The sequence below is a fragment of the Colias philodice genome, chromosome 11 (assembly GCF_061535455.1).
Source record: "Colias philodice isolate Cphi_HAF_F1 chromosome 11, ilColPhil1 Martin Lab GWU primary, whole genome shotgun sequence".
Classification (NCBI taxonomy): Eukaryota; Metazoa; Arthropoda; class Insecta; order Lepidoptera; family Pieridae; genus Colias; species Colias philodice.
Window position 1 is genome coordinate 1,174,126 of NC_143096.1, and position 144,179 is coordinate 1,318,304.

General features: G+C 33.0%; 1 protein-coding gene across 2 annotated transcripts; it reads left to right on the plus strand.

Annotated features, from left to right (window-relative positions):
* Window positions 1-9,400: 9,400 nt before the first annotated feature.
* LOC149484338 (netrin receptor UNC5B-like) lies at window positions 9,401-82,372 on the plus strand. Of its 2 annotated transcripts, none has more exons than XM_089700459.1 (12): window positions 9,401-9,596; window positions 16,829-16,914; window positions 25,354-25,920; window positions 36,666-36,865; window positions 40,265-40,343; window positions 54,182-54,352; window positions 65,784-65,942; window positions 76,229-76,366; window positions 77,015-77,156; window positions 77,625-77,746; window positions 79,369-79,599; window positions 80,119-82,372. In XM_089700459.1, the coding sequence occupies exons 2-12, from the start codon at window positions 16,854-16,856 to the stop codon at window positions 81,261-81,263; spliced, it is 3,015 nt and encodes a 1,004-aa protein (XP_089556585.1). In that variant the 5' UTR covers window positions 9,401-9,596; window positions 16,829-16,853; the 3' UTR covers window positions 81,264-82,372. The 2 variants fall into 2 exon arrangements, with proteins under 2 accessions (XP_089556585.1, XP_089556586.1); XM_089700460.1 differs by having other exon boundaries at window positions 76,232-76,366.
* The last annotated feature ends 61,807 nt before the right edge of the window (window positions 82,373-144,179 follow it).

Consider the following 144,179-nt stretch of genomic DNA (forward strand, 5'->3'; position numbering starts at 1 on the left):
ATAAAGTGTATCAAAATTGGTTCATCCACTTATTATACCTACATAGGGGTAAAAGTGGGAATGAAAAAAATGAAAGTTATAATTTATTTTTAAAGATCGTCGGGAAGTTTATGAAAGTATTTATTCCTTTTTCTATACACTTTTCTTCGTCTAAACGGTTTAGTTACGTGCTCTCTCTCTCTTCAGCCTTTAGTTACGTGCGTGAGACAGGAAAGATCTAATTTGGATTTGTTTCTGGATTTGATAAAAACTGAGTATCGATTAAGCTGATCAGTGGCTACTGGCTACACCATAGATTATTAAAAACATCCGTTTAAGAAAGGAAGGAAATAGAATTTGCTCCTCTCCCCCCCCCTGGTTCCTAAAAAATAATATGACATAATTTAAAAGAAATTTTACGTAGAATTAGTTAGGCATTTCTTTTTTGATTTTCGATATTATATACTAATCATAATTTTTAATTACAATATGTAGTAACTATTTGGTATAGGTTAGGCATTTCATTTCTTGATTTTCTTTAATAATTTGGTACGTAAGTTTTTTAGCTCAGTTTAGTAAGAAATTTTAATAACAATTCTTTTAATTATTTATGGTAGTACAACAGTACAGTATGGTTGTACGTATTTACTCAATAATTGTATGTTAAGTAGTAATTCAGCATGGGCGTAGCCACGGTGGGGCTGGGTGGGGCGCTTACCCTGGCTTTGATCTGGTAGGTACTAATTGTGAAGGGGAGTGGGCGTGGGCGTGGGATTGGGACTGAACGTGGCATATGGCGTGGGAGTGCGAGTGGGCGCGGGAGTGGGAGCATGAAAATAAAAATGATTTTTTATTGTTGCCCCACCCTGAGCCCATGGTCATAGGTCCCATAGTCACTATTCCACGCGAACGAAGTCGCGGGGACAGCTAGTAGACAAATATAATCAGAAAGCTTTGAACTCCTAAGCTCAACCATAAAAGATAGACATTTATGATGTCGGGAGATATTTTTTATATAATATGGAGAACATTTCTTTCATACTTGATTTCTGTGTAGCTTTAACCATTAAGATACACGCATTAAGAACGCACACGCGACGAAAGCTTAAAAATGGAGTTGCTGCTCTGCTCACGAATATGAAAAATAATTGTACCAAGTTTCGTTTAAATCCGTCGAGTAGTTTTTGTTTCTATAACGGTTATACAGACAGACAGACGGACAAACATTTTTGACGTCGATGTCGATCTCTAATCACCTCGTGATAGTTATTTAGGAAATATATTTCATGTGCAGAATTGACCTCTACAGATTTAATATAAGTAGGTATACATATATTTAGATTCCAATTTCCATGTAACGTTAAATTCGACTATATAATAACTAACAGACAACGCAGGTTACTCTCGTTTCCGTAAGTTGAGGCGGCTACATATTCGGTCCTAATAACATGACTTTTTGTGAACGAAACGACAGCGCGGTTTAATTCGATGGCAACACCATCAGAAAAAAGGAAATATTTTTAACTTTGAAAAAATATTATGATTTACACTATTAATACTATTTTAACATTAACACAAAATATAAGACTGTGAGTGTGTAAAAATAAATCCAGCTAGTTTCACATCACACTTATGTTTATAATTAGGTATACGACATGAAAATATATTAATTACCAAGCAATAATCATACAGATAAATACTGAACAAAAGTATTAACAGTCAAAGTATATTTTTACTAACAACATGTAAATGATGAAGGAATAATAATTATCAACGAACTAACCTTTTTGTATTAGAGTCCCGCCTCGTGATCGAATTATTAAAACACGAAGATTTTTAAAAATGTAACCAATTAACACAATCAATATTAGATTAACTGTAATGGTGTCTAGTTTGACTTAAAATAATATACATCTACCCTCACTTTTAAAAATGTAGTATATTCACACGAATTATATAAGCGCACCTTATAGGGAAGGGAAGATTTATTATGGGTTAAAGAGTTAAATAAATAAATAACATAATTATATTTAAATTATTAATTTTTAACATTGTGTTCAGTAGTGTTAACATGTAAATTGATTTGATTTTTACGAAATCTCATAGATGGCGCTGAATCAAATTTGTCTTTATAGTACTAAGATTCATTAAACAGTTTCTCTGCCCAAATAACGTAAATGACGTAGTTTTTATAGTGTAAAGCTAGATAATAGCATGGCTTACTCAAAAACAACATTTAAACATGAGTCTTTAGATTGTACGCTGTCGTAGTTCACGGAATACGTAAGAAAAGTAAAGGTTCACAGCTCCTCCCCCGGAGGTGATAGCATGATAATATGTTTAAAAAAACCTCACACGACCTGTTAGTAATATTCATGCAAAATTTGAAGTCAATCTATGCAGTACTTTTCGAGATTAGCTCGGACAAACATACAGACAAACAGACAAACAGACAAACAGACAAACAGACAAAAATTCTAAAAACTATATTTTTGGCTTCTATATCGATTATAGATCATGGATTATGTATTCTTTTAAAAAAATATTCAATGTACAGTTTTGACTTTCCTACGATTTTATTATATGTATAGATTTCTCAAACGAAAAATAAACATTTTTGGAACTTCAAAAAAATTATATTATAAGAAAATTTATGAGCTTACTTTAGTTTTAAAGAAATATACATCCCTTTACTGACACCCCGTAAAATAAAGAAATTGTTGCCATCTACTTGGTTTCATTAACTTTACCTTTGCAATCTATTTGGTTTCATTAACTTTATGTTCTAAGATAATTTTTTTTCTAGTAGTTACACGCGTATTTTTTTCGTTTATTTTCCATATCGAAATCAAATGTTTAAAAATACGAATATTTGCACAAAACCAAGATAAAAATAATCAATTAACAAAAATATTAAATTTAATGAAGTAGAGCAACTTTCACTTCGGTATGAAGGAAAATCGAGCGTAGAGCACACGTCAGAACGCTCCGGCCCAAGGAGCGCGACTAAAGAAATTCGCTAGGATTTTTCCTTATTATTTTAAATATTTTTTTAATATTTAAAGAATTATCAAAATTCAAAAAAAAAATTTTTTAAAGGATTAATACTCATTGGTCTTCAACCAACTGGAATAAATTAATGGAAAAAATAACTTTTAGCAGTATTTATCAATCGATTTTGTGAGGCAAAAAATGGGAAATTTAATGAATTTATAACGTTCTAATTAAGAAAATCATAAGTTTTTCGGCAATTGTATTCAGCAGTTTTTAATAACGACTATATAAGGATAATAATGCGCTGATCAGATTGTGTAAATTGTAATCGGTTGCAACGTAGTGAGTGCACAAACTTAGCTCGAAATGTCTTTGGGGGAAAGAGACTTATCTTGAAGGCCTGATTAAGGTAACATAAAGTAACTTTATAAATGTGAAAAAATTCACGCGCATTGCGTATATAACACTAATTGATAAACAAGAAAAAAAAATTCAGTTTATCATTTAATTAGCCGGGAAAAAATTGTCAAATAACTTGTTGAAAACGCAATTTTGCTAGACTGCAGCCTTAATTAAAAACAGAGCCATTATATTGTCAGTCACTAATAATTGGTATACAGCTACATGAAGTTGAAATAAAATTTCAATATAGAATGTAAATGTTTAAAAATATTATTCAATGAATGAATGTAAGGGATACGTTGTACATACATTATTATTAGTCCTAAAAATTATTATTTTATAAATACCATTTTTTTATTCATCCACGTCCTTACGTGGCTGTAGTTCGAATTAGCAAAAAATAAAAACTCCTTAGCATGCCTAATTATAATAATTAATAATTCTTCTATAGACTCATAGATAAATGCTCCTAATAATTACCACGATTATTTAGTACAAAGCGAAACGTGTAAGAACTAAGAAACTAGGCAACCTTAATTCAAACATGAATCAACGTTTATTTGCTATTTTTATACCCTACATAAACATTCAAAAATTATTGCTCCCCTTCTCAATTATTTCTAGGAAATAGTCTATTACTAGCGTTAGCTACTTTTAAGTATTCTGTGCTATTAGGTACTGTAAAAGTGAAGTCCCATGTCCCCTTGTGGGGGCAGATGCATTTGACATCTGTTTCACTGATCAATCTTTACGGACATGTAGGTCAGCCTTCTGTGTACTACCAGAACAAGAAATTTATTTTTCCCACCGGGAGCCGAACCCCCGTTCTTACACCACACTAACAAAGAGGCAGTCACTTATTAGTATCTTCAAACAGCATCAGCAGTCAATAAAGAAATAAAATTATCTAATTAATTTCCAACATAATTTAATCCCACTAAAAACTTCAATCGAGAGCCCATATAGATCACACCAAATAAACCAATATAACTTAAAGAATATTTCTTCACGCAATAAATCGATAAGATACCATCAATGAATTAAATACCTTCCGATGATATCATGTTCAATTACAAGCGAAAAGAATTTTAATTGATTTAAAATTATGACAAGTCGATTATGCCTCTCGTACGTCGATGGAGGCATATTGCGCGATTTCTCGGCATGATAATATTTGTTTTAATCGAAAATTATGTCACGTACTTATTGTTATATTTCGATGGTTGTAGTTTCTAAGAGTAGCGAATTGCAATGTGGATATTTTATTAATGTAGAACTATTACAGAAGATAGACTTATAAATTGTGTAGATAGCAGTGATAAAAAACGTAATTCAAGCTCAAACAATTTGGTAATGCTGTGAAAAAATATAGGTACCTACTAAAATTCATACTCAAATCATGTAGAGCAGATGAATAAAAATACTAGGTATAGTAAGAACTAAAGTCATTTTTTTTTGCATTATCAGAAACAAAAAAAGATTTACAGACATAATATTATTATTGTACAGTTGTGATTAAAAAACAAAACAATTTCGGTTTTACTGTAGGATACATAAGCTGAGTCTAAAGTTTACACAAAGATAACAGTCATATCAAGCACATTAATCGATTCTTCCTCAAATTTTCATCTAAAGCTCCTCAACTGTTCTTACGTCATATAAAGTTCTACCTACTTCACTTTAACACCAGTCTGTAACATATAAATAGTAGTCAATTTATGTTATAAGTACACTTATTTTTAATAATAGAAATATTATGTGATTAATGAGTATTTAAAATAGTCAAAACCAGTACTTACTTCTATTATTTTGTATTGAAATTGCAATTACTGAAACTTAACAGTGTGAAAATGATAATAAAAAAGCGAGGTGATAAACTTTGAGATAATATCAAGCAAGCTGCATGCATATGTTAGACATGGCTTGTAAAAACATTCAAGAGGGTTATAAAAATACGCCAAAGGGTAAACGACTGAAATTTAAATTGCAGACGGATAAGGGAAGTTCTTATTGTTTTTGGAAAATACTTTTTAAGTATGAAGAAAAAATAAGATAGAGAAAATAATAAGAAGTAACGAATATTATACATTTTATAATAATAGATAGCTCTTTTCGATAGTTTTGCATAATTATTGCGTCACTCTACAAACTGATTTTAAATTAATAATAATTTACAACTGTAATTATTATACCTTAAGAATTAAAGTGATAGCCTGTGGTTTCATAACTGTGCAGGATTTGAAGTGACATACATAATGAAGCCGTACCATTTAAATTTTAATACTTAATTTTCAACAATTCGGTCAGGTAAGTTGTTCACACGAAATATACAGAAATCAGAGCCACATTTTTTCTGCATCATAATATAAGAAACAACACAAGCTTCACGTTTTCTTTATTAAAATAGTTAACATTCCGCCACCAACCTAATTAAAAACCCGAAAACTCACAAGCAGGTGTTCCAAAGATGCTTTTTGCCCCACTCCAACACACGCCATCTTTACACGTAATCTTTTAAGATACTCCCCTAGTGATGACAGATTAAGGTAAGGTGCAGGGCGGGTAATGATCTACCATTTCTCATAGTATATCTACCATTTGTATGCTCTTGGAGGGTTAGTATGATTTCTTATAGAAACACTAGCATATCGCACGCAGCTTCGTCCGCATAGTCAAAGGAGAACCCGCATATCGCATACTATGCTCTGTGTTAATCAAGTAGGTAGATAGTGTGCCAAATTTCATGAAAATCAGTTGAGGAGAAAACCTCCTCTTCCACGCGAAAGCATGAAGGAGCAACAAACAAAACGAGCTCGCGTTTAAAATAATGTGTAATACCTATTACATTACCTATTAGAAATAATTCTAATGTGGGAAAGTGATGGAGCTTGACGATCTGTATATCGCTGTCATTTTTCCAAAATAGGAATAATTTTGCTTAAAGGCATCGTGGTACGTAAGCACCTTAAAATAGGAAATAAATAAGCAAATAATTAGGTATGTAAGGAACACAACAAATTGCCCACAGAAGAACATAAAATGTCCTCTTCTTTTTGATAATCGGTTAAAAAGTGAGAACTAATTGTTCTCGATAGTCAAGACTTGCTTCTATGAATTAACAAATCAATAAATCAAACTTTTATAATAATACGCAAAAAACAGCATAGTAAGATTACATACTAAAGATAATTAAAATCAATATTCCAGTCATTTTCTTCAACACGGAATAGAGTAAAACTCAGAAATGTATAACAAATATATATTTCAGCTTCCAGACATGTAAAAACTGTCATTGACAGATGACACTAAGCTCCAGACTCCAGAGGAATGCTAGTTGGACCACAACGATCACTCATTACAGCTTCCACTATTTATCTTTACATTTTCAGTTCTATTTACTACAGAATGTTCTAGATGAACATTGAAAAATAGACTAAAATATGTATTGTAAAATGTAGATGATCTTGATTTTATAAAAAGCTTTTATTTTGCAGTCTACTCTCGCTCGTAGTAAAGTTGTTTTAAAATCGAGTACTTAGTTTTTTTTTTAATAATAAGCAACAAAAAACGAAAAAATATTTCTATTATTATTAGTTCATACATTAGAATATAATATATGGTATTTAATAGCAAATTGCTCCATAAATATAATCATTTGTAAGTGTAGATTTTCGTAAGAGATTATGGATATGTAGGTACCTATAGAATTTATAGTAACACATACGTAGCAAAATCTGATAAATATTTACTAAGAATCGCACTCGACCCTAAATAGGAACGCTGCACTTCACAAACGAACCCAGTGGTCACGGCTCAAATAATCGTAAAGATGCAACAAGAAACAGAATCCGGGATTATAAGATTTAAATCCACATCGCACACCTTTGGGAAAATACATCATACAATGTAGCTAGGTACTTATTACTAGTAACGGTACGCCTCCTAAACAATTCTACTATCATATTGATAATCGACGAGAATGAAGTACAGGAGCCTTTAACAATAGGACAATGCAGTTGTAAATTTTTTGGGATATCAATCCATGGGTTGTAACTCGAAGCTGGGGTCTTTTGTACCTGCTATGGCCCTTTGTACCCCTGACATATGCGGGGACAAAAAAGCCTTGCGCAATATCTGAGATGGAACGTCTTTTGAGAATATTAAAATGCGTAGCGTTTTGAAACGCGACTCTAGTGTTAGATTTTAAGATGTACGGCCTATGCATTGTATTTATCAGATTCTATGCGAGTGTAAGGATAGTAATCACTTTTAGGAGAGCAAAGGACGAATTTAGTACATAGTTAGTAAAAGGTTTTAAAATAGGTAACAATCTATTGGTATTTCCCTTAAATTTTTAAAGGTAGTGACTGGTTAATTAGTGGTGTAAATTTCAATCTTATAAATTTTATGAAATACAGAATTTCTATTTACAGCCATAAATTAGGTAAGTATGTACGTAAATAAATAAATTATAAAGAGTAATAAGTAATAACTGACCCGAAATTATTAATAGCATTATTCCAAGAGATACGTAATAAATAAACATTTATCGTAAGTTATTGTTAAACAGAGTCGTTATTAAAACATAAACCTACATTTATTAACATGTTATTATCGTTATGTTATAAACTACAATTAATTTGCTGTAGACTGTAGTCATGGACGTATAAAAAAAGACGGACGCCATATTACGAACAAACAACGTGAAGCCACCATAGTAAGCTAGCGATCGTGTAAAGACAATAAACACGCACACACTCTCACCATAGTAAGCTAGTCGGCCGCCATTACGTCGTGAACTACCGACTGATTAACTGCGTCACTGTTTCACAAAAAATATTTAAAATGCCGTCTTGCGTGGTTAAATGGTGTCGCAACAGTACAATTTTAAATAACAAAACACAAGGGATTACATTCCACAGGGAAGCAAGTTATTTCTTTTATGTTTTAATGACAAAATTATTACGGCAAAATTTATAGAAAAAAATACAGCCGCCATTGTCATCAGGACAGCTGTTGCCATGGCAACATGGCACACACACATGGATGTTTCGCCGCCATTACTAGGCTTCACTCAATGTTTAGGCGATATACCGTCCGTCTTTTTTTATACGTCCATGACTGTAGTTTTGTTACGCGCGCGACATGAACGCTCTTGTTTGGACTTGATCACTAGTCATAGGTATAAGGTAAGTAAGTACCTACTACCTAGGTAATTAAAAACAAAAAGGTAAGTTTGACTAAATTCAGTTATAATTAGGTATTCAAAACTGTAACTATTAGGTAAGTAGGTACTATAATCTCTACAGTACCTATAAACCCACAGACATCTTAATATATGTCTGTGACCTAACCTAACCTTTTTTTTTTTTTTTTAAGTGGGGAAATCTTGCATAGATACCCACGGCCTCCGGGGAAGGGGCCGTGGGTTATGTCGGATTCCTACCGACCAAAACCCCACTGTGTTCCGTCAAGCCGCATCAACGACGGGGCCACGGGTATGATAGAATTCTTCCGTGACCCCGTCAGCGGCTGCCCGTCGCCGGGCCAAAACAAATTGTGAGCCAACCAACTCTAACCTCATGGGGACCTAACCTAACCTACGTACCTACTAATTAAAACTACATATTTTCAAATTGTAACGGCACGTAACGGTTCATTAGTTCATTGGAACTTAAAATAGATTTTAAGGACTGACTTTTTATTACGGCTCTAGGGAACTCGAAAATCTCCGCGTTGACATCACTCGTGTCCTCAAACCTTCCCAATCAATCGCACTTTTTGTTTCCAACCTCATATTGGGCTATTTATAAAAATGTCACCCGCAACCTCCGTATCGCTTTTTCTAACACGTCGTTTCCACTAAGCCCTTGACATGCATTAACACTTAGTGCACTTTTTCTATCCAATCTCCAGATGTGAGTGTGTCATTAAAATCTTCTATAGCACCAAAAAGATCAAAAGTTATCTTCTCTGTTGGAGTTCCCTCTCCTCACCCCGCCCCTTCGTTCCTGTTCGGCGTCCCTGTGTTTAGTTAAGTACGCGACTCCGCGGAATGTAGACGCGTCGATGCCCGACCTGAGTTTGTGCCGCGTAAAGTAAAACTATTTTCTGTTTTCATTCTGTGCGATTTGCATATCGAAGTGAAACTCGATTCGATACTGAAGTGATGTGAACACAATTAAACGTGATTAGTGATTTCTGGATTTCAGTTTCAAAGTGTAAGTTTGTTTTGGCCGTTATCTTTGCGATGTTTTGTAATTGCCGTGATTGAAATGTTACCGCGACGGCTGTTAACATCTCGTTAAGTTTTTATAAGCTCTTTTATTGACTTTTTGTTTTGTGTAATGCATGGAATAAATTAAGATTACTCAACATTCGGACATTGGTTGAAACGAAATTGTTAATCACTGACGAAGCACAAAATAATGAATAGTAGCTAACGCTAGATGAAGTAAATATGAAATACATCTAGTGTCTTTGTAATGTGTCTTTTAAAAAACCTTATGTACTAGTAAATATCTAGATAATAATTAATACTACATATTATTTAAGTAAGTAGGTATGTAAAAACATAGGTATTAGGATTATTCCAATAAGTTTTACCGACGGCTCTTAGGTTTCGCCACAGGGTTTCGCTAACTCATCCAAGTTCAGGAGCTATTTCATTACTCTTATCGTTGCCTTTTTACGAGAGTATTCTGTATTTTTATCTCGAACAGTTTGACATTTAAAGTCTATAAATTGAGGAAAGAAGAAAGATAAGTTTTATGCATTCGAGAGTTTTAATTACACCTACTTATTTAACTATCTACGAGTATTTAATTAACTATTCAAAGTTTGCATTGTTTGTGCGCTACAAATCAGATTTTTTTTTATTTAAAATATTTTCGAATTCTAGTACCGAAAGAAAAAGTACTTAAATGTAATAGTCAAATGAAAATTGATTCATTTGAATGACAGTACATTTCATATACATAAAGCTATAATAGTTGTAGCATGTTTAACAACCGAACAACGAACAGCATAACCTCCAACTACATAATTATATTAGGCTTTAGGCGTTAGAATCTGTAGCGGGTGTTTATCTATAGATTTCCCTTGAGGTTATCAAGCGTAATCAATTACAATTAGAAGCGATAATTACATCGCAAATAACTTTAATAAATTGTATTTCTTGCACTCCGGGGGGTTTTGTGAATGATAGATGGGTTTATTGTACATAGATTATATTTATAACTATCTTGGTTTCTTAGATACTAGGTAGAGTACCTATTATTATAATTGTACGGGCCACCTAGTTTTTGTGTTGAAAAAATGAAGAGGTAAAGAAAGCTAGGTTTACCATGTTTTTTGGATGTAATTTAAATATATTCATTGTTAAACGTTCAACGGTTAAATTATTAATACCTTTGTGAACGAATTGGTCTACGTTTTACTTGAATGTTTATCTTTGTACCTACCTAGATTAAATAAAGCTATGTTCTTTTTAAATCGTCGGTTGTTATTAGTTTTTAAACGACTGTTTTGACTTTTGATACATCTTAATAGCTATCTTGTATTTGTATTAATTATATTTCATCCAATTCGCTCATTTTAAGGAAGTTTAATAAAATCTTGTTTGAGACTAGATAGGTACATCATTCAAAGAAGCTTCGCGGTAAATCGTTTCTAAACATTGTGATACAGATTAAAAATGACATAAAAACTCAAAGGCGCGAGCCGTAGTTTTTGTCCGGAGGCAATTTACAAAAACTTGCATATCCACTATTGCTTTTCATTTCAATCTCAAAGCTCAATAGAATTAACGGAAAACTAAAAATAAACGACACTTAGGCCGAGTTTACGAGCAAACGGTACACCATTGTTGTGGGCTCTTCTGATAAAATATAATAAAAAACATTTTAAGATATTGCTGATGGAACTGCCTTTTACTGCCGTTATGTGTTTTTATATTGCCTGTGGATGTTTATTATGTCTTATGTCACGGTGTAGAGGTTTTTAAAGATATTGAACAAAACTGAATGTACCTAGGTAAGAAAGAGCACATTTGACAGATATAATATATACCTACGTACATAGTAATAGGTACGAGGGCCGCAGTTTCAGCTTTAAAATAGGCAACCTCAAACATCCATTAGGTATAAGTTAGAACTTAAATAATTAATGCGAAATGTTAACTAAAAATATTTTGCAATTTTAAAATGTCTATCAATATTTTTGGTCACTCATCAATACGATTATACGACTAGTTAAATTATTTTAAAAATTTGTTTTAAACGTTTATACACAGAAAAATAGCTTTATATCTAGGAATGTATGTGTCTTTCGGTAAACTCAAAAATTCTTAAATTTTATAAAAAGCCTACGGATAGACCACGTGAAGTTTTCATTCAGCATAGGTAGGTACTAGGTAGGTATTAACTATTAACCATATTTTACCCATTTTAGGTAAATTTCACAAATTAATACAAAAACAAAAGCTGATATTGCCTTCTGAACGTTAACTAGCATAATATTATAACTCACTAAATTGGTTGTCATACGAAATACGAATATAAAACACCAAAAACTTTCTTCTAACTTTCAAAATAGTCAAGTTTACGAGTATTGTATGGGAGCTTCATCAGATAAATTGTGGTATTAAATAAATGGGTTAATGTCATATAGCAGTCGTCACGCGGAGATGGGCGTCGATAGCTAGCTAGTACGTGCCTTGTTATGGAAAGCGGTTTCCGCAATCAAAATGTGATATGGGATGACCACATAGAGCTAACTTGTAGGTAAATGTTTTTTTTTTTTCAATTTACGAATTCTTGCTAGTAGAGGTACGAACCGAGTAAAATATGAACTACCTATTGATTACTATTTACCTAAGAATTAATTAATTCCAAATAAGCCCTTGTAGAGATTTTTGTTGTTGCGCGTAACGGCGTAACCATTATTTACAAAAAATTGTTGCGCGCAACAATAATTTTTTAGCTCAAAAAAGTAGTTTGAAACACCTACAACATTAGTTATCCGAACAGTGAAAGTTACGAAATATAACTAGCCATTTCCTAAACCCGGAACAAACAATTATTGATATGTACACAGAGCAAAGAATTTAACCGAATGTTCGTTCGCGTGCTGTGTGGACGTACCATTACATGCAGCTACCGTGGCCCATCGCACATGGTCTATCTTAGAATCAAAATAAACGGTGAAATAGTCGCTTTATTTTGTTTGTGACTCATATCTACCATTTTACGTACTTTTTGGAGTTTTTATTGACAGTATAAAGCAAGTTTGTAATTGTATTTGTATTGTATTCTTATCGATAGAAAGTAAAAACCGATGTCTAATCTATTTAGGTACCATAGGTATTATATATACAGGTTGAAACATGTCTTAGAGACATTTAAAATAGAACATATTGTATGCTCTATAACTTTGTACGTAGGTAAAATAAATGTTGTTCAATTCAATAACATTAGGTACCTACACCTAATGTTATTGAATTGAACAACATTTATTTGCTAGTTAATATGGACCTTTAAATGTAGGTAGGTATGTACAGTACGTTTAGGTACGTTACGTACGTAGATTGATTTGCTGTGTGAAAACTGTCTCATGGAAAATGAAATACCTTTTTCATGGTTCTCTAAGAAGATCCTAACACGTAATACATATTATTATTTTTTTATAAAAGTAAAAATCCGCATTTAAATTGTATTTATAAAATGTATTGAAACAATTCGATACAGCAAAACAAAAAGTGAGAATTATTTGAATGAATGGATTTCACGGAACTATAACTCACAAAATACAGCTATGAAAAATATTCTCAATTGAAGCGTATTAATTTATCGAATTATCGGATTTTATGCTGAAAATCCAGTAGAATCTGGTGAAATTGATAACCAAAACCATATCTGATTGTTTAAATTAATATTTCAAGTAAATAACCAACCTAAATAAATTGAGACTCACGTTTGACGATATAATAAAATCAAATTGCCTATTTTGAAAAACTATCGAGAAAACCTATGAGATCGTTCATTGTTATGGTTATCACCCCTGAAACAAGGCTCGTCTTACTATTTATTTCAATGTAAAATTAAACAACTTTGTAGAAGCCAGTCAATATCTAAAATGTAATCTCAGTTTTAAAATAATATTAAATAGAGTTACACTTCAAAACGCTGAAATCCTAACTCCCATCAAAATCAAGTTATTAATTACGCTAAGTTACATCCAAGTTGTTCGTAAGAGGCCTTTCATAAACCCCTTTGACAATAACGGTATAACAAGTTGTAAGTTACACCTGTAAACAGTATTCTATGAGTTTCAAGTTAGGCCTTTGTGCATAACATAAGTTTGACAAGTATAATTGCTGGAAAATATTTCGTTCATTGACCTTCAATGTTCGCGAGCTTTTTGGGTCTCTTTACAATAACAAACATTTAACTACGAGAATGCTTAACTAACGGGAATTGATGTAGATTAGGTCATTTAATAATAACTAAAACCATATAGGAAGCATCTATGGAAGAATCAAATCAAAATTTGGAATAATTTTGATTTAATAACGAAACTATGAAAACTTAACTGATACCTATTACTAATATTTACTCACATATTTTATTTACGAAAGTGTAATAAATAGGTGCTTTTCGCGTTACCTATAACTATATTATCACAGTCAATAATCCTATAATAATATAAAAAATAAGCAAACTATAAACTAAAATAATTTGGAAAATCCAAAAGTGCACGCCTCATAATTTTTTTTTAATAAATATTTATTAATTATTATTTTTGTTTATTTAATAACAATTAAACCACATCGAATCAGACCCTGAAAAATGAAAGGGTTCTATTCCTGAGCATACTCAAGCGTAAGAGAAAAAAAAAGACTCGATTAGTAAAGTATTTCGGTCGCTATCGTGTTAACAAGAAAAAGGATCCGCACATACAGACACACGGACGTCCAAGACAGAACTTTTTTAAACTGTTTTTTAACTAGTTTAAATAACAAAAATGACATCAAAAATATCATGAACGTTAAAAATAGTGTTTTTTCTTAATATGTGTGTGTATGTATTATCTTACAAGTGCAATGTATGATACATAAAGACATTTTAAGTTTGAAAAATCAGATGTTTTGCGCGAAGTGACAGTAGTACCCACCTCAACGCTTCGCTTATGAGGCGTGCAATAAATACTAAAAACTTTATCATCTTATTTCAACAGCAAAAAACACATCCACGCACAAAAACACGATCCTTAATTTCCAAACACGATTAGGCCTAGTATTCACGAATCACGATCACTACATCAGAGCCAAGAGGTCGATAAATATGCAAAGCTTAGGAGCGATAAGGCAGCGGAAGTAGGCCTTATCTCAAATAAAACAATGTGCTTCAGGCGTTCAACTACTGGAAAGTTATTACTTTTTATGCACCTCTCTGATAACCTGCTTTGAGCTTTCTTTGCTATAAAATCTTTAGAATTGTTAAGAGAATTATATTGCATACAATATAGAAATATAGCCATAAATAGTCATAAAATTGCATAGAAAGTGGCGTAATAGTATGGGCGACAATAATTACTGCATGCACATAAATTAATCAAATTTCGACTGTAGGTATTTGAAATTTAAAATGGATTTTGTAGATTTAAGATAATATAACGTTATCTACATTAACTATCTATATGCAGGTAGAACTTAGAAGTGCAAAGGTTATAAGATTTTAATTAATAAAACATACGTTTTCAAAATAAGAAATAATAAGCTTAAAAATAATTACGACGCGACAAAACATAAATATAAAACGACAAAATATATTTACCCAACTAAACCGCGAACGAAAGGTAAACTCAACGTTATTAACTGTAAAATCCACAATTTAGCTAACTTTCAAACCATTAGTTAGCTGTGTACATAGATCGGAATTACTGAGCAAATCTTGTATCGGTTCGCCTTTTAAGGTCTCGGAAATTTGATCAGATAATTCCAACAATAGTTAGACGACAGTTTAAATAAGGAATAAATTTAATAATTTCACCTTCACCTTGCGTTTATATGGTAGGTTTCTCATAATATTATACAGGTTGGACGTTAGGATAATGGCTTCAATAATTTTGATTTCGACCTATCAAGGAATTAAATTTTCACAAAATAAAAGTTATCACATCATCTAAAATAAATACCTAATGTAATTGAAAAACCTTTCTCTATATTGAATATTCATAATCAATAATGTTTTAGAAATTAAAAAAAGCTTTTACACCAAATATCCAAACGCTATCTCATCCATAAATCATCCAAATATTTGTATCAAGATTATCCGGCGAGGCAAAAATGTCGTCACGTTCAAAAGACCACTAAATCATTTCTAATACATTAATCTCGGCCGGCTTATCTTGCCTTGATAACGCTATTATGAGCACTTAACAGGTGCTACTGTATCATCGATGTTATCAGATGCCTTGAGAGACCCCACACGAGTATTACATCACCGTATAATATGTAATTAATTAACAATATTCTAGGAACGTGGTAATAAATTTTAATTAAAAGATCGACTAAGAGATAATTTATAAATGTGGACTTTGTCACCGATTAAACATTATTTTTTATTTTGAAGGGAAAATTCGAATAAAAAGTCGAAAAAAACCTGATTTAAAAGTTAGATTGTTTCCACATCCAATGTCACTAGACATTTAAAAAAAAAGCGAAATGTGAAATGTCACTAACAAGTATTGTAAAGCGAAAAGCTGACGAAATAGTGTTACAACTCGTCAACGTTCCATTCGGGTTAAAGTAAAATCGAATATCTAAAATTTCATGCCCGCTGAATCCATTAGCTCTCTATTATTTTAAATTCCTATCCCGAACGCATTTTTTGTTCGAACGCTGTTTGTTTTTTCCAAAAACCCAAAGGGACCAATCTGTTACGGTGTGTTGCCTACGAAACCGCATTGTTACCGATGTCTTAACTAATGAACCAGTTCGACTTCGTGACTATATTTCAAAATCTAAAACGTAGGCTTTAAGACATTTCAATAGATAATTTTATTCACGCCGAAAATTATTTTTTACATAATGACACCTAAGAATTATGAATGGTCAGTTTTGTTGATTTATTCTTGATTTTTTGAAGTGAAACTTCTTTATGCGTGTTGAGAGTAAAATTTCAAGGTACGTCAAGGCAATACCGTCACGACATGGAGTAAGGCGACGATTTTGGTATTTTTCAATCTTGCCAAAGTAGTTTCACTTTTGACACGTGTGCTCGGCACACACGTTCTTTTTTAACTAATTTCCAAAAGCTAGGTAACTCAGAAAAGACATTCCATTGTTACGCGACGAGTTCATTCTAAAATTATAATGAAAAAACAAACACTCAAGCGACATGTCTTCAAATATTGGTCAGCTTTTAAGTATTCAAACAATGTATTGTTTTAGGTGATGAGAGCGCGCGTGTGAAGCCATGGCGAAGAGAGCGCTGCTCTTGATATGGGTGGTCGCCGTCGTCACTGCAGAACAACATGGTGAGTTACTATATGTTTTGATTAGTCGAACATGCTGTCTTGCCCTTAAATAAGTATACTGTATAGTGTATACTGGCAACTTAACATTTTGATTAATCCTACCATTTAAGACTGCTGATAAGTTAAAGAAAAAAAAAATAGAATGTAGGTACGTGAGTGTCTAATAAGAGATTAATAATTACAATAGGAAATAATACTTATTGCCGTAATACCTCTTAAGGTAGCTAAATAGCAGTAGATATATAATAATTAATTTTGGCCAACATACCTTGGAAAAGTGGTGCTATTACCGACATACAGTTAATGGATCTCGTAGTTCTTGACAAAACATCACTGCTAAACCTACATTAGCTCCAAATTGAGCTGACAAAAGACCGATATCCGAAGAGTACTCTCAGACCCACTTAAAACTCCTTAAAAGTGTGAGGGTTGATAAAAAATTTAGAGATATCGCCGAAAATTCACTAAGAGTCTTGGCACCTAATCTACAATGAGATAAGAAAAGGTACAAAAAAGTTAACAGTCCGCTTGGATGAGACGAATCTTGTGGATTAAAATAAACTTTTAAACTTGGGGTTTCGCATTCAAAGTCGTCGCATTAGGGGAATGAAAAATTCAGTTATATGTATAATAGATTTTTCTACATTTAACGGATGAGTTAATCAAATTACAGATATTTTTTATGGACCAGATATTACCGGTGAGAAACCGAATTACGTTATGTTAATAATTTTAATTAACATTGACCACGTCTATTCCATTCCACGTGTATTTCATTTCTTTTAAATAACATCTAAGTTGCGTATACATTATAGAAACAAAAAGTTCATCATATTCTAAGCATCATTTGTAAAAATTAACAAACATACTTAAAAAACAACAATATAAACAACGAATAACATTTCACTTCTTGCGTACAATAACGGAACCCTAAACCCATCCAAAGATGAAAAAAGTAATAGATTAGAAAGGTACTGGAGTGAAGATCGCAAAAAATGCTTAATCGTGACGGAGCGAGTGCTACTTCCGAACATGACTATCCCATTTAACTTGTCGATAGTAATTTTTATTTTTCCTTCGTGAATTGCAGTCGTGGTTTTAAAAGAAGTCCTTGATTCTAGACATTTTAAAACGTATATGGAAAAGCTTTAAGAAAGTAACCCAGATTGAGGAAATCGATAATTGTTTCTTAATCTCTCTCCAATGGAAATGAAATGCAATTTCGTCCATCGTACAGAGCAATAAACGCACAAAGGACTCATTGAATCGAACTATTCCAAGAACAAATTCTCACTTAAAAGCTATTTGTAGAATAAAGACACAAAACAGTTATAACATCTTAGTTGCAACAGGATAGCGCACTAGAAATTAAAGCAACATTAACTTTGAAACACGAAACCCAAAACATCACAGCTGCTGTGAAAATAGAAAATAATAGAAGTCTGAGGCCATTATAACTCGACTAACAAAGGTATTATCTTGTTTGGGAACCTCTTGACTGGCACTCGACGTCTCTTTAAATATATCGTGTTACAATTCCTAAGGCTATTCACAAAGTTTTTGTAGGTGTGGTCGGTCTTTGTGTTTTTTCTGCAACAGGGGTGAGAATTCGGTTCCGAGCTCAAAGGATACTCGAAGGTAATTTTAGATTTGGGTTTGCACCTTGCTGGTACATTGTTAATGGAAGACGGTCGCTTTGTCGGCCGTTATTTTTTATGATCCTGTGTTGTTATGAGTATGGCGACTTCCGTTAGCATAGTACATGCTTGAACAGTATATCGCTTTTTAATTCAATAACGCATTTTGTTTTTAACTTGGTGCTTGGTTTATGTTAATACTTTTAACAAAATGTTTACGGTGTTAGCTTTGTTCCTAATTCACATTTTAAACAAGAAATATCTAAGAATATGTCGTATGATAAAAGTCATAAATTTCCGAAAGTCGACTTTACTTTAGCCTTAACTGTATTAAAACACGGAAACAAATCGCAGTTTCGCAAAAATAACCAGTCGGCAACAATTCCAAACGCATTACCCAATCCATGAGTCAGACAATACAAACTTTTGATTTACTTTAAAACTCCCATAATGTAACTAGCAGTGCATTTTATGTTCCCACTTGAGTGCATTTACGAGTAAACTGCAGTTCGGATGAACGGATGCGAATTCTCCCCTTGAATGTTTTATGATGCTCTTTGAACAGATGTATCAGAATTCAGATTTATTTCGTCCTTATCTGTATTATTGGTGCGATTGAAATGGAGTGCCTTAGCGTGCATCGCTTTGAGATTCCGCTCGGAAGTCTGGACGTAATAACACTGGAATGGTCACTATTGCGAGATTTTATCGCAGTATTGCATACAAGGGATTTGTTGTTTAATATTTTGAATGAATATGAACCGAAGAATGAAAATAAGGAAGTTCATGTTATCATATTTTATTTAGAGGCTTTGGAAGATATTTGTATTAACATAGGTTCTGTGAGAAATTTGTAAGGTATAGCTACGAATTTTTAAAAAATGCTGATACTCATAGAGAGATTATCATCATATCCTTCAGGCACCCTACAATTAATTAAATACAAATTATAATTTTCAATACGATATGCCATCCCAATCAAAATACCAAACTACATTTAAAAATACATCAAAAATAGAGCACGCTAAGCACCCAACAGTTTTATCAAAGCTCAGAATGATCAATTTATATAACGGTATAAAGTTACCATCTCCATTCGGGAGTAACGTCCGATATCTTATAGCGTTCGTCTATATTTGGTTCAACATATTACTGACATCTGTAATGCTGAGCGATAAAAAGTGGGTGTTATTTTTAATGACTATTACTCAATCTTAAAGTACTTTCCATTACGCTGATAAGGGAGTGTTTTTAATGTTTAGTCGGCAATATGGATGATTTAATAGCTGGTGCTTAATAGTTTTTGTAATCAATACATTTGCTGCGTTTAGATTTATACTTTATAGTTATGGTGTGTGTTGTCCCAAGGGAGTCAGATTAGAGGCGTAAACAAATATTGTTTTAAGTGCTACTGTGTTTATACAATGAATTAAAGTGACACGGTCTGGAGCCTGGAGGCCATTATTCGTCTTTTACTTCTAAGTGTCCCTTTATGTGTGAGACTCCCTTTACGAAAGGTTTGTATTTGATATTTGTATGGAAAGACATTTCAAGATTTGTCACACGTAGAATTTTGTAAATTAACTATAATAGTATTATTTACTCGCTGTTGTTTAAAATCATTAGTCCTTCTTTTATAATTCTTACAAGCAACTAATGCACTATGACCGGAGCAAAGTCCGTAGTAATGCACTTGAATTTACGAGTACAAAAACTACATTTCTCAGTCAATCAAGTACCTACATAGATTTAAAAGCCATTAAGTTTGTTCTGTCACAGTCTAGATAGGGCATTACTCGAGGATCTTTTGTGAGGCCGGCGGCGACGAGTGCATTCGACTTAAGACGGTGATTAAGTACTCTTCATCAATAAGCTCTCAGCTCGTGGACGGAGAAGATCTCATTTTTATTGACTTCTAAAGGAGATGTATTGATTTTCGGCTAGTAGATACGAATACCCTTTCTGATAACAATATTCACACTAATGATAGAGTTTAGCTCACATTTAAACGAGTGTAGGATAATAATGCAATGCTAAATGATGATGATGGTGATTTAACTCGAATTTACGGATGCATTATGAATGCACCTGACCATGACATAAGCCTGACCTCCCAAATTACCACTACAACGGGAATTGGCCTACTAAATAATGTAAATGTGAAAACATGTGAACGTGGTCGAAATTGACATTTATAAGGCAATCACGTTTAAACGGGTGAAAGGAATTTAATGGTATTTGGTGCTTATATCGACTATGAGGAAAATAATAGGAGAATTAATATCCATTATGGCAATCAATATCCAGGATAAATTCTAGAAGCTTATCTAAAGGACTGAAATTATTCTAACAAAATGGTAACCTTCCTCCAAGTATGAATTAAAAATAAACAACACATTATTCAGCTCCCTTAATTAAATGATTACCGTGACAAGCGGTCTCTTTCATCCCAACGACGATATACAGTATTTTTAGATCTCATTAGTTCTGTAGGAATGCGTCCATTCATCAGTGTGCGCATACTTTAATTCGTGGCGATAAGGCATTTCTCCATTTGTATGAGATTCCTTTTGTACAGAATTTTAAGCGAAAGAAAACACGCTGTCAACAGGTTTGGTGACAGCTGGTTTTGGAAGACCAAATGAGTGAATTGTCCCCTAAGTGTATAAATAATTTTAAGTTTCTGCATTTCGAGCTAGGAATGCGTTAATATGTTCTGTTGTTTTCGGACTTCGACTTATGCTATTTGTAATGTGGACGTCAAGTTATGAATATGTATGTATGATGCCACAAATCTTTCTTTCTCGTATGAAAACTATCATGTTACATAAACGTTAAACTAAACCCCTATCCAATTACATATCATCAAAGACCATAAACCATAGGATACACAGAAAATAGAAATAACATGACTAATGAATCCATTCCAAGTATAACGACGTAATGAGGTCGCTCTGCTACTTACAGATAATCCTTGACATAGTTTTGCGAAGCTTACCTTAATCCTGAGCCAGAATTTTCCATCCATGTTGCACAAAAACTGACATCGCTACACAATATCTTGTTACTTTCTAAGTCTCTTTATACATCTACTATATTAGAATTCACTTATTCCTTGAGCTATATAGAATGGTCTATACAGCAAAAATGTGCAATAACAATACAAAATATAATTTATGGTTAACAAATAAACCTCTGATTTTTCAATCCTCCTCCTCCTCTTTAAAATTCGCCCCTGAGTCGACAATCTAATTGTTTTTTTTTTTAAACGAAGTTCAACGTCATCAATACTTGACTTAAAACTTCATTATTCAACAACTACATCAGTTAACTTATTAAATTCCCACAACGAGAAAAGAACCATAAATTGGCTAATCGTTTTACTCATAAAATTGCATAGTTGAAGCAAACATTAAAAGCTATGATGTACAATAATATGTAATAATCGTTACTAAATTCACGCTAACACCACATTATGAGCCATAACTCAAAGTATTATTAAAACCTCTTTGTAGCACTTTAAATAGTCTTTCGTAACGAGATAACTACATAGTTATAAGAATCGTGAACAGCCGATAAAGGGCGAGCAAATGACGAAACAACTGATTTGAACTTTGAAATTAATAGCATACATTCGAGTAATAATAGGGAAGTAAATAAAAATACATTGATACAAGTACCTACCTATGATTGAAAACGTTTAATAATAATATATGGATTTGTGAGAAGGTACCTATATTGAACACTGTTAACCTAATTTTGGGAATACAAAATTACATTGTCCAGTATTTTAAGAAAGTTAGAGATTATTTAGGTGAAACGAAAATATCCGTCACAATGAAATTCTGATTTAGTTATTAACTACAATGTTCAGTTTGTAGCTTAATTAAGATCAAAATTAAACAACTAAAGAAACAATTCGAAAACAATGCAAATTTTCTCCAATATTAACATAGCCAATAGCTTTCATGGTCACAAGAAACATGTGAAACTTGAAAGATTTTTTTTACTACATATTACGTACATCGAACCGAGAATATTACTGTTTTACTGCATATAACGTTCCTCGAACTAAGAAAATAATGCAAATCAATCAATAATTATTCTCCCCTTATTAATAGACGCTTTAAATACAACAGCTAGAGAAACCAGTCATTAATCAAAGTAAAAACCAATTAAACATGGGAGTTGCACAATGATGGCGGTTAAAGTTAATCAAATGGTTCTCGTTTGATAGAATATTCAATAGGTGTTCGACGGGTTGAATATTATTGTTAACAGGTGTAACAAACAAAATATTTAATTGGATTAACTATTAAATATTAATGTTATTGAAATTGTTTATTATTATTACTTGTGGTTTGTCTTTCAACAACCCAATAGGTTTTATATTGTAATAGGTATGTAACTGTAGACTGTAGACATGGTAGCTCAAAAGAAGTTTTGTGATAAATACTTATTTTACGTTATTTAAGTAATCTGTTTTTCCACGCATCTATACCATCTTCTGTCTCAATACCAGACACTACAAAAAAGCAATTAGTGTAATCGTTGAGCATTTCCAAAGTTCTGTAACTTGGTATGTAGGTATATAATATGTATCTATAGTTTTCTCCTGAGAACTTATCTAATCAACAAACGAGTCAAATGCAGTGATAAACTGTTGATAGATATTATTAGAATATTATAATCAGCTATCCCATATTAGGAGATGAACTTATTACAAAACAATATACAATTGATTTAGATGACAAGAGTCATGGAGCTGTGTGGGACTGTTGTAAATTTATTTAAATTAACCTGTCTATATGACGATTCAATTAAATTTGAATGAGAATTAATGTGACGATTTAGAAAATCGATTTATGAATGAGAAACTTATACTAATCAACATAAAAGTGTTGAATGGGTATATCTATAAGCTAAATCATATAGTTAGTTATTGTGTTTACCAAAATATTTAAAAACAAACCCAAATGCTTTGTTCTACAGACTAAAATGTTTAAGCAAAAACTAATGCAATTTGATGATTTTAGCCTTTTGTACATGTTTGAAAATGTGCAAATAATTAATATATTGCTTTGGATAGGTTCTTTGGGAAAATATGCATTTAATTCCCAATTATGTAACTTCCTCTACGCCTAACTTTCACTCGTAAAATGCATGCTGGAGTTTGGACAAAGTTGAAACGGTCTTAGATATAAAATATGAAAGGAAGTTGAACTACTTTTAAATTTAAAGATATTTCTTATCACCGATACATTGGCTGTTGTAGGTAGGTACTCCTTTTATTTTATTAAACTTTAATAGCATTATTTATAAGTAAAAAACTAGGTGGTGTAACGTGATTGTGAATAGAATATATTAAACATTTAATAGCAACAAACTAAAACATGATTCTCAAGTAGTCGAAGTTTTTGCTCATTAATTCACAGTCCACTTCAGTCTATTGTTCCAGCATTATCTTCTTTCAATCAATACAACATTTATCACGTTAGAGTTGTCAACAAAAACCGATCCGACTCAAGCGTTAAGTTTCCCCTTTTTGTTTTGTGCCAGAATTATTGATTCAAGCTCATGATTATACAATATCGGTTCGAGAAGTTACCTCCATAAATATTGATGTTACAGTTCTTGGAAATTCTAAGTTGGCATTTCAACGGTTACGCATGTCAAATTGACAATCTTTTATTGAGTTTTGCGATGAAGTTCCCAAGTTTGCTGAAATTGCGTCATTGATGGTGTATTGGGACTTTCAAGTTTTCTTTTACAAATCTATAAATGTTGACACACGAGCATTGCATAGCATAATTAATAATTATGTACTTGGTATCTCATATATCGATGGGTAGAAGTAATCTACCTATCATTATAATCTCATTAACATCTGAGAGAAACATTTAAAAATAACCCGCTTAATAATATCTATAGCTTAATTCAAATATAATCTGCGAAAATACTTGCCACTTTGTTTCACATTAGAAATTAGAAATTATAATTGCATGATAATAAAGTCGATACAGTAAACGCAGAGAAGAGGAAATCACACTCCGTCCCCACAGGATCGGAATTAGAAATACACATCGGAAGTGAAACTAATTAAGTTATCTGCGCTTCACGTGACTTGCGGTTTATTTTCGTACTCCACGAATCTATTTCAAATAGTAACACAATACTAGAGGTATTACTGTCAACACTGTTGGAAGAGAAACATACACTACTACTGATAACGATTTCAAGCGAAATTTTGTCGAGGGTGCTTAAAGTTTAGGCGATAGAAAAAGCAACTTTCGCGCCAAGCCGCTAGGTGCAATTTCGGGTGTCGATTGTGAAATTGGTAAAGTGGGGTATACAATATCCAAATATCTATGTTTTGCGTGTAAACAGGCGCGAGTGAGGCGTCAAGCCAGGTGCGGACTTTTGAGAGAAATCGATGGCGGCACTCGAGGGAGGACTTATTATGACAGTTGCCGTTTATTTCCAATGACACCCGAGTTTATTAACAGTCTACAATTAGAATGTATTAAGAGATCACGGTGCTTATTTGTATTTGTGCTTAACATTACGACTTAATCCATGGGAGAGAATTGTGATTTAATAGCTCCATTAAGAATGACTCAACGTTTCAGACTTAAAGGGTTGTTATGCTATAAAATGACTCCATATTTACGACTTATGTAAAACATTTCATAATTTATACATCTTATTCAATAGATGTACATATTTTAAGCAATTCGTCCCACGAATGGTTTTTTTTTCATATCGGTTGATAAAAACTAAAACTGGATTAATTTTGTTTCAGATGACACAAGTTCCACAGAGCCTGAGCACACCACAGCCGCGCCAACACCACCGATACCTTTACGACCAGAATATGCTCATCCAGCTGGCGTAGAAGCATTAGACCCTTACAACTCTGAAAAGAATCCTCCACCACACAGAGACTACTTAGAAGAAGATTACGACCATGAAGGTCACAAAGAAGACGATCATGACAACAGAGACGACGCTGATGAATTGCCGTCTCTGTCCGGAGATCATCTGTTGCAAAGTTCTACAGATGACTTACCAATGTTTTTATTAGAACCGCAACATGCGTATGTAGTGCGAAATAAACCGGCTATGTTGAGATGTCGTGCTGCTAATGCGTTGCAAGTATACTTCATGTGCAATGATGTTCGGTCGGTTGGTAGTACACAATTTGAGTTTGTGGACCCTCAAAGTGGTGTTCGTATTGTGGAAGCAGAGTGCAATGTGACGAGGGACCATTTAGAAGAGTATTTTGGTGAAGATAGATTCGAGTGTAGATGCCACGCTTGGAGCAGTAGAGGAGATATTAGGAGTCAACCAGCAGTTGTTGAATTGGCCTGTGAGTATAAGCTTTATTTTATATATATTTTTGATTTTGCCAAATGAGCGCAAATAAACAAAACGTTTTAAGATAAATGTAATCGTAGATATTTATAGGTATTTTATAGGGTTTTACTGAAAGATGATTTCCTGTATTTTACTATCCTCTTTAAGTACACATGGCAAGAACTTCAAAAGAGTTTATTTTTCCGTGGTTTTGAAATAAAATATGCTAATGCCAATTAATAGGAAAAGTTTTTGAATCAGCATTAATCAATGTCAAATATCCACCATTCAATATATTAAGCCATGAATATGTTGAATAAGATATACACTCTTTATACTGCGTTCACATATTCGTACTTTTACGACTTAAAGATTTTACAACACTTAACATTCGAGCCCGTTTTAACAAATGCTTTACACCTGTTCCAAAAGCTATGAATATTAAAGCAAAGAATCGGATAAACTATAGCAATAAAGACGTCAATATAAATTTGATACAACCATAAAATCACGTCCGGACTAAATGCGGCGTGATGCAACATTTCGTCAAAACTCATAATTTGAGTATTTCCGCTGGTTATTTTGATATAACCTAGTTTTTAGACGTCGCTTGAACCGAAACGATCCTGTGGCTATAATTAAAAGTTTCTACGAATTTGTCGCCCTATCTTGAAAACTAATAAAACTTGATATTTTCACGAATGTTTCAAGGTTTGGAAGTAGACAGTATTGGAAAAATAATCTTGTTATTTATTTTACCTCGTGTTTTCTTTATTTATCTTTCGTGTTTTCGCCATATTCAGGTTCATGAACATCTAAGAAAGCTGTGAACGTGACGTGACTAACCGCTATAGAACTAAGCTTATATTCGTAGGTACCTAATACCTTTTCATATTCCTCTTTTAATTCAAATAAAGTATGTACAACCTATTTTTTCCGACATTATCACATTTTTCGATAAATAACGTAACATTACATAAATTAAAAATTCCATTAATTTATATCGAGCCTTTGATCCACCGCAATAATTTCCCACCAAATAAATTCTCAAAACACGAATTGTAGATTCAATATTTATGAAATACACTATCCAATTAACGTCTGCGTAAATTTGTTTTGACATGACAAATGGCTACCATCAAATATCGTAAGATGTATGAGTACTTATAAAATCCATTATGGCCGTCGATTTAATTCAATGTACGCAAGTAAATCTTGCTCGGATATTTAAGTAAACGTTTGAGTAGTGTATGATTTATTGTCTATTTTATGGAAACATGCCTGGACGAGTAGTGAATAGAGTAATGAGTTCGCTTTGATGTATTTCCATTTTGGGTTGTTATGTTGCGTATGTGTTCTGAAGAATCTTCTAGAACCTTTTATGGGAGACGAAGAATAGTCGCTTGGTAACTAATACATGAGAAAATTCTACAATAATGTACCTATACCTAGCATAAGAAGAAGTAGCATAATTTTGTAATTATTTAACTAAACCTTTCACAAATAACAGAAATCTTTATTATCCTATTAGATCTATTTATAGTTCGTTTCTTAGGAACCGTTTAGATATTTCGGTGTTTAGTAAACAACACATTACGCAATAATCTTCTTTATCTACAAAGATAAAAAGACCTAATAATTACTAAGTTTAATACAATAATATAAATACACTGATATAAACAATGAATGAATATAAAAATATAAAAGTATAAAGACTGTAGGAAGATAAAATAGTTTGATTATACTGAACTAGCTGTGCCCCGCGGTTTTACCCGCGTTGCTCCATAGCCTTCCTCGATAAGCTCGGCTTTCTAACACCGAAAGAATTTTTCAAATCGGACCAGTAGTTCCTGAGATTAGCGCGTTCAAACAAACAAACTCTTCAGCTTTATAATATTATAGTATTATAATATTATAGTATAGATATATACGAATTAAGTTATTATAAACATAAAGCTTACCAATACAAGCAATAAAATTAATGTCAAGATAATCGTAGCTTCCATTGGAAAAATGATAATAAGATGACATACTTTTCCCAATCATACCATTAAAACTAGCGAAGAAAAATGGCTACACGGAGATTAAAACTAGCCGTAAATTATTTCGTATAGGTTTTATATTTAATTGAATATTAATGATGCAACTGTATTTTTATTTACATATCAGTCTCGTCACTTTACATAATCGCTAGCCGACTCCATTTAAGCCTTACATTGAATATTTAATAAAGAATAAATAATGTGAAACACCTGCTATTTCTCAGGCACCGTTTGAATAATCTCATTAATGAAGATATGCATTAATAAACGCATTTTACTTCGAAATCGTTGGATATTCGTACTGGCTATGAAATCCTCTTACGAATTGGGAGTGTTACGAGGGCGATTCAATAAATACTTAGCCTACAAAAAGTATACGAAAATTTTGGAAAAGTGGCAATTTATTTTTCAACATAGTCTCCTTTTAGTTCGATACACTTAGCCCAGCGATGCTCCAACTTTTTTAACCCGTCCGAAAAATAGGTTTTCTCAAACTCTGCAAAATAGGCCTCCGTGGCAGCGATAACCTCCTCATTTGATACATATCTATTCCCGGCGAGGGATTTTTTCAGATTAGGAAACAGAAAGAAGTCACCAGGGGCCAAATCTGGAGAATACGGTGGATTAGGCAGCAATTCGTAGCGTAATTCGACCAATGCCATGGTAACGGCAGACGTGTGAACCGGTGCGTTGTCGTGGTGAAACAGCACCTTTTTCTCAGCCCGATGGGGTCGGTTTATCTTTAATTCGGCGTCGAATCGGCTCAATAAATCGGCATAGTAAAGCCCTGTAATTTGTTTACCTTTCTCGAGGTAATCGATGTAGAGAACTCCTTGAGAATCCCATAAAACGGTGGCCATAACTTTTCCGGCCGATTTTACAGTTTTCGCCTTCTTTGGAGCACTTTCCCCGGTCTGGATCCATTGTTTTGATTGCTCCTTGGTCTCTGATGTGTACCAGTGAATCCAGGTTTCATCGACGGTCACAAAACGACTAAAAACTCCCCTGGATTCCGCTTAAACAGCGCCAAACACGTCTCCGATGTGGACTCACGGTTGCGCTTGTTTTCCGGTGTGAGTAAATGCGGCACCCATCGCGCTGACAGCTTTCTCATGCCGAGTTCCTCGTGAAGAATATGATGCACTGTTTCTTCTGAAATGCCTACAGTCTCAGCTAGCTCCCGAACCTTCAATTGGCGATCTGTCAATACGAGATTATGGATTTTTTTAATGTTTTCCTCCGTAGCAGCTGTTTTTGGTGCACCTGGACGTGGTTCATCAAAAACCGACGTATGGCCACGTGCAAACTCGTTGAACCAATTCTTGACGGTGGCTATCGATGGAGAAGAGTCACCGTACACAGCATCCAAGCGGTCTTTGATTTCGATGCGCTCTTTCCCGTCCAAAAATAGGAATCGAATCACCGAACGATATTGCTTTTTTTCCATTTTTGTAAAACCGATCCACACGTTCGCTTCCATAGGTTGTCAAATTAAAACAAATGAAGGGATTTGAATGAAAATTAAATTAAATAATTAAAAAAGAATGAGCTACACTTTGGTAAACCTATTTTGAAACAATAGCGCCCTCTGGTGATGAGGCTAGGTACTTATTGAATGCACCAGGTACATGCATAGGAGATACAATATAATGCGAAAAGTATCATGATAGAATTTGTATGAATTTTAGTGTGTCCTGAAAGAACAATTACTTACATGATATTTATCCTCAAAATGGTAGTCACTACTTATTCGCAGCAAAATATTTAAAATATTAGTTTCATACTAATCTATATTTCATAACTAAAAACCATTTGACAATCTTATCATATTCACCAAGTAACCCATACTTATCACCAGGAATACCCACTTATCATTAATGGCTATCTCACCATTTTCCACCCGTTTAAAGTTTTAATGGAATATTCGAAACGGTTTTCACATAATTATTTTAAAACGTTTTAAACGTGATTGTTTTTGCGCTGCGGAAAACAGGCTGTGGTGGAGATATAGATTTTTTATTTATAGATATTACTTATACAGCTAAGAATTAAAATAATAATTTATATTTAATTAAAATTAACAACTCAATCATTAAAAGTATTACATGCTAGCATCCCAGCCTACGAATTATTATGGGGCTTTACTTATATATATATATGTATATGTATACATATATAGGTATCTACTAGGTAGATATATATGTTTCAGTCCAGTGCAAACTAACATATACAACGTATTCGTATCGCTCGCATCTATAAGTAACAACAGCTTAGGTAATGATCGATACAGCTGCAATCAATTTTATACCGACACTGCACTTACCGTAACATGTGTTACGTTTAATGCGTGGCATAAAGATTGTAGGCGCCTGTAAATCTTTAGCTGTAAGACTTAGCTGTGACACTTTTACGCGCACTTTCGATTCTGTAGAGTATAGTCCCGGAGGCTGCGTGAGATATTGTGGGTTGATGTGATTAGGGGTATAATGCGTTTGCAGTGGATGAGGATGTATTTTGCCGGAAATTGGAATATTGTCATTTACTATGAAGATAATATTGTTGCGAAAGCGTTTATGCTTTAGTCGAAGTATAATAAAACACTTTTAAAATACATCCGTTATGTTTTGATTATAATACGAAAAATACGAAAGATACCGCTTTGAAACAGGCTGAAACATTAATATCGGTATTTATCCAACTGATTATTGTTGATATTACTCCAACGGTTTTTTCTCTTATAAATCCTGGTAGTTTGCGCTACAAACTCAAACTCAAACTCAAACATTCATTTATTCAATTAGACTACTATTTAGTAGCACTTTCGAATCGTCATTACATAGTATTTTTAACATTTACCACCGATTCGGAAAGCAGTATCTATGGAGAAGAATCGGCGAGAAACTCCATAGTTGCTCTTTTAAAATAATGTCAATAAATTTACATAATATGTAACTTATATCTAACTACATAATATGCCAAAGAACTGTCCTGTGGTTTTTACGCGACAACCCTCCATGGGTCTTTATCGTCCATATATTCCTGAATACTGTAGTACGCTCTCTGTACTAGTACATTTTTTATGTAAGTTTTAAATTTAGAACTACTAAACTCTTTAATATTGTGAGGAATTCTATTGTATAAGCGTATACCTTGACCCATAAATGAATTTTTAACTTTAGCTAATCGGAAAAATGGCATTTCAATTCTATTCCTGTTCCTTGTGCCATAATCGTGTCTATCTCCTACTCTTGTGTGTAAGTCAGAGCTTTTGTGTACATGCAAAATATTATTAAATATATACTGTGATGGTACCGTAAGGATACCAGTATTCTTAAAATGATCTCTTAGTGAGTCCCGAGCCCGTAAATTATATATAGAGCGAATGGCTCTTTTCTGTAAGATAAATATAGTTTCTATATCTGCAGCCCTGCCCCACAGTAGAATTCCATAGGACATAATGCTATGAAAGTAGCTGAAATAAACCAATCTAGCCGTATCTTCATCGGTGAGATGCCTTATTTTTCGGACTGCATATGCAGCAGAACTGAGCTTACCTGCAGCGGTGTTGACATGGGCTCCCCACTGTAGTTTCTCGTCCAATGTTAACCCTAGAAATACAGTAGACTCAGTAGGATGCAATACCTCCCCGTTCAAGGTAATACCTCTGTTCAACTTTTTTACATTAGGAAGTAAAAATTCAACACAAGTGGTTTTTTTGGCATTTAATAATAAATTATTGGCAGTAAACCATTCAGATATGTGTAAAAGAGCACTGTTCACTTCGTCAACATTTGGGTCATGCCTATCAACATTAAAAATTAATGAGGTATCATCTGCAAACAGAACTATTTCACACCTATCCTGCAAATAATAGGGAAGATCATTGATATATACCAAGAACAGGAAGGGACCTAAAATTGACCCCTGTGGAACACCAATGTTACCAATACCAATGCTACATAGCCTTAACCAGATATTCAGTTTATAACTACGATAAAAAGTCTGAAATATTACCATACAGAACCGACCAGCTCCCGGGCTACGTATTATCATTAATAGCTATGTAGAAGCCACTTCTGCGCGTATTTAAAGCTCGGCGAACAATTAAAACTGTCGGGATGGGAATTTAAAGCGTATTACACACGGTTCTTCGCAATTAGAGGCGTCTTAGATTGTATATTTAGATGTTATGAGTTTCATGTGTACTGGGGTTAATGCGCTATACACATGTTTATTCCAGATATCAATATAATGTTATAAGGAAAATCGTAGTTCAAATTAAGAATAGAAGTAGGACTAACAGACGTATGTACTTCGGTTGTACAGATTTTAGTAGTGTCGAAATAAAATTAGGTCCTGAAATCCAGAAAAAAATCCGTTCACTCCGTGCAAATTATTTGCAGATAAAAATGAGACAACAATATAAACAGCTTTTCAATTCTATAATGAAAACCAAAATCAATTTTGCTATGTAAATAATTAGGTACATAATACATTATATAATTTTTGTCAAAGAGATTTGAATATAATATACATTACTTTCAAAGCTCGACTTTAATAATAAAGATGCATATTACCAATGACTACCAATATACAAATGTCAATTATCCCAATTCAGAGTCACGTGCTCCAATTTTTGTATTATTCATAACATCATCCAACCCGCATCATATTAGGACCCGAGCATTAGATGGAACAAAACACCGATATGCTATCAAATGTCAATTTTAATATTATCCAAATAGGGCTGTTAGCGAATCAATCGAGATGGTTTTGTTGCGTAAGTGACTGGTCCAAGAGTGGAGAGACAGGCTTTTGATGGGGTCACTATGGAGTTATGAAGATGTTTAGTTGGATTGTAAGCCAGTTCATAGTATGAAGGGAACGCATGATTTACCTCTAGGACAGAATGTTAGTAAATTTACAAATATTATATAGAGACAGTCGTATCCCTAATATTCTTGTATAGTTATTATACTTCGAAAAATCTGCTATAAACTATGCAATTCAGCATTGCAAATCTCGAAAATCAGTTTCGATTATTCGACTAGTCGTCACTTTATCACAGGTACTTATAATTAACACGTAAAACAATCACACCACGTTAAAAGTTCCCATAACGGTACAGTAATTACATATGGGTGAGAAACAGCAGTTCGCTTGCAAATGCATTACCAATTTAAATTGATAACTGGGCAAAGGCGCCGCCGCGTTTTGTATGCGAAAGAAGTGTGTGTTCACTCGCAGCTTCCGGAACGCCATGTTGAAAATTAATCAAGATCACACTATTTGATGTTCTACCTCTTGTCTTGTGCGCTTTGGGAATACATTAGTATTGTGAACTAGCGCATGCACGTAGTCGAATGTGAATGGCATTGTTGTATTTTTTGCTTATTTCCTGAAATGTTAAATAGTGTGATTTCTTTGAGGTTTTCCGAAAGTTGAGTTCAAATTAATGCAGCACCTGCCACCTATACCTATCAGTATGTTATAGAATTATAGCATTCTTATTGGAAAATAGTCAAGGTGGAACCATACAAATATTCAGCCAATACTGACAATAATATAGCAATTAAGGCACAAGAATGTGGTAATATAATATATAACCTATAGAAAATTAATAAGAATCAACACGAAAAATATGTTTATTAACGTTTATTTTAATTGAGTAAATCGATGCTGTATTGCTAAAAACGCATGTATAAATATAATAAAGAGCGAGCTCTTGTGAAACCTTGAAGGCGAAAGATATTTGTAAATGTAAAATATAAGCTAGAAAGGTCATTGTAAATTATACATATAACAAGCTTTTTAATTAAGATAAGAGTCTTATTCACTATATTTCCCTCGCGTAGTTTAATTTATGTTTATTTTAATTTGATTTTAAATATGTATTAAAATCGCCAAGAAAATTACGAAATTTTCACAATCTCATGTCACATATTTGCACATAAAGCAATTATTTTAGCTACGCAACAAAAAACGTACAATCCCACAACGTAAACGAAAAAACTCAAACTGCCAGCTTCACTTACATTTAATAATCGAAAAATAATTAACCCGCTTCCGCCCTCAAATTGCATAACGATGTCGCTTTCTCACGTCAATCCTAATAAAAAACGTTAGAAGTCCCATTATACAATACTCGTCCCACGACGATAATTGCCCTTCATTAAACAATTAAGTGACGATTTGGCGCGCTCCAGGAGTATTGGATTAGGTAATTGGATGCAACTGGAATTAGTTTGTCTCTTGTCGTAATTGTATTGGACCAGTTTTTCTTAATGATCTTAAGGTAGAGGTTTAGCTTTGACCTGATTCCTTGGTTCCCTGCGAATTGGGTCAAATAACAATGTTGAACAAGGAGTAAATAGCTATAATTCTGAACAATTGAATAACCATTAATTGATAACAAAATATATTTCCTTTTCGTAATTATAGGTAGATAATAAAACGTTTATAAATAATATAGGACATTTTTTGCGGGTTTTCTGACCCTCCTTTTCCATTTGATCAGATATAATGAGAGTTGGATCGACCCGGTCCCTTTACTTAATCACGCATAAGACTTTTTAAACCTTCCTTGTATCAACATAAGTCGGATTAAAAAAAACCCAGACGAGACAACAACAAGTAGCAATATAGCGATGATGATCTAAATCAAACACATTGTAACGATGGATCATATTTACAAAGGTATAATTATTAATTAGCACTTTACGAAAATTAACAACAAATCAGATACAAATGAAACTGTGAACGATCCTCAATTCTATTCCAATCTATCTATTGAGATTGGAGCGAAACTAATAGCCAAGTCGATGTATTCAGCAAAATGAACAGTCCAACTCTTGAGTGCTGCAGTGAGCCATAAATCTGACGCACGCTCCATTACTCCGGATGGACCGTGATGTGTTTGTTCGGCTGACAACCTTTGTGGCTGAGAGGGCCAAGTAAGTGTTTAATAGTTCTTTGGAAATGATAATACACTTTCCGTTCTGTTTTGCTTCATTATCTTGCCAAGATGATCATTTTCTGTGGACAATTCGATGATTGACCGTAATAGGTTAACAACTACATAGTTAAATTAGATTATAAGAGCTCACTGAGAAGAAATGCGTCATCTATTGCTTTTATTTAAATGTCAAAATAGTTAGCCTGTGTCATAAAATTCGGTCGTTCAATTTGACTTGATGAGCAAATTAATGCTTATTATTCCTAGCAACTAGTTCGCAAATCAACATCTCCTTCGGGAATTCCGCCACAGAGCTCTATTTAACCAACGTTTTAAGCTACTGTATTTCCAGTAGTTAGTTTCTTAGTATTATCTTTATATGTAGTTAAGTTTTAGTCTTTAAATATGAAATTCTGGAAAGCTGTAGCGAGCTATAAATCTGGCGCACGCCCCATTACTCCGGTCCGTCCGTGATGTGTTTGTTCGGATGACAACCTTTGTGGTTAAGAGCCAGGATTATTTAATGCGCCCTTCTTTATCGCAATTCGCAAACAATTACATTGGTGCTATTTGTTGCTTATTTTGAATTTCATCCGTAAATGGACAATATCCTTTGTTGGAGTAAAGTTTTGGTATAGGCACAAATTGTGAAATAAATTGACCATCTTCGATGTTATGTTGATAGTTAACTCTGTTATATTTGTTGTGTTCGATAATAGTGATTCTTTTTTGTACCTATAAAAATATAATAGTTTTAACAATTATCAGTGATTCCGTAGCTTCGTAATATAGCTATAGGCAATAGATAGAGATTTATATCAACCTAAATAAACATGGATAATATCTTGGCTGACAACGAATGCTATAATATAAATTCCATTTCGTGTCTGTCATAGTACAAATGACTACGAAATATTAATAGATGCACGTTTAGTTCTGAGCACGCCTCTAAATCTCGAAATAATGAAATGTCCCATATTATTTATACGTGTAATTAAACCACTTAAGAGCTCCTTGTTAATTATGTTAGTACTATAACATAAATTCCATAAGATATAAAAGACACGGAGCAAGACAGATGGTGTAAATTGTAAGAGGAATATATTAAAAGCTTTGTTCCAAGTCAAAACAGATAAATCCAGGACGTTATAAATTATTGCGACACCGTTTTCGACGTGCAAACATCTGCTCGAAAATAATTTAATTCTTATCCCGGTAACAATATAAACAGAATGATATAACACGAATGATAGAAAAACGAGACGAACAAGCAAAGCAATTTCATTAGAGATGAAAATCAAATCATTTTATTTGCAAATATATTACGACGATAATGAAATAAAGTCAGTCGTATCTTACCAATATTGACAAGAATTAATGAATTTCTGTTTTTCTTGTATACAATAAGTTTCAAGATGATAAAATCACAATTGAATACAAGGAGTTACGGTATTGCTTTTTATTAATTTAAATATTATTCTTTTTCTGTTATCGGTGTGTCCGCGTCATTGAATCCGTCTGTAATATCAGAAACACGGAAAGTTTATTTTACTTTTTATTTTGAGATATTTGTGTTCAATATATCATAGTGTTCATAATATCATAATATTATGCATTAGCAAAGGTCTAAGAACAAGGTAATTTATAATTGTGAAAATATATTACAATAAACCAAACCCTTTTATCACATTTTATGCTCACATCATAATATACAATAAAGTGTTATTGAAACGCAAATAACTATTTCATTTTGTCCACCAGATCTAAAGAAGCAGTTCGCCATGTCACCCGCGTCTACATCAGTAGAAGCAGGGTCTGCAGCGTCTCTCCGCTGTTCTCCACCGCCAGCCGCGCCTCCTCCACGAGTATCCTGGCTGAAGCATGGAGTACCCTTACAACAGGACCATAATGTTCTAATTTCTGCTGAAGGAAATCTGCTTATTTCAAGAGCTACTCTTCAGGTAATAAGTTTATCCCTTTTTAATTCACCTAATAGCTGGCCAACGTTTGTGACCCTTCCTTTAATTGAATTTAGATACTAGATAAGTCTATAGGTAGAACGCGCTATCATCGTTTTATAATAGAGTGCAAAATTTCCAACCATTACACCTCAAAAGCCCCCATTAACTTTCATCATTCCTCATAAACTTTTTTCTTAGTCATCCTTTTATTAATTTTCTGTGAAATTCCCCCAACTTTAAATGTTTCGTAACTTTTCTATTAAAAACTGAAATACAATTTTCATATTCTAAGTGATTAATTATACTTCAGCAAGTTCTCAACTTCGTTCTTCAGCACTATTGTTTTATTCATGTCGGTCAAAACTATGAGATAATATTAAATTCGTTTTCGTTCATCATTCATCCGATGAACGTCTAATTTATTCTGAGGCGGATCAAGTCTAAAGAATTCTATTGTAAGCGGTTACATCTCCATAAGGTGTTTCATTTGCATTTTGTAATTTCGTTACATATGCAGATATTTTTATACAAATATATTCATAACATTACGTTTCATGTGCTCTTTTTTTGTTTCATATGGCCTTATTTTGAAAGCTGAAGAATAATTTCACTCAAGTTACATATTGTATTGAATACAATATGGTATATTAATTATTAAATTTATTTTTATTTACCATACCTACTTACATTTTATTATTACAAATCAATACCAGCAGCTGTGATCTCCATAAAATATTTAATTGAAACAAGAACACCATAAGTTTTAAATTAATATAATTTAACAAGCGTTTTATCTTCATAACTTGAATATTTATTGCTTAAACGGAACATCAATCTCGTTTTTGTGTACTTTATGAAGCTATAACATGTGAGGATTCATAATAAATGGAACCGCAAATTAAAACAATGACTTTTATGTTCCGAACGCAAACATGTGCTTCAATTAGGTCGTATTCCGCGTTCATTTCATCTAAATCAGTTTTATTATCAAGTGAATTTATAACTAATTACTCATGTGAAAGAGCTGAAAATCCTGAATAAGCTTCATTAAGCATTTTACTCATCATGAGTCACTGGTCTGGTTTGACACACGTGGTCATTGAAACGTGTATGTAACTTTTGATGGGTTATTATTCCCTCGACTGTGTTATGCGTCGCTTTTGACTTTTACTCGTTTTCTCTCACTGTTTCTGACAGCCTACAAAATTGTGGAACATATATCATCTGCTTTAGTCATCAAATGTGCCAATTACGGAGATGTGGCTTCAGAACTTATAATTAAACATGCGGTGTCAGAAACGTAATATTTCAAGTGAATGAATTTATTATATTCTCCGTCATAAATCTAATAATACCAGAATAAAATTCTGTGTTCCAGATACAGATTTTTTAGTTTTATAATATAATTCTTGGCTTGTAGAAAGAATCTTGCCCTGCTACATCGAGAGCATTGGGTGGTCTATTTTATTATGTAACTAGCGGTCCGCCCCGGCTTCGCCCGTGGTACATATTTACGTTTTCTCTACATAAGAACCATCCTCGTACTTCAAGGAATATAATAAAAAAAGAATTATCGAAATCGGTTCAGCCGTTCTCGAGTTATGCGCTTACCAACACATTTTGCGATTCATTTTTATATATAAGACTAGCGGTCCGCCCCGGCTTCGCCCGTGGTACATATTTACGTTTTCTCTACATAAAAACCATCCTCGTACTTCAAGGAATATAATAAAAAAAGAATTATCGAAATCGGTTCAGCCGTTCTCGAGTTATGCGCTTACCAACACATTTTGCGATTCATTTTTATATATAAGATATTCATGACTTTCAATCTCAGTTCCACAATGTTTAAGTTTGTGGTTTTAACCACATGTTTTTATACATTTCCCAAGGGAAAGTTTACAATTATGAGATCTAAAGTAGATCTTTATTTTAATAATTTATGTAACGCAATTTCTTTTATCTCATTAAGGAAATCGACTTATATAAACTCTATTAAATAAAAATGTATACCTAATTTCATTAAGCTAATGCCAACAAATAATATTGTGCAATCGAATCTTGGCTCATTTACGGTACCTTCACGATCCAGGCGATAGCATCTCGGAGTATTCAATAGACGTACAACATAACTTCATTCGTCTCGCTGACTGGTAACCATTATCTTAAATGCTTGCTATTAAACGACACAGCTTTCACTCGAGATGGGGAACTGATAAAACCGACAAACGCATTCTCTGCGACAATCGCGGCATCTTGTCGCAAGTTTATTTATTCCCGCCTTGCGACTAATTAGTCGAGTGGACGTTTATTAATTGTGACACAAGTCCTTGTCAAATGCGACTCGCCTTTTTGCGATCGTGTACTCTCTCAGAGCGCTTGATAAAAGTCGAAAGGCTTGGGTTAATTTAATTCTATATTTCTCGGTTGAACGTTCGTCAGTAATTCATTTAATTTCAAGCAGTGGAATTGAGTTCGGGTTTTTTGCTACGAGCGGTACATGCTGTGCCAGTTTGAAGCTTTTTTACTTTAAATATTTTATAAAAAAAATTGAGTGTTATACTTAAGTAAAAATAATCTTTGTTAATAGGTATCTATGTTATTACTTATTACTCGATTTTGTTTGTAATTTATCTTAGGTTTTTAGAAGTTGAGACTTGTTTTGTTATAATATCCATCCTTGCTCAGTAATTTTGTATACATACCGATATATATCCGATAAAAAAAACGCTCATCACATCTTATGCCATACCAAAAGCTACAACTCTTGTCCATACAACGAATGTAATTAAACGTCAATTCCTATTACCATGTAATCATCACGGTCCAGTGTCCGACATAATCCACTCCGGTTTCGCGGTAGAATTGCTAATGTTTCACACCATCTCTCGTTTCCTACAAAGCACTCCGCTAATTACCGTTTGCGGCGAGACATGTATTAATTGCAACCAGTGTCGCTCGTAACAGTATCTCGTGTGTACCATTTTCTTAATTAAATGTAATGGCGGTGCGTCGGTTCGCGCGTTTTTGTTGTGATTTCGAGTTGTAAACTGCTTCTTTGTGTCTTGTTATGTTAACAATGAGAGTGTTCATTTCCATTGTATATGAATTATGTTTCTTGATATACCTTTATATGCAATATTTTATCAACTTTGTGCTCTAGTAAAACCTTGCATGGTCTGTGGGAATTCCTTTGTAAAATACTTTTTCAGAATTTAAACAATTATGTGTTAGAAATCTAAAACCTAATGTTTACTTAATTTTTCTTGTAGCCATAATTAAAAGAAAATTCTCGTGCAGAAATAATAAAAAGCATATTACCAGCACGAAACAGGAAACAGCAAGTGCTGAAATTAATTCAAAGTACAAAAAACAATTTTTCAAGAATATTTTTTGCAGGACATGGCGAACTACAGTTGCGTGGCAGAAAACATAGCTGGCAAAAGAATTTCCGAGTCCGCCACCCTTACTGTTTATGGTAAGCATTATTTTCTTATGAAGCAATAAATTACACATTTTAATTTCGCATACGAGCATGCGAGGAATGCCTTTACGCTTTTTTACGGTAAATGAATGTACATGTAGCAGCGCAAGTTCTGAAATTCGCAATTGAAATTTTTGCTTTAGTAAGTACTACTAGAACAATCCTGGTTAAAGACTCTATTGCCTGGACAGTCGAGTCGTCTAGTAATATAATAAAATATGTTTTAGACATTTTCTCATCTGGTTGTCATAAAAGGTACCTATAAAATATTTAATACGCGCATATTCAGGTAAATATGATACAAGATCGAATAATTCTACCAACACAGACTGAACAATGAATCTTATAAACTTTAAACTAAACTTTCTTGTTCCCAATTCACTTACAAAAACGCAATCGATTATTAATTGTCTAATTCCTAACCAATAGCCAATGTTTCAACCGTTACAATTAGCATACACGCAATACTTCCAAGGTTTCTAATAAAGGTAATTGGTCCAACAGAAATAACTACCAATTAGAGCTAGCTTTGTCCGGAATTCGAACTCCCGCGGATTCGGGAGCTAACCGCGTCATTGTTTTGTCAATTAGAATGCGTTTGTGGATACGGCGGAGCTACGGGACTTTATTAACGGAATTCAGGATATGCTATGACAAATATCTTGCATATGGATTGTGTGTTTATCAAAAACTAAGCTATAACGAGAAAGAGAGAATTGCAAGGATCGTTGAATGGCACAACTTTTTACGTGATAGCATTCGTTTTAGTTATCATCACTATTTTAGGATAGACTTTGGACCTTTTTTATAATTTTTTTTATCATAACATAACATCACATTATAGAATTTAAATGGATTTTTCAATTCTTCATTTACCATTAAATAAGTAGATACGTCAGTATTTTTTTAATAATTAATTCCAACTAAGTTTATTATAGTTTATTAGTATTCATTATATTGTCGATTTCAAATTGTGTGTTTGTATCTAACGCTACATCTCCAACTTCGTTTCTGTCATTCGAATAACCTTCCAGTTTCTCAGTTAATTAGAAGTCAAACTGTGGTTCGTTATTTGGTGCTCGAAGGTGTCTATTGTTAAAGTTGTAGTTCGTCATACAAATCGTGGTTCAACTGGCATTGGAAAGGTGAATTCGAGTACTCGTCGTTCGAGTTCTCGTAGTTTAGACATGTAATTACTATCCAAATGTACCGAAGTTCATTAATTTGGATGATGTTTTCTTTTTAAAAGATTTGTTTATATTCTCTTTAACGTCTTCTTCTTCTCTTTAATCTCATACAGTTAAACCAGCACTATGGTTTCTTTGATTCGTAATTATTTCCCATCTTTTATTAATTGCTTAACTAACGTCAAAACAACTCTTTAAAATCTCTCTCACATCTCCATAACAGTTTTAATATCTACAAAATAAATCTGTTTTAATAAGCATAAAGTTGCATCTTGAAATTCGGACGTGCCAAGTCATAGGTGTTGATCGCTATCGTAGGCGCCCGCGTGGGCGCAGCTAATGACTCTCCCATGCGCCTGCGCCTATAATTGTGAGCCCTTTGATCTTAGCACGGTTATTATATAAGGGTAGTGCGCTAAATGGCATTGAATTGTAGGCTTTAATAATAGTGCTTTGACGCCTTGTTAGGGACTAAATTGTAAATGCATAAAGGGTACTGCGAAATTGTTAATAAATTTGTTTTATGTTCGTTACTTTTGATTTAAAACTATTTTGATTTAAAACTAAGCGTAGGTTAGAATACAACCTTTTTAGAAGAACAATAAAACCAATGTATAATCTTGGGACAAAATTTTCGCTTAAAACGAAAACTTGTTATAATCGATTAACTAACAGAAGATAATTATTTTCATTTATATTTTAACCTATATTCTAATAAAACAAAGACTATAAATAAGCCCTAAAAACCTTAACAATCTTCATGGCTTTCATGATTAAAATAAAAACTTTTATACCTGCCCTTTCCACGAGTATGTAAAAATTAAAACACAGCTTGTTTGCTATTGTGTCACGCAACCCTTTTGATGGATCGTTTGTTTAAAATTTCATGAACATTATTAATTGGCTTGTAACTGGAAATTAAAAATATATGCGACGGCATATTGAGCGAGTGAGGCGTCCAGACATTTTTGAATGTGCAATCTGTTAAAATTGTTATTTTCGATGAAGCAAGTATTGCGAATTGTATTTATGTTATTTGCTGATTTTTCTTCTCCCGTCTTAGCTTCCATTGTATATTTTTGTGATAAACTTTTTCACATGTGCGGGCTCAACTTAAGTAGTCATCGAAAAAATGTAGGTACTAAAATAAATTATTTTTCCAATCCAATGTTGTTGACCAAAGCTTATAACAGAGTAAATTCAAAACCATATCAGGGTTCAGTTGAAATATTTCATAAATGCAAACAATTCCTAAGTTTCGGTTATAAATCACCATAATTGGAAAATAATTTGGAAAATCCAAAAGTGCACGCCTCATAATTTTTTTTTTATAAATATTTATTAATTATTATTTTTGTTTATTTAATAACAATTAAACCACATCGAATCAGACCCTGAAAAATGAAAGGGTTCTATTCCTGAGCATACTCAAGCGTAAGAGAAAAAAAAAGACTCGATTAGTAAAGTATTTCGGTCGCTATCGTGTTAACAAGAAAAAGGATCCGCACATACAGACACACGGACGTCCAAGACAGAACTTTTTTAAACTGTTTTTTAACTAGTTTAAATAACAAAAATGACATCAAAAATATCATGAACGTTAAAAATAGTGTTTTTTCTTAATATGTGTGTGTATGTATTATCTTACAAGTGCAATGTATGATACATAAAGACATTTTAAGTTTGAAAAATCAGATCCCACCAAAAACATTTTCATGTAAAATGTTGCCAAGACGAGCCCATATGACTCGCACTGTCAAAAAGTTATCAGATCTCATGTAGAGCCAAGCTTCTAACACTACACGCCCTAACTCTACAAGGCCTAACTTCACAAACTCTACACCTTAGTCAAAATATGTGGCTTGGCCATTTCGCTACATTCACATCGGCGTAAGGTGAAAATTTTTGAACAATAGTTCTTGTAGTAACGAACGGCCAAGCCACATATTTTGACTAAGGTGTAGAGTTTGTGAAGTTAGGCCTTGTAGAGTTAGGGCGTGTAGTGTTAGAAGCTTGGCTCTACATGAGATCTGATAACTTTTTGACAGTGCGAGTCATATGGGCTCGTCTTGGCAACATTTTACATGAAAATGTTTTTGGTGGGATTTCATTTCTTTTTGTAAGTTGTTTGTAAGTAACAATTTTTTTTTTATTTTTAGCTACTGTGTGGACGTAAGAGGCAGGAGACGTTCGCAACACTTCTATTCATTCATATTTATATGATCTGATCTGAAGTATATGTCTCAATATAATTATGTCGATTAAATTTTTATTTTTTTTAACAAGGAGTACCTATACGTATATATATCTAGGGGAACCAAGTTTTAGATTATTAGATTAGACCTCTAGCGTCATCAAAATTTAATTTAAAATTACAGGTCTCATACAAACTCCCATCCCCTAGTTTAAGGGGTTGGGGGATGAAAGTTACAAGTTTTATAATTTTTTTGTTGTTTGTGTGCTAATATTAGCTTACATACAAAATTTCAGCTTTCTAGGACATTAGGAAATACCTTAAGAATTTTGATGATCATCAGTGAGTCAGTGACGAAATTAGCGTTTTTTAGATATAAATAAAATCTGAAGTATAAAAGCTAATGTAATTAAAACTTAATATGTTCAATAAGTCCGCTATTGACAATATATCCCGAAAATTTTGTTGATCTAGCATAATCCAAACCCAAGTTATGAGGGTTCAAAAAAACGTCGAAGCGCTTCGAGAAAAGGTAGGTAGTTTTTTTTTTTTTTTTTTTTTTTGTGTGGTGTCTCTCAATGTTAGCCAGAAGGGCTTCTACATTTTAACGCGGACGCGGGGGTGAACTGAAGGTTCACCCTGGTAGCGACATGCACAAGGGCGTCCCCCCTTGACGGGGACCACGAACCTCGGCTTGAGCTGTCGCTTGAGTGGAGGAGGCCAGAAGGGCCCTAATCGGACGGGAAGGTAGGTAGTGCCCGTGCGCGTAGTCGCTTGTTTCGTCTTGGCGGGGGCACTACCGTGCCCCCAGATGTTTTGCGCGAAGTGACAGTAGTAGGTACCCACCTCAACGCTTCGCTTATGAGGCGTGCAATACCTCTATTAAATAAAATGATTACGTATTACAGCGAACATTTACGGCTTAAACCTTTCAATAAGCTCTTAAATTAAGCGATATTAAAATTCTTTAAAATTTCACTTCAATTTGAAACCCATTACCGCATTAAAGTTTATACGCGTATAAATTACGTTATTTTAACGACGTTAAATATAAAATGAAATCATTTTACGAGGATTCTCCAAGATTACTAGCCGCCTGGTGCATTAAGTAAATACCACGGTTAATTGGTTTTAACAATCCATTACTATAATGCGTTGATGTGAGCATGAGGGTTTTATTGGAAATGCATAAAATTTTGGTTCCCTCCAACCGGTATTGTAGTCACTCACTATAGCATTATCTATGGGTAAAGTCGTATCAAAGTTAAATAAAATGATCTGGGGGCACGGCAGTGCCCCCGCCAAGTCGAGCAAAAAAAAAGCGGCACGGCCGTACCATCCTTTTCTCGAAGCAATTCGGGCCTTTTTCGACCCCCTATAATTCGGTTGTGGATAAAGCAAGAAACCTGAATCTTCAGTAACTAATCCGGCATTGTATAAACACGGAATATTTAAAATTTCAGTCAATTTGAACCAGTAGTTTAAGAATGACAACTTGTTAAAGTTTCTAAATTTTGTCACTCACTGACTCACCGATCATCAAAAGTCCAAGGCACTTCTAGCAGACTTAGAAGCTTCATATTTGGAATACATATAGAGTTTAGTGTCTTAATCATGGGAAAACTTAAATATTTTGTAATTTCGGTCCAGTTTTCCAAATACACCAACTGCATCAATAACTTTGTAATCCCATATAAATATATGGGATTACAAAGTTATTTATGCAGTTTGTTAAACTAATCAAGTCGTTAGAAGTAGATGGTATCAAAAAGAAAGGCTCTACAAAAAGAAGTGAGATCCCATCAAAAACATCCTGTAAAAAACCCAAGTCTCGCAGCTCAGTCTTTCTACCGTCAAAAGTTGTGAGATCCATGTAATACCAAGTCGGTTAATCTATTTAGTGTCTACTTGAAGGACCTTCTGTCTTAAGTTATTACATAAGTTATTATCATGCCAATATTAAAAATATTTAACGTTTTAAACAAATAGATCGACTTGGACATCGCTTGATTTGATTATTAGTATGTATCACACTACACAGCACGACGGGCCAGCGACCAACAGGAACGAGAGTTTCAATCGCGTGAGGCGCGAGAGACTAAAGAATCTAATATAATATTGTAATATTCATTTTGTTTTCATGCGATGTCCAAGTCGATCTATTTGTTTAAAACGTTAAATATTTTTAATATTGGCATGATAATAACTTATGTAATAACTTAAGACAGAAGGTCCTTCAAGTAGACACTAAATAGATTAACCGACTTGGTATTACATGGATCTCACAACTTTTGACGGTAGAAAGACTGAGCTGCGAGACTTGGGTTTTTTACAGGATGTTTTTGATGGGATTACGTATTACAGCGAACATTTACGGCTTAAACCTTTCAATAAGCTCTTAAATTAAGCGATATTAAAATTCTTTAAAATTTCACTTCAATTTGAAACCCATTACCGCATTAAAGTTTATACGCGTATAAATTACGTTATTTTAACGACGTTAAATATAAAATGAAATCATTTTACGAGGATTCTCCAAGATTACTAGCCGCCTGGTGCATTAAGTAAATACCACGGTTAATTGGTTTTAACAATCCATTACTATAATGCGTTGATGTGAGCATGAGGGTTTTATTGGAAATGCATAAAATTTTGGTTCCCTCCAACCGGTATTGTAGTCACTCACTATAGCATTATCTATGGGTAAAGTCGTATCAAAGTAGTAAGATTACACCTTTGTTATTATGAATACGTAAGTAGCTTCAAAATACCGTTTATTAAACATATTGTATAAACTTATTTCACCAACATATTTATAAAATAGGAAGATTATAGTTACAGTGCTAAAATAGAGAAAAAAAGTACCTATGACAGTAAAGTGACATACACAGCTTCGAATCTCGCTTAAAAATTATTTCGTTACAATAATTATTAATATCTATCATTGTTTCTATAAAAAAAAAAACAGATCCAAATTAACCCCTATTATAAACCAGATACATTAAAACTACACGTGTCCACGATATAAACATATTTATAATCATTACATAGTAACCGTATAAAGCTGTAATAGACCAATGAAATTTTACGCGCTATGGGCGGCAATATCAATGGTTACTCGAAATTGCCTTAGTTTTTATTCACATTACCCATGTAAATGGATATTGGCTATTACTGTTGAATATGGTAATTCTTAATGATTTTATTTCGGTTTTAATCTGGATTTGTGATATGTTATTTAGTTTAATTTTGGTTTTGTATTGTTATTGAAATTTCGATACTCGATCAGTTCAAATGAATTCAATAATGATTAATATTTGTCACAATGCAATAAAAATAGTTAATATATGAATGAGAAAAAAGAAAGCAGTATTATATACAGTCGACTCTCGTTAATTCGAAACTCGAGGGACTCTCAAAATATTACAAATTATCAAGAGGTTGAAATGTCAAATGGTTCGAAATTTGTGAGAGAAAATAAATGAAACTTTGAATTATTAATTGTTAATCAATTATTATTTATTAAATGCTATTCTACAGTAACCGAATGATAACTAAACATACCAATTCGTGAGAAGTGTAAAGTCAAACTAATCATAACAAAAATATTAAACAACGGCTCATTGAACAAGTTTGAACTTGTCGCAAAATGTACCTACCTGACTACCTGCTTACAATCTTTCCGCCTCTTTCTCTATGTAACTTTGAATTGTCGAGTGTTGGGCGCCGATGAGTTAGAATTAAATAGCAATGATATTTTCATTCGAATTACCAAGTGTACAAAAATGTATGGATTTAGTTAAATACTAGCTGTGCCCGCGACTTCGTCCGCGTGGAATAGTGACTGCATAGTAGTTACTACTTACTTCACACACAATTATTGAGTAAACACGTCTTGAAACACGTACTATCATATACAACTAAATCATAAGTACTTACACATTATTATAAAGTTAAGAAATAAAATAAATAATAACACAAAAGAACTGTTAGTAAAATTTATTACTAAACTGAGCTAGGTATAAAACTTAGGTACAGAAGAGTTCAAAATTTCCAGGATGTGGCTCCCGCTCCCATATTCCTTCTACTTTCACAGACGTTCAACTTTTCCCTTTCACCCCTAGTAAATGGCAGAACCGATTTTGATCTAAACCATGTCTAATCATACCTATATATTATGTACATGTCATATCCTTTCGTTTGGTACCTACTCCATTTGGATTATTTATCCCCACTATCACCCCTAAGGTGCCCTATATGTAATAAACAGATTAACCAATTTTGATAAAACATGACTAATTGTAATTCACACGTCATTTGATATGCCGCTTGATTATATTATTTGACCACATTCGATTATTCATTCCCACTTTTACCGCTATAAATCAATAAATGGATGAACCGATTTTGATTAAATATGCCTCATCATACTTCTCACGTCAGGTCATGCCCTTTCATTTGATATGCCACTTGGGTATATTATTTGACAACTTTTATTCCCACTTTTATACCTATATCCAATAAATGGATGAACCAATTTTGATAAAATATGTCTTATTGTACTTTACACGTCATGTCTTTCATTAGATACGTCACTTGAGTATATTTGATAAAATTCATTTATTTATTCCCACTTTTACCCCTATATCAAATAAATGGATGAACCGATTTTGATAAAATTTGACTAATTGTTTCTGACATGTCGTCTATTTTCATTTGATATATCACTTGGGTATAACCTACATTAACAACCTACATTAACAACTAACATTCGTTTTTTTCATTCCCACTTACCCCTATATAATATAATAAACAACTAATGTAACAAAAAAACGCATCTAATTGGTATTACCCGTTAGCGAGCTACGGTGGCACAGACAGACACGCAATACACACATAGCGGACATAACACCCCTCTTTTTGCGTCGGGGGTTAAAAATAATACCTACGACATAATTTCAAAGACCTTTTATATAGAAAATTTACCTAGAAGTAACCATAATACTACATATTTGTGCAGGTTTTAGACTTATGAGCAAAAATCTAAATAAAGGTCCTTTGACCCCCCCTACTACCCCCTCAGCATAACCACCCCCCCCACGCTTGGGGACTTTCGATATGATCATCTGGACATGTCAAGGAATAACTTTAGCGTATAATTTACGTAATAAAGTAATTCATGTATAGAATGCCTTAGCAAATGTTCGCTGTGATTACTTAAATGGTCATAACTTTTTTATTTATGAACCGATTGACATGAAATAAAAACTAAATGTTAAATGAAGCTTACCACAATATATTAGTGAAAACCGCATCTAAATCGGATAAGCCGTTTCTGAGATTAGCGTGTTCAAACATACAGACAAACAGACAAACAGACAAACAGACAAACAGACAAACAGACAAAAATTTTTTTAACAACAGTTTTGGGTTTGGGATCGATTTAGTAATAGCCCCTGCTAATTTTTTTTTACATATTTTCATTGTACAGACACCACTTTTCTAGAATTTTATTATATGTATTGATAAAGAGACTTTGTAGGGACCTCGTGATAACTATTACTTATAGAGAAGTTCGAATTATCGCAAGTTTGAATTAACGAGAGTCGACTGTAATTAATGTTTTTGATATCACAAAATATAGGTAACAGTTTGTTTTAATTTAGTTAAAAAGTTAAGTATCATCTTGTGGGGAAAAATATATGTTTTTTACATCTGTGACACAATTCACTTAAACCAAAATCTACTTAAAAAAAAGTGTGTGCGTGTAACCTTTACGCGCGATTGAAGTAAAACTTCTTTGGCGTTGACGACATATATCACTGAAATGATTAAATATTAACTTAAATAAATGAATATTATATTATAATTTAATTATATTTATTATTCATGTGCTTTACAAAGATTATTTAAATGTTATATTAATATTATTCATTCGAAACAGGTAATTGAATGTCATCATAATTTCTTACGTACGAAATTATAGGTTTGTGGTAACTATAATGTGAAACATAAATTTTACTCTCTAAATTTGCTACTTTTCTTGAAAATACAGCATCTATCGTTGTACCGAAACCCGTTGTTGAATGAAGTCGAGAAGTATTCATAGATAAATCAAATTTTTCTTCTAAAAAATCAATTAACGGCTGAGATTCCTGAGAGCGAAAATTAACATTAAAATCTCCAGTTAGAATCATCGGTAATTCATGATAATTACTATTTAAAAGTCGAGAACCTTCAATTGTGAAGTGAAGTAATTGCTGATGAATAAATTTTATGATATTTGTCAGGCTAGTATTTGTAGAAATATAAATAACAACGATAATCACAGGTTGGTCATTCGTATTAACACATCGAACCAAGGCGATGTCACCAATTTGTGAAACCTCATCGGAAATTTGTGATAATATAGTTGGTGAAATATTTTGAATTGGTGTTACATTGTTCAGTGTATCTGTAGATGAATGATATACAGCTACTCCACCAGCAGTTGAGTTGGGTCGTTTGTATTGGGTAACGCAATAAAAATTTTCAATAAGAATTTGTTCGTCATTTTTCATCCAAGTTTCGGAAAATAACAGCAATGTGGACCTTTTTAATACTTTATCATTCAGATCAGAAACATGAGCACGTAAACTTTGGCAGTTGAAGGAAAATAGTGTAATGTTACTCTCATTTACAAGGTTATATAATTCTTCCTGTTGTGTTATTAGGCGAGAATTTGAAAGTCTTTCAAATTCACACTGTAAATCAACTATTCCCCCTGGACGCTTTCTTCCATGATAAAATTTGTTGTCATCGGTGTTTGAGACAATGAACAATCCATTTATATCAGTTACTCGTGATAATGCTACATATAACAGCTGCTGACTGTGACTTTTATTGTATTCATAAACGATTTGATCAAAAGTACCACCTTGAGACTTATGTATTGTAAGCGCACAAGCAGATACTAATGGAAAGTGATTTCTCTTTGCAAATATTGTCTTATTTCTATTCATTGGTACAGATGACGATCTTCATAAAATTGGGACTGCTGTTCTACTAATGTTTAGAGTTTGAATATGATGGGCAGCTTTTTTCCTAATTTTCTCTCCTATCTTACCAGGAAACTCAAGCCATAAGCGTATGATGTTATCACTGTCATCACGTTCAATATACACTAACTTTCCAACACAACCGTTGGCTAAGCCATCAGATACATAAATATTGGTTGTAATAATGTAAAATTTGTTAAGAACTAATATGATTTCATAAGGCGATCCTCCTGTATCAATAACTGACATTTTATGAAATTGTTGGCGTACATATGCTTCTTGTTCAACTGAATGACAACCTATATACATATCTGTTGCTATGGATACTACTTTGTCTGCAGCAATATTTAAAATAGATTGATTATAATCCGCAACATGTTTATTTTTATTTTTAATTTACTTATTTTAAAAGTAATAAATAAACAAGTATATTTAGAGATTTTCAAAAAATTTTGCAATTTAAAATAATGTTTTTAAAACTGTTGAATTTTTCATTCACTTTGCTATTCACAATTGATCCGTTTGAAAATTTGAAAATAAATAATCCTAATTGATTATGATATTTGCCACTAGCTGGCGTGTAAGTCAAGAAGCGTGTAGTATATGACATATACATACAACCAATCAGAATTATTATTTTTAAATGGCGGAAACTACACAGACTATAGTAAGCGTTACTTCCGTCAGAAAAAAAATCTGAGTTACTCCCTAGTCGCGCCTAAAGAAGTTTTACTTCAAAAATTAAAATCACAAAGTTTATCACTTAACCAAAAGTTAATAATTAAACTACTTACTTACACGTTATATTTTACTACAGGTCCGTCCATATAAGCATAAGTTTTTACGATAACAGCTAGGGTTACCACTTAAAAGTTTAGCGTGGAGTAACTTGCTGCCTCTCCAGAGATATTACGAGCTGGGTTTAGTATGTCGCCTGTCATTATCTCGCATATTGCTAGTGTAAACCATTATACTGGCGTTAAACCTCTTGGGAATTTTATTCAGTTTAGCTCTTCGTACAGATTGCATGATGACAGTTGAATTGCTAAAGTTTTGAACCATTTTTGAACATATAATATTATGTCGCTTTGGTACTAATCTTTATTATAAACCTAGTATTAATAAAATTAATAAAATTGAATTCAATAATTTTATTTAAATAGTATACGTTTGTTGGTAAATAGCTATCTTATCAAGACACTTCAGAAACAGACAGATGTATACAGATTTTTTTAGTTACTAATTACTTACTTATTATTATTATCTTAAATTATTAAAATTTAGTCTTACTAACTTAACCAAATTCACTTGTAAAAATATGTATGTACTTACATTTATCTTACAACTAGTTGCGCTCCGCGGTTTCACCCGCGTGGCTCCGCTCCTGTTGGTCTTAACGTAATGATATATGTATAAACCTATAGCCTTCCTCGATGAATGGGCTATCCAACACCAAAATAATTTTTCAAATCGGACCAGTAGTTCCTGAGGTTAGCGCGTCCAAACAAACAAACTCTTCAGCTTTATAATATTAGTATAGATTCACAAAAATACAGTCATCAATTCTAATAGTCCTTGCATGTGGCGTGTGAAATTGGCTCCATATAACAATTTATACAACGGTCTAACGATCATTATGATGTAATTTGCGTATCGATGTAACGCTTTTGAAAAACGTTCCAAATTGTTACGAAAAACGTTCCAAATGCTTATGAAAAACGTTCCAAATGGTTATGAAAATGAATGCAATGGTTATGGTAATGGGTTGTTGGGAATCGCTTTCTTGCTTGCCATATGTTTTGGTGTTTGATAATTTGCTTTGTTTGTTTGGAAGCTTAATTCGAATGGTAGAATCGTTTGCGGTTATGTTTTGGTTAAATTTTCTTTATGATGTGTACTGCAATCTGGTCTGCTGTTATTCGTTGTTTTTTTTTATGTTTTGCGAAACAGATAGAAACCAAGAACTAATTGGATGACTAATTTCTAATAGTTTATGTTAAATGTATTTTTAAACGCTAATAGAACGAGAGAAGACTTTTTATGTAACCATCATGCATAACAACAAAAACATAAAACCTTTTGTTTCATTTAAAACATAATGCGTTTTATGCCGTGCCTAGGCAAAAAGGACATTTTCCTGACCTAGCGGTAACAAGTGTACTTAAATAGGTCTAACCAGGTCATTTAGGTGGCACGCGAGTTAGCATGACTAAATTGTGTACGATTTCGAAAAAAGATATAGAAACGCGTGCTGGCGTGGCGACTTTTAATTAAAAAGTTTTACAGCTTCATTTACGTACTGTTTTTGTATTGTTCGTTCGTTTCCCTGACGGACTAATGAATTTTGACGTCCATGATATGACATATATAAGAAAGGAAGTTTTGTTCCGTTTTTATGTTTGAACTAGCTTTCCGCCGGTGGCTTCGCCCGCTCTGTCTAAAACATAATAAATTATATACTAAAACCTTCTTCTTGAATCACTCTATCTATTTAAAAAAAAACCGCATCAAAATCCGTTGCGTAGTTTTAAAGATTTAAGCATACATAGCGACATAGGGACAGAGAAAGCGACTTTGTTTTATAGTAGTGATCTGGCAGATTTGGATGGATTTTTGTGTAGAGATTAGTGAACCTATGGTATCCCTTCCATTGGGTTGGGTTATTATTTATCACGAAAACATAATTTTATGCCATGATGATAAAACTTTCTATGAGAAAATAAATAGTACTTTAACATAACGTGACATCTAGTCACATACGAGACAAAGATCAAAACAAAACATGCGTAAACAAACTTACGAGAAGCAAAAAGTAATTTTGAACTGATTTTAATGTCCCCAAATATGGTAACATAGCGGGTGGTATGATCCCGAAAAGTCGCCATAAAGTTGGAACTTTATTGGTTCAATTACGGTGACAGGCGAGATGTTTTTCTCTGTGTAAATACGCCGGTGTCTTTTTGTATCGTAAAATATAATTAAGTCAGTTAATAACAGAGATGTGTGGGCTTTTTAGGGCTTGTTGACTATATTTAAAGTATAGCAGCATATCATTTTATTTACTGTTGGACATGTTTGGTTTTAGCGTTGTTTGAAAATAGATGTCATAAATATTTGTTATGAAGAAATATTTTTATAACATTGAGGACGAAAATAAATCAATGTCATGTTTTTATTTTTGGGGTAGATTTTTATGCATAGGTATTAATAGTGATGTGGTGAACATATTTTCTATTAGATAGTAGTTGATAATCATTGTGTAGGACGAATCGAAAAATTCACACGTCGCGTCGTTCACACTAGATTCTAAATAGACGTTCATTTATGTTTATGTTCTTAATTTTTAAATGAATGTTTGTATGTTCTGTGTCAAATCTACTGTTGTTCTTATTAAATCTATTTTCTTTCTCACAGTAAACGGTGGCTGGAGCGCCTGGGGCGCCTGGACGCAATGCAGGTGCAACGGACGGGTCTCTGGGCAGCGCCGCACCAGGACATGCACGGAGCCCCACCCGCTGAACGGCGGAGCCCCCTGCCAGGGACAGAGCGTACAGAAGACCTCTGAATGCGTGCTTTGTCAGAGTGGTCAGTATTTGTAGGAATTTCCTTACTTTAGATTATTAATCGAGTTCGTGTACACTTTAGAATTGCGTTGGTATATTATTAAGCCAAGAGTGAATGAAAGTAGTATTGGCATTATATTATACGATTACAAAATATGTTTGCTATCTATTGCTAGGAATTGAGCAATTCTGATTAAGATCTCCACAAGAACAGAAAGAATTATAGCAAGTTGTAAGAACGTGCTTAAGTATAATTTATTTGTAAAATAATATGGATTATTACTTTTATGTAGACACAATTAACACACATGGAAGATTATCTGCATGTTATTTTTTATCTAAAGAACGAAAGAATATATTGAGCTTATATACTATGCACATACTTAATTCAAACATATTATCCTTAACAAAGTCCGTAACATCAATGCACTTCAATACATAATCTACAAGTCGTTATACAAAGTCATACAGCCCATAGATTGCTTTGCGATAAGTCACTTTCAAATCAAAGGGAAATGCAATTCCCTGTCCGACTTGTATACAAGCTCTCCATAAATATATAGTCATTAGTTTTCTTTGATGACGGAGATATATTCATAACTAGCTGTGCCCGCGACTTCGTCCGCGTGGAATAGTGACTGCATAGTAGTTACTACTTAACACACAATTATTGAGTAAACACGTCTTGAAACACGTACTATCATATACAACTAAATTATAAGTACTTACACATTATTATAAAGTTAAGAAATAAAATAAATAATAACACAAAAGAACTGTTAGTAAAATTTATTACTAAACTGAGCTATAAAACTTAGGTACAGAAGAGTTCAAAATTTCCAGGATGTGGTTATTCGCCCGCTCCCATATTCCTTCTACTTTCACAGACTTTCAACTTTTCCCTTTCACCCCTAGTAAATGGCAGAACCGATTTTGTCTAATCATACCTATATATTATGTACATGTTTGGTACTCCATTTGGATTATACAGTATCCCCACTATCACCCCAAGGTGCCCTATATGTAATAAACAGATTAACCAATTTTGATAAAACATGACTAATTGTAATTCACACGTCATTTGATATGCCGCTTGATTATATTATTTGACCACATTCGATTATTCATTCCCACTTTTACCGCTATAAATCAATAAATGGATGAACCGATTTTGATTGAATTTGCCTCATCATACTTCTCACGTCAGGTCATGCCCTTTCATTTGATATGCCACTTGGGTATATTATTTGACAACTTTTATTCCCACTTTTATACCTATATCCAATAAATGGATGAACCAATTTTGATAAAATATGTCTTATTGTACTTTACACGTCATGTCTTTCATTAGATAAGTCACTTGAGTATATTTGATAAAATTTATTTATTTATTCCCACTTTTACCCCTATATCAAATAAATGGATGAACCGATTTTGATAACATTGGACTACTTAATTGTTTCTGACAGGTCGTCTTTTTTCATTTGATATATCACTTGGGTATAACAGACAGCATTCGTTTTTCTCATTCCCACTTTTGCCCTACATATAATTATTGGATGAACCGATTTTGATTAAATATGCCTCATTATACTTCTCACGTCAGGTCATGCCCTTTCATTTGATATGCCACTTGGGTATATTCGACAACTTTTATTCCCACTTTTATACCTACATATTATATCCAATAAATGGATGAACCAATTTTGATAAAATATTATGTCTTATTGTACTTTACACGTCATGTCTTTCATTAGATACGTCACTTGAGTATATTTGATAAAATTTATTTATTTATTCCCACTTTAACCCCTATATCAAATAAATTGATGAACCGATTTTGATATAATTTGACTTGTTGTTACTGACAGGTCGTCTTTTTTCATTTGATATATCACTTGGGTATAACAGACAACATTCGTTTTTTTCATTCCCACTTTTACCCCTCTACTATACAGGGTGTAATCGTTAAGTGTGCACAGGCGATTTTTCCGTAAGTATTACAGATAACAAAAAACTTTAAACTGATATCGAAAGTACTTAACCTAATGAGTAAAATGGCCGTAATAAATTTTTAAAAATGAATCGAAAAATATCTATCCCTTTCATTTGATATGCCACTTAGGTATATTTGACAACTTTTATTGCCACTTTTATCCAATAAATGGATGAACCAATTTTGATAAAATATGTCTTATTGTACTTTACACGTCATGTCTTTTATTAGATACGTCACTTGAGTATATTTGATAAAATTCATTTACTTATTCCCACTTTTACCCCTATATCAAATAAATGGATGAACCGATTTTGATAAAATTTAACTAATTGTTTCTGACATGTCGTCTATTTTCATTTGATATATCACTTGGGTATAACCTACAACCTACATTATGAAATGAAATGAAATGAAATGAAATGAATGAAATGAAATGAAATGAAATATGTTTATTGTGGACATAGAAGATACAAATAAAATAAAACAAGAAACTTAAATCTAACTTAAATCTATGTTTGCCACAAAAGGCCTGCCACTCAGTGCGATACACTGATTTTCAGTGGTTGCCTTAGAATGCCCTGCTGACAGCGGATGTATGTTTTGCTCAAAACTGCGTCATGTTATTAAAAAATAAAAAATCTATTTTAATATTATGATAATATACATATACTTTAAAATACTATAATTATTAATTTTAATATTATAAATTATAATATATACTTATACTTAGGAAATAAATAATATTTAAACATTAGTAACGAGATTATTGGATAAATACTTAAATAATAAATAAACACATAGGAACATTATTGGGAATGCTAAATTTTTTCTTGTTGACGTTTTTGAAAATCGAGAAGATATGACTTTAATTTTTTTTTAAAAGAAGATAAGCTTTGTTGTGAACGAATAGGCGGCGGTAAGTCGTTCCAACATTTTGAGGCTCGATACCTAAAACTGCCTCTAAATGTAGAAGTTCTATGTAAGGGAATTTCCAACAAAGAACATGCGTGTCTAGTCTGGTAGGTTGTATTATTTTCCGCCAACCATTTCAATTTATTGTACAAATATACAGGTACTCTATATTTTATAACATTAAATAGAAGCGTAGCCAGGTGTAAGTGGGTACGATATTCCATTTTAAGTGAGTTGTGTTTGATCAAGTACGGTGTGACATGATCACGATAGGGAATATTGTAACAATAGCGGGCACACGCATTTTGCACCCGTTGCACTATTTTTTTCGTTGATGCCAGCAACCTAGGACCTACAACCACATCCGCGTAATTAAACTTCGACAAGATAAGCGACTCACAAAGTAATTTCCTGACATTAACACTCAAGGACTGTCTAATCCGATAAAGCAGTTTCAGTCGGTAAAAACAGTTTTTTGAAATATTTAAGATGTGCTTGTGAAATCGCAAGCCTTCGTCAAACACTACACCAAGATTACGCACTTCAGTCACTCTTTCTATTGGATCTCCGTTTAAAAATATGGTAGGTTGTTGGGCCAATATTGAATTGATTTGATGAGTTGAGCCTATGATCATATATTTGGTTTTGCTAGAATTGAGAGAAAGACAATTAGATTCTGACCAAACCGATATACGACTCAAATCATCATGTAGCCTTTCCAGAGCGATGTCCATCTCACTCGCCTTGAACGAGAGGTATAATTGAATGTCGTCCGCATACATATGGTATTTGCAATGCCTTATGCATTGCGTAACATCGGCTGTATACAAAATAAACAAAAGAGGACCAAGAATAGAACCTTGCGGTACTCCTCTGGAAACTTCCGCCCATGCAGACGAACATGCATGTTGACTACTTTCCGCTTTTAACTCTACCATTTGTGAGCGGTAGGAAAGATAACTTTTAAACCACTGTAAAGAGTCATCATCAAAACCGTAGTATGAAAGCTTGCAGAGAAGCAGGTCTATATTGATACAATCGAAAGCTCTGGAGTAGTCTAAGAGGATTAACAGACTCCCCTCCCCTCGATCCTGTGCCTCCAGCATATTATCAACCACATCCAACAGAGCTGTTATGGTACTGTTTTGTTTCCTAAAACCCGATTGCCTAGTTGGTAACATATCATTTAAATCTAAATACCGCCTGACTTGCTCACATACAACTTTCTCAAGAATCTTTGATAGACATGGCAAAATACTAATTGGTCTAAGATCTTTAAGACAATTTGGATTGTTAGTTTTGGGCAATGGTTTAATGAGCGCTTTACGCCAGGTGGAAGGGAAGGTGCAAGTCTTAAGTGAAGTGTTTATGATATTCGTAATTGTTTCCAGAGTAAAGGGCAACGATAATTTTAACATATCTAGAGAGATTCCGTCGTAACCAATAGCATTAGAATGCAATGATCTAAAATGCTTAAACACCTCGTCTTTAGAGACAGCCGCAAAAGAAAACAGTGAAGTCCCTTTTTTATTGTTTAAAAAGAAATCTATGTCCTCTTTAGACGCGCACGATCTACCAGGAATATCTAAAAAATGACGATTTATATCATCCGGCTTTCTAAGATGCTCCGGCAACGCATTGTCAGTACTTCTACTGATATTAACATTTTTTTTTATATTATTCCAGAGTATACGCGGGTTATTAAAATTCGTGTTTACAAACGTTTCAAAATAACATATTTTTTCACGCTCAATCGCATTCGCAACCTCTTTCTTTAACTCCAAATAATATAATTTATGACTATCCTTTTTAGAATATTTTGCTCTAGTATATGCATCATTCCTACGTCTCATCAGTAACCTGATATTGTACGTGATCCAAGGGTAGTTCTGAGTTTTTACCAGAAAGTGCTTAATGGGAGCTAGACAGTCATAAATTGATAAAATGATTGAATTAAAATTCGAAACAAAATTATTAATATCCTGGTGGTCTATTACAGCATCCCAGTTAATGCTTGACATAGCGGTTTCGAATAGTTCCATGTTAATATCTTTAATTGGTCTGTATTGTATTTTTAGAGGGATACACTTATCTTTAGCTATGTAAAGTTCGCACGAAACAAACGCATGGTGACTTAAATCATTTATATGGTTCACTGATATCCGTTGCACATTTATGTCCGTACATATAAGGTCAATAATAGTTTCACTATGATCTGTGAAATGTGTGGGTTGATTTATAATTTGCGTTAAGCTCGTCATTGTTAAGAATTCTAGCAATTTGCGATAACCGATGGTACTCTTGTCTGCAAAATTAATATTAAAATCTCCCATGACTATAGTATTATCAGCCCATGAAAAACTAGCGACCGACTCATGAATTGCGTCATTAACAACTAACATTCGTTTTTTTCATTCCCACTTACCCCTAACCTAAATAATATAATAAACAACTAATGTAACAAAAAAACGCATCTAATTCGTATTACCCGTTAGCGAGCTACGGTGGCACAGACAGACACGCAATACACACATAGCGGACATAACACCCCTCTTTTTGCGACGGGGGTTAAAAATATAATACCTACGACATAATTTCAAAGACCTTTTATATAGAAAATTTACCTAGAAGTAACCATAATGCTATTCGTGCAGGTTTTAGACTTATGAGCAAAAATCTAAATAAAGTTCCTTTGACCCCCCCTACTACCCCCTCAGCATAACCACCCCCCCCACGCTTGGGAACTTTCGATATGATCATCTGGACATGTCAAGGAATAACTTTAGCGTATAATTTACGTAATAAAGTAATTCATGTATAGAATGCCTTAGCAAATGTTCGCTGTGATTACTTAAATGGTCATAACTTTTTTATTTATGAACCGATTGACATGAAATAAACACTAAATGTTAAATGAAGCTTACCACAATATATTAGTGAAAACCGCATTTAAATCGGATAAGCCGTTTCTGAGATTAGCGTGTTCAAACATACAGACAAACAGACAAACCGACAAACAGACAAACAGACAAACAGACAAAAATTTTTTTAACGACAGTTTTGGGTTTGGGATCGATTTAGTAATAACCCCTGCTAATTTTTTTTTACATATTTTCATTGTACAGACACCACTTTTCTAGAATTTTATTATATGTATTGATTAGTTTGTGTCTGTGTGTGTGATTTATGATGTGGGCTTGAATCAAAGACCTTTTCATTGTAAGACGCAGGTTATCTAATATTCTAATATCTAATATCTAATATATATTATAAAGGCGAAAGTTTGTAAGGATGTATGGATGTATGGATGTATGGATGTTTGTTACTCTTTCACGTAAAAACTACTGAACCGATTACAATGAAATTTAGCACACATATAGAGGGTAACTTGGATTAACACATAGGATAGGTTTTATCCCGGAAATCCCACGGGAACGGGAACTATGCGGGTTTTCCTTTGAAACGCGGGCGAAGCCGCGGGCGGAAATCTAGTGAGTTATATTAAGTTCCATATTCCTACTATAGGTACATTATTTACTCGTAGGTAATATTATCTTCATTTAATTTAAGGAAAATTTAAATACCTAGGTACTCCTTATAAAGATAATATCATATACGAAGTTAAAAAATAAATTTCATAAAAATACAGAGAAAAGTAAATACCAAAAACATTTTACCGATAAATAATAAGAAAGATAGTATCTCTCTCTCTTTTCAAAGGTTATCTAATGTTATCTAGAATAAATATTCAATTAATCTTAAGTAATATGAAATGTTATTCTATTTTTCTAAGAAATAATTTTTGTACATTAGAAATATGCCTTTTATAACGAAGATTGGTATTATCACTATTATGATACCTACTTATATTAATGTTTCAACTAATACATCTTTAGTATTAATATTTATAATAATGTTATGGCATTTTTTGTGCTTACCCAAGATGGATACAACATGGATCTTCAAATATATGACAATACGCAACAGTTACTGATTGGTAAGTCTGTTTGTGAATTTCATACCTTGATAATATATTAATATTCCCTCAGAGAACAAGCATTTTTCAAAAAACCAAAATCTGCAACAGCACTTTTCAAAAATTAGAGTTGGATAGCTTTGTTATAGCTAACCTAACCTAACAGTTCTTATAAGAAGAAGTTGACAAAACAAAACAACCGATTTCACTAATAATTAAAATAAACACAAATACACCCAACGCTATAAACATCACATCTAGTAAAAAAACATTAACGTAATCATCATTTAACCCGTAACCAACTATAAGAATAAAACAAAAGCATTCCCACTTACATTTGTAATGAGCACGTGCTGTACAATTTAACGTTTAACCATATCTTGGATCTGATCATAAAAAACCCCTTTAATTCAGTATAGCGAACGGTGTCCAGAGAGGGACTCACACGTGTGGCCCCATGCCGGGCCCCAAATGTAGCAGATGTTTTTAGAATTTGTACGATTGTTTGAGTGAGGATTAGTTTGCAATTAAGATTATTAGATAGGTATATGTTAAAATTGACACATTTATACTTACATTTAATTAATAAAATATGTATGTTAAAATTATGTTACACTTAATTAGATCTCGAATCATAGTGGACGATACGTACTATTCCAACAGTTATGAGAAAGTAAAATAAACCCTAAAATCTGAAATAATATTAAATATCTAATAATATAATGTAATCAAAAATATTTGCGTAGCTGTAGAATAATACATATTCTTTAGGGCTCCATTACTAAGGCCCCACTGACATAGCCGCTCAACTATTAACATCAAAGGGAGAAATATTTCATAGCGATTGTAAAAGTCTGCCGGATGCTGTGAAGTGTTCAACACCGGAGCAAAGATTCTATTGCGTAATCATATTAAGTTTTATACAAATGGCCCGTCAGTTTGTTCGTATAACAGAATCTTTATTTTAGGCGAATTTATACTCTCGGTTATAAAATAGGTAGGTCTTATGTTATTCATCTATATTGTTTAGTATTTCTAGTTAATAACAAACTAAAAAATAATATTTTAATTTTTCGTTCTCGTTTCAGCGAGAAAAATATATTTAGAGCTAAAGAAATGTATGTGAATAATATAATGTTTCAAACGATTTTTTCTACTCTTATCCTTTATTAAACCACAGAACAAAATATTCCCATTTTATATTATCCTGTTCCATTTAAACATAATTCAAATACAATGTATTCAAGAATCGTGCAATTAAGGTTATAACAAAAGCTCGCTGACCGCTAAATCTGTGTGTATTCAGAGCGTAAACTAGACCAAGCGCGTAGACAATAAAACCTAATCAAGAAGTTTCAGCTCGACGCAGTGCGAACATTGTTCCCACTAATTGCGTACACGTGTGACACACGGCTGTAAAAAACGTCCAATAAATTTTCACGTACCATTTTGTAAACCAAATTTTGGGAACAGACAAAATATTTAAATTTTTGTGTCAGGCAGTGTGAATAAATGTTGTATGAATTAAAGAACGAACTATTTCGTGTTTATAAATAAAGAGAAATTAATTTTACAGGTTTCAGATAACAAATGAGGATAAATAACTTACTACTGATTTAAATTGTAAGCATTGATCAGTGAACATTTATGATCTTTCCCTTTGCCACACTAGGTACTAAAGATTTTTTTAATAAGTATTTTAGCTTAGGTATACGGAGTACGGACATACCTAATCTTAAATCGTAATCAATAGATTTCCAGTAATTCCCTCTATTATTCTGCTATAACGGTAGACACTTAATTACACACACTACACACAACTATAATATCTTCTCCAATAAAGTACAAAGAAATTCCTTTTATCATTCGTACAAAAATAACAAATGTAACCTCTCTGTCAAGACTTCCGCTACAAGTTCCCTAAAAATTCGTTCCGTCCCATTATGCGCGTACAAAATTACAATTTATTTACTTCAAGCTATAAAAACTTAAATATTCCTTCATTCTAACGAACCTCGACTGATTTATGTGTTTTTTAATTAATAAGATGTGCATGAGTGTATGCATTAGTGCATACACCTACGTGAGGGTGTGGCGTAAAGATAAAATCTTATGTTGCAAATAAGCAGTTATAGTAGATTTTATATTGGTTTATTTTCATAATTTTGATGCACTGTCTATATGTGACGTATGACTTTTTATCCACGCCAAATTTTCTGTATAAAAGGAAAACATATAGAAAAATATCGATCTCATTTGAACGGCTTTAGACGGCATTTATAACAACTTTTACAACCAAAATTTATCGTAGTTAATCGGCTTTGGTTTTTTTTCTTGTTTACGTAATTAAAATAGTGTTAAATATCCTTTCAGAAATAACCAATAAACAATCAGAATATAAGCATAAATAAAAACTACAAATTTTATTTCTAAAAACATATTATTATGAGAACGCGATTCATTTAGATTTTCGCAGTACCTACTAATTAATCGTAGCGAACAATAATTCGCAGAGTGCAATTAAAAATAGACCAGTAAACAAAAGCAATTAAAGCTGAACATCGCTTGCAGCGTATGACCTGACCACTATTTTTACAAACAAGTGATTTATCCATCTCTCGTCTTATTTTAATTTTCAATTACGGAGCACTATACCGTGTTTTCTTGTTTGTATTGTAGCAATTATTTGTATGAAATGGTTATTCTTTACTACGAATGATTTTATTGTAACCAGTGCGATATTGTTAGGATATAATGAGATACCTTTGGTTTAATATTTTTTCTCCGCCTGGTCGAGGTATATTTTGTAATACTTTGTACCTACTATGTAAGTATACTTATTGTTTTCTTGTTAGCCATAACTCGATTATGTGCAGAATAATATGGACTTGTTAGGAAGATGTACACCCATAGCTTTATTGATTACGGTTCTAGGGCTGTCACATTTCACAATTATATACAATACCTACATTACTAACCCTATTTATGGTAGAGCAATTAAGATCTTATAACATCAAATTTGTTCGATCACTACGTCTATATTTTTTTCACTACGCCCTTTTTCACATGAACAATGTTAATTTATATAGTATAATAACTAAAATAATTTAATTCCCAAATTAAAATATATCTAAATCACTACCTCTGACAAATAAAGTAATTTTTAAACAAGATTACATCTTCGTGGAAACTAATTACTAACATCGTTAATCATAATAAACACAATAATCCCCAAAATCGTGTTCAAAACTACATAATCCATACTTAACTAATCATAACTTTATTGAAATAAATAGCCGTCGATACATCGGTTATATCGCTGATATCAAATTCGCAAATGGGCCGATAGCGTGAGCCGGTTTAATGAAATTGCAATTGACTCGATCAATTTCGTTTTATTGTTATATTTTTATAAGCGGAATTGGTTTTATCAAATTAAGGTGTACGCTTACGGATTATTGCGAGCTTTATATCTCATTCTGTTATTGTGAGGTAATTCTTTGCAAGTTTTATCTTGGTTGTATGTTAATAATCGACGAAAGTTTTATACTTATTAGTACCTAAATGTTTTAAATTTATATTTATAAAATTCCAGATACAAATACATGTCATATAACCGTCGTTTAAACATGTGTCTCATACAATAAAGAGATTGCGTCATTAAAACGTTTAATAGGTTACTCTTATCCCAAAGTTATTCCTTTGACGATAAAACAACATACTTTATTCACGAGACATTGTTGTACGAATATAACCAAAAACGACGGCAAATTGAATTATATACAGGCTTTTATCTCGCAAAAATAACGTAGTAAACGAAGGCCCTACATATTTAATAAGGATCTTGGTCTAACGTTATGTATAAATGTTAGAACACTGATTATAACAAGCCTGTTATGAATATTAAATGCTGCGTAATATTTTCTTCATCCCTTGTACATATTTGCGGATATTAGCTTTGATATCCTATATAAACCTCTGTCTGCTATCTTTCTAAAGAATATTTAAGCAAGAAAGATTTCATTTGGGTTGAACAATACCTGTATGAGAATAATGTAACTTTCTACTGGTGAAGCTGTTCAAAACCCCGGGGTTTCGGAACAAACAAAATTATCTTTCCTCTTTATCTCAGTAAGTATACATTATTATAGATCAATCGCTAATTGGTATTTCCTGGACACTATGGGAGAAAGCGCTGAGTCATGCAGGTTGTCGTAGTTTGGGAGACTTCACTAGAAATAAAGAAACATGTACTAACACACACGCACACATAAATTATAAATAAAACTGGCTAAGTGCGAGTCGAACTCGCGCACGCATCCTCAAAAATTATTGATTTTTTTTTGTATTTACCCCCTGAAATACTTATTTTATTCTGCTTTTTTAGTTTTTATTTAAGCGGCAACAAAAATACATCATAACAGATAAGAAGTAGGTAATGATTACGTAGTAACTTTTTAGTAATATGTGGCATTCATGATAAGGTTCCCGTTTTTAGCCTTTGGTACCTACCCTACGGAAAACACTTTAACATATAACAAGTTAATTTTATGATTTCCCTCACAGCATCACCAGGCTCTGGCAGATGGGGAAGCTGGACGGAGTGGTCGGAGTGCGGCTCGGACTGCCGGCAGTCGCGGCGGCGCGCGTGCGCGGGCGACGCGTGCTCCGGCGCTCAGGTGCAGCACGCGGACTGCATCGGGGACTTCTGTGGCGTGCACGGAGGTAGGTCCTATTTTGAAGAAGAGTAAGGGTGAAAAAAAAGTTGAAGAAATATATATGGTTCCACACCTACAGACCGCATAGCCATAAAGTTTGCCTGCTGTCTATAATTCTATAATACGGATTACGGACACATTCAAAGCATTATAGAGATAATGTACCTAATGTACACCACTGCATGCATCCATAGCATTAGTCCGTTTCCACCTAAGCTATGTTTATCAACGAATATGATTGGTTGATATCAAACGCATCCACAGCAAGCAGCATAGCCAATCTCTGGTGGAAAAGCACCCTTAAACAATAGACATGTATTCTATAATATGAAAATAACTCCATAATTAACAGCTAATATACTTTACCAAATACTACAGCAAATAAAAAGCGGCATTTCGGGTCAATGAAAATAATTAATTGAAACGTGTAAACCCAAAACAACTCACGAATTTTTCATGCATTTGTGAAAGGCTCAAATAAAAACTGGGTCATGTATAATAAATGCAGGAAATTCATTCGCTGTAGTACTCATGATATTCTGTGTTCTTGACTCATTAAATTTTGATGTAGGTTGTACTGGAATAAAATAAAACTAAGTGTGAGCTTTTTTTTTGTATGTGAAAGTACAGTAGAGGTTATTCAATGCTGCGTCTGTACTAGAATTTATCAAATCGGTAGATTCACTTAAAACAAACAATTTGATAAAATTATAAACGAATCCTAGTGAAAATAACAAATACGATACGCAACAAAAAAACTATTAGTGCTCAGCCGACTGTATGTAGGTACGTACGAAAAAATTCAGTTGAAGAAATACCATACGCCAATTATGAATTCGGTGCCAGTATAAGTTTAATATAACCATAATTATTTTATTGCAGACATTAAATCCAACCGAACAAATACAGTCATATCCGGTACTTTGCCGCACTCCAACGACTTGAAAAGTGCTCTTTGAAGTCAGTTACAGCTTTACCTAACCTGCTTGTAAACTCTTTAAACGAGGTCAGATATAAACCAACTAAAATCAAGATACTAACAAAAGTTTCCAAATAGAAGTGGAAGTTTAAATTATAGTTGGCCGGGTTATAAATATCTCACAATTCACGTAATTGTTGTGGGTGCTGACTATTACTACTTCAACTGTTATTATAGTTTTAACTTTTAATTCAATTATTCTGAATATACGAAATTGACAATAGCCATATATTAAAGGAAACTACAAACCTCGGTCTTCCTTAATTAGCATATACTAGCTGCACAAGAAAGGGGATAAACTCCAGTCTCCATCGCACTAATTGCATCCACCAAAATATATTTAACATGACATCTCGCCTGCAAACAGAACTTAGGACATGAGAAATTTGAACTTCTGCTTATAATTCGCTGTCACAAGATCGGGCAAGTTATGAAACTTCCAGGGACAGTTAATTAAGCCGATTCTATGAAAGGCACACGGTTCCAGCCAGATGCCGAGTTAAAAATAAACTTCCTTTTCCGCGCTCATAACTATGAAATGTTACACGGTCTTCATAACAGGCTATCGGTAACCCCGAGCCACCAGCGTATTTAGATCCATCGTACCTTCCGTCAGCAGTCTAAATTTTATGGACCGAATTACACGATAAGGCTCACAAAGGGTCCGTCTTTGGGCGGCCGCGTTAAAAAGATTCAAAAGATACTCAATTCGGGCACTGTGACCATCTGGGTCGGATCATTCCGTCTAAATATAGACAGGCCTAAAATTTTATGGTGCACTTACGTAACATTGACTTAGACATTCATATCTTAATGCTTTTGCAGCTAAATTGGACAGTATCCCATTTTATTTTGAAGTAAACAAGTTTTATTAAGATCGTTAGTATTAGTTAGTTCTTTAAAGAAACGAATCTTCAATGGCGGCGCTTATCATTCCCTCTCGCTCACACACGGCCGTACGGTATGCAAAAAAAAAATGGAAAAATAAAATCACTAAAATGTATTTGATTTTCCCTATAATAGTTTTTATCATAAATTTACAATGACAATTATGCATTTGCGAAAGTAAATAATGTTTTATTGGAATTTGACAAAATATGTTCTTTGGGAAAAGTTGTTCAGTTTTATGGGCTTATTACAAGTATTATGGGGATTTTATTACATTCTGTATACGTAAATATGATAATTCATATAAATACACAAATACAATAACAAAAAAGTTTGTCAACAAACAATTTGAAATAATTAATAAAATAATTATCAATTTACGTTATTTTTATTTTCTTTTTTGATGATCCTACCATCTGTCAAAGTCAGCTTTGGCCGCCATTGAAGATTCGTTTCTTTATTGAACTGACTAATTAGGCTTAGAAGATAGGCCGTATAAAGATTTCGATCTAGTTTTACGAAAGATCGTACTTTCGCATACGATGATAACTAACCTTAATGCATGTGGGAGCTTCTGTGTGTACTTTATTTATTTATTTACAAGTTCTTTGAAATTAAATCCTTTTGGATAAAGCAATACGACATTTTTCGTGTATACATTCCACACTGGTTATATTTCACGTTAATATTACAAAAACCATTTAATATTCTATCATGTGATATGGGGAAGTCGTGATTGTTTACCGCGTCCATTTACAAAATATCAATCACCATTTAATATTTAATGACAAACTCCCCTGGCGGCCGACCAATACACCAAATGGAATGATCAATCCATATTTTGTTCACAATGTCAATATATCATCCTTGGCCCCTGCTGATTTCGTTTCAATTTCCTATCCTGTTTATCGATTCGATATATTCCCTAAAGCTGCATTCGGTTAACCTCCAAACCGCACCACTTTCTTTTCACGCTATATAAATCTGAATCTGACATATTTGCGTATAAATTGCTTTTGTTTATCTTTTCCTCGAGATTGATCGTTATTTATAGCTCATCATATTTCAGGGGTTTATTTTTCGCGTATTATTTATCGGCGAAATTTCTGTAGCATTCATCTATCAAAATTCGCGAAACACGATCGCTTTTATCACTTGTAATGTGATGGAATTTGTAAAATCTTATCGTTCCTTACAAATCTGGTGAAATAAATTCGCAGCGAATGGAGCGAATTATATATTTATTCCGTGATAAAATATTTCTAGAAATTTCTGTGGAATTATAAAAGTTATATCGAATGAATATGAGGTTTACATACATGTGGGATTCACAGCTAATTCAACACGAGCATCAGTGAATTGGCCACATGAAAGGTGAGCGTTGAATGAAGAACTGGAAGAGGACTATTCATCTGCACTGGAACTCTGCCCTCTTCATTAGCCTAATTGCTCACATACAAAGGGGAAATGGTGAAATTTTATAGTCGCTTCATCTTTTATTATCCAAACACTGGGTAGTGAAATGCTTTCTAACCTTTTTTAATCAATGATGGATAATTAATAGATGTTATTTCCGTATCAGTTGATAGGGAAATAAAATTACACATTTGTATAACTTGGTGACAATTATTTCTTAAATCTATCAAATGTATACTTTTACAAGTTACGATATGAAGTTGAACAGCTTACTAGTCGTTATTGTTGCTTTTATGTAAAAGTATCGAAAGTGAATCAATGTTTATAAAACTAGAGGATATTAATCATCTTCGACTAATGAGAGTGTAAGAAACTTACTTTAATCTAGTATGACATACGCGACTGATTTGTTAGTATGCTTACGATGCCCATTATTTGCATTAGAATATTTACGTCTACCATTACATAAATTCTTAACGTTAGCATTCGAACATTCATTATTGTCTCGCGAATAAATATCGCGCTAATGATTTTGTATATCTTCAAGTACAAGTGTTTGCAGTTTGCTTAAATAACGACGTGATAAAGTATGGCAATGATATAAATATGCGTATGGCATGTCTCGGGCGGAAACTAAAATGGCTGGGGAACACTAATAACTATAAATAGTAATGTTTGTCGTGATATTATGTGGCATAGGTGTACGAACTTTTCCCATTGACTTGGATGGTTTAAGAGAATATGCATTTTCTTTGTGACAATTGAAATGGTATATTCTGAACATATACATACCTTTAGTTGATAACTACGAATGCGTTTTAAATTTTTAACGAACTATGCAGAAGGCAGGGGCAGATGTATACTTGTACATCTGCTGTAAGTTATTTACGATCAAATAGTAATTATTATTGTATAACAAATTGTGGAATTTACACAATTAAATGCAACACCGTTATTGCGATGATTTGATATACTAAAAAAACAATAAAATAATACATAATTGTTTAATCTTTTCTTTATCCATCTATCAGATCTATCAATGCAATTGCATTCACTCTAAATGCTATTTACTTTTATAAAATACATACACTTATACACACATACTTACATGTCAAACACACAGCACTTGCAAACACGGATGCGTACTGCAATTCTCATTACTGGAGGTGGACTCCGTAAATGATTTGTTGTGATTTCGCCGAGCCAACTCAGCGGGCGATCGCTGCATCCAAACTCTGCGAACCTCTACCCGACTATATCCTCTATGATTAATAGCCTTAGTGCCACATTCGCATGCACGCAGAAGAATTTAATTCCACCAGGCCTCCTACCACGTTATGGCCAACAAGGGTTTGTCGATTGGATTCTGTATCTCCAATCTCTGCATTGGACTCATACGACTGGCACTGACAAATGTTTACACTGTACAAATTTCAATATTAACCCCCGAATGTCGACGGGGTGCATCAGACCCGCGTTTTATTTTTGCTATTAACTTTTTACTGCGCCCAAGGAAATTGAATTCTCATATCAATTTGTCTGAACAACGACTTGGTGAAAGCATGACGTAAATTATGGATTTGATTTATACATTGTTTGCGGTATGATTTGTGTTGTTTATTTCTTGGCGGGTAATAGCGACTTACTGCTGGGTAATAATTTGCGTCCTATAACAAACAGTAATGCTTTATCTCAGGCTGTTATAAAATGACGCCTCCAATATGCTTTCATAATAAATTGGCCTTTAGTGTATATTTATTTTAATATTTATTAACAATAAACAATTTTATTCATACAAATATCTTACTGGATACTCATGACTCAACAACCAAGACAAATAGAGTTGACATTTAATGAAAATAAATAAACAGTTTTCAGCCATTCGCAAATGGTCCACTTAACCATCATCAAAATCAAGGATCAAATCGAAACCCCGGGTCCCTAACACCCCTTTACTATGTCACAGCTTAAGCCAGCAGTCACAGGTTAATCGGATAAGCTAACGCAAATTAATTCCAACAGCGTTTTATGACGTTTAGTTAACGGCCAAGTGCACCCGAGAGACGGATGTATTATATATCTTATGCGGATATAACTTATGTTTATATTGGAGATTTATGAACATCATGACCACGTTGCGTCACGCGTGCGTACTTAATGGTGCTACGGACGGACAATTTGTGGTTTTTATATGTAAATATTTAATTTATGGCGCATAAAGTCGTGTTCTTCAATATCTGAGTGGCACTTAGTGAGTTTCGTATCTGTTAATAATAGTTTTGGATTGTTAGTGAGCCCTTTTGATACATAATTTGGTAATGTTAGATTTATAGCCCGGAACGTGGAATAGTATAAACCTTTCTAATAAATCTTGTGTGCACTATTGAATAGATTTAATACAAATTACAAAATTTTAATAGCTTACAGTAGGTAGTAGCTAATTATATGCAATGTTTTACTTTCTTAGCCTTTGTAGCTTCTACATTTTCTAATCATAAAATAACTAATTTCTAATTGAATAAAACCTGAATTACTTGATTAACTCAAATCCTCCGTAAAAGTTAAAAAGCGCAGTTTAAACCCTAAAAAATTTAAAGTTTAAACTCAAAAAGAATTCATTCATCACGGCTTAAAATCTATGCACAACCGCAGTAAGTCACCTCATTTCTATTTAGCAGAAAATTGCCCCAAAAACCATACGACCTGCCGTGTATTGAATCGCAGTATGTGGGTCAAACGTGGTTCGGCTGACAATGTGCGAATGTGTATAAAACGTAACTTACATACATAATTGCATATTTTGTATGTGTTTTTGTGGTTTGTTAAATGCATTATAACGGTGCATTTACATCAAAAGAGAAAGAACATTTGATTGTAATAGACCGGACTCTCAGTGGAGTTTCGTTTGCAAAAATAGCGGACCTAAATCTGACTTCTGATATATATTGTATAGATCCCAGACATCCTATAGACAGATGTTGCCAACCAGTTTTGTGGTCCCCCTCTCCCCACCCCGGTAATTAAATATGGCATACAAAGAAAAAAATAAAAATTTCCAAAACATGCCGTGTGGGGTATCAAATGAAAGAGCTTATCGAGTAGATCACGAATATATAGTATACTATAACATTTCTTACACTTTCTCTAAGATTTTTTAGAAAATTTACGAAAATGCTCCATTTTTGAGTTAACTTTAAACCACTATAGATTGAAAACTCATGAATATATTTTTTAAATTATTATTTTAAATAATTAACAATAGTCCATTGTTTACGATTCAATAGTTCGTACAGTGAAATAGTTGCATGGGGGAGTGGGGGGAGCATTCAAAGATGGCGAGTATATTTTCAAGTTTATGCCAGAAATAAAGGCCTAATACAAAAATATCGGTGTTAGAGCTTAGAATAATTATCTCTGCACTGTCGTTGTGTATGGCAGAACATTCTTGAATCAGCCTCTATTTCAAATCGGTAACTTCAGTGAAAGTTGCGCCTTGCAATTTAAAACATTTTGTGTTTGTGTTTTTCTCACTTATATTATATTACGAACTATTGAATCGTAAACAATGGACTATTGTTAATTATTTAAAATAATAATTTAAAAAATATATTCCTGAGTTTTCAATCTATAGTGGTTTAAAGTTAACTCAAAAATGGAGCATTTTCGTAAATTTTCTAAAAAATCTTAGAGAAAGTGTAAGAATTGTTATAGTATGCTATATATTCGTGATCTACTCAATAAGCTCTTTCATTTTATACCCCACACGGCATGTTTTGGAAATTTTTATTTTTTTCTTTGTATGCCATATTTAATTACCGGGGTGGGGAGAGGGGGACCACAAAACTGGTTGGCAACATCTGTCTATAGGATGTCTGGGATCTATACAATATATATCAGAAGTCAGATTTAGGTCCGCTATTTTTGCAAACGAACAACTCCTTGGAGCCTGCTCTATAATACATGCAATCAGTTTCGTTGCTCTAACTATACCGACGAACAAATTACGTAACAATGGTGAAAATTAAAGAACTTTCATCTACTTCATGATTTTTTCTACTGCACAAAAACAAACACAACTCATGTACCTACAATATTACAAACTACTAATTCGAATCTAAAAGCTAAATTAAGACCAACCTGTAAGTTTCCGATAAAAATCTAGCCGCAGGCTGTACAAGATTCCCATCTTTTTATACAGGTAAAAAGCGGAAATATAATTTAGGTCACTAACGATCCTATCGATGTCTCGATAATCGTTTTTAGATTACGATCTCGGTAAATTATACCTTCGCTTGTTTAATTGCATCGATATAGACTGGAATGATGACTTTATTTAGAACTGGTTTATAGTTTTAAATGATATTGGGTAGCTAGAAGTTATTTACGTCTCCTTAATGGGTATATTTTGAGAAACATTATCGACTCTTAAAAGTAAAATACAAAACAGTTTTCATCCAGTAACTAGCGCGTAAAAATGACTTGCTGAAATTATGCACTTTGCTTCTGAGTTTTGTTTGTGTCTAAAAAAATTGTTATTCGCATGAACTGGCTTTATATTAGAAGTACATTAGAATTTATTGATAAAACTGCTGCTTAATAGTGTTTCGAAACGAGTCTTTAAATTCTTCATTACGCTTTCTACATTGTATACGTAAAGCTTCTTTAATATTTTTCTTCTGATAACCTGTCAGTTTTGTTTAACTGTGATTGCTTTTATTGATTTCTGCATTAGCTTTGAAAATCGATGTGTTTACGAATCAAGAAAGATTGTTTAGACTTGGTCTATTTTTGAATAATGTGTGGAATCGAAGCAAAGGATTTCTTAGTATCTTGGTATATATAGGTTACAAGGACAAATTTGTCAGAGGGGTATATTTTAAAACAGTTAATGCTCATTGTCCCCTCGATGTTTTGGTTATAAAGACCTAACAGAAGAATTGTTTCTTTCAGTTGAATGACTCGAAATATGATGCTAGAGCGTGTGACATTCTTGTTGATAACCGTAGTAAATCTTAAAAAAAACTATTAAAAGAAAAAATATTCTACTTACATATATTTTGTCCCAAATGTTTATCCTAATTAAATCATATAAATTAATCGAACAACACGATCCCATATCCATCTTCCCATACAAACTTACACTCGTTAATCCCCTAATTTGAAGTCCTACAAAAAATATCTCGTTAAAATTCATCCAGGGACGAATCGTAAAGTCGAGGACGACATAAATAATATTAAAAGCTATAGCAAGAAATGCGATGCCCGTTTCACTGCGGTAATAAAACGCAGAGTTAAGTTTTCATCTTAGATCGTCTATAGATAGGTTAAATTAAGGCTGGTCATATACGACTCTACAAAAAAATTAATTGTATTATGAAAATTTGAATTAAGAAGTCAATGTGTTTTATATAGGGCAAACTGAAACGGAATAATAATAGTAAAATAAATAGGTATGAATAACTATCATAAGGAGCATGGAGTCCATTGTTTTAAAATAAAGCCTATTCCTTAGATAAAGGCTCGGCCTGGTTTCAGTTTTAATAATTTTAAATAATGTTTGTATTTATAAGAATACTCTAGGAAATACAATATAGAGAATATAGAATAAGATAATGAATCCACGTATTTTTTAAAAAAATTAGCTAAATGTAGCTTAATTATTAAAATTAAGCTCCCACATTTTTAATTATAAATTCAACATTAGCAAGCATATAAATATGTTAGTTTAATTTGTTCTTAATTTTGTTCTTGTTTGATCTTGAACATCAATTAACACATCAAGAATTAAAACACAGATGCGTAAAAAAATAAATCATGATCATAAAATTGTATCCTCTTCGCTTGCCTTCTAAGATTTTACTCAAGGTTAGTGTTGCAAGGTATACAAACCCCCTAAAAGGCAGCGGCTGTGGTGAGCATTTCAATGTGAACATATTTCAAATTTTATTGCCAACTCGTAAAATTTTAAAAGCTTATCATACAGGTGTAGTTGATTATCTGCCACAGTGTATTTTGACAGTCCTTTTATGACTAGTTTCGTGATGTACTTATCGCAAATAGCGGAATTGTGTCCGAGAAATGAGGTATCAATGGATTTTTCTTTTGCGACTAGTTTTGACCATTTTATGAAGTTAGGATTAGATATTTTTTACTGTATTATTAATGAAAAATACTTTAGAATCTTATATCACATTTATTTAATGTTTAAACAGCACTTACCTATCAATATCATTAATACCATACCAAATATTATCTTCTCTATTCCATAGAAATGCAGTAATTTCTTTACTTACAACAACATTGTAATCATATTAAACTTTAACATAGCACAAATATTTAGTGTTCAGTTTTTAGCACAGCTGTTCATTAATATAATACTCTAGTGTTTAAGTTTACATAGAAGCCATTCGGAAAGTTTACCAACAGTGACGTAGCAATATTTTCTCGTAAAGTGAGTTAAAAGTTTGTAATTTATTCCGCTTCCCTTAACTTTGTACGGCATCTTGTGAAGAATCGCGTGTCGGAACTGAAAATAAGATTAACATTTTAAGTTATATGCATTTTAATAATTTTAACAATTTTATATAGTGATTGATAGATTAGTTTGTACATGATCGTCTCCTAAATATACCTAGATTAACGTATGACGATTAAACGATCTGTGTTTGATTACCTTGATGAAACATGGAGTCCATTTTTTTGGTCTCGTTGCCAACACCATTCATGTTGTTGAAACTAAGTTTCATCTTATAATGTCTAATGTGTATTGAGAAACAGTTACAAAATAAATATTTTGTTCTTTACCTCACACTGAACATAAAAAAGTTAAATTTCTTAAGAAGTTCGAAATCAGGAAATTGTTAAAATCTCCTTTGATAATATGTTTTATTGTAGGTAATAGTCCTTATATATCTATATTTGTGTATGTAAAACTAAAACACAATAAACTTCTCCTATTAATCTACATAGTTTCCTAACTACCATAGCTCTAACCCCAAATCTTGTTACAGTAGCTGCGCACAGCGACATACCACTATACATTGGTATCGCGGTCGCCGTGGTGGTGTTCCTGGCTGGTGCAGCCGTTCTGTATAAACTGCTACAGCGGAAGACTAGGGATCATTCGCTGTATACTATGACGAGGACAGGTGAGCTTTTATATCATTGTAAATTAAGGAGAGAAGACTGTAAATTTTTAATTGTATTTGTAATAATTATTGTATTTGTATTTAGCATTGTGAAAAAGCAAATCGAGAAGGTAATATGAATGCCTATAACGCAGCAGATTTTTTTAAAACAAAATAGTGCATTCAGTGGTAAAAAATAAATGATTACATATTTTAATGGTTCGTAAGAACCAGAACACGCTGCAGCTGCACAAAAAAATTGTTATTTAAACATCTATTAGTTTGTTCAAAGCTTTTCTGTATAATGTTACAGTAGAACTTTGCTTTATCGTAGTTCAAAAATATTTATTCTGTAACAAATACGTTTACAATTTTACAGTCATTGAGACATCCTTGTAAGCATTTAAATGCTTGTGTTAGAACATCTCGCTCTTCCGACAGTACATAATGCTTTATTGTTACACGAATAACATTTTCTTAGATAAAGAGAAATATGTAAAAACTATTCAGATATATTATAAGGAACAGAACAAGTGTGTATTTTAGTGTGTGAATACATATTGTGTTTATTAAACTTCATCAAGATCGTTCAAGATCATCATATCTTCAGTCAAATACTGAAATTTACTTTCAATACATCGTTATCTACAAAAGAATAATTTGTTTTAGACTTCCAACCAGAAATCTACCCCACGGTTGAGAAGCAGTCCCTCTCGCTGGCTCCAGACCTGATGCAGCACCGACCCCCGCGCTACGACCCCCCTGACCCTCGGACCGAACACCATTATGATGTACCGCATCTTACTAATAGGTAAGTTTGAATTGTATTAATTACTAGCAACCAGTGTGATGATAATTAATAAAATAGAAATGCAATTTGGCAAAATAATAATCAGTATAAATTGGTATTCCTTTTTATTGGCGTATTGTTTTGTTAAAGTTAATTATAAATATTGTAATACAAATAGCTGCAAGGAATCTATGTATGTTAAAGAAATAAAATAAAGACGTATTATATTTGTTATTATGTACTTAAAAATGATAACATAAGTGCTTCGTATTTTAAACTGTTTAACTTGTTATTATATTTACCTGAAATTTAATGCATAACGTTTCATTTTCTCGCCAAATAGCAGTAATTTATCTTATACCTCAAAGTTGTGTGCTTTATCTATCAACTGTTAATGGTTAAACAAATCGTATAATTTCGAAGTATTCTATTTCTTTATACGGACTAGAAGGATTCATCCAAGTATTAATATTTCTAATTTTTGTCTAGCTACGCATCACCCGTGGACCAACAAATTACCCCAAGTGCGTCAAGCAAGGGACACAGTGACGAATACGACACGAAGCCGTATAGCGAGTCTGAACATTCTGCCTCCAGCTGCTTTACGAGTTGTGAGTATATACTATATATGCTTATTACTATTACGACTACTTATTATTATTACGACTTTTAATACTACTGCTATTACTACTTCTACATCTATTTTTTCAGTCAAATACAATTAGGTATTGCACGCCTCATAAGCGAAGCGTTGAGGTGGGTACTACTGTCACTTCGCGCAAAACATCTGATTTTTCAAACTTAAAATGTCTTTATGTATCATACATTGCACTTGTAAGATAATACATACACACACATATTAAGAAAAAACACTATTTTTAACGTTCATGATATTTTTGATGTCATTTTTGTTATTTAAACTAGTTAAAAAACAGTTTAAAAAAGTTCTGTCTTGGACGTCCGTGTGTCTGTATGTGCGGAGGATTTTCTTGTTAACACGATAGCGACCGAAATACTTTACTAATCGAGTCTTTTTTTTTCTCTTACGCTTGAGTATGCTCAGGAATAGAACCCTTTCATTTTTCAGGGTCTGATTCGATGTGGTTTAATTGTTATTAAATAAACAAAAATAATAATTAATAAGTAATTATTAAAAAAAAATTATGAGGCGTGCACTTTTGGATTTTCCAAATTATTTAATATTTATATAAGTGTAGAATCAAATACCAATAATTGAACACAGTTGCCAACAACCGTCTCCATTTGACCTATTAATAAAAAAATCTATAATTACTGGAAACTATGACACCCATTACTTTCATAAAGGTACGATCAAATTATTTACACGTTGTTTTATTGATTGTTAAACAATTTAATTAATAACAGCTAACTATATGTCCTATCTTTAGTACAAATCGTATAAAATGACCCCTTTCTAATGAGTCACCGCTGAGTCAACTGTGAGCCAAACTCATCGAGTATTCGATTCTTATCAACAATTTGTAGAACAAATTGGATTAAAATGAATATAGTTCATGTTAAATAGGGTGGTCAGACAGTCTTTTAAAAATAAAAGTTTGAGAAATAAATATGTTTTGCGAAGTATAAAGTCTTTATTTTTCCGTTCAAAACAAGAAGACGTAAATCGTAAATCTATTACCAGCTATCGATCTAACGTTTAAAAGAGATTAATTAATGCGTTTGTAACTATGGTCGGTCATAGAAGCTCCAAAATATTCTTATTTATGTAGTTAACAAATTAGATTGTATAATACATAAAACTACCCAATTATTTTTACTTAAATATGAATATACCTTTATACGAGTATTGTCCACGCATTTCTCATAAGCGGATTATATTGTTTTATTAAGCCTCCTTGTTCACCCACGTGCCTGACAATCGAGAGGTATTTATGTCTTCGAAGAAATAAAACAATAGTCCTCCTTAGTCCTCTATTTACCTTTGACGATTTCTATAACAAAAATAGAAAACCAATCATTAATGGACATGACATTCAGATCTAATACTAATAACTAAGGTATTCAGGAGTCAAGAAGTACATATTTTACAAAACACATAAAATAATGTTACCATTCAAGTTAAACTGTAGATGATGACTTGCTAGGTTTGAATACCTTAACAAAAAAAAGGTTATTTTTTATATTTTCGATCGCCTTCCCACTTTTTCCATGTCTTTCCTTAAATCATCTCTAAAAAGCCATTTCTTTCCAGCCGGGTCCATGTATGACGCAGCCAACGAATCAGTAACCCTGCAACTTGCTGAACTAGTATCAAATTCGCCTACATCTCAATCGTTATCAGTATCAAGTATTGGGGCTCGACTGAGTCTCCCCGCGGGGGTCGCGCTGACCATCCCGGAGGGCGCACTGACCAGGGGAAGACGGGAACAGTTGTACGTCGCGGTTGTTAAGGATGATAGATATCGCGCTAGGTTGGGGAAAGGTGAGTTTTTTTAATGTTTTTTCAGGTTTTGGAAAAATTATATTTCGAGCTTCTAAGCTGTCTGTATAGTATAATTTAAGATTTAAACGTATGCAATTACGTATCAATTTAATACATAAACGATTAAATTATATAATTTTTATCTGATCCCATAAATCTGTTAGAAAATTATTATCCTGTTAAAATAATTGTACCCAATCAAATTTATTAACTTCTGAAGTATAAATATTAATTCGATACGGTTATTAAGTCAACTTCAAAGGGTTCAGTTTTTTGCGATAACCAATTAAACCTATCGATAAAACTTGTACTCAATTACTATATTCGAGGCTCAATTTAAAATTAATAGTAATAAAAAGACAAAAAAGCTAACTACATCCAATATTTGTTTAATCCGCAACGATTATCCATATCAAAAACATCGGCAAACAATTTCAACATATAATTACTAACGAAGTAGCAATTTATTTAAAACATCCGCCCGCAGCGTCTCACTTGAAAATAATTTTTTGCCCGCAGGTATCACGCAACTCAGTCCGGTAGTAAAATGTGGCCCGCCTAGACTCCAACTTAGCAAGTCGGTTATATTGCAAATACCGCACTGCGCGAGCTTAAAGCATGGCTTCTGGAATCTCGCCCTATACGCCATAGATAACAACAAAGACAACTCGCCGCATTGGAAAAAAGTCGTCAACCTCGGCCAAGAGACCATAAACACGCCGGTTTTTACGCAGCTAGACACCGATAAAATATTCTTAGTCACAGACATGCTGACGACTTTTGTTCTAGTCGGCGAAAGTTTCAACGGGAAAGCCGTAAAAGCGCTCCAATTAGCACTCTACGCTACTCCCATTAACGAAACAGCCACCGAATATACGATCCGCGTTTATATTTTCGAAGACACGCCTTGCGCTACGTACTATTGCCAGGAGCAAGAGAAAAAACTCGGCGGTGTTCTTCTAGACCGACCTAAGTCTTTGCTATTCCAAGATGGCGGCTCCAATTTGTGTTTGAATTTGGAACACGTCAGTCCCGGTTGGAAAGCGAAACCCGGCGTAGCGTACCAGGAGATTCCGTTTAACCACATATGGACGTCGAATTACAACGCGGTGCACTGCAATTTTACGTTAGACCGGACGTACGATAGCGACAACATCGACTTCTCGATATCCGCGTGTCAAAGGACGAATCCTTCGTACAAGCAAACATTCCGAATATCCGTGGACATGACTCATCGCGGCAAATCCCCGCGTGGGGAATCCAGAAATTTCAATATCACAGAGAATTTGCTTGAAGCAAGACTGGGAAGGAGTGACGCGAGTGATGACGGGAGTGTGAAACGGAACGTAACAGTCAACGAGACGGGCGTCAATGAGGCAGAAGGGCCGTTTAAACTGAGCGTTCGGATCAAACGTCAGTTGTGTGCGATTCTCGATCCGCCGAACGCACGTGGGAATGATTGGCGTGCTTTAGCATCTAGATTAGGTGTCGATCGGTATACTACCTGGTTTGCGACTAAGAGCTCTCCCACGGAGGCTATTCTTGAACTTTGGGAATGTAGAGAGAGAAGCCCGGGGGCTATATCTTCACTAGCGACAGCCTTGCGACAAATGGACAGACACGACGCCGCTGACTTGCTTCAAGGCAGACCGTCTTGGTTATGAATTGGGACTTAATGTTCGTTCGACGCAACGGCGAATGCTTCGATGATTAGTTTTAGTTGAAGTTTCATTTCGATTTCGACTTAAGAAGGCGATGGCTTACTTACACTGCACAATTTTTGTATTTTTTTAAGTAGAATTTGTATTGATTTTTACGTCGTAGCATTCGTCGTTGAATTCGTTGCTAATTATCTTGTAGATTAAATGTTTAGAACATAGTACGGGCCGTTGGCCGTGTAAAATCGTGGTAGTTTTGTATAGAAGCTCTATCTATGCTGTAGATAAGCGGAATAAATTATATTATAGTAGCAATAATAGTGCCTAATCTTTAAAAGAACTCGGTCGTGCGCGGCCATCTTGTTAATTTTATAAGCGTTTGAGTGTTCATTGTATTGGAATATACATTTTGTTCTTGCTTTTTCAGTTTTTAGGGATACGTGCCAAATTATCGATATTATTTGGCTATCTATACGCACTATGCAGAGCTTATTGTAAAAATAACCGTTTATCGTAAGACTAAAATGCATTTATACTTTACTTATATACCTACTCTCCCTCACTGCCTATTTCTATAATAGATTTTCTATCATCACTATAATATATGATTTAAAATATTAAGTTTAAAATTCTAAAGTATGGTAATGTTAGTGAAGTGGGAAAATTTATACGGATATTGTTTTTGGATATTTTTACTTTTGGAATGTATGAATGACCAGTTAATTTTGTTCCTGTTACGAAATATATCGATTTGTATATACCGTGATTATGATTGTACTTAAAGTGGCAACTATTATTAATAATAATGTTTCTTTTAATATATCAAAAATAATATGTAAGTATTACGATTTTAAATTTTTCTTTTTTTTTCAAAAATAAATTCAAACAAAAATAAAAGATTTTTTTTTCTTAGATATTAGTGTTGCCACTTTAAGTACAAGATTTAATTGTAAATAATTTTAAAACACGTAGAAAAATGTATAACCTGAAAATGAGTTGTATAATACGGAATCCTCACCGCTGTAGACTATATATTTTTGTTAACGTGATGACTATTAAATAAATGGATCTGTGATAATTAAAATAATATTAAATAAATTATGTTTAACTGTGTATTTTGTTGTTTTATTGTGTCTACCTAACATATTCAATTATTTACAAAATTATCAAAATCAAAAATACAAGCAGGCTAACTTAGAAAGATTGAAAATTACTTAACACGAAAAGCTACTTTGATTTATGTAGTTTCTTTACACATTACAAATAAATGAAAATTCTAACGTAAGCCTGAAATATCTATTGATTTATTTAATAGCTTATAATGAAATATTAAAAATAATTACGTCTAAGTAATACTTTCTACGTTTTGCAACAAAACGGCTGAACTGATTTTGTTATTTTTTAGATAAGCAACTATAGTTCAACATTATCGCTAAGGCAGCGTCGTGGTAATACAGTTTTGTTGATTCACTTCTTCATGGAAATCAGTTCTCAAACCCATAACAGCCTTTTAAACAACCTCTCGTAACTGTTACGTAAAAGAAGGCCACACATAGCAATATAACTAAACCACCAACACAGCAACACTATCTCACACAATACCCAAAACGTGGCCAAATAATAATTACTCAACGCGTCGAAAAACACTTAAAAGTTATGATTTCGACAAGCGTGAAACAACGTATCGTTAACAATGTGTAGCGTGTCAATAGAGGCAGGTGTTGGCTTGTATCAGTGAAACTATGACTAATTGCGGGTTGAGTGGTGGAGGTGACAGCGGGTAAAGCTTTTTTCTACACTATATTATTTTATGAATGGAAACGCACATCTAGATACAGAAAAAAAAAGTTCCTTCAAACTTACGTCCACAGAAAAATCGTTAGGAGTAGCGGTCACAAACCATTTTTGTATCAAATTCCCAATAATACCTATTGTTCCTACTATAATATCTACTATACTAGCTTTCCACAGCTTTGCCTGCTTAGTCAAAATTCCTATGCGAATGAGATAATATTATATCAACCCCGTAGCCTATGTCACTCTCTAGTCTCCTATCTCTACACACAAAATCATATTATAGGATCGCTCTGATGCGATTTGAATGAAAGACAAATAAACACACTTTTGCATTATTAATATTAGTAAGGATTAAATGCGAAAGTTACTCTGTCGGTCCGTTTCTTCTACGTTAATTCATTAGAATATCATCATAATCAGTCCATCGTTCATCAATGAGAGTGTTAAAGTTATAATTCTATTACTTCCTGTCCTTCTTTATTTCCAAATGATAATTCCACGCTTCAAATTTTATATTTTATTTCCATAAAGCTTAATCAAAAAGTTTATGGCGTCGAAAGCTTCATGTGTTCATAATATAACATGACAAAAAAAAGTTTTACAACGTTCCAAAAACCTCTGACAATAAAACCATACATTAGGAACTTTTTTGGGGAATAAATTAGAATACATTTAAGAACCATTTGGTATTATAGCCAGGTGCAGTCACAAAAACTATTGTTTTGTAAAAAATAATAAATTATTGTTTAGAACAACTGTCCTACCTGTAAATTAAAATTAATGGCGACATGAATAAGTACTATAAATGCGTATTTTTTAAAGTTGCGTATGTTGAGTATTCTTTGTTTCATTATTTACAGACGTGAATTATTTAAATTTCTTCTATATCCTCACATTAAATTGCTCTTATGGCAAATATCTTCAAAATATGATAATATGAAAATATATGGCACAACTTGTAAACTAAGGCTTCTGAAAAGGCATTTACACCGAACAACAGAATATCTATTAATATCGAAAGATTGTAAATCTTTCGATATTAATATCTATTAATATCGAAAGATTGTAAATCTTTCGATATTAATAGATATCATATTTTGAAGATATTTGCCATAAGAGTAATTTAATGTGAGGATATAGAAGAAATTTAAATAATTCACGTCTGTAAATAATGAAACAAAGAATACTCAACATACGCAACTTTAAAAAATACGCATTTATAGTACTTATTCATGTCGCCATTAATTTTAATAACAAAAAATACACAGTAAATTTTCCCAAGTGAATTGCTAAATGTTTATAAAGTTCTAGATTAGCAACCTACACCAATCAATTGCCCTTACACCTACTCCAATAACACCAGGAAGTCGAAATGTCACGCGATGTCATAGGTACATAGCAGCGGAACTGACACCGAAAATTAATTTGCCGGCAAAAAGACCCCACTTCCTAACCTTATCCTTGATGAATAACCCTTGGCCCTCGATAAGGGCATTCGATTGATTAGCCGGCATTTCAGACCCTTTCAGTTGTGGGGCGTCTTGGGAGAAGCCGTATTATGCAGGTAAGGGCTGCGGTCTGTGAATATTGAAGGTTAATTAATGTTCCCCCTTTAAAAGCATTATGTTGTGTGAAACGCGGGATTAGTCATTTTTCAAATGTGTTCATCAAAACTATTATATCGTTTTGCAAGTGCTTATGCTATAGGTATTATGCTTATCCTAAACACTACCACTACCCACGCAGTAACTATAAGTTAATGCTATACTATGCTATGCTATACTATACATATATTATAATAGTATTGTTTCAAATAGGGTACCTAATATTCATATTTTATATGTAGTTTTTGGTAGGTATAGTATATTGTTTTAAATAAAAGAGAGCAGGATGTTTATTTATACATGATACAGTAACTAAAGTTTACTTAACAATCCTTTCACTGATTACTAAAAGTTATAGCATAAGTGGTTTCGCGTTTCAAATGGATGTAGTATGAGTAATAGGGCCGATAACCTATGCCATCCTTGAAGTTTAATCCCATCTCGACGCGCAATTTCTTTATAGTACCGCAGAACATCACTCCTATTTAGCAAATTATGTTTAGACTTGAGATAGAGTAAGTTAACATGCATTTTGTTTTTTATTTACGTCAAATTGCAACTTAGATTAATATTAATTTAGGTTCATAAATGAATATTAATCTAAGTAGTGCAATGTGCATGTGGAATTAAAAGAAAAATTTTGATCATAATTAGGTTTACAGTACAGTTTCAAAGATATCTTTAATATGTTTTGTAATTATGTGTTTATATTTGAAACATCAAATATCAATGTTACAGATTCTGCCTATTTTACATTTTTCGGACCGTGCAGTTTAGAACTAATTTTCGAAATATACTTCCTTGATTTCAGATTGTATACCCTAAACTATGTAGGTACTAGTAAAGTAATATATTGATTAAAATGATTACTTAATCGAATTCTATGTGTATTATTACCACATCCACTCCTATCCCTTTACCATAGACCCACATGAGTCAGAAACATTTCAATAAGTCCAGTAGCAATAGAAAGGTCAGAATGGTGAAATTACGCAGATACAAAGACAAACTCGGCCCAGCGTTCAAAGGTCCACTTGGGGTCAAATGAAACGGGAACGATATTATCAAATGTTGCTTTTGGCTCGGTGGCCGTCGTGACTTACCTTACGTGTTGGTTTTGGATCTAGGGAGGAGATGAAGCGAGTTTTAGTGTTTGTTGGTATGGATGTCTTATTGTTATATATAGCGTAAGATTGGAGAATCAAGCTGTGCAATATCAGTGTAAATTGTAGATTACTGTTGGTACATTTTGCTCTATCTAGAGCTCTATTGATATTAAAGGATGATCACAACAACAGTTAATAAAAAGACATAGATAGATACAATTTTCGATTATATTTAGACTTAGTAGAGTCGATTTTTAAATAGTTGTAAAAATTGCAAATGTATCATCCTATTATACTATTTAAATAAAAAATAAAAAGGTCATATCGGGCTCTTTTTAAAATGTGTCTCTATAATTAGGTTATCTACGCTTAGGAACTCGGTTAAAAATAATTTTTGGATATTAGCTTCTCACATGCATACATATGCATAGGGACAGTCTCTCCAAGAGTAGATGAATGCATAAATATTATAATTTGTAAATTGCATCTATATTAATTAAAATATATAAATAACAGTCGCTTATAACTTAAACCTCGGTCGAATTAGCTCGGACAAAGAAGTGGGCGAAGCAGGACTGATGAACGACTCACAGACGGTTAATTTAAGAATGGGAACTGTTTGTTTTCAGTTTAATGAGACCTTAGATATGGATCTTGATTGAATATTCAGTAGATTTGAGAGTGTATGCAATTATGTTGCATTTCCTATTACTATTACTCAGATAAATATTATTATGGAGCGATCTCTAACTTATTTTGAGGGTTTCTTCAACATTAAGTGGTGATATATGGCTAATGATAATATGGGTAACATGATATAACGATGTACTTTGTGGTGTGTACATATGTAATATCTTGATTTGTACAGTGAAGTAAGTGAGAGTCATTTGAGTGAGGTTTCATCTATTGTAACATAAACATTGATCAAAAAAATAATAGATAGAGTGGTTTAAGAAGTAATATTATAATATTTTAGTATATTATATTGAAGGACTGGGAGGAAAGCTTGTTATAAAGCTTGTTATAAGTGGTATATGGATGTTCTATTAATAAATTGCATTTATTTTAACAACGAGTTTTAACTCGTTATTTGTAGGATTTTGTATTTTAGGAAAATGCAAAAAAGTTTGCAATGATAAATAATACCTACCTACCTAATAATAAAGTGGATTTTTAGTTCAACATAATATAACTAAAGAATTTTTAATGAGCTTCAAAGCTTTGAAAGTGTTACAATATCACCAGTAACTTGAGGCTATTCACATAAATTACGTCAGTATATATCTTTCTCGCATTGTGCAATGATATACAACCGAAGCCTTCACAATAGTCTGTTCTAATTCCATCTATAAAGCCTGAGAATCAATTCAATTTATATATTTTATAGTTAAATAATACCCTCATTCAATTGTTAATGCGTTTTAGCAGTCAAAGCGTCAGGTTATAAATTCAAACAGTGAAATATGCGGTAATAAATGGATATTGGCCACCGCTCTCGATAACTTTGACAGTTCTATTATTTTAGGCGATATCTGATTGGTCGATCTTTGTTATAACCTGTGTAACGAGTGTTCGTGATCACTCTGTAATTTGTGCAGTACAAATAGGAAGTTTTTTTATGTAAGATTTTAAGTCATTTTATTTTATACAAGCATATTCTAATTCTACATTTAATATTTTTAACATAGCTTACTAAAAATAACAATACTTTTACATTTCTTGAAAATAAAGCAATTGGCTTCATTGTTATTAGTTACGAAATTACTGTTTGTATCAACATGTTTTCTAAACACATTCAAGACAGTTTTAATACACATAACACATACGACATAAGACAATCCCCATGGAACCCAAAAAGACAACATCCAGACGTTACACACGCCAAACACTACCACATCCATGTATTTACCATAAACAATACCCCAAACATTGGCCAAACCCTTATCAGACATTTCTATACACTGTTGGTGGCCTTTATCACTCAGATCAATGTTCTTCATTCATTAAACCGTGTCCGATTAGGCAGTGCTATCTTATCTCGACATCGCTTGACAAAAACAGGGATACATGCGACAAGCTAAATTACTTAGAGATAGATTAAAGTTTTATTAGAACAAGTAAAGGAAACAATGGAAGAGGCACGTCATCTAATTGGATAAGCGTTAATATGTGAATATTAAAGTATAACAACCTTTAATATGGTCACCAGAAGCCTTTAAGCTACTGTTTATGAGATGGTGCAATCATTTGGAACCATCTCACAATTATGATATATACGTTTTAAAGTATTTATATAGAGAAGGTCGTAAACGGTTATTCATTTTCATTTAAACCAGAAAGATATTTTCATAAGTCATAACCTTATTAGGCATAAATATTATGAAGTAACTGAGACTCATAGCCGTGACGCTTACGAGACATAAGCTTATACACATCTCTTTGCCTAAACGGTAATAAAAATTCTAATAAAATGTATAATTTCATTCAATTCATTCGTATACATTCACATAACCTTAAAACCTATTTAAAATGCTAGATAGTATATTTCCCCGCGGCGTAGCACTTAACGCGAAACAATAATAGAAAACATAATTCAAACCGAATCAATGATCTATGTTATAGCCACAATAAACATTTATTTTTAATTAAAACAAAAAATTCGAATAATCGTAAACATGCCAACATCATAATTATATTAAATCATCTTCTGGCCCCGCTGTGCTCATGTATGGGACCGCCCAAGAAAGTTATTCATAGATTGATTCTGTTATTTATTAATTTTAATTTTAGCGCTCTGTGCATAACTTGTAACCATTATAAGAAGAGCCGTGGTATGTTTGTTAGTTTTGAACTTTTATATGACAAGGAGAGGTCAAGTTAGTCAGGTGAAAGTTAAATATAATCTGGTTTAAAATTCTTTTAGTTTTTGTTTTGACGGTGAGCGCATTCAAAATCTTAAACTGAATCAGAAGAATTCAATGAATGATATTTAACTTATCTACTTTAGAGCATTGTATCATTTTTAATAATAGAGGGTAAAATAATTTTCTTATCATTGCACCGTATGTTTAAACCAACTAGGTATTTTAGTATTCAGATCTCCATTCAACTTGGTTACTACATACCTTATCAAACTCAGCCCTGTAAAACTATTATCTTAAGGAACTTGTAATAAATAAATTAGATTATAAACACGTTATATCTAGATATTAGGTGTGTATATAAAATGTAAAAAGCTTCAAAGTAGAGTTACAAACATTCTTTAAATTTAAACCAAAATATTAATATCGTTCAGTTTACTTTTCATTGTCACGTCAATACATAGCTGATGAGCAGAAACCAGAAAATAAAGTTCACGGAAACTTTCGAGTTAGAAAAACACATAAAAAATATGCTTATTATTTTAACAACATATGTTTATTCCATCTTTTCTTCATTTTGAATGACTGTTATAAGACTTCGAAGCGATAAAACACTGCTATCTAATTTTCTTCAGATTACGCCCACATTTGTTTGTTGTTACTCATATTTCAATCTGCGCGTCTGTTTTAATGGCATAACAATAGCAATTAAAATAGAACATTAATGAACTTGTCTTATTCCTCGTAAAACCTGACAAATATAATACACACATAAAAACATCGTAAAATAAACAATGAATTCTTAAACTCGATACCTATCCGCTATTAGATTTCTCGATTACAATTCGAGTGGAACAAATAAAAAATCGATAAATTTTACTATCGGTGTATAATTAAAACGTTCTCTCGTTATTTATGAATGTAATAATGTCTTTCGTTCGATAACTTGTGTTTAATTACGCAGTTGTAACAGTAATTATTTTTATTCCACTGTTATTTGTTGCTTATGAAATATGTATTCTAATGGCTGTTTTATTATTTATGCGACGTTGTCTAGGCCTTCGTATTGATATTATTTTACATTTCGATCATATTTTACAAAATCTTTAGTAACATTATTACGCTACAGGTGATTTCAGTTATAACATTGACAATACTTACTGATTTGTGATTGAAAGATTTTTTTTGTACTGTTATAGGTAACAGTACAAAAAAAATCTTTTCATGGCGAACAATCTCAACGTTTACTAAATCGCTTCAGTTTTTTAACACCACAAGCATATTCTTTATACTTATATAGATAGGACACTAGGTACATGTTTAAAGAATATAACATCTCTATTTGAAATTCATTTAAATATATTAATTTCCATTCAAATTTATTTGAGACAAAACTATCTACGCTGGAGTGTAAGCTTTTAACCCCACAATCTTAATTCTCAATTCGTACCATATTCTCCATACATGTACATTCTTAGAGTATTGTTTACATATAGATGGACCACTTCAAGATGCATCTCGGATTATAATTCGGACATCTCTATCCGCCACACACGATTTCTCGGAACGAAAGCCCACAGCGGTGCAAAGCCTGCAATTACTGGTCCCGCTCATTAATAATGCATAACTCGATCAAATGCTACGGAAAAGATGCGTTCATATGGCTCGTTTTATTACAGTATAAAAAATAGCCTAACTCTTTAGTAACTCCTTATTATGTATCTGTCAGTGAAAGTCCCTTCAAAATAGGTCCAGCCGTTCTAGAGATTAGCCGGAGCAAACAGATAGACTGATAAACCGTAAAAATTACTATTTGTGCATAATGTGTACCGTACCGTGTAAAAGGCATCTAAAAAAATATCTGATATATTTTTAAATAACCATGATATATTCAAAATTGTTCTTAAATACATTACTTATAACAAAACTGTGTCTTTCGTATAATTTATGCAAAGTATTTGTTACTAAAGAAAGAAAAGAGCAAAGCAAACTTTGGTCAAACTTTCATCTTTGCGTAGTGGAACTTTCCAACCGTTTTCTATCCGTTACCCATTTTTGTAGCAAATACGACTTCTTAGTATATTTGTTTAAGAAACAATGGAAAATCTTCGTCACCGTTGGAATTTTTATGTTGAATTGTAGCTTTATAAATATAAAGAGATAGAGAGCTATAGAGATAAGATATTTAGCTAAGATATTACCCACTAGACATAGTTCAATCATATTATTAAATACCTAGTAAAATAGTCTCTACATTTGATTAAATATAGGCCATCTTCTAAATTAATTCTTATCCAATTTATTTATCAAAAATATTGTTTCATCTCAATCTTTAATGTACATATAAAAATTAAAACCAGTTTTTTTATTTAAAGTGGACTATTGCATTAAAACACGCCTTTACTTATTGAATACGACGCTGTTATTGTGTAAATTAAATCTTGACACGCATATACAATATTATAAACAACCTTTGATTATCGACACTCAAACACGAAATATGTAATTTCAACCGATAGAGTTATATTTAAAGTGTTTTGTGAATAACTGTTATGATAAAATACACCTAAAAAGGTCTAGATGAAAGAATTACGCAAATATTTACAAATTTCCTCGAAGCATACGTTATAAACAGTATTAATATAAGTTCAAATGGAATTTCCCAGGCCTGGCCAATTTCCCAGGAGTTAATAACTACAACGCATAAAGATAACCAATCATTATTACAAGTTATAGCTATTTTTGTAACCTTATACTAATGAAGAGACTTTTCAACTTAAACCCACAAAAAGACTGTTACCCAAATCAATACACGCACACTACAATTAGCTCTAAGCTTCCTAATCCCTAAAAGCCTCGAACCTTGCGCCCTTTAAGTAGGTCAGCTGACTGAACCCAACACCTGCCAGGTGACTTAAAATTTATAATCCAAGGGACTCTCTCAGTAATCGAAAATCCTTTCGAGGGTATGGCCTATTTTTGAAACGGTTTTAGGTAAAAACGTTAGTAACGTATTTTATTATGCAATAAGAATTGAAAATATAATATATCGTTATTGAAATTCATGCATTTTCCAATACATACATATCATTACAATAAATAGTAAAACAAATATTTCAAATGTATTAATTAGACGCGCATAACGTGTAGGATTGGTTCCAATTCCTATAGAAAATTCCTGGAATATTCATTAATATACCTAGGCTACAAATAGTTCCACTCTCCCTTAGTTTGTTCACTGCTCTATATTCACGGAAAAATCGAAAGCTAGTTGAATAAGTACGACTGGCACAAAAGTACCTATTGCCAAATCAATATTATTATATGTATCTTGTCGTTTTTCAACAGTATTACAATTATTAATATTTTCTTATTCTCCAGTTAATCACAGCATATCTTACAATTTCATTCAACCAATAATGAAAATACCAAGAGCGTCTGTAACATCTACCTCTAACAAAGCAAAGAAGTAAATCTTACAAAATCACCAATAGCGAATTCTCGTTCTAAATGAGACATTCCTAACTATTATGTTATGGGCCTCAATAGAGCCTTTGTGATAAAATTAATTGCATTTTTCCCCCATGCAGGCTACACGCTCATATAACGGTATGAAAACATTTGGTACAGATAACATAATCCTAAATTAATCCTTAAGATATCGAAATGCGGTTTAGAATCATATGGTATTTGCAGATTAGTTTTGCAATTAATTTACCGTCCGATAAAACTAATTTCGTATAACACTACCTACTTGAAGATGAAGGGAATTTAATGATTTTGGTTTTGGTTGGATTTATGATAATAACTTGTTATATTTGAAAAAGCTTGCAAATATCATCCACCCAGGTGGAGTAAGTGCAAGCATTATAGTAGCATAAACTACCAGGTTCTTGTCACACAGCAATAAATTAATTCAATTGAAATGATTAGAACACTTACAATACAACAAGACGCATTTTATTGCAGGCAAAAAGTATCCAAACCTGTACAATCACGATGCAATAATTGTGATCGAAGCAAGGATCCCTGGCATTCGTGGTGACTCTCATTTCGTTTATTGGTAATTTGTTACAACACATTGTTGAGGCTTCACTCAATTGGATGTTAAAGAGAATTGAATGAAGACGAAGAAAACAATTAAAAGCTGAGACGTGTTCTATTTTTTTACAATACGAGAAACAGCGTGTACTAATGCGGCATTTCAATTTTAATTGTAATAATTCAAGAGTTTTGAATTTAATTATTTCAGAAATAAGGAACGTTTTTACTCGTTAAAATGACATGTATCTTGATACATCTTTCTATCAGAATGATAATTATTGTAATATGATAAAATAAAAAATTACTCTAATTTTTAACAAAAAAAGCACGGATTTAAAAAGATATTTAAATAAAAGCAATCACGGAAAAAGGATAAAAACTCCGCTTATTCTTCGCCTGCTTATAATTCGAAAGCTGCGCATTATCTAAACAAAAATACAGTAACATTTTTTCCTTTTGCAAATTCGAAAAGCCAATTGTATATTAATAACTGCGGACTAGTAGCATGTGGTAAGCACGTACTTTTTAAACGATTTTCTTGCAGTTTGTCTCATCTTTATTCCGTGTGAATAAAGTTTAAAATGGTTTGTATTTTAATAGTTTTATGTTTGTCCAACTCGGCAGTAACAGATGTTGTAATCGACCCCAAATATTTGAAGGGTACTCCAGAATTGATTACGGTATTGTATAAAGAACCTAAAGCGGATTTCTTTTTAATAGTATTTCCTTTGAAAGGACGAGGGATGCCCTGATAAGGAGCTTGCGAATTGATTGACATGTGGAACTGATTGGTAACAAATATAATGAACTTAAGGACTTACGATTTGACTAGCGAGTCATGTTGATTATGAACTACTTTGGTATCATTTTATAAAGGCGTAGGAGGTATAAAATGTCGAAAATGTTTTAAATATTAGACAGCCAGTCTATGTTACAAACTGTTTTTTTTCTGATATTTTGAAGAAATTGATAGAAAGATAGGATAGTAATTATAAGATTCTTTCTGATGCTATATTTAATTGACACGTATGATTTCCTTCTTTATGCATTTTCAAAATATTCTAGATGAAATAAACATGACTTACTTTTCAATTCATTAGACACAATACACTCACACAACGTTTACAACAGTTTAGCAACCATAGTTTAGATCATTTTTACAAATATGGCAATATTTTTCATATTTTTATTGGTTTTAGGAACAGGCTAAATCGCTCCTTTTTGACAATAAATGTCCAAAAGATTTAACACAAACGTTGGCTATTATTTTAAGTTTAATCTCTCACAGACAGCCGGTCAAGGTAACTCAAAGACAAAATGATAATATATTTTGGCGTTGTAAACATACGAACTTATTTTGTTGATGAAAACGCACGACGACCATAATAATTTGTTTTGTATTCTTCCTTGGGGTATCTGGTGAAGTATTATATTGTACCTTTAGTTCAGTAGAGTAAAAGTAGAGTTGTAATTTTTCATTCTATGCTGGCGAAATTCTACGAATATATTATATAAACATGAGAGTTTGTAACTATATGGATGTTTTTTTAAGCTATTGCATAGCTTCTATCGCGGGCTTTGAGCGCGGGGACCGAATCCAGAAATTCCGTAACGAAAAAACCTCACGCTCCCCACTCCGACGGGCACGGAGGTGTGGCTTGAAGGCATAGCATGCAATAGCTTTACCGCGGCAGTCCCCGAGTGCCACACGTCTTTTTTTCTCTTTCATGCGAAAACTACTGAATGAATTTTGATGATGAGCATGTCTTAAAGAAAATTAACTGAAAAGTTTCCTAATTAATTACAATGAACATAATTTTTATATAGTATAAGTTATTATTTTCGTACGCATTACAAATTGTACTTCGTAGAGCTAACTCTATGTACCTACATATCTTTAACGACAAATTAAGACTACGGTTACCGGTGTGATACTGTAAAAAATGAATTTAAGACCAAAAACCGCTGCGTTTCTTTACAGAAACCCGGTACAATATCTACTTCCTAATCTGTCAGATCCGCAGTAATTCGCTAAGTGACGTCAAGATCCCGGTCTTAATGTGAACTCAATTAAGTTTCATTAATGAACTTCGCCTTTTCCAGTCCCGAAATTTTAATAAACGGTAATTATACATTTAATACGCGTTCGAGGTAACCCGTGATCGGTATTAACTTTGATGAATTATTGATTTTCGACTTTATATCTTAAGGATTAGGATTTATAATCGAATAATGAAGCTTAAGAGGTTTCAGTTGGATTTTCATAAATCCTTATATAAATTAGACTTATTTATACATTAAAGTCTAAGTCTTACATCTGAATTTATTCTATATTTCTAACAAATCACAAGTAAATCGATCCAGTAGTGATTGCGTAATTGAGTTAGAAAATACTCACAAACTTTCGTAGATATGATATTAATTATGTAAATATGACGTATTGAAGTCGATTGGTAGAATGATAGCGGAATTATATTTATTTGATACCTAAATAACGCAACCAATTTTCATGGAAAATTAGTGCATGTATAGAAGTTATTTATAAGTAATCAATATTTCATGTTTTATTAGGGTTCCGTAGCCAAAATGGCAAAAACGGAACCCTTATAGTTTCGTCATGTCCGTCTGTCCGTCTGTCCGTCTGTCCGTCTGTCACAGCCGATTTACTCGGAAACTATAAGTACTACAGTGATGAAATTTGATGGGAATATGTGTTGTATGAACCGCTACAAAAATATGACACTAAATAGTAAAAAAAAGAATTGGGGGTGGGGCCCCCCATACATGTAACTGAGGGATGAAATTTTTTTTTTCGATGTACATACCCGTGTGGGGTATCAATGGAAAGGTCTTTTAAAATGATATAAAGTTTTCTAAAAAACATTTTTCTTAAAGTGAACGGTTTTTGAGATATCAGCTCTCAAAGTCGTAAAAAGTATGTCCCCCCCCCTCTATTTTTATAACTACGGGGTATAAAATTCTAAAAAAAATAGAGGTGATGCATGCTAATTAACTCTTTCAACGATTTTTGGTTTGATCAAAGTATCTCTTATAGTTTTTGAGATAGGTTGATTTAACTGTAATTTATTATATTTGCTGCTACGGAACCCTTTGTGCGCGAGCCCGACTCGCACTTGGCCGGTTTTATTTGATCTATCAGCATCACATCTCACCCTCTGTGAATATTCGCAGTAAATGTGAAGAATAATCTCTATAAAAGTGGTATTAAGAGTCATAGATAAGCAGTAGGTACTTTTTCTATATTCCCAAACAAAAATATATTTTTGCTCTTTTATAAAGGAAACAGTACCCTCTAAGCTGCTATTTTATTCAGATTATCATGAGTCACAGCTTTATCAGTGAGATGTCATGATACATCTTCGTGCCGCTGGGCGCCTGGTAGCCGCTCAATAAATATCAACGCTACGCTTTTGTTTTATTGATAACTTCTGCATTATATATCAAAATTGGCACGACGCGACGCAACGAACTTATAGGTTTATGCTTTCCTGTTCAGGGTTCCGTAGCGAAAGGGGGAAAAACCCATATTTTTAACAACTTTCTTGGCAAAGGACCTCCTAGGTTTTGAGTCAATAACTTCATAACGATTTTATGATAATAAAGATACCATTTTTATTTCTATAAAAAAAACAAACACAAATCAGGTAAAGAACTTATGTAATACATAGTAGAATTCTACAAATTTAAAAGTGATCACATTTGTCAAATATTTTTAACAAATTATCATTTAACTGTAGTGTTGTCAGCTCGAGTAGGAATAATAAATAGGTCACCGAAAACTACATAGTACATACATCAATCATACAAAAGTATACTAATTTCGTTGCGTCTTTACGCGCCAAACAAAACCATAGACATCGGTTAAACCACAGTTAAACTTGACAGCTGAAAATATTGCCTCATTACTAGAGTATCGTAACACACTACACTAATTGTTGTGCTAATATTCCGTCGTTGAAATTCATATTTTCCGTACGACGATAAAAAATGCCTACGGACCTTTGTCTCTACAGCAATACAATGAAACAAGAAAAGACGTCCGTTACACGTACCTAGAGACGTACGTTGCTCACATCAAACGAATATTTTTCTCAAAAGGTAGCTGAATTATGACAGCAACATACGATACGGCAGGCATTGTCGAAACGGCCGGAACACTTTGACTGTGACATGCATTGTTATAGTCAGGGAAGAGTTACAAAGTACCGGGTATCGAGCAAACGGAGCGTGTATGTAAGCGCGTCTTTATTTTCATGCTGAGGATGAATTAACCATTGTTAAGGGTTTTAATGGTTGTACTGAATTATAAATATGGAATCCGTAGGTAATGAAGTAGGTTGGATCCGTAGGTTGTGAAAGCTGCTATTTTTTGGTGTAATTTGGTTTTAAAAAAGATTGTTGAGTTTAACATAGACTAACCAAACGGTTAAAAACAACGATTTATAAGAAGATTTTAACTTTATTTATAAACGCACAAACTGACTAGAAAACATAATATAATAACACAAGTTCACAGACAAATACAACAATTTATAACAAACAACGCAAATACTGCCAAGGGGTAGAAAGTCACGCACTCCATTACAAGGGCTTGCACCAAACGAATGCTCGGAAAATTGCCAGCTCTAAGATGCAAACAAAACGGTCAATTAATACCAGAAATCGCTTATGTATATTATACGTTTTTAAAAATGTAAATAAAGGGCAAAGAGAAGTTATGTAATAAAAGTAAAAAGTTCGATAACAGAAATATTAGGACGGGCTGGACATTCGCAAGAATTTACAGTAATATTACGTCGTTAAATTGCTATGATAATGTGAAATAATTCCGTATCAAAAATACGAGTAGCGTATCCTTTCTCTGCTTTTCAATATAGCTTTCAATATATCTTTAATTTTACATGTATGTAGTAACTACTCGTTCTCGTTTGTCTCTATAATATGCTTACTCACGTACAAGTTAAGAAAAACTGAGGCTACGTTAATTATCCTAGGATGATCCCATCTATTTCTGATCGATTTTCTTTAGACAGACTTATAATCTTTTTTAGTGAATTTATGATTGCGATTATAACACATATTAGTTAAGTTGTATTATAGACAATCATATCAATAAAGAATTGATCACAAATTCTTGTAGTTGCACAGCGTCAAAACCATATAAGAGGGGGTGTAGACCAATTTAAAGCAACAATATAAAGCAACTTGATAAAGCTTAGTAAAATATTGAACTGTGATCAAGTTATCCAATGACCTCATTGCACAAAGACCTCATAATCTTTAACTGCGTCATTTGAAACAATAAGTAAACACACTACACTGTAATAGGCCATACACCTAACTTTATTAGCAATACTGCGTTACAATGTACCGAACTATAAAACTATTATAAGCAAATATCACTTCATCTAACCCGCTACTAACCCACTGCGGTCGTTCCTGCCATACAACAACTTTATCGTAAAAACCATTTTATTGATACTCCGTACTTTACCTTACGGTATTGTAGTAAGGTCTATTTTCGTGTGTGAAGATGATAAGTTATGTTTGTCAACTGACATCGACTGACGCGACCAGCGAAGCGTGAGCCCCGATAGAGGCGATAAAACTAATAGAGTTTTGGCTAACATGCCGTTAATAGAATTTGTGGTAGCTTTGAGCAAAAAGTGTTTGCGAAATACGGAAAGGGATAATTCTTTGGGATGAAAGAAGATATTTTCGGTTTGGGAATCTTGATTGAAACTACCTGAAATTGTGTGTTGAAAGAAAATTGATGGTGTATTCAATTTACAAATTAACCTGGAACATAATACTTATAAAATTAGTACCTCCAGTATGCGGATTTTCATAAACAGATCAAATGTTTTTTGCAGGACATGGTAACAAATATCTATTTACCCAACTCACAGACTTTCTTTCATTTCTACAATATAAGTGGAATTAATCGGAAAGAAGAAATTGATGATATTATATCATAAAATATTTATTCGGCTGTGGGAAGTTAAATAGCATTAGGCTCAATTTATTCAATCCTTATTTCGAATATTATATCGTCGAATTCATGCCTCTAAGAATAAAATATATTGTAACAAAATATTCCAAGAAGGTATTGAGATATTAAGGAGCTGTCTAATCTGTATCATATAAAAAAAAATAAGTTTAAAAATCAAGAAATCGAAGGGTGACCTATTAAAGAAAATTATCAGAGTTGAAATAGGTACCTAATCCATAAAATTAGACGTTAAAATTCAAAGTTAAATTAAAGCTTGGTTTTTTAAGAAAACTATGATGTTTTTCTTCGCCCATTGAAGCATTGGCCATGTTGATAAAGTGCAAATCTATCGAAAAATGTTAGTTTTTGCAAGCTCGTCCGGTCTCGTATCCTCGAATTCTTGTTTAAGTTACCTTACCACGGCACCAAAGAAAAATCTTTTATCATATTTACTGGTCTATCGCGTAACCATGCCTTACTAAGATAATATAAGATTTGTTTTTTTGTAACTTTATCAGAATACAAAATTTCCCAAAAATGACAAAAGTTCAGGGACCTCAATTCGTAGCGTAGTTTATTTATTTCACCTTTCACTAGTTTAAAGCTACATTATTCATGACCTTAAGCATATTATGTATTTGTTTGTACAGTATCAACTAAAAAAAACACAATACAACTATGATAAATCGAAACAAACAACATTAACTATCCACACTTACTAGAAACATCTATCTCAGTTACAGGCTACGTTTACCAACACTGAGATTGTAGTGATTAAACTTCTGTAGTGATATACTATCCCCGGGCGTGTATGGAATTAAAAAAAGCTCTCTAAAAGAATAATGGTTGGCTTGAAACTTTGAAGTGCAACCTGAGAAATTGTATTGCACAGATTGGATATGATGTATGTTTCGCAGAAGAAAGGACTGAATTCGACATTCTATACATATAATAAAATCGTAGGAAAGTCAAAACTGTAGGTACATCGAATATAAAAAAAATGCTTGGTGCGTGATCTATAATAGATACCGAAGCCAAAAATATTATTAATATTTTGTCTGTTTGTCTGTATGTATCAAACACAAAAAGTACAGCATGGATTTACTTCAAATTTCATACAGAGATAGCTTGAGACCTGAGGAAGGACATAGGATAGGTTTTATCCCGGAAATCCCACGCAAACGGGAACTATGCGGGTTTTTCATTGACTACGCGAGCGAAGCCGCTGGCGGAAAGCTAGTTACTATATAATTTAAAAGATTATTAAGGAAACACCTTCTTCAGTCAATATAGAATGCTAAAACACAAGCTCATAAATAGATATACCTATTCACTTAAAATTATATTTTACAACAGATAGTAATATGATATAATATATTTAGTTATAGGTAGATATATAGATATATTATATAATATATTTAGTTATACGCTTGATCCCACAGACAAACTGCATGTGCAGTTTTGTGGGACTTAGACTTAAGTTATTGTAATAATTTGTAAGAATAATTTCAATAAAAAAAAAATATAATAATTGTTATTTTTCATTGCATTGCAATTGTGATCATTAAAATACTAGAGAGTAGATACTTAAGTAACTAAGGTATTGTTACGTTTTGTTTTGTCTAGTCATTAGTAACTGTTTATTTTCTAGCCAATTCATTTGAAAACAATATTAACAATGTAGATAATAAAGAAAAAACATTAGTCAAATTACTTAATACAAATATAAAAAAAATGTTGTAGAACTTTCTGGAAATTTCAATTTTGTTCCCGATTACTCCGCTGTATTAATATTATATTTGGGTTTCGTAGAAATTAGAATTATTGAGGGTTTCATGAACAGATTGTTTGAATTAATGGCTAATCACTTCGTTAGAAGATTTTGAAAGTAGGAAAAAATTTATTTAATGATATTTTCAATCCTTTATCTAAATAAATACTCTTGAAAATGTTACCTTTATAAATCTGATTATTTTGGTCAAGGTCTCCACTCTCCATACAACACTTACCTAATAAAAGACAATAAAATAATAAAAAAAGTTAAGACATTAAAAACTAGTACAGTAACTTTTAATAAGGAATAAACACTTCTAAATTATTCGTTTCATAGAAATTTGGGAGGAAAGGAGGAGGGGAAAATCAAATGAAAGAAAATAACGTTACTAATTAATGGAACCCCATAAATCGATTACGCATTAGTAATTGGTAAGCATAAAGATATGCTTTATTAGAGATTTAGCTAGTATGTAATTACTAGAAGTGCTCTTAAACAATATTCTCTGAAGCTCATGTTACAACTCATTCTGCTAACTCATAATATAATAATACTAGCTAAACCGTAAAACGATTATAACATAGCCATGAAATTAATAGGAAGTGAGTGAAGTTGCGGTCTTAGCGATAATATTTACATAATACTAGTTTTAGAACTTCCCTGATTGTTCCGAGAATAGCATAACCGCCGCAAGAGAGACTTTAATGTATGGATTTTGCATATCTAAGGAACTTTGGGTACACTATTCTATGGGTGTCTATTCTGACAGTAGGCGAGCATTTTTGGGAATTGACCATTTATTAATTCTGGTCGTAGACGTAGTAGGCTTGAATTTTTCATGGAAAACGACGATCATCGTTTTAGGTATATAAGACAAAGTACGCTTTTTAAACTCTGCTTTATTTCTATACTATACTTCATATCGCATTTTGTCTTCCGTTTAGAAATCCGAGTCGAGTTCATTACGTTTCATAAATGATCCAAGAAACATCCTGAAACAGAAAAAGTAGAGATAAGGTGCGTGAACAATAATTAGGATGTTCTAATAACACGTTTATACATATACATATTATATTATTATAAGATAACAAATTAATATTTTTCATCATCGTCATAAGTGTCAGTTTAATTTGATTACATTATTAAACAGTTCTTTACAAGAACTTGGTAAAGTATACATTCCAAACGAGATTTTAAATGAGCTTCCATTATTTTTAACAGCTTATACCCTGTTTATATTCCCTACACATCATCATTAATCACATAATCTAAAAAACATAATTGTCAAAACATGACAGCTGTCAAATAATACATCACTAGTTGTTGATATATTAAGGTTTCCGAAATCGATATTTCGATTATTAGTATCGAGTTGCAAACACGTGGCTACGAAAATGATATCCATCGCAGGTGTCACATAGATTGGTGATTATTACATGAGGGAAATTCAATCTTATTTCTAGTGTTATAAGGTACATTATGATGTTTAATGTTTTGGTTTGTTATTAACGAATGTTGACGGATTATGGGCAAAGGAATTAATAGTAAGGCTTCCTAAAATTACGAAGGCATGTTCAAGGAAGAAGTATCATCTTGTTTTTATAAACGAGTATTAATCTGTTACTTATCGTAAAAATGTTATGTAGGGATATAATAAATAGGTAGGTACCTCATCAAATTCAGTCTGTTTGTGAAGATGGAGTATAAATTGAAAATTCTAACAGCCTTTGCTTCTGTGGAAAAAAAGAAATATCTTTTGTTAAACTCATAGTTTAAATGCAGTACTTGGTATGGAACTAATATGTATTTGATTTTATGTAATTTTGGACATCCTTTCTCTATTATTTACCTACTAAATCGGAAAAATTACACTAAATTAGTTAAATAAAAATAAGTAAATAATTAAAACATAGAAACATTAATCCGTAATTGAATCCCATAGATTTCCTTCAAAGGGTTACAAAAACCGCGGATTACATTGCATTTCAAAGCCAAGGGTTAAAAGATTAAAAGTGACTTAAACAAAGGGGACAACAATAGCTACCGTGACCACATCGACTGCTGGCTAGCTAACCTTTATTGGAAAAGTTCTTGTTTTAGCGAGTGACTCAAGGTATGTGATATAGCGGTAAAAGAGGGATAATGTCATAGATAACTAACGACTTCGCTCATGTATTTAAAAGAAAACATATCAGGAACGCAAAATATCTGTAAAAAATAGAAAACAGCTAACAGTAGTTATAAAAACAGTATAGTTTATTAGAACTTGATGGAATGTCAATAAATAATGGCATATTTTCGACATCTACAGAAAGCTATATCTATATTTAATATTATAAAGCTGAAGAGTTTGTTTGTTTGTTTGAACGCGCTAATCTCAGGAACTACTAGTCCGATTTTAAAAATTCTTTCAGTGTTAGATAGCTCATTTATTGAGGAAGGCTATAGGCTAATAATATTATCATCACGCTAAGACCAACAGAAGCGGAGAAATGCGGGTGAAACCGCGTGGAACAGTAAGTTTTAAATAAAGATACGCAATAATAACCACAAACAAGATAGGGCTCTACGAAAAGACCTTCTATCGTTTTGGTAACGTCATAACCTCAATTCGCTCATATCTTGCGCCGTAGACAAATATGCAAGGAATGGCTGCGCGCTGTACCTGGGTGCGGACAAATCCCTGAACACCCGAGACGTTAGAATATAATTATAAGTTCAATGTGCTAATGCTAGCCAATTGTCTTATATTTCACCGCTTTTATGCTTAATTGTGCAGTAAACGAGCTAAGAAGTCGACTGGAAGTATTTCTTACAAATACTGTATATTTTGTGGAATTGTATTATTGTTCGTAGCCACGGTAATCCACTTCTGTAGTAATTTAAATATAATCTATTCAGTGGAAGTCTTATATTTATAAGCCACTAGCAAGCCGGGAGAACTCCGTTTCGCCACCCGAGACACCTTTTCTTTGCTATAAACCTCACGGAGCCCGAGACCTTTCCAACGAATGCAAAACCGTGGAAATCGGTTGGTGCGTTCTGGACTTATAGCGTCAGGAAGAAAACCCGACTTATTTTTATTATAAGACAATAAATCTAACCGCAAAGTACATAGTTCACAATGGAGGTACATATTTTGTTAGATTTTTCTCTCAAAAGTTGTTTGCGAATATCACGAAAAATCTCAGCTTAACATCTCAAAGAATTTATATTATTAAGGACTAGGCTAAACATGGACAATGTGGCGTGCAACGGCTAACAAATAGATGCAATGCGGCGCTCCTGATTGTCATGAGGAACATTATAACCTAGTTGGGATGCCGCCAAAATAGTACCTGTGGGGGTTATTCTGAGCCCAGTATTGCAGTTTACTATATCACTATTATGAAATAATTGAGCAATTTTCAATATTTTGTGAGAATGATGGGTTGCGTAGTGGTATTAATATTTGTCATTAATATTGTTATTATTTGTACTATAGTGATTGAGCCGCGGGCGTAGACACGAACAACACGACACACGTAAGAAAAGTACACGTAAAATTTAGGATAGAGCATACCTAGTATCTATAGTAAAAGAAATACACATATATTATCATAAATATTTAAGTGCAATTTACATACCTACTGCAGTTACAGAAATCTATCAGTTTACGTAAGCTTAAAATACTGATAATTATATAAAAAGGATTTATTACAGTATTATAAAGATAACGCCAAAATAACATTCCAATATTATCGTTTTCATATCGTAACAACTTCGTTAGCCGTAATAAGAACGAAGATTTGAACGCCAAGTTTCAGAATCAATTAAAAATTAATTAAAAGATCCTCTTGGGCCGTTTCGACAGTTTGGCGGAGATCCGGTTCCTTATTACTATTAAACTTTATATATCGGAATAATTAATTATTTTATAGCAAAACGTTATAGCTAATGAATTCTGTACTTAAGGCAATATATGGAATACTAGCTGCGCTCCGCGGTTTCACCTGCGTGGACCCCTTCCTGTTGGTCTTTGCGTATAATATTATAGCCTTCCTCGATGAATGGGCTATCTAACACCGAAAGAATTTTTCAAATCGGACCAGTAGTTCCTGAGATCAGCACGTTCAAACAAATAAACAAACAAACTCTACAGCTTTAGATATAATACATATATGGAATATGGAATATATTAAAGGATAATTTTGATTTTGTTCTAAAACTGAATTAAATAATACCAAGAACCGTTAATTAGAGTTTAACAATACAAACATTTCTAATTAAAAAAGTTAAATAATGAATTAAAAGCTACGAAGGTAGACAAATGTCAAGCAACTCCAAATAATGTACCTATTTAAATTTTAATATAATCTATACAATTCGCACTTCTGTATTGGTTTTAAAAATAATTGTTTGTGTTCCATATTTCATAGTTACAATAATAAATTACCCACTAAAATTATCCAGTAGGTAGATACCAATACTTACATCAATACAAATCTATAACTTCTTTCAAAGTCGGTTAAAGCATCTCTACGCACCTCATTATCAAAGCGACCATCGAATAATCGAATGCCATTACTATCGAATAAAACGAATCGATTCCATTTCAATTTAATTTAGCATAATAAAATTCCCGTGAAAATGTTGTCAATTAACATCTCTCGGGAACTCGATGAATTATTAAATCCCTATCGATAATTACCAGATACAGAGCAATTTTAAACTTTATGCCTTTGGAATAAAGCTGAGATTTATAAATTATTAATATGTTGATAATTATGAAGTAGAAATCGGTTTGTACCTTATTCAGTTTAAATGAAGGCTAATTATTATAATTATTAAATGTTCATCTTGAAATAGTACATGCATATTATATTTTGTGAATTGGTTTTTGTTTGCGCTTAGTAATTAACAAATAATAAATGGAAACACAACTCAAGGATTAAATTAATAAAGGAAAATGTATGCTTATTTCATTAAAACTTTGCTCATACGATAATATATTATGCCTTCCTCGATAAAAGGTACCCAAATCCAAATTAACAATAATTTTATACTTAATTGCCATTCACAGAAATAAGTAAGTAGTTAAATAAAATTATTAACGAAACAGCTCTATAATAGTAGATGGTTGTTATAATTATTTATTATATCACTAAACGCCTGGACCGTTTTTGATAAAATTTGATAATCATCCCTACATTTCAATCACAGTTGCAACCAGGTAAAGCCTGATCAAGTAAGTAAGTAGTTAATTGTAATCAAACGATTTTTATACGTGAAACTTTCTACACAAAATAAACATTATGAATAGCCATTTAACTCGAATGAAGTCACTGGTCAATACACAATTTAACTGTTTATTATCTATTTGAATTGCAAACCAAATTAACAGTACTTAGTTAAATATTTGGAGCTGGAAACTTGGCTAATTTCGTCTAAGCACACTCAATTGTTGAATAAAACAAGTTAGAAGAGGAATTAACAGTTTCTTTGGTGTAACTTTGAACTTCGTTAAGTGATTGATGGACAGCTTTTAACAACAATCAGGGTGTTAAATCACAGTGATAAATAACTGTGATTATTAATAGCAGGTGCGGTTACGGTGCGTTACTTTGAAATATTTAGATATTACCATATGCTATGGATAATACCTACTTTTCTGGAATTTAGAAAGAACTACAACTTTTTTCAATTATTAGGTAATTAACGTTTTTCTTCAGAAGAGGCCTATATTATAGCGGTGATGTATCCTATTATTATATGGAAAAGCCATAAAATTGTGTTCATTTTTTATTTGAAGCATGTAGAAAAACAACATAAGAAAAGGACAATATATTTTTAATGACAAATTTGAAATAACTGGTACCAAAAATCTCTGTGATTTGAAAGAGAAAATAATGTTATATCACTGTTATAATTAACACATCCCTAAAATATATTCTTCAAAGTAAAGGTGAAACCGCTTAAATTCATTATGATAGAAACTTCTCGAATTTAAACAAAGTGATTGATAATAGCTCGCTTCAACGTTTTCGCGAAATTCCTTTTAAAATTAGTGAACCGGGAATAATTTAAATTAGTTGATTCAAATTATTTTTGATTTAAAAATCTCTGTAGCTAATAATTAGTACCTATTTATTGTAATAATATTTAGATCATTAACCATTGATGAATAATTGACGATGATTTTAATTACTTATTTCATTTTATATACACCTAGCTGTGCCCCGCGGTTCCACCCGCATAGCTCCGCTCTTTAAGCGTGATGATATTATACAGCCTTAAAGCCTTCCTTGATAAATGGAGTATCTAACAGTGAAATAATTTTTCCAATCGAATCCTTGGTTCCTGAGGTTAGCGCATTCAAACAAACAAACTTTTCAGCATTATAATATTACATAGTAAGATTAAATAGATTATTCCAAAGTTTAATTTCCCTTTACTCATCCTCTATTTTCAACACACGTTTTGTTATAAGCTAAGTCGCGTAGGTACACATTAAAAATATAATGTAGAATCTATAAACTAAATTTAAGCAAAGATTCAGGCAACCCAACAATACGACAAAAAATTCCTTAACAAATACATACACCAGCCTCCTTCGAAGCCTACTTCCATAATAGATTATGAGCTGAAAGCAAAACGCTGTTACTCCACGGGAGGCGAAAACAACATCTCTGCTTAATAAGCCACGGTTTTAAGGTATTATGGACGAAAATGTAAAATATATTTGAAGTATCGTGGTTTTGAGACGAAAATTCTATGAAATTTAGGTGCAAAAGCTATGTCTCAAATTCAAAATATAGAAAGAAAGAAAGAAAGAAAGAAAGAAAATACATTTAATCCTATATAATATATGTATATTTTTTGCAAGAATGTAGTTACAAAACACTAAGAATGTTCTTTCATTATACTTACAATATAACCTTAAAATATAAAATTTATTTAACTTTCATTTACACAACAATAATAGAAAATAATACTTGTATAGGTACTAAGTATTTATTTTAAAAGCGCCTTAATTAATGTTCTAATTATGTATTAAAATTCTGTCTTTAATAGTTGAATTAAGTATATTTAACAGGTCTATTTACCAATAGCATACTTTTTTATACACATTAATGTTACTTAATCTAGAATTAAAAAAATACCGTCATAATATTTTTTTTTTTTTTTAATTAGGTATGGTTATAAGTTATAACAATATTCTGGCTGGTTGGCTAACCCAACAATATTCCTGTAGTTATCAACCTTTTTTGCCAAAGTTAAAAACAACCCAAAAAGTAAATCGATTAGTTTTGCATTAAAATAAATCCATTTCGAATAATTTACGAAAACAAACACAAAATAACAAAGGACATTTAGATAAAGCGAAACGTTAATATATTATTTTCGCGCCATTAAACCCGACATAACTCTTGCAAGTTTATATTTCAGTCTTCAGAATGCAGAATATTCCGCTAAGGAAACATGAGTACGGCTTTAAGGGCCGGCGCCCACTGCCGGCACGGCGTGGCATGGCAGGGCAGAGGATTTTTTTTTTTTTGCCACTGGTGTGCCTGCCCGGAGGACACGGCAGATCACACTCTTGCCGTGTGTCCCGCGTGGGCCGAGCCCCGTGCTCGCTTAGTCGCGATAATTGGGCCGGATCTCTCTGCCTCCGTTGTTCGTGCAATGGTGGATGGCGACAGATCCTGGCGTGCGGTGATCGCATTCTCGGAGAGCGTGATCTCGCAGAAAGAGGAGGCAGAGCGGGTGCGCGAGAGGGATCCTCACGCGGACCCGATCCGGCGCAGACGTCTTATTGGGCGTCGTCGCCGTGTTGCGGCCGCTTTACACGGTCGCAACGTGCCTCCTTGACGAAGGGCGCCGGGCGGTGGAACGGGGAATGTAATCCATCGTCCGGTGCGGTGAGGCGGCTTGAGACGTGTTCCGCTCATGCCGCCAACGGGAGGGAAGAGCAGGCAAACTACCTTTCCTGTTCTTGGCTTGCGACTGGCCTGGAGATGGGCTGCCGTCGAGGGGGTCGCGGAAGAATTCCAACAAATACCCGCGGCCCCATCATTAAAGCGGCTTGACGGAACACAGTGGGGTTTTAGTCGGTAAGAATCCGACATAACCCACGGCTCCTTCCCCGGGGGCCGTGGGTATCTTTGGAAGATTTCCCCACTATAAAAAAAAAAAAAAAAAAAAAAAATTTGAAAATGAATCTTATTTCAATCAGTTTAGAATTCAAGTTACTTTATTTCGATGCCACGATGCCGCGACGTATCGCAGGATGCTGCAGCATGACGCGGCACGCCGCAGGATGCGGCGGCATGACGTGTCTTGCTGTTTCATTCCAAGGAATGCCGCGGCGCGCCATTGCATCCCGCGAGGCGTATGCGTCACTTTGGGGTCGAGGAATTATGATTGCTAGCTAGTTGAAATAAGGTTGAAACTTATGCAGCATTAGTGGGGCTTTTAGCAGGATGCCACGGCATGCCACTGAATGCCGCGCGATCACGCAGCACGCCGCGGGATGCCACTGCACGCCGCGGGATGCCATTGCACGCCGCGGGATGCTCTGCCGTGCCATGCCGTGCCGTGCCGGCAGTGGGCGCCGGCCCTTACTTGTCTATGGTGTTCATAATCACTACATAGTATAAAACAAAGTCGCTTATTCTGCCCCTATTTCCCTATGTCCCTATGTAAGCTTAAATCTTTAAAACTACGCAACGAATTTTGATGCGGTTTTTTGTAATAGATAGAGTGATTCAAGAGGAAGGCTTTAGTATATAATTTATTAGGTTTTAGACAAAGCGGGCGAAGCCGCGGGCGGAAAGCTAGTACATAATAAAGCTCATATTCTCATATGAGCTTTTCAATTTTCATAGGCTACACAAATATTATAAGGAGAAAATTTAATTTTTTTGCTTGAATTGCATATATTATGGCTCCGATACTATTGGACAGGTTAAAAAAATACCAGAGAATCCTACATTATATCTATCTGTTGATCACTGGCGATACGATTTTAAACGTTATTTAGACTATCTGCTAAGTTTGAAATATATTATACCCATTTACAGGACGCAAACCTTATCTTAATACTAGCTGTGCTCCGCGATTTCACCCGCGTAGCTCCGCTCCTGTTAGTCTTACCGTGATGATATATAGCCTATAGCCTTCTTTGATAGATGGGCTATCATACAACGAAAGAATTTTTCAAATCGGACCAGTTATTCCTGAGATTAGCGCGTTCAAACAAACAAACTCTTCAGCTTTATAATATTAGTATAGATAACTACCATCAACTTTTCTCCTGTGCGTGCTTTTTCTATATCTCTCTACAGTCTACATACCTGATCCCTTAACTGATCATTAGAAAGTATCTCACCTTCCATTTTACGGTTCTTGCATGAAAGAAACCTTATAAATAAATTTCATAAGCACCACACTTATTAAAAGCATAATCAGTGTAAGTAAAATATTTGGCCGCAAATCACAAGCAAATGGTGAAACGAGTTACCCAAGTTGGACCCATGTCCCATACACGTTTCTATTACGCAGCGATTGTGGAAGCTGTGAAACGAGCGATAAATTATAATTATATTTAAACTGTCTGAATTGAGATGATAAACTTATAGAGAGAAGATATTATACATTTATCAGAAAAACTACACAGAAGAAAGCATAAAAAGCGCTGTGTAACGGACTTAAAACGCGTGAAAATGTGTTTAAAAGTACATAATTAATTAATATCAAAGTCATTCATAAATTGCTGTAATAAAAGATAACCAGTTAAGATAAAATAAACCTAATTATATGATAAGTTAAGGTAAATTGGTCAGTAAATTAATGTAGAAAAATCATACTAGGAGACCAAATTTTCTTCAATCTGTTACATTACCATTTCATGTTTTAATTTTTCTTACGTATGCATAGCAACGTAAAAATCTCAATGTTGGTACAATTATAGCCTACACCAAACAAAAACAACTTCACAGAACTACATAATGCATTAAACACGCAGCAAAAATAAAGGTAAACTATGTCATGCCATTATGGCATATTGTTATGTATAAATCATCGAAATTTATGAGTCAATAAGCACCACCTGGGGGCTTGGTGTTATCTTTTTAGCCTCATGATATACTGTTCTTGTCCGAAAGTCAACCAACAGGGTATTTTCAATCATTTTGACTTTAGTCTGTTTGTCTCGGTCATCAAATGTTTACAATAATTGAAATTGAAATGTACTGTATTTTTGGTCAGCAATCAAAAATCAATATATTTATCTACTTTTGAAAGTATATTCAAAAGTAGATAAATATATTGATTGCATTATAAAGAGAATTTTCTTATTTTTAGAACAAGATTAGTCGTTTGATCAAATTGTTATCTTTATAGATATAAAAATTGTATTAATAAAATTCTTACGTAGAGAAACTTGCTGATATTGTTTGCTATTAATACTTGGAGAGATAATATGATATAGCCTGCCTTCCTCGATAAATGAACTATCTAACAGTGAAATAATTTTCAAATCGGACCCGTATTTCCTGAGATTAGCGCGTTCAAACAAACACACTCTTCAGCTTTATAATATTAGTAAAGACAAAGAATATCCTTTTACTAACCTGTATATTACTAGACGTCTATGAAGTTCTAACTTGCCCAACAAAACAGATCACTGCATCATATCGCCTTTTTCATTGCTTAATATCCCAAGTTTGTCCCAGACCAAGTATATTTGGTACGGTTTCTGTAAGTTTTGTCGTAACTCGTCCCCTCCTTTAGGTCACGTCCCGAAACTACGAAAACACCAATTCCTTATGTTGAGAAACATTCTAATGGCTTCTAGAAATACATCTTTTGATTATTCTGTTAATTTATTGTAACAAATACTTTAAAAGTCCTAGCAAAATACACTTTTTACGATTACTGTGTGAAGGCAACTTTGATGAAACATTTTGAAGAGATAAAGAGTACTGAGTAAACTCTATATTATGTACTAGCTGTGTCCCGCGGTTTTACGTGCTCCGCGCCTGTTGGTCATAACGTGATGATATATAGCTTATAGCCTTCCTCGATAAATAGGCTATCTAAAACCGAAAGAATTTTTCAAATCGGACTAGTAGTTTCAAAGATTAACGCGTTCAAAGAAACAAACCGACTCTTCAGATTTATAATATTAGTATAGATTAAGCAGCATGGCTCATACTGCGGTAATTAAAGCAAAAATATTACCATCGTTTATTGCTATATAATGTGAGAACAAAAAGTCCGATTGAGGACGATCGATACTAATTATCAAGTCTGTCTGAATGCCGTGAATCTATAATAAAAAAATATAAAAAAAAAGCAGGTCTTTTATCAAAATGAGGGAAATTTTATATGGAAAACATTTTCACTTAATATTATTCTACTCTAAGTAAAATGTAAATGCTGAATTACATACTGAGTATACTTACGCCACATTTAATACTAGCTGCGCTTCGCGGTTTCACCCGCGTGGCTCCGCTTCTGTTTTTCTTAGCGTGATGATATATAGCCTTATTAGGCCTTCTCGATAAATGGGCTATCCAACACCGAAATAATTTTTCAAATCGGACCAGTAGTTCTTGAGATTAGCGCGTTCAAACAAACAAACTTCAGCTTTATATTATTAGTATAGAAGATAATACTACACTAATACTTAGGTACTACTTAGTCATATAATGTTATCTGGGATCAAGACATCAAGTTTGCATGTGTTACTAATACTATTCTTACTCTAAGATGTGTTCACAAATGTACATCCTAAACGTGTAGAAAACAGTTTAGTGTCCACAGTCCAAATAAAAATAAATTTTCCAGGTCAGCGCATTTACATTTAAAAATACATTAAAACAAAACAAGAGACGTGAAAATTCAATTTAAATAACAGAGAAGCCACTGCGGTACAATGAAAGGTGGACTTATTGGAAATTTATAGCTCACTTTGTTTCCTTTCTCATTGAGACGCTTTTGAAATTTATAAGCCATAAAGCTTTTCTGTTTTGGCTACTTTGTGTTTTGACCCTTTGAGTGTTAAACAAACAGTTATATTACTATGTTATCTATTTAAGAGTCGTTTAATTGTTTTCGTTAATAATACAGGTTTTACTATGCTTCGTTTCGCAGTTTTTGGGAGATAAAAATTAAACTATGTAGTATGTAGGTACTCGTATAACTTGTAATAGGTATACACTAGCTGTGCCCGCGACTTCGTCCGCGTGGAATAGTGACTGCATAGTAGGTGACTACTTAACTTTTTTTGAATAAACACGTACTACCATAAATAATTAAAAGAACTGTTAGTAAAATTTATTACTAAACTGAGCTAAAAAATAAAAAATAAATGCCTAGTTAATTTTCTACGTAAAATTTATTTTAAATTATGTCATATTATTTTTAGGCACCAGGAGGGAAGGGAGCAAATTTATTTTTCTTCCTTCCTTGTATGGATGTTTTTGACAATATATCATGCAGCAACTGAGCGCCGAGACAAACTTCAAAACGCAAAGGAATAGAATCCGCTATCGATACTAATTGACATAAGCGTATGATGTTTTGCTAAGGATTTGTTCACCCTACCAACGACGACGACGACCACGAACAAAATTTTCATCCAGTCGCAATTTAACAAAATTGTGCAAAACACAATTAGAATAAAATATTAAAATTTCCTGTCGTTCTGGTGCTTGGAATTTTTTTTTGAGATCAATGAATGAAAAAATAGATTTTTCGTAGAAACGGTAAAATTATCTATAAAAAACTTCAAATACATTATTTTCTAGGAGCCACCGTTTCTACGAAAAATCTATTTTTTCATTCGTTGATCTCAAAAATAAAAATTCCAATCACCAGAACGACAGGAAATTTTAATAATTTATTTTTAATTGTGTTTAGCACAATTTTGTTAAATTACGACTGGATGAAAATTTTATTCGTGGTCGTCGTCGTCGTTGGTAAGGTGAACAAATCCTTAGCAAAACATCATACGCTTATGACAATAATTAGTATCGATAGCGGATTCTATTCCTTTGCGTTTTGACGTTTGTCTCAGCGCTCAGATCTTTCCTGTCTCACGCCTGTAGTAACTAAACCGTTTAGACCGTGCAATAAAAATTAAATTAAAAAAAAAACTAACGCAACGAAGAAAAGTGCATAGAAAAAGGAATAAATAATTTTACAAACTTCCCGAAGATCTTTAAAAATAAATACCATTTTAAATATTTATAAAAATAAAAATGTTGTGTGGTTTTATGAAACCACGGTAAAAGTGAAACTTAGGCACAAAATTATCGTATTTGTACGATAATAATTATCGTACGGTTCCGAACACTGCTTTATACCTACTCGGCAGCCGACCGTCACGCGACATGCGCTACACAGACCAAAAAGTTTGAGACGATGTAATAAAAGTTTCACTTTAAAAAAACAAAGTCATCGGGGCTGCCATACCATCATTATCATATCATATACAATTATATTTTTTTTATAATGGTACTTAATTTTAAAGATCGTCGGGAAGTTTGTAAAATTATTATTTATTCCTTTTCCTTCGTTGCGTTGGGTTTTTCTTTTTAATTTTTAAATTTTTAACTTCGGTTTCTTATTTTCATGTGATATTTTCAAGTGAGTTTTTGACCTCTACCTCCATATTAGAAAGAAAAAGAAAGGAAGAAAAGAAATTTATTGCCAAAAAAAAACACAGCCAAACACATTATAAAATTTATCTTACAATTAGGCAAATGGAGACAGCCTCAGCAAAATGCTGCACAAAAGCAGCGCTGATTTTCAGGCTGTACCGGCGATTGCGGTTACATTACATTCCTACATCATATTGATATCTATAAGTTTGTTGCTCCTTGACATCTTTTAAGTTGGGCCGTAACCGTGCACAAATTGTAATGGATCACAGTGGCAAAAGAAGTGGTATCTTTAGGAAAAAAAATTGCCAAGAGCCAGGACTATGTGGCTTTGAGTAGAAATCAAAATTTCCAGGGTGTGGCTAGCCTCCCGCTCCCATATCCCCCTCTTCTTTAACAGACTTTCAACCCTTCTCTTTCCACACCTAGTAAATGGCAGAACCGATTTTGATGTAAACCATATTATCTAATTATACCTATATGTATTATGTACACGTCATATCCTGTCGTTTGATGCTCCATTTGGTTTATTTATCTAACCACTGTCACCCCTAAATGTAATAAACGGATGAACCGATTTCGATAAAACACGTTGCTCTTTTATATTTTGATATGCCGCTTGAGTATATTATTTGATCACATTCGATTATTGTTCATTCCCACTTTTACCGCTGTAATCTAATAAATGGATAAACCGAATTGGATAAAAATATAACTAATATTTTTTCCCACATTCCCACTTTTACCTCCATATACCTAGGTATAATAAATGGATGAACCGATTTTGATACACTTTATCTAAGAACCAGCGTCGGAAAATATGCTGCCTAACACGCATCTAATTCGTATTACCTGTTAGCGAGCTACGGTGGCACAAACAGACACACATAGCGGTCAAACACTTATCACCCATCTTTTTGCGTCGGGGGTTAAAAATATAATACGACATAATTTAAAGGCCATTTTATGTATAAAATTTACCTAGAAGTAAGCATAATTCTAATTTGACCCCTTCCCCCCCTACTACCTCAGCTTACCCCCCCACCCTTGGGGACTTTCGATATGATCACCTGGACATTTATAAGGAAAAACTGTAGCGTATAACAGATAACTTACGTTTTATCGTACACTGTATAGTGTACAATAGAATGCCTTAGCAAATGTTCGCCGTGAATACTTAAATGGTCATAACTTTTTTATTTACGAACCGATTAACATGAAATAAACACTAAATGTTAAATGAAGATTACCATAATATATTAATGAAAATCGCATCTAAATCGGATAAGCCGTTTCTGAGATTAGCGTGCACAAACATACAGACAAACAGACAAAAAAATTTATAACTACAGTTTTGGGTTTGGGATCGATTTAATAATAACCCCTGCTATTTTTTTTTTTTACATATTTTTATTGTACAGACATCACTTTTCTAGAATTTTATTATATGTATTGATTGACCACGCGCAAGGTTACTAATTTCCACCCACTACATCCTCACGCAAATCGTCAATTTTTATGAACATTGAATCTGTAAATAAAAAAAAATCAAAAGATAAGTACCTAATTTTATTAAAAAGCTACTAACAAATAAAGTTTTATCAAGAACTAAAGTGACCTTCTTTGGGCGTATAATATAGTCTTGTAAAAGTTATACATAAAAATAAAATTTCATCATTTTCTTATTTTGTCATAACTTTAACTAATTAAAAACATGAGTATAACTATATAATTATAATAAACAATAAATATAAAAGCTACAACTTACCTTTTGTGGGAACGCAAGAAGGCGAAAATTAAAAAATAGCCGAAGATTTTTAAAAATGTAACCAATGAACACAATCACTGTTATCTACTATTACCCAAAGAGAATACAAATACTACGTCTATTACCTATATAACTGTAATGGTGTCTTGTTTGACATCAAATAATAAACATCTACCCTCACTTATAAAAATTTAGTATATTCACATGAAATATAAGCGCACCTGAAATGGACTCTGGGAAGATATGAATTATTTATTTAACTTTAAAAAAAAAACAACCTCACCAACATCATAATAATTCATAATATTTAAATTATGAATTTCCAAGGAGCGTTAATATTATGTAAATTGATTTAATTTTAATGAAATCTCATAGATGGCGCTGTTTTAAATTTGTCTTTATACTACTAAGATTCATTATACTGTTTCTCTGCCAAAATTACTTAAATGATGTAGTTTTTATAGTGTAAAGGTAGACAATAGCATGGCTTACTCAAAAACAACATTTGAACATGAGTCTTTATATTGTACGCTGTCGTAGTACACGGAATACCTAAGAAAAATAAAGGTTCACAGCTCCTCCCCCGAAGGTGATAGCATGATAATATGTATATAACAGCCTGACCCGACCTGTTAGTAATATTCATGCAAAATTTGAAGTAAATCCGTGCAGTACTTTCTGAGATTAGCCTGGACAAACATACAGACAAACAGACAAACAGACAAACCGACAAACAGACAAACAGACAAAAATTCTAAAAACTATGTTTTTGGCTTCTATATCGATTATAGATCATGGATTATGTATTCTTTTAAAAAAATATTCAATGTACAGTTTTGACTTTCCTACGATTTTATTATATGTATAGATTATGATGAAAAAGAAAGTCTTCGTGTCAATTGATCCGATGCGACACAGAAGACAGATGAAAACAACGTCACATTAAACATAGCAATATTCTAAAATTTTGGTTAATTTATTATAGATTGCTTGGAATTTTAGGAAATCTATTTTTAATCCTTGTACACACACACAGCTAAATTTTAATTTGCAATCGTCATTACACTCACCATCTTTCAAAAACATGAAAAACAAAACATCTTTCTTTGGCTGTTGGCAGATTGCAATTCATCTTGAGATGAAATAGATCAAGAGCCCACGACGGCCAGACTTTCCTTTCTTTCGGAAAGTTGAAAGTTTCTCTGTATATGTCTCCTATACAGATAAGAACGACCAGCGACTATCAAGTTTGGGTTGTGGTTACTTTGGCAGGAAACAGGTAGTGAAGGTGTATAAAATAGTACCTAACTTTCATTATAGTTTAAAAGCTAAATTTTATATATGTTACTTGGGGACCTATAAAAAGACATTACCTTAAGAGCCAGACAGTTTTCATGGTTCTTACATCTAGCCAGACACATTTAAAAAATAACTAACATATCATCAAATTCACATAACTACCTAAAAGCGTAACAAATATGAAATAACCCACTAAAACATTAGTTAACTATAATTATTAAAAAAATAAAAGTATAATATATAAGTAATAAAGTTATTACTTATCTTTTACGGCGGTTTATGTTGATGAAATTTCACGTATCTCGATGACACAATAAAAAAGTCATCGGGATAAGTGAAATTTCATCAACATAAGTCTAAGTAAAAGATAAGTAATAACTTTATTACTTATATATTATACTTTTATTTTTTTAATAATTATAGTTAACTAATGTTTTAGTGGGTTATTTCATATTTGTTACGCTTTTAGGTAGTTATGTGAATTTGATGATATGTTAGTTATTTTTTAAATGTGTCTGGCTAGATGTAAGAACCATGAAAACTGTCTGGCTCTTAAGGTAATGTCTTTTTATAGGTCCCCAAGTAACATATATAAAATTTAGCTTTTAAACTATAATGAAAGTTAGGTACAATTTTATACACCCTTACTACCTGTTTCCTGCCAAAGTAACCACAACCCAGACTTGATAGTCGCTGGTCGTTCTTATCTGTATCGGAGATATATACAGAGAAACTTTCAACTTTCCGAAAGAAAGGAAAGTCTGGCCGTCGTGGGCTCTTATATTAAAACAAGATGGGGTTTTAATTAATGTTCAATAAGCATCGGAGTTTCATAAAGTAACAAATTTTTCTTCTAATCATTCCCAGTCTGTTTCTTATTAATACCTCCACAAAATCACCTCTCTAACGGAAGCAAAAAGAACGCCCATCAAGCAACGCTGCAGTTTTTGCTTGCCCCTACTATATGTTATTTTAATTATAGTCTATGATGTCACATATTTTTCTTTATGAAAATTAGTTACCTTAAATTATTTCGACCCAAAATATACCAATAGCATTGGCTAGTTAGGTCCACTTGTCGAGGAACTTCTAAGTTTTACTTTTTCAGGAAACAATATTAATACATATTATGAATAAATAAAATAGTGAGCTACATCGATAGATAATATTATCGCGTTCATGCTTTGCATATTTATTTGCCATAGCAAATAAAGGCATTAAATACATTTAAAAATGAATAAGAAATGAAAATGAGAAATAAGAAACGAACCTTCATAAATGAAAAACAAATTCAGAAAAATGAGACAGTATCGAGAACAAATGGTAATAGTATTTTAATCCTGCTGCGCCGGTCGGTCCAGAAACTCATTAACGGTTAAATAAAAGGTTTTATTACATATTTTTGTTTGAGGAACACGTTACATGGAAAGGAGACATTTAAAAATCAAAAAACGTGCTAAACGTTCGCTTAAATTGTATATGTACGGAAATTTTACTAGCGTTTTGTTTTAGAGATACATTGAGAGTTTAGTAATTAATAACGAATTCCAATAGACAGTGAGTATTATGATAAATACTACATTATCTTGTACGTTAAGTTATAAGTAAATTTGTGGCTCATATTTAATTTTACTTTAAACTAGCGGTCCGCCCCGGCTTCGCCCGTGGTACATGTTTACGTTTTCTCTACATAAGAACCATCTTCGTACTTCAAGGAATATAATAAAAAAAGAATTATCGAAATCGGTTCAGCCGTTCTCGAGTTATGCGCTTACCAACACATTTTGCGATTCATTTTTATATATAAGAAGATTAATATCAGACTTTGCGCCGGTTATGACAGATTATACTGTAAACCTAAAAATAAGCATCCTATATTAGATTACTATTTAATTTTCCTTTTTGTTAATACTAGATCTCTTCAGTTATGCTATCTTGGCAATAACTTATGGGTAATAACTAATAAGATAGCTTTTTCGTTACTGACTTTAGTTATTACTATAACAATAAAGATACATTCTAGAAAATAACAAGTTATGTATTATATTCTATCTAATAAATAACTGTTATGTCTATGAAAGGCAAATAAAACATTTCATACGCAGTTCTGATGATTAATACAATTGCTTCTCCATAAATCCTTAATATTGCCGTATAATAATTATCCCAATACAAGAACGACCCACAAAATAGACAATAAAAGAAGACAAATATTCGTAATCCCGGGAATCTGCTTTATAAACATGGCCCAATACAAATTAGAGGCTCTAGGCATTTTACCGATTCCGACCGAATCTCATTTACGTAAAATTGCTTCCAATTTATTAGGATGCCTTAAATTTTACTCCTCGGGGAACGTGGATGCTTTAAAAATTACTTATTTCTTAGTTTTAAAGTAGGGTACATTTTATAGATTAATAAAAATAAAATCGTACGTTATCGTCGTCGTACGTTTTATAATTTGAAAGTTCGTGTATTGTTCGGTATAAAATAGTCATGCAAAAACCGCTGAAGTAAGCAAAGTCGTGGTTTAGTAGCATGTTATTTTAACAAACGAAAGATTACGTCCTATTTATTTTCTTAAACTAAGTAAAGGAACATTGTTATGTAAAGATAATGTAAGAGCAAACTTGCCAAGACTTTTTATGTACAAAAGTATAAAGTTATAAGATGTATAATGAATTGGTCTCGCATAAAAAGGACGTAAACTTTGATCACTGTTTAAAATGAACGAGGTTTCATCCCCAGTTTAATGCTGGCCATTCTGAGTTTATGATTGCGGTTAATCGTAACTGCAATTCAATATTCCTTCAGTACTTTTTTATTTCAATTAAATCGTATAAAACATAGGGTAGTGAAGCCATTATTATGTTCATAACTACATTTATACAAAGAAAAAATTTATCGTTTTTCATCATTAGAGCGATGAATTACTATGAGATAGAGGCTATATTTATAGGTATTACTACAGCTTAATCTTTGCATATTATTATTTTCATACGTACAACTGAAATCTGTCTATTGTGCTATTGACTAAGACATATAATATTATGCTAAGATCAATTATTATGATGGTTAAGTATGTATAATTAATAAACATAATGTTATGTTTGACTGTTGTATACTTTTTTAAGTTTAAATTTCGGATAATTATAGGTAGTATAAATTTATAATTTGAGAGTAGTAGGTACGTTATACACAGTAGAAATATTCAAATACAAAAAAGTCACCACTCGCATCTTTCAAGTAAAAAAACATTCAAACAATACACACCGTTCAAACCACATAGAAAAACAAACAATTAAGTAAAACAGACGGATCCATTTATCCTGTCACGTCACGTCACGTCGCGTCGCGTGTCGCTCTGACAGCCGGGATGACGTGTCGCGTGAAAGATTGTCTCGCGGCTATGCTGTGACAATATGATACTTTATGCTCGAATTTGGTGACGTTTGTATAAAAGAGTAGATGGGAATGAACAACATACAGCCCTATAGATATGTTAATGGAGACAGAAACGTTAGCAAAAGCAAGAACCGCTTATAAATGTTATCTCAACTACGTTATATGTACTCACGTTAATTTTGAGCATAAATAGAATCATCTATGCATTATTACGATTTTCTTAAAGTGCGTAAATAGGAAAAGAAACAATTCAGTTCATTACTAAACTCTCTGTTTCTTAAATAAGGATTTAAACAAAAAAAAATACATTTTGTTAGTTATAAAAACATAGCAAATAGCAACAAATTACGTTAACAGATGTTGTTAATTTTAACACTATTTAGTGACACCAGGAACATGAAATAAGTTTAAGAACCTTTGCACCTTTGTGTCTAAGATGAAAAATAATGTAATATTGTTGAATATAAAATGTCCCGTAAAATCTGAACACTGCCGTGACGCGACGTCAGCTAACGTGCAGATATTAAAAGTGCCACGTTATTGTGTTGGCATATTTTAAATTGTTAAATGGTTATTTGTTCATGTTTTTATGTAGTTCTAATAAAAATGATAAATATACTTACATGTATTTAAGTACATAATTAGTGTTTAATATGTTTTCTTACATGCGCAATTTGATATATAATTTTTATTGTTTGTTGTTATACGTTTTTTGTTGATCTGTTAAATATGGGAGAGGGAGAGTAGGTAGGTACTATTCTACTAATTTTCGTCGAACCCTTTTCAATAAAAGCCTGATATCATAAAATCGTAGCTTCTAATAATAATTTATTTATTTTATTTATAAATACTTTATTGCACTTAAAGATAACAAAACAAGAAATACAAACACTTAAATATAACTTACACTAAGTACAATTGGCGGTCTTATCGCTTAGAGCGATTTCTTCCAGACAACCTTTGGTACAATAGAGGAATAAATACCAAAATACATAAATGGGTAGTGCAATAATAACTATGATAAAGGATACACATACATATTATATATATTGTGATATAAACTAAATAAGTAAAAGGGAATAGAGATTCAAAGAAAAATACCATACTAAAATAATACATAGTAATTAATAATACATATATAATATAAATAAATTTTATGTACGGCTAACACTGAGAAAGTGAGATTTAACCATACATTTAAAACTATTTGGTGACTGAGCATTTTTGATAGAGTCTGGCAGAGCATTCCAGAGTTTAGTAGCATGTACAGTAAAAGATCCATCATAAAAATGTGTGCGATGTTGAGGCATAATTATCCTCAACATTTCGGATGAACGAACCTCACTACATTGACCTCTAAACTCAAACCTTTCCTTAAGGTATTTTGGCGTTTTAGGGTCAAATAAAATTCGATACAGTAGTTGGAGAGCATGCGCATCCCGCCGCAAGCGAATCGGCAACCAGTTGAGCTTTTTTCGGAACTCCGAAACATGATCATATTTACGGAGCCCAAATATAAACCGTATGCAGAAGTTCTGTAGGCGTTCGAGCACATTCAACTGTTCCATCGTTAAATTTACATAGCTTACATCGGCATAGTCTAATATAGGGAGAAGGAGGGACTGAGCTAAAAGGATTTTAGTAGGCAAAGGAAGAAAGTTTCTTAATCGTCTCAGGGATCCAGCTGCTGCGTACATTTTTTTGCTCACTTCCTTGATATGAGGTCTCCACGATAAGGTTTGATCAAAAATCAAACCCAGATTTCTTACAGACTCACTATAAGGAATTATGGCACCATCAACTACAATGGGTGGCAGATTAACCCAGTTAACCCTTGCGATTAACGAAGGACTACCAATAATAATAACTTGGGTCTTAAGTGGATTAACCTGCAAGCCATAGCGGTAGCTCCATTGGACTATAGTATTCAGATCTATCGTCAAGAGTAAACTGTGTGTATATTTGAAGGTCGTCAGCATACATGTGGTAGAGAGACAGCAAGGTATCTGATATGGTATTAATAAAGATTGAGAACAGTAACGGGGACAGAACACCACCTTGAGGAACCCCGGCAGAGACCTCACACCAAGAAGACAAAACGTCATCGATGTGTATTCGCTGCCGTCGTCCATCCAGGTAGCTCTGAAACCAATCAATTACCGGTGCGGATATATTTAGTGAACACAGTAAGCTGAGGAGAATGTCGTGGTCTACAGTGTTGAAAGCATTACTGAAGTCTAACAAGGTCAGTACTGTAAGCCTTTTATTGTCCATGCCCATTCGAATATCATCGGTTATTTTAGCTAATGCAGTGGCCGTACTATGACCTGGACGGAAGCCGGATTGGTAAGGATTAAGGAGATTATGTGAGTTTAAAAACAGTTGCAATTGATGATGTATCAACTTTTCCAGAACTTTAGAAAGGAATGGAAGGATGGAGATGGGTCTAAAGTCGGAAAAAGAGGATGGGTTATTTCTTTTGGGGATCGGTATGAGGTGGGAATCTTTCCACACCTGTGGAAATGAGCTATTGGATATGGAATAATTCAGAATATGGGTAATAACAGGTGTAACAATGTCTAGGATAGGTAAGATCATAGTACGTCCAATGCAGTCGCCACCAACAGCACTCGACGAGATGGACAATATGTTCCTTTTGACATCACACTCGGTAAATTGTTTGAAGCTAAAAGGAGGAATATTGGGAACTGGTAATTTGGAAATGTAATCTAATGTGTTATGTTTTAATTGAGTATCGAAAGAAGGCGAAGAATTAGAAAAATGTAAGTTAAGTTGTTCTATGTTTATATTAGATGGAATTGAATTATTTCGTTGTTTGCCAATACCTAACGTTCTAAGGAATTTCCAAATGACAGTGGGATCACTGTTTTCAACAGAAAAGTGAATGTACCGTCGCTGTGCATCTCTACAACATGTATTGCATCTATTTCTTATCGCATTGTATTTTTCTCGACTTGCATCACATTTAAGTGCTCTATGCCTCGCCTTAGCGCGAGCTTTTTTATTCAACAAAATTTTGAGATCTTCAGTCAACCATGGCGCAGGTAATTGTTTTATTTTAACTGATCTAAGCGGTGCATGCAAGTCATAAAGCTTTATTAACGCGGAGTTAAAGAACTCAACTTTTTCGTCGATGCTAGGAGACAGAAATATCGGAGACCAATCAATACAGCGAGCATCTTCCTTTAGTTTTGAATCATCCATACCGTTGAAATTACGTCTTAATAATACTCTAGGTTTATGTTTAGGTGGCCGTATTCTATATGACAGAAGCAAGAGGTCATGGTGTGAAAAGGCATCAGCTGGATACTGGCCGTATTTCGAAACTAAATTGGGAGAAGAAACTATAATTAGGTCTAGGAGAGATGGGATGCAATTAGGGACACAATGCGTGGCGTTGAGAGGAAGAAGATGTAAGTTATGTGACTCAACGATGGAAACCAATTTTTGCGACCGGCTGTCTTTTTTTAAGAGACATGTATTAAAGTCTCCCATTAAAATACAGTGGTCATAGATTGGTATTAAATTATCACATATTGAGTCAAACGAAGGAAAATAATCTATTAGAAGAGAGGGGCTGTAAAAGACTGCTAGGAGAATTTTGGTAAAGGAAAGGACGACTTCAATAATGAGGTGCTCGGCTGCATCTGTAGGTGGGGGCTGGGGTGATGTACTAATAATTTTAAAGGGTATATGTGATCGGAGATATATCGCTACCCCCCCACCACTTCTACCAATTCGGTCATTACGAATGAGCCGGAAGCCTGGTAAGGAATAAGAGGAAGAAGGTAAACAAGGCTTCAACCACGATTCAGAAATTAATATTGCATGAAGGCTTGTAGACTGAAACGATGCAAGCATGTCAACATAATGCGCTGGAACGCTTTGAGCGTTTATATGGACCAAATTAAATGTTTTACTATCGCCTTGAAACGCATCATTGATGGTGTCGCTTAAACTGGGTGACGTTGTACTACGATAACTACTATCACTGCCAGACTCATCAATAGAATGAAAAGATAAATAGCTGTTTTCTGATGTATCGCTTGAAGGTGATATCATTTAAACATATATATATACGAGTGAATAAATAATAATAGGTAGTTACTATACGTAGTTAAACTTTGCGGGAGCGATTTGACTTTTTTAAAAAAATAAAATAAAATTAAAATTAAACTTATTTAATTATTAACTATAACAAGTGGACGATTTGGAGTCACAAATGTTAATGCCAGAATTACATGCAATGATACAATCGATACCTTATTGCGAAATATATGTTTTTCAATAACTGCAACGCTTATACTAAATTGCAAGAACTCTCCGGTGGTCTTGCTGAGGCCAGCGGAAGGCTATTGCTCAACCTAATACAGAGGGTTGGGGTGGATGCGTAACTCCTCCCTCCTTAAGTGCGAAATTATCGGTTTGTTCATTTTTAATAACTATCCGATGATTTCGCAGACATGTTACATTTAATATCTTATAACGAAGTAAGTAAAGTAAAAATAGAATTACAAGTACAAAGATTAAAAATAGAGACGTATAGCCTAAAGTAGCACTGAATCTAAAATTTCTTTCACTGTTAACCATTTCACTATCACTGAACACTGATTGCTTTAATATCGTTGACATATATTTAACTTCGTCCAAGTTGATGCCTCGCATATTGAGTACACGTGTACTGGATAATATTGGAGTTCTATTCACAGGTAATTGCGGCAAAACTATAATTTTTGTTGGTTCTACAGGATCATTCTCAGTGATTACTTGGTGAGGGCGAATCGTTATATTCTGGATCTCGATGCTACATGGTTCGTCGATGGTCATTATGTATGTGCCCACGACAGGATATTTGCTGACATCACCATTGCAAATTTGAGTCAGAGTATTTCTGTATTTTGAGAAAAGTATCCAACTTATAGGTGTGATTCTTTGAATTCTCACATTCTCTATATTGATTAGCTGTTGTTCGCAGTGCATTGGGTTTCCTTCAAATTTAAGCAGTTGTTCTATGCAAGTAGTTTCAGGATATGGCGTTTGATTTTGTTCATCGCATAAAAATTGTTCTCCAGCAGCGAGCGATCGGCACGGTTTTACGACCGGTAAGTATTTCATCCCCTTTGCCAACAGGTAAGGATATTTAGGAAAAATGGAAACGGTATTACTATCGGATTCACGGTACATAGGTATAGAGTATAATTTGTAATAGTTATAAGTATAATTATCTGTAATTGGAACCTCCATTATGAACGTAATCTGGTTTTGTTTAATATACGATTTAACATTAATAGTTTCTTCTAGTTTTACTAAATTTGCCTCACTCGCTTTAAACACTAAATTTTCAGTTTGAGATATAAGAATTAAATGTTGCAACAGCTCAGTAGAATTAATAATACTTTGATGTAATATGGATACTTTACTAAATGCTAGAGCAGTCTCTATTTCTCCTAATTTTATAAAAATAGAACGAAAATTACTAACAAATAAATTTAAAAGGCTTACAACATAAGTAGTATAAACCCAATGATTATTATAGATGCTAATTCCTTAATCATAGATTCTACAATTTTTAAACGCTTATCTAATATATTAGAATTTTGATTTAAGACTTCAGTAGAATTGATAAAACTATCGAGCATTTTAGATATTAAGGTAATTTTATTTCTAATGATAGTCTGATCGTTTTCAAGTTTAGCTGTAAGTTTATCGTATCTAATTGCGTCACTATAGTCTAAATTTCCCGTTATAATTTTAATTAAGGAACCCAGAGGGTTGAGGATACCTCTCTTGACACGTTTGTGTGGAACTAACTGTTCGTATTTCTGAACCGTTATGTCGCGAATATATTCAGCGTGATATTTTGCCACTTGAAAATCGTGTAAGTATGAAATATTCTTATTAATTAAACTATCGAATTCACTGTATTTGCTAATAATAAAATTTAAGTCATCATTAATCTTATCTAAATTTAAAACCTTAATTATAGTCCAATAGTCTGTTTGGAGATATGCTTGCCCTTCTTTCACAGGATAAATTCCCGGGTTATGTTGAAGAAGTTGTAGTTGAAGGGCCAGCGCGGACCTCATCACTATCAGCCAACACCACAACGCGGAAGGCGTTTTACATTTTTAATAGGGACCATAGTCTTCCTTTTACCAATCTCTATCGGTATAACGTTCCTTGAACCTTGACCTATAACCTTAGCTTTATGGAATCGCGGCTTATCCTTGCTTTTTCGCTTATTAACGTCTTTCGCAAATATAATTTTTCCTGAAGGGAGACTGATTTGATATTCACCACCTCTCCTATCCTTTACTTTTTGCTTTTCACGTGAAAGGTCGTGAACTTGCTTTTCGTTCTTAAACCACTTATATACTAAAATTTGATTTGGTTTCGTATCTATTGCTTCATGTAATATAGGTATACCGGACGATTCTACTATATTAGCTGAATGAACTGTATCCGATTTTGACGTTACAGATGGTGACCTGACTGGGTAGTCACATGTTCTAGGAGACCTTAGCGCTGATAGAGTTTCAGAGTCGGGAATAGATATCGTTTCACTAGAATCGCGTTCTGATATAGTAATTGTACTAGAGTCGTTACGCGCTCTTGGCCTATTGTCTCTATCGCCTATATTAACAACCATAGATTCGTTTTCATTATCGGAATGCGTAGCGTTAACTCTAATTCTAGATGAAGCGTCCGCGTTAAAATTTTGCTTCCCAGTTTCAATAAATTTGGAATTAGTTTCAGGAATATAAATGTGTGGAAATTTCAGATTTGGATCGCAATTTAATTCTATGATTTTTTCCTTGTAGAGGCTTTCGTTTGAAAATTTTCTTCATCAGACGGAAGCACATTAACGTCTTGATTATCGTCAGTGGGTGTATACATCTCATTCGCGACGTATTCGTAATTCGTATCGTAAGGATTACAGCCATAATAATTCGTATAGTCGTAAGGATTATAGCCATAGTAATAATTATCATTATGTAAGTCGGTTTCATTCACTCTAAAACCTGGCTGAGTTATATTTTGTGGTCGAGGGGGTGCCGTCCTCATGGAAACGTCAGTAGACTCAAAGCGGTTATTTTGAGGAGGTCTTTGACCGAAATTCTGTGGCGTCATACTAAAAGTTTCAGGAGGCCTATAACCAAATTGTGGGTTTTGATTAAATGTTGGCCTATAACCAAATTGTGGATTTTGATTTAATGTTGGTCTATAACCAAATTGTGGATTTTGATTGAATGAAGGCCTATACCCGAACTGTGGGTTTTTATTAAACGGTGGCTTATAACCAAATTGTGAATTTTTATTAAACGGTTGTTGGGGTGTGAATTTAAAACCAAATTTTTGAGGTACATTTGGTGTCCCAAAATTAAATCTTTGTTGAGGATTTTGTAAAAATTGGGGTACCGTTGTATTATTATGGGTACGATTGCGCGACTGATATTGTTCGTGAAAATTAACTTCTTCTAACACAATTTCTAGGGCCTGTTCTAATGTATTAGGCGATTTTAGTCTAACAATTCGCACCATGCTTTCGGGCAAATTGTACAAGAAAACGTTCAGGGCTGTATGATTATAAATCGCAATTTTCGCGCGTTTAATTTCCGTATCTACCGATAAATTAACCTTCGATATTAGTAACGATCTAATATTCTGTATCCTATTACAAAATTCAAGATAACTTTCCCCGGATTTTATTTTACAGGACTCGAGAGAGATTTTTATGCAATCCTCAGTTCGCGGATCGCCAAAATGTTGTTCCAGTAATTCTTTTAGCGCGGGCCAAGTGTTAATATCTTCGCGCTCGGATAATAACGCGGCGGCATCGCCTATTAATCTACTAGTTATTGCATGTAAAACGTAAATATTCTGCTCTTCATGCCCTCTAAATTTATTAATTATATATTCGCATTTTCGAAAGAATAAATTCAAAATTCTTTTGTCTCCACCAAAAAGAGGAATAAGCTTTAACATATCACTCGGAATTGTTATTACGTTTACGCTTTCCATGTTAAATAAGTACAGAGTAATTAAAGTTCTGAAGTCTTTAACCAATTACAATAATTTCGAATTATAAAAATCACACACACACAGAAATCAATTTAAAACACAATATAATAAAAATTCTTAAAATATAGCACAAAAAAAAATTATATGTTATCAATTACTATAAAAATTAAAACTTGAAATAAGTTATAAAATCACATATAAAATATAAAAATCATTAATTGAATTACGATCGATTTTGAGATCAATTAAATCAATTAATATCTGGGGGCACGGTAGTGCCCCCGCCAAGACAAGCCAAGCGAGGCGCACGGGCACTACCTACCTTTTCTCGAAGCGCTTCGACGTTTTTTTGAACCCTCATAACTTGGGTTTGGATTATGCTAGATCAACAAAATTTTCGGGATATATTGTCAATAGCGGACTTATTGAACATATTAAGTTTTAATTACATTAGCTTTTATACTTCAGATTTTATTTATATCTAAAAAACGCTAATTTCGTCACTGACTCACTGATGATCATCAAAATTCTTAAGGTATTTCCTAATGTCCTAGAAAGCTGAAATTTTGTATGTAAGCTAGTATTAGCACACAAACAACAAAAAAATTATAAAACTTGTAACTTTCATCCCCCAACCCCTTAAACTAGGGGATGGGAGTTTGTATGAGACCTGTAATTTTAAATTAAATTTTGATGACGCCTAGAGGTCTAATCTAATAATCTAAAACTTGGTTCCCCTAGATATATATATGTATAGGTACTCCTTGTTAAAAAAAAAATTGTTACAAACAACCTACAAAAAGAAATGAAATCCCACCAAAAACATTTTCATGTAAAATGTTGCCAAGACGAGCCCATATGACTCGCACTGTCAAAAAGTTATCAGATCTCATGTAGAGCCAAGCTTCTAACACTACACGCCCTAACTCTACAAGGCCTAACTTCACAAACTCTACACCTTAGTCAAAATATGTGGCTTGGCCGTTCGTTACTACAAGAACTATTGTATAACACAAAAGTAATGAACAGTGAATTAATTTTTCACCTTACGCCGATGTGAATGTAGCGAAATGGCCAAGCCACATATTTTGACTAACGTGTAGAGTTTGTGAAGTTAGGCCTTGTAGAGTTAGGGCGTGTAGTGTTAGAAGCTTGGCTCTACATGAGATCTGATAACTTTTTGACAGTGCGAGTCATATGGGCTCGTCTTGGCAACATTTTACATGAAAATGTTTTTGGTGGGATTAATATTTATTTATGCAAAAATCATTTAATTTTCTAATTTAAAACTTTGAATTAAGTTACACTCTATAGTTAATTAGTCTGTGCAGAGTTTTATGCAAGACAATTTCTTAGAATTAAATACGATATTTCTTACGTATAAGTTATAACTAATTACTGATTTAATAGAATTTCATATTAAAACCAGATCCGTTATAATGCGAGACGTTCAATCCCAAAATAACAGTTAAAAATAGTTAAAAGTCAAAATTACACTCTCGTGAAAAGGATATAGGAATATATCAGAAAGGATGGCAAAAAGTTTTACTCACCAACCGATCGTCGATCCCATGTCCTCGTCGTGGTCGTTTAACAAATTTATTATTCGGTTCTTTTAGGATAGCACGGCCTTTATAGCAATGTTCTAGGGCTAATTTTGAAGACCTCTAGACATGCAGACCTTATATGGCTATCCTACCGGCTGCGCCAGTTAAACTTTGCGGGAGCGATTTGACTTTTTTAAAAAAATAAAATAAAATTAAAATTAAACTTATTTAATTATTAACTATAACAAGTGGACGATTTGGAGTCACAAATGTTAATGCCAGAATTACATGCAATGATACAATCGATACCTTATTGCGAAATATATGTTTTTCAATAACTGCAACGCTTATACTAAATTGCAAGAACTCTCCGGTGGTCTTGCTGAGGCCAGCGGAAGGCTATTGCTCAACCTAATACAGAGGGTTGGGGTGGATGCGTAACTACGTATACTACTAAATTAAAGTAATATTATCCACAAAAATATATAAATAATAATAGTTAAATATACTAAACAGTTACTATTTACCAACCAGCGTCTAAAATAAAATTGCACTAAAAGACAAGTAGCCTGGCCGAAGATACAAATGACAAACACAAGTTGACACTTGACACTGAAACGTTGACATATGACACTTGACAGTTCGACAACGACAAGTGTATTTTTGAACAATAATAATTAATATTAAATACGGTAATATAAATATCTTATTACACGTTCTACCGCCGGCTTATATAAAAAAAAAATAAAAAGAAATAGCTGAGCAAAATTAGCCTAAGTTAACTAGTAGTAATACTATAAAATACATAATTCGGACTTCAGAGTACAGGGACAGTAAAGCAAAGAACAATTATTACAAGATATTGTTTAGAAGGGACATAATAAAGTTGAAAGTTACTTCACTTTTTGAAGTCTTTTAGACCTAGCAGCTGGAATTGCCTTAGCATCTCTCTGTGTATCACGACCACTTACTGTTTGCTCACGAGGATTAACTGGTGCAGCGGCAGACGAAGGAATGGCATCCAAGTCAGAAATACAAGCAATGCGGTGTTTTGTTCCATCTTGAGCTGCAATAAATATGAAGCCGTCCCGGGTCCAGCAATGAGGGATACCAAAACGATCCCTTGCAGCCATAAATGCTTCGTGGCGACTTTTAGTCAAGAACTCCGAAATCGTTATTCCACTGCTCTTCAAATGCGTCTTGGCAAACCAGACTACATCTCGAATCTGGCTATCATGAAATTTAACTACAATAGGTCTAGGTTTAACACCAGCGACATGACCTAAGCGATTGCAGCGATTGATAGCACCTTTATTGATAGTGGAAATGTTAAGTTTTTGCAATACAATGTCTGTGACAATTGAACTTAAATCTTCTTTATCAGTTTCCTTCACACCATGAAACAATAAAATCTTTCTACGCGAACGCATCTCCTGTTGGTCAATAAGTTTTGCTAACATGTTGATTTGAGATTGAAGACACTGAAGCGAAGTAATCACAAAGTTGCGAAAGGTTTCAAAGTCCGCCGCAAGCCTGGAAGTAGGACTACTAGTGGCAGGTGGATTTTGGTTATTTGTTAAGTCCCTCTGGAAATCTTCCATCCTTTTATTAAAATTATTAGTCATATCTTCCATACTTTTCTTGATAGACTCCATAATTTAGTGACTGTGCAAGTTTTGACAGTTTAGTGCAAAAAGAGACAGGAATTTTTGTGAGGACACTGGTAGGTAAAATCACTGTTTAATGCATATGGTTTTTATATAAAAATTACTGAATCAATTAATTTTCGTAAATTTAATTTGTAAGAGCAGAGAAAAACACGCCTTCTTTATTTTGCTCCTACCCACGAAAAACCTAAAATAATTATTATAGGATCACGTTTTGCATAGACTGATACTTCTTCCAATCAGTTAACTATACTTATTTATAATTGTAGTACATAGTTATGTTCAGAACAGTAGCAACAATACGATTAATATCTATTGAAGATCTCATTTCTTATCACTATTGTACTGTGCTTACAGTACGTATATATGTAGAATTGCACTGGCTCACCACTACACTCAATAGTGCGGGAACACGTCCATTCCAGTCCGGCATCGGCCGTCGACTGACTAATGACAGCTATAAGCTGTCCCCACCACTGGTGTACGTGAGACAATGTATATATCTATTTCATAGATACACTACATCCCTTCCTTTTTCAAAATTAATTAATTTTCGCTCCAAATAATCACATAATGAAAAATTATAGAATTATACAGTTATCAAGTTATTAATCAATAATTCCCAATAGAACTTTGAAACCTAAGTTAATGAAGAACTCTTAAAATCAGAACATACTTATCAAACCTACTCGTTTGATACTTGATAAACTCATTCCGTACTAGCTTCCACCCCTGCCCTTCCTTTTCAAATTTTTTTTTCTATTTTCAAACGAATATTGTATAGAAGTGTATAACATTATCCAACATTTTATAAACAGCGTCTGTCCTTCAAAATGATTAGACATTTTGTAGTATTCGACAGTTCAACAAAGGAGAATGACCACGGGTGGCATCGGCAAAATTTTAGTTGTGCCACGTATTCGCGATATTGTTAATTCCTATTTGCATTTACAATGATCATATGTATCAATATTAAGTCTAAATAATACCGAATAAATAGAAATAAAAGTAAAAGTTTTTGTTTTGACACATATATCTATCTCTCTAGCAAGCATCCTGCGTCATATGTCATAGTATCTATTTGAAATGAATGTTGAATGAATGTGTTGGACGCATTGTTTGACGTTCTTTTGAAATAATGTTTATTACGATTCACTTTTCACATTTGTCTTGTAAATCAAAATATTACCTATGTAATAAATGTAAAACATAACGTTCATCGTTAGTTTAAACTCGATAAATTATTTTTTTAAAGAAAACTTTAATCGTTTCTAAAAGTACCAACATCAAACTTCAAATTGAGCTATATTTCATCTTGACACAACAAGTTTGATTGCGATACCAAGTGCCATAGTCACTTGGGCAATCTCCTTTAGACAATTATAGAAAATATGACATTGTTATCTAAATTTACAAATTTTGGCTTGCTCAAAAAATAGTACAAAACTTATTATTGAACTTCATGTTTTTACTACCTAACATAAGTTTAAAGTATCTGCATATCTTCAAACTTATTAACTTTATTCTTATTCTTATTTTTATTTTTTTATTTTTTTAATATCAGCAAATTTGTAAGTGGCCAAGATTCCGTACTGATGAGTGTACACCACCAAATTCAATGCTACATGTTTATATTGATTATTACTCAAACTGCAAATGTCTCAATGTTTAGGATTTGCGTTCTGAATTCTAAAGCTACACAATTACCTACTAAAAACGTGTTCAGTTTCTCCTTTAAACCAATTGACTTTATCTGACGATAATATTATTATGTATTAAGTATGTATACGCCAATAACCGTGCTATTTTTGTATTTTTTGTGTAAACAATCTAAATATCTTAATCTTCAACAGACCCAAACATTCTTGAGATCTAAGTACCTTTTGTTTGAATTCTAAATTACCTTAAACAATACAATAAATGAACAACCTTCAAAAACCAATTCAAGATACGTATTCTAACCATAGGATTTACGTTATGTCAGCTGCTTATCTAAACACGTAATTATCTGTTACATTTTATTATGAACTGCGTAAATAAGAAAGTATTAAAATATGCGAGTATTAAGTGTTTCGATTTACCTTCTATTCGATTAAATTAAACCTGCCTCTTTTTCATAGTCAATTAGGCACTGTACATCACGTTTTTTCATTAAGTATGCATTAAAGTCAAATGGAAATCACGCCTTAATCAAAAGTTACGAAAAACTTATTAAATCTCTTGATGCAACTATGTACTTAACGCATTACTTTTCATCTTTATTCAAGTAGTTATAAAGCTGTCTTTGCATAGCATGTCATTTCGATTTGTCAAGGGTAAGATCTGTCGACTAGTACGTACTAACGTGGGTAGTCAAGAAATCAATTCAAAATAATCCGCAAATGGTTTTTCATTATAATATATGGACAAGTGAATGTTTATCGTTTACGTTCAATTCAATGACTTTCGTTGCTAGTGTTAACTTGCTAACTACAAAACCGTTAAGGTATATTTAAATTCATATTATCATCATTATTTGCGGAATGTAATTACAAAGATATTACCTATATACAAGTTATAAGATTCTTAATCCTTCCACTCGTAGTTGAACGAGAAATTATTTATATTTTAAATTACATTAAACAATATTAGGTAGGTATGTCACTAGTGTTATTTCGATACATAACGAAATTACTCTTATAATATTATTATTGCAAATGCATGTCCAATATGATGTCAATAATTAATAAGTAAGTAAGTGAGTAAGTAATTTATCAACCCTGTCTGCAATATATTTATAGGTAGTTGTTTAAAACTGTCTGGTATTTATGAAGGTAGATTGTAATACTTCTAGAATTTAAACTATTTTTGCAGTATAAACTTTACACGTTACTAATATAGTTTATTCTGATATCTGGTCATAATTTGAGTATTTATTCCTCCTTTTTTTCGTGCAATTAATATGAAAGACGTGCTTACGCCACAGGATTTATTTTTTTGAAATATGTATCATGAATTACTGATGTAGATCATCAGTAGGTTCCAAACTACGTGAAATACTAGTAATATCACACGAGATAATAATTATATAACTACGTAAAACGTTGGGTTAAATTTAATGTAATAAGATTTAACTACACACTGGTTTTGTACGTTACAACCTACAACAAAATCTGTTCAGTATTACCATCGCATCATTGTGAAGTTACTACAGTTTGAAAACTTACTTTATTTTCTAATTGCACACTCAATGTGAAATTATATTATCTACTGACCGTTTTATGTGAATGATTGCAATACAGATTAGTTTGGTACCAGTCACCCAGTTATACGTCACCCTGGATTCCGATGAGCACCGGCTGGATGTGTTGACACGTTGCTCGACGTGGTAGCGGACACCAGGCATGGTGTCGCGGACCCAGATGTGATGTCACGGTACCTAGGATATCGTGTTGCGTATCAACGAATGATACTCGATGCATGACGCTCGAAGCTCGACTCCTGCGGTGCACGACGCGATGACATGGCGTTCGAAGCGGTGGTGAGAGCGGCAGCGCCATCCATGCTGCGCAAAGTGAAGTTGCCGGCCTGCTGGCACTTGTCGACCTCGACAGTCGACACCTTACCTTTGGCACCAACCAAAGAGTGACACGTAGAATTACTGTTGGATACATTTTCCCATTGAAAACGTTCGAATGTAAAGTAGCCTCGTCCCGATGGCACACATTTAAGGAATGTCAATTTCTCCTATTCAAAGGAAATCCATACCTCCTTTTTAAAAGGAAATTGATACCTCCTATTTAAAGGAAATCAATACCTCCTATTTAAGGGAAGTCACTACCTCCTATTTAAAGGAAGTCCATACCTCCTATTTATAGGGAATCAACACCTCCTATTTATAGGGAATCTATACCTCCTATTTATAGGGAATCTATACCTCCTATTTATAGGGAATCAATACCTCCTATTCAAAGGAAGTCCCTACCTCCTATTTAAAGGAAGTCCCTACCTCCTATTTAAAGGAAGTCATCTTTTTTTCTTTCTTTCATACCTCCTATATATAGGGAATCAATACCTCCTATTCAAAGGAAGTCCCTACCTCCTATTTAAAGGAAGTCATCTTTCTTTCTTTCTTTCATACCTCCTATATATAGGGAATCAATACCTCCTATTCAAAGGAAGTCCCTACCTCCTATTTAAAGGAAGTCCCTACCTCCTATTTAAAGGAAGTCATCTTTCTTTCTTTCTTTCATACCTCCTATATATAGGGAATCAATACCTCCTATTCAAAGGAAGTCCCTACCTCCTATTTAAAGGAAGTCATCTTTCTTTCTTTCTTTCATACCTCCTATATATAGGGAATCAATACCTCCTATTCAAAGGAAGTCCATACTACCAATTTAATGGAAGTCCATACTTCCAATTTAATGGAAGTCAATACCTCCAATTTAATGGAAGTCCATCTATTTTCATTTCAAATAGAATATGAAATTCAAACGAGTTTACTCGTCGTCGTCGTTTCAGCCATGGAACGTCCACTGCTGGACGGCCTGCATCCAGTGACTCCCAGCCACTCGAACCAGGTCGTCAGTCCATCTTGTGGGAGGTCGTCCCACGCTTAGCCGCCCAATTTACATGTAATGTCATAATAATATAAAATTATAACCATGGCGGTTGCGAGTCCATAATACTTTGTCACATCTTGGTAATTACTACAGGTTACCACTTGTATTTATATTGTGGCTTTTTATGCATTAAACAAACATGGATATATATTAATTTTCCCAATCTATTTATAGTCTAACGACATTTTAAATATTTATTTCTAATTTCTAATTTAACGAAATTAGTTACAGATAAGTAGCAGTCGTGAAAACGTTAAGACACTTAAATAGTTTGCCACTTGAATAATATAATAAAACTAGGTGTGGCTAACACACAGTATTTTAGTGTATGCATTTTTATAATATTATGTATATATTACTCAAACAAGTATTTCAAATATTTTATTTCATATTTATATTCGCATTTAACGAGTCGCAGTATAAGCGTTGTATGCGTTCTGCGGCTAAAATATTCATTAATGTGCGGGTAGTTCTAAAATGTTTCAATACAGTTTAATTCTGTTTAAATTTAAAATCGTTCGTTCTTATTCCTTGTCTATTTGTTTTTATCAGCATTTATTGTTTAATTATGTTATTGTTTAATTATGTTTAATTATAAGTGTATTATGAATTCAGTGTGTACATAGTAAGTTTATACTTATTTTTTCTCCTTCTGAGTGGAACAAATAAGCGAAATTAAATAGTGAGTGAGTAATTATTTACCAACAACCTAAACACGGTACTGTTCATTAAATATCTATTATCACAGAAGCCTCTAAACTAGGTTTCCTCAATGTGAGTGTGTGACCATATAATTAACTCAAAATAACAAGAAGTTTAACCTCTCCTGATTACATTCTATTATGCTCACAGGATGTCTTGAAAATAAATTACTTAAATTCAATAAATTATATTATATTATATTCAATAAATTATTCAAACCAAAATAACTGCGTATTCTAATTACTAGATTAAAATTCGAAAGATTTTATTTTTATTTTGTCGTTCTATTTTAACTTGTGAAGGATTTTGGATAAGATTGAAATTGCATTTGTATTTAATATGAACCAACGGACGTAACGGTTATTCTGTCTTTAACATTTCAAAATGAATTCTGGTATGTTACTACATACCCTCTCCCTTTTTTATTAAATTTCTTAAAACTTTTTATTGCACGCGTACTCTATATATATTGTAACACTGACCTTTTACCTCGTCGCCACTTGTACTGTGCTTACAGTACGTATATATGTAGAATTGCACTGGCTCACCACTACACTCAATAGTGCGGGAACACGTCCATTCCAGTCCGGCATCGGCCGTCGACTGACTAATGACAGCTATAAGCTGTCCCCACCACTGGTGTACGTGAGACAATGTATATATCTATTTCATAGATACACTACAACTATTATTATCGATATAAAACAAACCTGTACACAGGGTGTACATAATTATAACATCAAACAATTTATGATATGCAATTATTTCGCATTTCAGCTTTCGTTGTAATTTATCGTGCGACTCAAGACGTATAATTTTCAAGGCATCGTGGCTGCTTTTTAATTTAGAGCCACTGTCTGTAATTATGGTCCTGGCGTTGTAAATGAGACAAGAAAGTGACAAGTCACAGCTTGACTTTATTATTTACTAGTTCCTGCCCCTGTTGGCCGCCATCTTGGATTTATTATACTAATTTAATATAGAAAGTATTTTAGATCGATTGTATTATGTATTTTTTTAAATAAATGTTTTAAATTTATTAAAAAAACAACAATTCCAAAATATATCGTCTAATAGATGCTGTTCTCTTTAATCTGGTGTATTTTAGTGTACCAAATCTGAAATCAACGGAAGAGTCTATAAGCAAGAATAGCTCAAAACATAATTAAAAACCTCATCAGAAATGCCTAAATCCACACAAAAAACAACGACGGCATAAAAAAGTCTAGAACAAGATACCTATGATAAAAAACATGTCAAGATACGTCATATTAACGATGTCACGTCGTAATGTTGGCACACTTGTCACGTTTCCCGCCTTATGAGCTTGGCTGAAGGATATGGTAAGAAAATGATACAGCTATTATGTTGGATCGAAAGGGGCATTTTAAAGGATAGTTTACAATGTACCTTTATGAATTGTTAAACAAATAGTGCACATAGGTCGAAATAGGCAAATAGGAAATAACATGAATTTTAATCGATATTTTTTACTAATAAAAAGCTCTTTTAAGTTAAAAGCTACTTATAGACTATAATTTTCAGTACGACAATTCTAAACGGAAAATACATTCAAAGTTCTTAAACGAATGTTGAGATAATGCAGTAATAAACATATATATCATAGCTTTAATTAAGAAACGAAAATTAGTATCATAGTCCAATCAAGATGTCATACTCTAAAACTTACTAAAAGTGTGAACGTGTTAGCACCGAATAAACCAATTACTCTCCTAAAGATGTTGTCGAGCTTCGTGACATGGAATTCCTTTAAGGCTCTACAATCTATATCATACAATGTTTTCTCCGTTATTCTTAGACTAGCTGCGCTTTATGGTTTCACCCACGTGGCTCCGCTTCTGTTGATCTTAGCGTAATGATATATAATATAGCCTTCCTCGATAAATGGGCTATCTTACACCGAAAGAATTTTTCAAATCGGACAAGTAGTTCCTGAGATTAGTGCGTTCAAACGAACAAACTCTTCAGCTGTATAATATTACGTATAGATTTATTAGCAACTGAAATTTAAGATACATATATCTATTTCAAGCCGTTTTATATGAAAATATATTGAATCTTTAAACTTATATTTAACTGTAGTCTTTACATATTACATATGGTGAAAAATCAGAATCAGAAAATTAGACAGTACAAAGTTTCCCAGTTTTTAATAAATAAACAAAAAATAAAGATGCGTAGATTACCCGTCTCCTACATTACACAGAACAAAGCCGAAATCTTCAGAGTCAGGTAAAGGGAGTGAGTACCCTTATTTCATTTCAGTAAATTATGACGTCTAATTATACAGCCATTGTTGAATTTCGTCGGTGCATTTAAATTTGTTTGTACTTACGATACGCGTGGGATGTGGGATAAGGGAGAGGAATATTGAAACGTGGGACACATTTTTCCCTCAGTTGTCAGTTTCTTACAAAATCTACATATATTAGGACATAGATTTGTATTGAACAATTTTGTAATTATGAGTTGATGTAGGTACATGTGTTTTGATATCTGAAGTGTTTGTTTCGTAGAGAGAATAAAAATCAGGAGCTTATAGTTACAAAGCTTTATGTTACAAACTTTTCTAAAAAGATGGCCCTGTTTTATTTATAACTTCTTTTTTGAGATGTTCATTAATTTTATCGACTTTCTCAATAAGTTTGTGCCTTATTTGTTGCTATACCTACTCATCAGCTGCACCCAGGAATCAAAAGGGTTGTAAGGACGTTGACAGAATAATTTTTGTTGCAAGGTCGCTTATCTAGACGAATATAAACAGCTAAATTTCACGAAATAGTTCATGGAAATAAATTTGACAGCAGTAGAAAAGTAGGTAAGGTATGTGCTACGAGAAATGTAGCATATACCTTATTTACTTTTCTACTGCTGTCAAATCGAAAAGCGCAAGTATTTTATTTAAAAAAATTATCAAAGAATTAAATAAGCACATTGAAAATTCCTACAGAACACAAAATTTGTATCTACAACAATAATTAATCGTCACAGAAAAGCGGTCTGCTATAACATATCCCAAACATCAAATGTCATTTAATTATATGAGGGCATTGAAGTGTGTGCTGATAATTTATCCCTCTCTGCCTGATAATATTGTTCGTAGCCAAAAATTAATTTAAAACACCCCTGTTATTGTCAGTTAATTACGCACCGTGTTTATGTGAGCTCCCACTTGGCTGCGGTCTAACTTTCGTGATAATTACAAGGTGTTTTGATATATTTATCTTTATGGTTTTTATTTTAAATGTTAAGATCGTTTGATGTAGAGATATAGCGGCTCGTTCGCTACGTTTAACATTTGCTGTGTTTACAATGTTATACATTTTCTTGCAATAAATGTTATGGTACTTTTATTACAAGAAAAAGTCAATGTTTCCATCCATTTAGATTTTTGAATGCGTAATCAGGCATTGCATTAATTTCAAATGCATGTAGGCTTTATTTGGAATAACAAACAGTAGAGTATATATATTTTCTACCGGCAATAACAAAAGCTCTTTCATGTACATGAAAGTCTACATGCTATGCTATACCAAACTAAAATATATCTCAGCACTAAATTTACATTATATTCACTATATTTTCGTATTGGCGTGATTGAGTAACAAGCATTCAAATATCTTCATCACTACATAGTATAAAACAAAGTCGCTTTCTCTGTCCCCATGTCCCTATGTATGCTTAAATCTTTAAAACTACGCAACGGATTTTGATGCGGTTTTTTTTAATAGATAGAGTGATTCAAGAGGAAGGTTTTAGTATAAAATTTATTGTTTTAGACAAAGCGGGCGAAGCTGCGGGCGGAAAGCTAGTCTTTTATATAATAGGTACCTTCTTTTAACAAGAACCATGAACCTTTGCATTCATTACAATTTTCTGTCTTATACAAATTGACTACATCAATTCTTTTCCTCTATTAGTTAAATGGTTAACTACCTAAAGCATCCAATTGTACTAAATAAATGAGTTTAACATAAACATCTAGAAAGTAGTTACGATGCCGGCGCTTAAACAATTGCATCTGAACTCACCTGCGAGACGGTGATAATGAACCTAATTTACTAGATTTAGTTCAGCTGGAGCTAGGAAAACTAGATGTGGTATATCTTTTACTAGATTTCCGCCCGCGGCTTCGCCCGCGTTTTCAAAGGAAAACCCGCATAGTTCCCGTTCCCGTGGGATTTCCGGGATAAAACCTATCCTATGTGTTAATCCAAGTTACCCACTATATGTGTGCTAAATTTCATTGTAATCGGTTCAGTAGTTTTTACGTGAAAGAGTAACAAACATCCATACAAACTTTCGCCTTTATAATAGTATTAAGATCTACAACTCAAACTCAAACATTTATTTATTCAATTCGACTTCTTTTAGAAGCACTTTCGAATTGTCATTACAAATTTTTAACAATTACCACAATTATACAAATATAAAGCTGATGAATTTATTTGAACGCGCTGATTTGAGGAACTACTGCGCCAATTTCAGAATTTATACCAATAATAGAATTTATACAATAATTGTCTCGTGTTATCTACGAGTTCTACGGGCTATAATATATGTGTATGTACCGCTACAATATTGGCTAATAATGTTTGTTCTTTCGAATTTTAAATAAAGCTTTTTTTGTTTTAACTGCTAACAAATGTATGCAAAAATCCTACCAATAAATACAGTTCATCATATTTTTTATTGGAAACGCTTAATACCCTGATATTGGATGATACAATACGAATTGATGATATTGCAACCCTTTTTACAATTTTTCAATGGAGAATTATAGAGGAAAACAGATTTTGTTAAAGCACGCTTAAATCAAGTAAAATTAATATAATTACACGTTTAATGATACACGTAGCACAGTTAGCAGTGTAATCGAATCGAATGAAATAATATTGAAGAAAAGTATGATAATTATATCGAATTTACTCTATAAATTATGTTGTATCAACTAGCCGCTTTCCCCAACTTGGACCAGCATAAAAATAAGCTATGTCTGAATAGTGTAGCTTCCCATTAGGGAAAACAAATCAAGATCGGGTCAGTACTTCCGAAGGTACATCCTACAAAAACATTTTTGTTTATATAGTAATACGAAAAGGCAATCCTATGAAACATTTTAATGCAATAAACACATCCACCATTACCTCTTCAATGTAAGCAATTCTTATCGCTTATTAATCTTAGTTGATTCAGAATTAAACTATTCCTCGAAAGGAATGGAGAGGCGTCGTAAATCTCCTTACAATGAAAGATTATCAAGTTTGCAGTCGCTGACGTTTCTTAAGCTTTCTTTGTGCTACTATTCAATTTATCTGGAATGAAAATATGTTTATTTAATTATGTTGCAAACTGTTATATTTGTGTTTGTTTCATTTGAACTTAGCCATAAACGGATAATTTATCTGACAAATATTAACTAAATTCAAAATTCCCATATTTAAAACTCATTGGTACTTTTACCATAATATTACGACGTATAATTATTCAAAACTGTAACTGATATAAGTACTAATTAAATTTATTACTAACTAATTGCATACAAGCGAACGGTATTCATTATATTGAAATAAAAGTATATCCATATTCCATATATGTACATTTCGGGTGACACCACCCAGTCCATACGTAACATAATTACGCATAAATCCTCAGAATAAAACGATACAATCAGCTAATTACTGGAAGTCCAATCAATAACAGCGGACGTCAATTAAATAATCATGACTACGAGCGCCAATTATGTCGAAAAACAAGCATGAAGTATCCTGTATTGGCAAATAAAATTTGGTTCGCGGTTCGTTGCATGGCCTGTCCACTGTTTCGGATGAATTCGTAAGGGGTTTTTGTTTGGAATATTGTTTGACAAAATTTTGTCAAAACTTTTGTAGTATCGGTCTATTGAGAGTCGAAAATGTGAGTGTAAATAATATATAGAGTTCTGCGTATAGTGACTTCTTTGATCTGCAAATAATTTAACCAAAATGGACAGTTTCGGATATAGAATTCTACGGAATATAAGATGTATTTTATTGTAAGTATACCAGATACCTGTAAATATAAAGGCTAAATTCATTACCATAAGATAATAATCGTTATTTTTATAGGCTTTAAAGCCAACCCATATTTCAGATTTATTATGAAAACAAATCAATTTAATGGGTGTAAATAAAGGAAGAACAAAAGCCTCGAAAAATACGCCAGATGTGACAAAATCAATAACAGCTTTTGTTTTACTTCGCTGGCTTTTTAGGTCAGAGATTTCATTTTAATTTTCGTATACATTAAGATTAATTAATTTTTCAGGAACGAGTATTGGCGCTTTTTAGATCAACAGATGTCCAATTTATTAATTTGCTTATTGCTGTTTTTGTATAATTTCAATATTTTAATCTCGTTCATTGATTAATTATGTAGTTGCTAAAAATCCTTGCTGTTCTCTCATTCTCAGGTGAAATAGATTTCTGTTTTTCTATAACCTGAACTTTTTACGCTTTGGGCAAATAAGAATAACAGGCTATGATATTATGCCATCATATAAATATTATTACAAGTTAATATAGTATCGTACATGTCCAACTTTTCAGAAACCTTAATTCAGAAAAGTGTAAACATTAAAACCAGTGACACCATTTACATAGAATTGTGGCTATAATTAGAGTATCTCTGTATAGCATTATAAGCTTAATTGATAATTTTAATGATAATAAAGCAGTTTACATTACATCGTTTTATATACTTGATATCAGATTGAGTAAGTATATAAACGATCCAGTTTCCATGTCGCTGCTATTACAAGACATTATTATGGTAATACGTTGTATAATGAGCGGATTATGACTCCCTTTACTACGGTTTTATGGAGCTGTAATGTGTATCCATAATAATAATAGGGTAAGAGGTAAATATAGTGGATAGTCCTTGTTGAAGTATCCGTAGAGTCTTATTCTCTTCAAGAAAAAGGCATGTATGATCTACAGTGTCAATGTTTGGTAAGCCGATTAAAATTATGAATGGG

Excerpts from the sequence above, each read along its gene's own strand:
- LOC149484338 (XM_089700459.1), top strand. The coding sequence starts at position 16,854 with ATGGCGAAGAGAGCGCTGCTCTTGATATGGGTGGTCGCCGTCGTCACT. Across the intron at positions 25,921-36,665 it reads AGCAGTTGTTGAATTGGCCT|ATCTAAAGAAGCAGTTCGCC; the intron begins GTGAGTATAAGC and ends TTTGTCCACCAG. Across the intron at positions 40,344-54,181 it reads CGCCACCCTTACTGTTTATG|TAAACGGTGGCTGGAGCGCC; the intron begins GTAAGCATTATT and ends TCTTTCTCACAG.